General features: G+C 41.0%; 3 pseudogenes; all 3 read left to right on the top strand.

Moving 5' to 3' along the window:
• Window positions 1-12301: 12301 nt before the first annotated feature.
• Window positions 12302-14700, top strand: LOC124979315 (RNA polymerase II elongation factor ELL2-like; annotated as a pseudogene).
• Window positions 14701-23550: 8850 nt separating this feature from the next.
• On the top strand, window positions 23551-102276 carry LOC124979314 (cytochrome c oxidase subunit 4 isoform 1, mitochondrial-like; annotated as a pseudogene).
• A 16318-nt stretch (window positions 102277-118594) lies between these two features.
• Window positions 118595-140495, top strand: LOC124979313 (lys-63-specific deubiquitinase BRCC36-like; annotated as a pseudogene).
• The last annotated feature ends 1907 nt before the right edge of the window (window positions 140496-142402 follow it).

Raw genomic sequence — 142402 nt, 5'->3', positions numbered from 1 at the left:
TATGTCTGTTGCAGACTGGTTACATGAACCCACACATCTGGGAAAATGCAATAGAACTTGCACATACACTGTACCTATTGGGGGTTTCAGTTGGGATATTCTCCCATGAATATGTAAGATAAAACCTTCAAAGAATATCAAATGAAATGTACAAAGACCTCTCTTACTGTTGTCACAACTACCTGTGAATGTATAATCTCAAAGTAAAATTGTTTTAAACAAAATCAAATGCTAACACACATGACCACAAAAAAAGTTGAATCATGTATATGCATAACACATTTTCTTAAGAAGGTCTCACTTACTTCCTACTAATATCACACCTAGGCAGGCTATTCTTTTGACTTTGTTGTTACTTCTATAAAATGGACTCTCTTTACAAAAGCATATGCTAGTGGAATATCAGGTAGAAACAATGACACCTGGAAATATAATTCACAGATAAATGCTCCCAGTACATCCCCATTAATTATCAAGTGAATGTGCTTTAAACATCAACATTATTTTTGTCTACTATTTAAAAACTGTCCAATCTGCTGGTGGGGGAATCCTCCTGGTCTTCTGGAGGATAGTTACAAGGGACTCAAACCACCCCACCCATGTGCAATTTTCAGAAGATCTACTTCTAGACAGGCATGGTAGTACCCAACTGTAGTCCCATCTACTCAGGAGACTGAGGCAGAAGAATGGAAAGTTTGAGGCCATCCTGGGCAACATAGTGCAAACCTGTCTCAAAATCCAAAAGGTTGTATATGTAGTCCATGTGGGTTGGTTGGCCAGGATGTGCAAGATCCTTGATACAGTAAAATAAAAAAGAAAGAAAAACAAATTGACTTCCAGGTGGAATAGGGGGAAGTGAAGATGTCTTCAAAGAGCACAAGGTCTGAGTCAGAATGGAGAAGAAACTTTTAGTGATCTACTGCACTGCATGATGATGATGGTTTGTAATTGGATATCTAAAAATTACTAAAAGAATTAGAACTCTAAATATTCTCACCAAAAAGACAAAATAGTGTGAGGTGATATTATGGAAGTTAACTGATTTATTCTTTCTATAATGTACACATATGTCAAAAATTATATAGTAACTCATAAAATACCTAAATTATTATCAATGTAAAAATAAGTAAATAAATCATCCAAGAAAAATGATCTAATTCCCCAGTAGTGAGGTACTCAAATCATAAAGAAATACATTTAGCAGAATTTTGGTAGTTGTTTCATTTTGTAAACTAAAATTTAAAAAAATTGAAAGCAATCCAAATATGTCACAGTACAGTAATTGCTGGATTATAATAAATCCTATGTAGGGTATATGGACTTGACATATATGCATGTAAAACTGCATAAGTTTTGGTATGGTATGATTAGAGGTATTTTTATTTTTTCTTTGAAATTATCTCCAAGGTAAAATATGTTGAGCTTCATATAACAGAAATAATCTTTCCTTGGGCTTATTGCACAAATCCATAAGGGAAAAAGCTGAAAATACAATAACAGGAATTAAGAATTCTCTCAGGAAAACAAATGGAACCCTGATACTCTACTTTCAACAACCACTTTGGAAAACCTTTTAACAATTACTGAGTTAAACACAAACACCAACAACATGATTCAGCATTTTTACACCTGGATGGTTTCCTCAGGGAAATGAAAGCATATATGCATATGAGGACTTGTACAAAAAAGATCACAGAAACTTTGTTTTTAGGGACAAAAACTGGAGACAACACAAATGTCCACCAACAGATGAATGGAGAACCAATTTGTGCTACAAAGAAGTGACAACACACAAGAAACTAAAAATAATTATGCTGAAGAAATTAGCCCCACAAGAAAGCACATACTGAATGGGTATAGGGACAGAATTATTGACCAGGCACATAAACCAGATGAGTGGTTCAAAGGATGGGAGGACAGGAAGTGATTAGAAGTGGCCACAGGATTTTTAAGGGGATACAAGCCTGAGTTTGTTTTCATCATTCAGGTGATGGTTTTCAAGGTGTTTATATATATAAAGTTGGTTATTTTTATCCTTTATATGTATGCAGTACATTGTATGTTAATTATGCCTCAAACTACCTAAAAAGAAATTACCTCACACAATCCATACCTACACAACATCCACAGTTCAACCCATTAACATTTTTGTATATTGAAGTAAAACATGGATAAACTCAAATGAGCAGTCTCAAATAAATAACAAACTTTAAAAAACAAACCAAAAAGCAAAAATAAAAACTTCAAGTAAGACAAGGGAGGGTCCTGACCACTTAGACCTGGGTTCATCCATGTCCTACTAGGTTTGTTTTAGAATGAAAATTCCTAAGATCTCAGATAACTATCCCCCTTAAAATTGGAACCAATTCCACTCAGCACCTCATGGGTGTGCAGACATATGTGAACACACATGTGCACACTCACACACACAAGCACACAAATATACCATGGTTGGAGCAAAGTGGTGTGTAGCAGTGAACCTGGACCCTGGGAAGTGACAAGGGAAAAGGAAGAAGATCCTGGAGGCAGCACTTTCATGGGAGATGAGCAGCCCATATCCAGGCTCCATATTCCAGACCCATAGCAGGGAAGAAAGAGAGATGTCAGGATTTCAGGGATCATATACCCCTAAGGAAAACCAGGGTATGCCTGGCCCAGGGTTCTGTGCCCACCAGCACGGGCACATTACTATAGGAAAAGTTGCCTGGTGTGGAGGAGATTTGGGACAGAAGCCACAGTTTCCTATCCGATATAATGTGGAGGTTCCAGTTGGTCACTGCAAGGGCCCTATGCTCACCAACCTCACACAAATCCTTGGATAATGCTTTCTGCCTCCTGGATGTCCTTCTGAGTCAGACAAAGGCTTGGTGGGTTGGAGGACAAAGAAATGGGGAAGGATAAAATGTGGCAGAGCACTGACCTTGGGAAAGTCAAGGACCACCTTGTTGGAGACTCAGAATCTGATGTGAAAGTGGGACCAGATCCTAGCAGTGGTTCTGGTGAAGAAGCCTTGTGAGAGGGGAAAGGGGAGTTTCTGGGATCCCTCCTAGTTCTACTGAATCCTGTTGTCCTGCTCCTCTATGTCCCTGGCAGCTGGTAAGCTGAGGTCTTGGAGTCACTGAAGCAAAGACTTGAGTGGGATCCAGCCCTGTGCGACCTTGGGCAGTGTGTGCCAGAGGGGAGGATCAACTGCTCAGGAATTCAATGTCAAAACTAGTTGAGGAAGAGGGGAAGTTACAAGGACAACCAGTGGTGCTGGAGAGAGTTCAGAAAGAGAGATGAAGGGACAGGTTCTAGGGCCTTCTCAATTATATAATTGACTCACCACTATGTGAAAATACTACCCCAAACTTAGAGGATGCAACAACAAACATTCATGGTCTCACAATTTATATGGACCAGGAGTCTAGAAGAGCTCAGGTGGAGGCTTCTGCCAGGGCTGTGGTCTCAGCTGCCAGAGGCCAGGGCTGAGGTCTCAGCTGAGGTCCAGTTATGACAAGATCAGCTTCCAAGCTGAGTCACATGGTAACTGGCAGAACTGAGGAGGACAGAGGCCTCATTTCTCCTCATCTGTTGCCCTCTCTGTCCTAAGACCCATGACCTTCTCCTTAGGGTGCCGCATGAGTAGCTTGCCCAGAACCAGGGATCTAAGTGAGCCAGAGGGAGCGGGGCACCCAGAAAGGAATAAACTGAGGAGAAAGAGCACAAAATGGTAGCTACATTTCACAAGCAGATATGGAAGTGCACGACCAGACCGAGGGTAGCTGGGAGCTGTAAGCAGGAGACCCAGTTCAGGCACTTAGTGCTGAATTTAAATGTAATGGGAAGCACTCAGAGGAGTAAAGTATGAAGATATCAGAATTAACTGATTTCAACCCTCTCATGATGCAGACAAAGAAAGACAAGAAGGGAAGTGACTTTCCATAGGTCATAAAATAGATAATGGGATCTACTTTTAGCTATATCCTATGCCACATTACACACCTTCCTGAACTTTATCTCTAACTTTGTGCATTACATACATGTGAAAGAAGTCCACAGTGTTGTCTCACACATGCTGGATGACATCACTAGGAAGATTCGAGGATGAACCCCACAGTGCAGGGGGAGATTGGGGAAGGTCTGAAGACAGGATGCTTTGTCCAGGGTCACATGAAAGGTCAGGAAAAGGAGCCAGGTCTAAACTCAGGTGTGTCTCCTCAGAACTCAGACACTGGCTGCACCCATGGCTGTCACAGGAATGTGGGGGACAGTGATGGAATTGCTGTGTACACATAGGGAAGTGTATGGTGTAGAAGGAGAGCAGACATTAACTCAGAGGGACATATGTGGCCTTATCTGGAAGAGGTGACAGGACAGGGACACCAAGGACATGACTTCCCTTCCTTGGTAATAGATGAAAACAGGTTGAAACCCTGTAACCAGACACCCACGTTCTAGCTACAGTCACATCCCCAGCTCATTTGGTGAAACACCTTCCACAAAGATGTTTTGTGCTTTGCAGGTCCTAGGGGTCAAAGATTTAGGAGGCCCAACACCCAGAGCTCCTTCTGTGGCCACACAGCCCCTTCTCCAAGCCATAGCCTCAGGATGCCCTGTATGCCCAGTTCACTTGGTGAGACATCTTTGAAAAAGAATCATGTTAGTTACCTCTAAGTTTCTAGTGGCCAAGACTGGAGGAAACCCACAGCCAAGTAGTCTCTATGTCTACATCCCCCTTACCCCAGACCCCAGCCTCAGGACATCCCTCAGGCACAATGTATGGCAAAGCATGCTAAACTGGTTCAGTTGCTACACAAGCATCAGGATATTCATAAAAATGATTCAACAGAGTGTCAAGAGAGCAACATGTTCTGCTGTATCCTGCCTTCCCAGGGTCATAGCTTCAGGGGGCCCCAAAATGAGAGTTGAATTTTGACTGTATCCTAACTCCCAAGGACTCAGAGTGACACCAGAGACAGATTCCTATGAAGGGTGCTATGCTGGTTCTGACTCTGCTCCAGAAACATCAGGATATTTATGAGGAGTCAACAATGGGTGGTACCAGTCAGCCAAGGGCAGGTGCATTCAGGCCAGTCCACACTGTGACTCCCCCTGTGCAGCCCCGTGCCCTTCCTTCTGCATGTGGGTAACAGGTACCTGAGACAGGAGCAGGTGGTGGGCCTGGTGTTCTATCATGGTCACCCAAGGACAGGGCTGGCAGGTGGGGAAGGGGAGTGCATGGGGTGAATCGTGGGCCCCCACTGTCATCTCCTGTCCTCCCAGAATACAAGCCTGTGTGACACAGGGTCTGTATGAGGTGGGGGGAGCACAGTTCTCCAGCGACAGAAAGAGCCTGAACAACATCCAGGCAGGGCCTGGGGCTCCCTGCCAGCTGCCAGGCACTGTCTTTACATACTCTATGCAGGTTACCACTGAGGAGCTGTAGAGTGGGAGTTTCAGTTCACTATGCAGGAGAAGGAGGAGCCAGAGTCTGGCATCATACACAGGCTCAGCCTTGGGGTGAGTGAGGGTGCAGAGGGGACTCCACACTCAGGGCCTAGAGAAGAACAGAGGGGACCTGGAGCCCAAAAGCCACCCTGACCACCTCCCTGCAGGTCTGAGTGTTGGTAAAGTCACAGTCCTACACCCCAAGGAATCTGGGTCTCAACTCCTCATCTATCCTCTCTCTCTGCCAAAGCCTTGTCCATGTCGTGGTGGAAACATCTTGAAAGCCACATTGTCATCCTTTTACTTCAATTCTGTGCATTTTACACTTCACCTTATTTTCATTACTGAGTCCAGGTGTCCATGTGACAATGGACTAACTGTCCTTCCACACTCTCTCCAACTCTCACATACTCTCCTTTCAGGGCTCTGTGATGGCAGCCTGGGTATCCACATACAGGGACCCTCTTGCTGAAGGTGATTGTGCATGTTGTCAACTAGAAAGGGAGGTTTTTCAGTTGCTCATGTGATGATTCTAGTGCCATGAGTTGCCACCTCTTTTCAGGCCTCTCACACTGTGGCCTGACCACATTCCTCTAGGTGGGTCTCCCTCCTTGGCTCCTCTCTGGATCACTATCCAGCAGTACAATTCAGCAGCCATGTCAACATGCCAGGCCCACATGTGCAACACTGAGGGCACCGACTCCTGGTCCTGCTGGAGCACCTAGAGCCCACTGAGGCAGAGCCTGAAGGTGAGGAAGATGGGGCCTGTGAGCATGTGGGGATGGGCTAGGGCGGGGCATGTAGACAGAGCTTCCAGAAGCTGGTGTGGGGCAGAAACAATGAAAGACAGAAATCATTAGCTGGATGCAGTCTGTAAACACTTCCCAGAGGTGGCTGTGTGTGGAACTTTCTCTGAAAGGCAATGGGGAATATTTGTCCCTGGAAGGAACATTGACCATTGGGTGATCTTTCCTCTTGCAGCATTTGCAGCATATCCACCTCCAGCTCCATTACCACCTAGAGCACCAGAGGGAGTCAGGACCAGAAACGCCTTCAACAGGAGCACCAGGGCTGGAGCTTCCAGTGGCTCCACAGCCAGTTCCAGTCTCTGACCTAAATCTTGGACCTGCTCGTATCCCAGAGTGACCCTTCCCATCTCTTACCATTTCATTTGTTCTGTTTATTTAGAAGATTATTTTCACTTTGTTTATGATTAATTTTAAATCACATTCAGTTCAGTGCAGTGAAGTGCACTTTCACTGTTGCGCAGCCATCACCACTGCCGAGGTCCAGAGCATTTTCCTCATCTTCTACCCACAAGCAGTCCCTCCTCAATCCCTTCCCCTGGTCCCAGGTGACCACTCATCTTTCTCTCACTGAGAGATGCCTATTCTGGATTTTTCAGATCAGTACAATCTGGTTTCTGTTTGACCACATCCTATGGAAGGAACTGATTACATTTGGGTTTTGTTAGAAGAGGAAATCCCAGACATGTCAAAGTTCATATGTAAAAGCAGAGACCCTCAGTAAATACTTTCATAACATTAGGTTTGTTACTGCTTTTCTGTGACACAAGTTTCAAAAGTCACAAAGGAAATGAATATTACTCCTAGGGATTCCCTAGGGATACTAGGGACACTCAAACCTCCTGACTCAATTTTCTTACTAGGATGAAGGACAAACTTCCACTATTGAAAATGGAATCACCACATTGGTCAGAAAATGTCAGAGACATTCCACCTCCCAGTGAACCCATACAAAAGTACAGTTACTGAGGAGGCATTTGTCTCCATCAGGCTGACTAGTGGTGACCACCACTGATGAGAATATGGGAGCAGAGGCCCTGGTAGATCCCCTGGGAGATGTAGCCATGGACTCTCCTCTCACAGGACTCTTTGTCAACAACCATCAAAACTCTAAAAGTGCATACCTAAAATCATGATTAATTCCACCTGTGGAGTTGCATCATTTTTTTTCAAGATATCTTCCCAAGACTCTCCTTCACAGCACAGGTTGGGATAGCAAGAAACTGGAACCCTCAGTAACATCCAGAGAGAACTTGTTGGATAAATCTGCTCCAAAAAATACTGTACAATGGGTGAGGTGGGTCTGTCTGTGACCACAGGGAAAGATGTCAAGAAATTGTCCATTAAAAAAGTAAACACTGATGTATTCATGATGCTGTACTAAGGTTTCCATTTTTTAAAAGACATTTCTGTGATATAAACATGCATACATAATATGTAAATTAATCTATGTGACAATGTGAGACAGATTGAAAAGGAAAGAGAGACTTAAGAGACCAAGCCTCAGTGATCTGCCCAGTCACCAATGTTGCTCTCATGGGCAAGAAGCAGAAAATCTTTTATTTCTTCATTAATGGATACATATTTTATAATAAAATAAAATCTTATCCATTTCACTCACATACACAGTACATTCCCTGTTTTTCATTATTAAGAACATTTACTCAAAGTTAGGTAATATTTCTCAAGAAGGAAATGCAGAATTCAATATGAATGAAGAATACTATGAAGGACACAGTCCTCCCATCAAGAAACAGTGTCCTCCCCTATGATATACTCAACTTTCCTGTTATACCCTTCCTTTGCATTTGCTATTATTATTATTATTATCACCATCACCATGGTAATCATCATCATCATTATAGTTATACATAGCAGTTGGGATCATTTTGCCAAAATCATACATGCAAGTAATTTGACTTCAATCCCCATTTTCTACTCAGTTTTTCTCCTATCTTCCCTACCCTATTCTCTTTCCTGTCCTCCACTGATCTTCCTTAGGTTCTTTCATTTATCTATATTTTGACTGGTATTTTCTATATATACACAAAGATGAAATTCCCTTTGTTTTTTACATACATGCATATGATTTTATTAAATTAATCCATATTTCCTCCCCTTTACCATTCCTTCCCCACCATTCTCTACCTTCTACTCCTCTGATCATCTCTATATATTTATGATATTCAATTTCCCCACCACCACCCTCCTTCTTTCTCTTATTTTGCTCTAGCTTTCATACATGAGAGAAAACATTTGAGTCTTGATTTTCTGAGTGTGGTTTATTTCACTGAGCTTTATGCTCTCCATTTCCTGCCCATGCCATAATTTCACTCTTTTGGATGACTGAGTAAAGTCACTGTGTTTGTATACCACATTTTATTAATTCATTGATCTATTGATGGGCACCTGGGTTGATTTCATAATTTGACTAATGTGAATTGTGCTGCTGTAGTTACTGAAGTGGTTGTACTCACTATATAGTATGCCCACTTTAGTGGATAAATGCCAAGGAGTGGGATAGCTGGGTCATATGGTAGTCCCATTTCTAGTTTTTTTAAGAATTTCCAACCTGAGCTCCAGAGTGATTGTACTAATTTGCAGATCCAGCAACAATGTATCTGTTTGCCATTCTGATTGGAGTGAGATGAAATCTCAGTGTAGTTTTGATTTATAATTCCCTAATTATTAAAGATGTTGAACATTTTTTCATGTACTTGTTGGCTATTTGTGTTTCTTCTTTTTTTTTGATTTGTTTTGTTTCTCTTTTTGCTTTTTGTTTTTTTTATTGTAAACAAATGGGATACATGTTGTTTCTCTGTTTGTACATGGCAAAAAGGCATACCATTTGTGTAATCATAAATTTACATAGGGTAATGTTGTTTGATTCATTCTGTTATTTTTTCCCTTCCCCCCTACCCCTCCCACCCCTCTTTTCCCTCTACACAGTCCTTCCTTCCTCCATTCTTGCCCCCCTCCCCTAACCCTAACTCTAACCCTAACAGTAACCCCTCCCACCCCCCATTATCTGTCATCATCCACTTATTAGCGATATCATTCGTCCTTTGGTTTTTTGAGATTGGCTTATCTCACTTAGCATGATATTCTTTAATTTCGTCCATTTGCCTGCAAATGCCATAATTTTATCATTCTTTATGGTTGAGTAATATTCCATTGTATATATATACCACAGTTTCTTTATCCATTCATCAATTGAAGGGTATCTAGGTGGGTTCCACAATCTGCCTATTGTGAACTGAGCAGCTATGAACATTGATGTGGCTGTATCTCTGTAATATGCTGATTTTAAGTCCTTTGGGTATAGGCCAAGGAGTGGGATAGCTGGGTCAAATGGTGGTTCCATTCCAAGCTTTCTGAGGAATCTCCACACTGCTTTCCAGAGTGGCTGCACTAATTTGCAGCCCCACCAGCAATGTATGAGTGTACCTTTGTCCCCACATCCTCGCCAATACCTGTTGTTGCTTGTATTCTTGATAATCGCCATTCTAATTGGGGTGAGATGGAATCTTAGGGTGGTTTTGATTTGCATTTCTCTTATTACTAGAGATGTTGAACATTTTTCCATATGTTTGTTGATTGCTTGTAGATCTTCTTCTGTGAAGTGTCTATTCATTTCCTTAGCCCATTTGTCGACTGGATGATTTGCATTCTTGGTGTAGAGTTTTTTGAGTTCTTTATAGATTCTGGAGATTAGTGCTCTATCTGAAGTATGATTGGCAAAGATTTTCTCCCACTCTGTAGGCTCTTTCTTCGCATTGCTGATAGTTTCCTTTGCTGAGAGAAAGCTTTTTAGTTTGAATCTATCCCAGTTATTGATTCTTGCTTTTATTTCTTGTGCTATGGGAGTCCTGTTGAGGAAGTCTGGTCCTAAGCCGACATGTTGAAGCTCTGGACCTACTTTTTCTTCTATAAGATACAAGGTCTCTGGTCTGATTCCGAGGTCCTTAATCCATTTTGAGTTTAGTTTCGTGCATGGTGAGAGATATGGGTTTAGTTTCATTCTGTTGCATATGGATTTCCAATTCTCCCAGCACCATTTGTTGAAGAGGCTACCTTTTCTCCATTGCATATTTTTGGCCCCTTTGTCTAGTATGAGAAAATTGTATTTATTTGGGTTTGTGTCCGTGTCCTCTATTCTGTACCATTGATCCACCTTTCTATTTTGGTACCAATACCATGCTGTTTTTGTTACTATTGCTTTGTAGTAGAGTTGAAGATCTGGTATTGCGATACCCCCTGCTTCGCTCTTTCTGCCAAGGATTGCTTTAGCTATTCTGGGTTTTTTATTCTTCCAGATGAATTTCATAATTGCTTGCTGTATTTCTGTAAGGTACATCATTGGGATTTTAATTGGAATTGCATTGAATCTGTATAGCACTTTTGGTAGTATGGCCATTTTGACAATATTAATTCTTCCTATCCAAGAACATGGGAGATCTTTCCATCTTCTAAGATTTTCTTTAATTTCTTTCTTTATTGTTCTGTAGTTCTCATTGTAGAGGTCTTTCACCTCTTTTGTGAGATTGATTCCCAAGTATTTTATTTTTTTCGAGGCTATTGTGAATGGGGTAGTTTTTCTAACTTCTCTTCCTGAAGATTCATCACTTATGTATAAAAATGCCTTAGATTTATGTGCATTGATCTTATATCATCAGCAAATAGGGATAGTTTGAGTTCTTCTTTTACTATTCGTATCTCTTTAATTTCTTTGGTCTGTCTAATTGCTCTGGCTAGAGTTTTGAGGACGATATTGAAAAGAAGTGGTGAAAGAGGCATCCCTGCCTTGTTCCAGTTTTTAGGGGGAATGCTTTCAGTTTTTCACCATTTAGAATGATATTGGCCATGGGCTTAGCATAGATGGCCTTTACAATATTAAGGAATGTTCCCACTATCCCTATTTTTTCTAGTGTTTTGAGCATGAAGGGGTGCTGTATTTTATCAAGTGCTTTTTCTGCATCTATCGAAATAATCATGTGATTCTTGACTTTAAGTCTATTGATATGGTGAATTACATTTATTGATTTCCTGATGTTGAACCAACCTTGCATCCCTGGGATAAAACCCACTTGATCATGGTGCACTATCTTTTTAATATGTTTTTGTATGAGATTTGCTAAAATTTTGTTGAGAATTTTTGCGTCGATGTTCATTAAGGATATTGGTCTGAAATTTTCTTTCCTCGATGTGTCTCTGTCTGGTTTAGGTATCAGGGTGATATTGGCTTCATAGAATGAGTTTGGGAGGGTTCCTTCCTCTTCTATTTCATGGAATACTTTGAGGAGTATTGGAATGAGCTCTTCTTTAAAGGTTTTGTAGAACTTGGCTGAGAACCCATCTGGTTGTGTTTCTTCTTTTGATAGAAGTCTGTTTAATTCTTTTGCCCATTTATCAAAAGAACAACTGATAAAGATTTTTTTCCATTGTGTAGGCTCTATTTTGTGCTTTTACTCATTTCCTTTGCTGTGCAGAAGTTTTTAAATTTAACGGTGTCCCATTATTGATTTTTGGTTCATTTCTTGAACTTTAGTGGTCTGGTTAAGGAAGTCGGTTCTTGTGCCTACGTGATGGGAGTGCTCAACCTGTGCTTTCTTCTAGCAGTTGCAAGGTTTCTGGTGCATTGTGATTTGACTATTGTACAGGATGAAAGATAGAGATCTTGAATTCTTAGTGGCTAAGTAGGCATCAGGTCATGATCTGGGCTCTTCTGTCCTCTCCTGTTGCCATGGCCCAGTCCAACTGTCATCTCTTGAGCATTTGGAGAGGTTGAAATTACACAATGGACACAGCAGCTTCTGCTGTTAAATGGTGGACTGTTTCACTCCCATTACAATGCTGAAGTAATATCTGCATCTGTAAATCTAGCTTTTATGGAGAATTCCTAGAAGTGGAGTTTCTAGCTCAAAACATACATGTTTCAATGTGTTCACCACTGTTTGTACACCTCAAGTATCTTCATGGAGTTAAAGCCTCCATGGTGAATGCTGTGACTGTAGCAACACAGGGCCACTAAATTGAGTTTGGATCAGCCAGAAGCAGAGACCACCATGGTCCCTGGGAAGGAACACAGGGACAGGGAATGCCTGTACCAGCCCCTCCGGCCCCATAATTCAGCTTTACAGTAAAGTGTCCTGGCTCTGCATGAGGGACAGAAGGACAGGACAGGACTGGCTTCTCAGCTTGAATGTCTAACTCCAGCCATGGAACCCCTTCTTACTCAGGGAAGCTCTTAAATGGGAAGGTCAGCAGGTTATAGGGACCACCTTGAATGGGAAGGAGCCAGGTACAGTTCTCAGGTGCAACAACAGGACCCACTTGAACTTGTGAGGTGAGAGGCCTTTACAAAGCACATCAGCTGCCCATGGAAACTGCTGCAAGTTCAGAGCATTAAGAGTGAAATGAAGCCAAGCACAGTGGACACACCTGTAATCCCAGTTCAAAGCCACTCAGCAACAGTGAGGTGCTAAGCAACTCAGATCCTATCTCAAAATAAAATACAAAATAGGGCCAGAATGTGGCTCAGTGGTCAAGTGCCCATGATTTCAATCCCCAGCACCAAAAAAAAAAAAAAAAGAGTGAAATGAGATATGACAGTACCTCAGCAGTGGGATGATAGTAGCTGTGGTGGCAACTGAAGAAATTCAGTAGCCATGACCATTGTTGAGGCTAGAGCCAGAGCAGTGTCAGCGGTGGCACCCCAGGGAGTTTAAGACTGCGTGGGGCGGGTGTCTGCAGGCCTGCAGGAGAAGCAGCACTGTCTCTGTCAGCAAGCCAAGAGAACATCACAGTACTGCATGTGAAGATCACCAAGACAGCAGTCTGGGCATGCAAGACTTAACAGAGCCACAAGAATTTAATTCCTTTTCAACCTTCTATTCAGTTCCAAGGTCTTCAAAGGCTTGTCAAAATTCCCAAAAGTGATCCCCCCAATAAAGTACCTAACTTTGACTTCTATTTGTAAAATGTGGGCAAAGACAACCCTCAGGGCATTCAGCAAATGTTCTCCAGCTCTGGAGTCTCCCAGCTCAATTGCCTGGGATTTATACAAGATAACATTACAGTGTGTGCAACAAAAGACTCCTTTCAGATGACAGGAGAAAGAATGACCCACGCAGAAGATGAATCCTGCAACCAAAGCACAGAAGTATGTAGGGAAAAGGTTGAAAATTCAGGAAGCACCTCAAGTCATCTCAGATGCAGTGCTCGAGAGGAAAATGTCAACCCCCAAGAACCCTACAAATTCAATTCAAATGACTTATGGAAGCAGCTGTGTTTCTCTGCGGTCATATAGAGACAGGGCAATTCACTAACTGGCACTAAAGACCTACAAGAAACCTTGAGCTCCTGGCTCAACTACAGAAAGATGGAGTCATCAAAAGGACAAGAATCCCTGAGAGCAATTCTGCAGCAGGTAGCCAATCTGAAGCCAAAAGACCTCTCCTATACTTTAAAGGATTATGTATTTAAGGAGCTGCCATGAGACTGGTCAGAATAAAATGAAACAGACAGATGGTTATTAGAGTCAGTGCTCTCCAGAAAACTAAATCCATCTCAGAACTCTGCTTGCCCCAGTCGTTCAGAGGCTCCCTTATGTTCTAATGCTGCCTCCTCTCCTCAGAAATGGCCCTTGGATTCAGATTTTATTGATCCTTTAATGAATTAAAAAAAACTCAAATATCAGCCAACACTAAATGGTCATTTGAATCCCACCAGTGACAAATCTGCTGCAGGCCTCCCATGACCACCTGGAACTGCCACCATCCCCACCCCTCCACTGCTGCCTTCAACCCACCTGCATGTCTCAAATTCTTCTCAGACTGTAAATTCTACCTCCAATTCCCCTAGCACTCCAGAAGGCTGGAGACTCAAGACCTAACTGTTGATAGTTTTAGTCAAAATGGTAGTATGTATGAGAACCAGCAAGACAAATATACTGCTAAGACTTCCCTGGAAACCTTACCCACTGGTTCGACTAAAGTGTCCAAAGCTTATGGAAGAAAACCATTCACTGTCTTGCAAAATGTCCAAAAAGAAGTCTAAGAAACACAAGGAAAAGACCAAATAAAAAAGCATGACATTGAGGCTATTGAGGAGAAGGAAAATGTTTAAAGTGAAGAAATTGCCAACTGAATAACTCCAGTCAAATTTTAATGAAGGAGTTTGAGCAGGTTGCATTGCCTCAATGGAGCCTTCTTCAACAATTGAACTCAAAGATTACTTGATAAAATATATTGCTACTATCTCCTATAAGCAACGCCGGAATTATAGGCACAACTTCAATGCTGAGTGTGATAAGCACAAGGCTTTGCATGCCAGGGTGGAGACAGTAGCTAGAAGAATAATCAAACTGCAGGTGCAATGAAAACAACTTTCTCCAGGTTCAAAAGACTATCAGGATGTTCATAAAGAAGTCTTACAAGAACTGCAACACCTGGAGACTAAATAATACACTATTGTATGATGAATGGATAACAGAAGACATCAGGAAGGAAATTAAAAAACATCATATCAAAATCTCTGGGACACTATGAAAGCAGAACTTAGAGGAAGATTTATTTCATGAAGCGCATTCAACAAAAGAAGTAAAAATCAACAAATAAACGACTTAACACTACAGCTCAAAGCCCTAGAAAAAGAAGAGCAGACCAACACTAAAAGTAGTAGAAGACAGGAAATGGTTAAAATCAGAGCTGAAATCAACGAAATTGAAATGAAAGAAACAATCGAAAAAATTAACAAAATAAAGAGTTGGTTCATTGAAAAAATAAACAAAATTGATAAACCCTTAGCCACGCTAACAAAGAGAAGGAGAGAGAAAATCCAAATTACTAAAATTTGGAATGAACAAGAAAATATCACAACAGACACGACTGAAATACAAAACATAATTAGAAGCTATTTTGAAAATCTATACTCCAACAAAAAAGAAAATCTCAAAGACATCAACAGGTTTCTAGAGACATATGAATTAGCTAAACTGAGCCAGGAGGACACACACAATTTAAATAAATCAATTTCAAGCAATGAAATAGAAGAGGTCATCAAAAGCCTACCAACAAAGAAAAGTCCAGGACCAGATGGGTTCTTAGCCAAGTTCTACAAAACCTTTAAAGAAGAGCTCATTCCAATACTCCTCAAAGTATTTCATGAAATAGGAGATGAGGGAACCCTCCAAAATTCATTCTATAAAGCCAATATCACCCTGATACCTAAACCAGACAAAGACACATCGAAAAAACAAAATTTCAGACCAATATCCTGAAAGAACATTGATGCAAAAATTCTCAACAAAATCTTAGCAAATCACATACAAAAATATATTAAAAAGATAGTGCACAAGAGATCCAAGATGGCGGACTAGAGGGTGACTGCATCTCCCGTCGCTCCAGAACTCAGGATTCAAGAAGGAGAGTTATTGAGAAACACGGACCAACATACAGCCACAGGGTGAGTCTCTCCCACCAGGTGAAGCTCGGCCCAGGCGGGAGGCCTGGACAGGGGGCAGGTTCTCGGAGCAGGGCAGGGCAACGAGAGACTTCCCCAAGCAGCCCTGCTCCCTCCAGTGGCAGGCAGGATACACAGGCAGCTTCTGGGAGCAGGCCCACCCACTGAGAGCTTTTCTGCACAGAGCCAACCCCAAGCACTGAACCCAGCGGGGGCCCTGGCCCGGCTGGAAGGGCTTCTAGAACCAGGGCAGGGCAGCAAGAGACTTCCCCAAGCAACCCGGCTCCCTCTGGCGGCAGGCGCGATCTACAGGCAGCTCCTCGGAGAAGGCCCGCCCAGTGAGAGCTTTTCCGCCGAGAGCCAACCCCAAGCCCTGAACCCAGCAGCGGGCCCAAGACCCCAGGTGACTTTGGGACGAAGGCAGGACAGGGAGAGGCTTTCCACAAACAGCCTGGCTCCCTCAGGCAAGGGCAGGCCCTGTCTATAGCCAGCGTCTAGGAGCAAGAGAGCCCAGTGAGAGAATTTCCACACAGAACCAGTCCCAGTCCTGGACCCAGTAGCGGGATAGGGGCAGCTTTTTTCGGAAGCACTGCATAATCAAGTTCTTCCAAGACTTTAGGCTACTGAAGCCTGGGAGGTGATATACTGGAAATCTACAGGGACACTATAAGCCAATAGAGGAAATCTGCAATATCTCAGAGTCCCACTGATATCTGACCAATATGAGAAAACAAGGGAAGAAAATATCCCAAACAAACCTAGATACTACATCAATAAAACCCAATGACAGCACAGCAGAAAATGTCAGAAAGGGAGTTCAGAATGTACATAATTAAAACAATCAGGGAAGCAAACGAGGAGATGAAAGAGCAAATGCAGGCATTGAAGGAAGAGATGAAAGAGCAAATGCAGGCATTAAATGATTGCACCAATCAACAGTTAAAAGAGCAAATACGGGAAGCAAGAGATCATTTCAATAAAGAGTTAGAGATACTGAAAAAAAAAAAACCAGAAATCCTTAAAATGAAGGAAACAATAAACCAAGTTAAAAACTCCATAGAAAGCATAACCAACAGGATAGAACACCTGGAAGACAGAACCTCAGACATTGAAGACAAAATATTTAAACCTGAAAACAAAATTGACCAAATAGAGAAGATGGTAAGAAATCATGAACAGAATCTACAAGAATTATGGGATATCATGAAAAGGCCAAATTTAAGAATTATTGGGATTGAGGAAGGCTTAGGGAAAGAAACCAAAGGAATGAACATCTATTCAATGAAATAATATCAGAAAATTTCCCAAATCTGAAGAATGAAATGGAAAACCAGGTACAAGCGGCATATAGGACTCCAAATATACAAAATTACAACAGACCCACACCAAGGCACATTATTATGAAAATACCTAACATACAAAATAAAGACAGAATTTTAAAGGCTGTGAGAGAAAAGAATTAAATTACATTCAGGGGGAAACCAACACGGATATCAGCAGATTTTTCAATCCAGACCCTAAAAGCTAGAAGGGCCTGGAACAACATTTTTCAAGCTCTGAAAGAAAATGGATGCCAACCAAGAATCTTATACCCAGTAAAACTTACTTTCAGATTTGACGATGAAATAAATCCTTCCATGATAAACAAAAGCTAAAAGAATTTACAAAAAGAAAGCCAGCATTACAGAACATTCTCAGCAAAATATTCCATGAGGAAGAGATGAAAAACAATGATGCAAATCAGCAATGGGAGGAAGTAGTCTAAAGGAATAGCCAAATAAAGGAGAAAACAAATCATGTCAAAAAACAAAAATGAGTCGACTGGGAATACAAATCATATCTCAATAATAACCCTGAATGTTAATGGCCTGAATTCATCAATCAAAAGACACAGACTGGCAGATTGGATTAAAAAGAAAAATCCAACAATATGCTGCCTGCAAGAGATTCATCTCATGGAAACAGATACCCACAGACTAAAGGTGAAAGGATGGGAAAAAACATACCATGCACACGGACACAGCAAAAAAGCTGGAGTATCCATCATTTCAGATAATGTGGACTTCAAACCAAAGTTAGTCAGAAGGGATAAAGAAGGACATTTCATACCGCTTAAGGGAAGCATAAATCAGCAAGACATAACTATCATAAATATCTATGCCCCAAACATTGGCTCATCCATGTACATCAAATAAATCCTTCTTAATTCCAGAAATCAAATAGACCACAACAAAATAATACTAGGTGATTTTAACACACCACTCTCACCACTGGATAGATCTTCCAAACAAAAATTGAATAAAGAAACCATAGATCTCAATAAAACAATTAACAATTTAGACTTAACGGACATATATAGAATATATCATCCAACAAAGAATGAATACACTTTCTTTTCAGAAGCACATGGATCCTTCTCTAAAATAGACCACATTTTATGCCACAAAGCTAATGTTAGCAAATACAAGAAGATAGAGATACTACCTTGCATCTTATCAGATCATAATGGATTGAAATTAGAAATAAATGACAGAATAGAAAACACAAACTTCTCCAATAACTGGAGATTAAATAATAGGCTACTATATGATGAATGGATAACAGAAGACATCAGGAGGGAAATAAAAAAATTCTTAGAAGTAAACAAGAACAAAGACAAATCATATCAAAATCTCTGGGACACTATGAAAGCAAAACTCAGAGGAATATTTATTTCATGGAGCGCATTCAACAAAAGAAGTAAAAATCAACAAATAAACGACTTAACACTACAGCTCAAAGCGCTAGAAAAAGAAGAGCAGACCAACACCAAAAGTAGTAGAAGACAGGAAATAGTTAAAAATCAGAGCTGAAATCAACGAAATTGAAACGAAAGAAACAATCGAAAAAATTAACAAAATAGAGTTGGTTCTTTGAAAAAAATAAACAAAATTGATAAACCTTTAGCCACACAAACAGAAAGAGAGAACAAAACTAAATTACTAAAATTTGGAATGAGCAAGGAAATATCACTACAGACAAGAGTGAAATACAAACATAATTAGAAGCTATTTTGAAAATCTATACTCCAACAAAACAGAAAACCTCGAAGACATCAACAAGTTTCTAGAGACATATGAATTACCTAAACTGAGCCAGGAGGACACACACAATTTAAATAAATCAATTTCAAGCAATGAAATAGAAGAGGTCATCAAAAGCCTACCAACAAAGAAAAGTCCAGGACCAGATAGGTTCTCAGTCGAGTTCTACAAAACCTTTAAAGAAGAGCTCATTCCAATACTCCTCAAAGTATTCCATGAAATAGAAGAGGAGGGAGCCTGCCCAAACTCATTCTATGAAGCCAATATCACCCTGATACCTAAACCAGACAGAGACACATCGAGGAAAGAAAATTTCAGACCAATATCCTTAATGAACATCGACGCAAAAATTCTCAACAAAATTTTAGCAAATCTCATACAAAAATACATTAAAAAGATAGTGCACCATGATCAAGTGGGTTTTATCCCTGGGATACAAGGTTGGTTCAACATTCGGAAATCAATAAATGTCATTCACCATATCAATAGACTTAAGGTTAAGAATCACATGATTATTTCGATAGATGCGAAAAAACATTCGATAAAATACAGCACCCCTTCATGCTCAAAACACTAGAAAAAATAGGGATAGTGGGAACATTCCTTAACATTGTAAAGGCCATCTACGCTAAGCCCATAGCCAATATCATTCTAAATGGTGAAAAACTGAAAGCATTCCCCCTAAAAACTGGAACAAGGCAGGGATGCCCTCTTTCACCACTTCTATTCAACATCGTCCTTGAAACTCTAGCCAGAGCAATTAGACAGACCAAAGAAATTAAAGGAATACGAATAGTAAAAGAAGAACTCAAACCATCCGTGTTCACTGAAGACATGATTATATACTTAGAGGAACCAGGAAATTCCACCAGAAAGCTTTTAGAACTCATAAGTGAATTCAGTAAAGTAGCATGTTACAAGATCAATGCTCATAAATCTAAGGCATTTTTATACATAAGTGATGAATCTTCAGGAAGAGAAGTTAGAAAAACTACCCCATTCACAATAGCCTCGAAAAAAATAAAATACTTGGGAATCAATCTCACAAAAGAGGTGAAAGACCTCTACAATGAGAACTACAGAACAATAAAGAAAGAAATTAAAGAAAATCTTAGAAGATGGAAAGATCTCCCATGTTCTTGGATAGGAAGAATTAATATTGTCAAAATGGCCATACTACCAAAAGTGCTATACAGATTCAATGCAATTCCAATTAAAATCCCAATGATGTACCTTACAGAAATACAGCAAGCAATTATGAAATTCATCTGGAAGAATAAAAAACCCAGAATAGCTAAAGCAATCCCTGGCAGAAAGAGTGAAGCAGGGGGTATCGCAATACCAGATCTTCAACTCTACTACAAAGCAATAGTAACAAAAACGGCATGGTATTGGTACCGAAATAGACAGGTGGATCAATGGTACAGAATAGAGGACATGGACACAAACCCAAATAAATACAATTTTCTCATACTAGACAAAGGGGCCAAAAATATGCAATGGAGAAAAGGTAGCCTCTTCAACAAATGGTGCTGGGAGAATTGGAAATCCATATGCAACAGAATGAAACTAAACCCATATCTCTCACCATGCACGAAACTAAACTCAAAATGGATTAAGGACCTCGGAATCAGACCAGAGACCTTGTATCTTATACAAGTAGGTCCAGAGCTTCAACATGTCGGCTTAGGACCAGACTTCCTCAACAGGACTCCCATAGCACAAGAAATAAAAGCAAGAATCAATAACTGGGATAGATTCAAACTAAAAAGCTTTCTCTCAGCAAAGGAAACTATCAGCAATGCAAAGAAAGAGCTTACAGAGTGGGAGAAAATCTTTGCCAATCATACTTCAGATAGAGCACTAATCTCCAGAATCTATAAAGAACTCAAAACACTCTACACCAGGAATGCAAATAATCCAATCGACAAATGGGCTAAGGAAATGAATAGACACTTCACAGAAGAAGATCTACAAGCAATCAACAAACATATGGAAAAATGTTCAACATCTCTAGTAATAAGAGAAATGCAAATCAAAACCACCCTAAGATTCCATTCTCACCCCAATTAGAATGGCGATTATCAAGAATACAAGCAACAACAGGTGTTGGCGAGGATGTGGGGAGAAAGGTACACTCATACGTTGCTCTGGGGCTGCAAATTAGTGCAGCCACTCTGGAAAGCAGTATGGAGATTCCTCAGAAAGCTTGGAATGGAACCACCATTTGACCCAGCTATCCCACTCCTTGGCCTATACCCAAAGGACTTAAAATCAGCATATTACAGAGATGCAGCCACATCAATGTTCATAGCTGCTCAGTTCACAATAGGCAGATTGTGGAACCAACCTAGATGTCCTTCAATTGATGAATGGATAAAGAAACTGTGGTATATATATATACAATGGAATATTACTCAGCCATAAAGAATGATAAAATTATGGCATTTGCAGGCAAATGGATGGAACTGGAGAATATCATGCTAAGTGAGATAAGCCAATCTCAAAAACACAAAGGACAAATGATATCGCTAATATGTGGATTATGACACATAATGGGGGGTGGGAGGTGTTAGTGTTAGGGTTAGAGTAGGGTTAGGGAGGGGGGCAAGAATGGAGGAAGGAAGGACTGTATAGAGGGAAAAAAGGGGTGGGAGGGGTGGGGGGGAGGGAAAAAATAACAGAATGAATCAAACAACATTACCCTATGTAAATTTATGATTACACAAATGGTATGCCTTTTTGCCATGTACAAACAGAGAAACAACATGTATCCCATTTGTTTACAATAAAAAAAATTTTTTTAAAAAGTAATGTGCAAGGTGAAATATTTTTGGATAAACCTAAGCCCTTTTTCTTACTTTTCTTAATGCAAACTCTTTGCCTTAAATGGTAGGCTATTTAGAAATGTGCACAAAATATAAAAAAAATTAAAGCATTGTTTTGGAGGGTTAAGAACAAAGTTGTATGAGTATGTTTATGTGTATAATTTTGTACACAGGTATGCAGGCTGACTTGATCTCAAGTGTTAAATCTGCCCTCTTACGATGATTGCCTTAAGGTGTTTGCTTGTTGTGTATCTGGTGTGGTTAATCATTAGCTACACAGCTTCCCAGTGATTAGAGCAATGGGAAGCACACTGTGGCCTACCAACATCTGGAAGCATGTGCCCAATCTGTATTCGTGCAGAGGTGATGTGGATGTGAACATGCATTAAGGAAAACAGCTGCTGCTCTCAATGGACCAAACACTTGGGTTAAACAACTGACCAGTGTTACTATAGGGTTTTTCTTTTACTTGAAAAATTGCTACTTCTACTGTGGAAGATGAAAGCATTTCCATGTCAACAGTTTGTCAGCTTTCTTAATGTTGGGCAAAAATTGATGTTATAAAAATGAAACAGGTCTATAATTTGGGGCCAAATGATAAAGTTAAATGTGGAGGTAAACTGTTTATATACTGCCACAAAAGATTTTTTGAAGAGAGATATGCAAAGAAGCTATTACCTACATGAGATATATATTTAACATATTTTTCATGTTGGATGCCAGGAATATGAAAAAAATGACTGATATATTTAACCATAACATACTATGATTCATCAAACAGCACAAACTTTCATTTCATGGAGTTAATCTGTTAATGTTGATTTAGACCATCATTTGTTTTATTATGTGGGAACATAAATTATGTGGTCAAAAAATACAAGAATTTTGAACTAATGTTGATTCTACTTGGGTTGTATTGTTGTATTGTCTTTCCAATGTGCTGCCAGTTGAAAAGGGAAGCATTATGTTTACAAATCTATTTTGAAATGTTTGCCAAAATTTTGGTACTATCTTTAATAAAGATGTTTGTCTCCAGTATCTAATAAAAGAGTGAAATGAAAGGCACAACTCCAAACTACCTCCACGTTACTCCAGCAGGGACACACACCTCACCCCTGTGCCTTGAAACATGCAAAGTGAAAATGTTACTCCAAAAACATACGTATAATTGATTCTATGCAAAATCTTCAGAATATGTCAATTCAAAGATAAAGAAAGGAGTTTAGAGTTTTCATAGGGCTAGAAATTTGAGGATAGGGATCCATGGGAGGAGACTCTGAGAGGGTAAAGGGTCTCCTTTTGGGATACCTATGGAGCCTGAATCATGAAAAAACAGACCAATGTACAGATCAATAATGAATAAAAACATAGAATTAAGAGTCAATAACCTCTCGAAAAACAAAAGCTCAGGACAAGCTGACTTCACTGGTGAATTCTAGCATGCAATCAAGGAATAATTAACACCATAACTTCTTAAAAATCTTACAGAAAATTGAACTGAAAGAAACACTTCCAAACTCATTTTATAAGCAAGGAATTACTGAAATGCCAAAGCCAGACACAGTTACAACAAAAACAACAGTAACACCTACATGCCAATATTCCTTTGTCCACAGACATAAACATCCTTAACAACATACTAGTAAAATAAATTCAACAGCACATTCACTAAATCATACACTTGGACTAAGTGGGATTTACACTAGGGACGTAAGAATGCTTCAAAACACATCATAACTCAATGTGAGAAATCATGCTGACAGAATGAAAGATAAAATCATATTATCTCAGTAGGTGTAGAAAAATTATTCTGAAAAAAATAAATCCACATTCTTCCATGATGGACATCCTCCAACAATTAGGTAAAAAAGGAAGGCACCACAAAACAATAAAGGTCATACAGGGCCTGCCACTTCAAACATTGTACACAAAGGGTGAAAAATGGAAACCGTTACCTTTAACACCAGGACCAAGGTGAGCTGGCCTACACTTCAGTCAATTTATTCCACGTAGTGCTGGAGGTCTTAGCCAGAGGAATCAGTCAAGAAAAGGAAATCCCAAGAAGGAAAAAGGAGTTGTCTCTGTTGGCAGATGACAAGTTCTGTTCATAGAAAATTCTCCACCATTCTCCACTAAAAATTGCTAAAATTAATTAACAAGTTCAGTCAAGGTTCAGGAGAAAAATGTACCTGCAAAATTCAGGCATATTTCTATACCCTCAGTAATCAAATATCCAAAATAAATGAAGATAATATTATATTTATGATGGCATCAAAAGAACAAAATAGGAACAAATTGAGCCAAATGTATTCAAGGAAAGTAAATTTACCTCTATAGTAAAAATTATGAAACACTGATGCATGAAGACATACATGGATTCAATTATATAGTGTGCTTATGGCTTAGAAGAATAAATATTGTTAAAATGCCCAGGTTACTCAAAGCGACAGATTCAGTGACATACCTGTCAATCTATCAATGGAAATTTACTTGATATAGAAAGTAAAACCTTTAATTCACATGAACTACAAAATACCATGAATAGTCATCTCCTGAGAAAAGAAGAACAATCAAGAGACATAACAATACCTGATTTCAAATATATTGTAAGACTCTAGGAATCCAGTCAGATAAGTACATGAAAACCAACAAACAGAAAAGAGAACACCATATGCATGTGGAACACAGAAGAGAATTCAGATACATATCCATGCACACAGAGTCAATTATTGAAAAGCCACCAAGAACTGACAATAGGGAAGGTCCTTCCATGTATGGTGCTGGAAAACATGGATATTTACATGCAAAGAAATGAAGAAGGATTTGTATCTTTTTTTAATTTTTAAGTTTTCTTTGTTCTAATTAGTTGTACATGACAGTAGAATGCATTTATACATTTTGATAGATAATAAATAAGTAGAGTGTAATCTCTCATTTTTCTAATTATACAATTTTCAGGATCATATTGGTCATGCAGTTATACATGTACACGATACATAAACACAAACCATAAAAAACATCGATAAAAATGGGTTAAAGATACAGAGCCAAATCCACATAAATCTGTTGCTTGACAAAGGTGCCAAAGCATACACTGGAGAAAGGATAGCCTCTGGAACAAACGGTGCAGGAGAAACTGGATAGCCATGTGTAGAAGAACCTAGATCCCTATCTTCCACTCTGAACAAAAATAAAATCGAAGTGGATCAAAGTCCATGGAATTAGTCCAGAAACAGCAAAAGTGCTAGAAGGAAAAAGAGTAGCAACATTCTGAAACACTGGTAGGAGCACTGATTCATTAATAAGACTCCCAAAACTCAAGAAATAGAACCAAGAATCAATGAGTGGGATGTCACCAAACATCAAAGAAAACAAGAGTGTGAAGAGAGACTATAGAATGAGAGAAAATGTTTCCTAGACACTCTTCCAACAGAGGACTAATAACCACAATATATAAAGAACTTTAAAAATTAACACTATGAAAACTGATAACCCACTCAATTCAAATGGTCAACAAATATTTGAAAATGTGTTCAACATCCTTAGTAATTAGGGAGATGAAAATCAACATGACACTGATACTTCATTCTTCCCCAGTCAGAATAACATTCATCAAGAACACAAATTAAGAGTCTTGGGCAGCCAAGGTGCAGCAGCACAGAAGGTTGGCTACCAGGGTCTTTAGCCTGATGGACAAGTGAGCCATTTCCACCTCTGTGTGTGCTTGAGCACATGGAAGCATTGTGAAGAGCAATGACTTTGCTCTCCTCACTTATGTCAACCAGCTGGTGTGACTACCCTTTGCCTGACTGGCCCCTGTCAGGCAGCTTTCTGTCAGCCAGAAAGCCCTGAAGGAGAAGAGGAAGGCCTTCTGGAGCAGCATAACCCAGGACAAGAGAGTCGAATTGTATCTCATTCAGTTCAGTGTGAGCTTTGCTGAGATGAACATGGTCACCAATGAGTGGAAGACCTGGAAGACTGTGGTGGGCACAGCCATGTTCTTCATTGGCTTCACCACCCTCATTCTGATCTGGGAGAAGTGCTATGTATATGGCCCCATGCCACACACATTTGATGAAGGATGCTGGACATGAAGGTCAGCCCCATCCACAGTTTCTCTCCCAAGTGGGACTATGACAAGAATGAGTGGAAGAGGGGGGTTTCAAGATGGCGGACTAGAGGGCGGCTGCATTTCATGTTGCTCCAGGACGCAGGATTCAAAAGAAGAGATAGTAAGAGACTTGGGACCAACTCAAAGCCGCCGGGGGAGTCTCTCCCGTTGGGGAGGCATCCGGGATTGGGCAGTAGTCCCGGAATGCAGGGAACTTTGTGAAGCAGAGTTGCCTGGCGAGACGCCCCTGCCCCCACTGGAGCGGTGAACACGGACCACTGGGAACATCGTAGAGGTGGCTGCTCAGCACAGCGCTTGGACTCGGAGCAACCACTGGGGCTCCAGGCAGCAGACTGAGGAGGAGCGGCGTGGCAAGCTGTTTGGACTCAGAGCGACTGCTTCTGAACACCAGGGGGCTACCCGGAGGAAGAGGAGGAGGAGCGCGGCAGGTCGCTTGGTGTAGGAGTGACTGCATCAGAGCCACAGGCGGTTGCCAGAGGAGGAGGCGAGTGGTGAGTTGTTTGGACTCAAAGCGACCACTCCTGAACACCGGTGGCCTGCCTGGAGGAGGAGCGCAATGGGTCGCTTGGTCTCCGAGCGACCGCTCCTGAACACCCAGGGAGACTACCCCGAGGAGGAGGAGGATCAGGGCGGGTCAATTGGACTCCGAGTGACTGCCTAGGGCTATGGGCAGTTGGCGGGAGGAGGAGAATCGAAGTGAGTTGCTTGGACTCCTAGTGACTGCGTCAGAACACCAGGTGGCTGTCCGGAGGAAGAGGTGTGTGGCGGGTCTCTGGGTCTTGGAGCTATTGTACGGGGCTCCAGATAGCGGCTCAGAGGAGGGGCCGCATAGCCAGGTGATTAGGTGCAGAGCAGGGTCCCAGGAACTAGGTGGCTTCTTGGTGGAAGAGCCGCACAGAGACAAGCCTAGGGGCGGAGCGAAGTTTCCAGGACTGCGGGCAGATTCTCTGAGGAGAGGCAGCCTAAGGACACTCGTCTGCGAAGGGTGAGGCTCCCAGGCCCAGGAGGTAGGTCCGGGCCCCTGGGAACATTGCAGAGGAAGACAGCCCAGCCCAGGCAGTAGTTGTAGATTGAGGGGAACCTCTAGGAGGGGAACTGACCAGCGAGACCTCCCCACCGGTGAGTCTTCCCTGCCGGGTGAGGTTTTCCCACAAGGACGGTAAAACCAGAGACACAGGCACAAACAGGCCTTGCCTCAGCCCGCAGCCTAGTTCCCCCTTTGGATGACCATTGCTCAACAAGTGGAGGCACCTCTGCCCACTATCAGGGAATATACCCCACCTGAGGGTCACCAACCCTAGAGAGGCAGCTTCCTTGTGGAGCTCTGCATTATCAACTTCCTCCAAGACTTCAGGCTACTGATGGATAAGAGGGGGTGTACTAGCAATCTTCAGGGACATTATAAGTCAATAGAGGAAAACTGCAATATCTTAAGGACCCACTGATTCATGAACAATATGAGAAAACAAGGGAAGAAAATGCCCCAAACAAATCTAGATGTTACATCAATAAAATCCAATGAAAGCATGGCAGAAGAAATGACAGAAGGGAGTTCAGAATGTACATAATTAAAATGATCAGGGAAGCAAACGATGAGATGAAAGAGCAAATGCAGGCATTGAATGATCGCACCAATCGACAGTTAAAAGAGCAAATACAGGAAGCAAAAGATCATTTCAATAAAGAGTTAGAGATATTGAAAAAAAAACAAACAGAAATCCTTGAAATGAAGGAAACAATAAACCAAATTAAGAACTCCATAGAAAGCATAACCAATAGGATAGAACACCTGGAAGACAGAACCTCAGATACTGAAGACAAAATATTGAACCTTGAAAACAAAGTTGAACAAACAGAGAAGATGGTAAGAAATCATGAACAGAATCTCCAAGAACCATGGGATATCATGAAAAGGACAAATTTGAGAATTATTGGGATTGAGGAAGGCTTAGAGAAACAAACCAAAGGAATGAACAATCTATTCAATGAAATAATATCAGAAAATTTCTCAAATCTGAAGAATGAAATGGAAAATCAAGTTCAAGAGGCTTATAGGACTCCAAATATACAAAATTACAACAGACCCACACCAAGGCACATTATAATGAAAATTCCTAACATACAAAATAAAGACAGAATTTTAAAGGTTGTGAGAGAAAAGAACCAAATTACACTCAGGGGGAAACCAACATGGATATCAGCAGATTTTTCAATCCAGACCCTAAAAGCTAGAAGGGCCTGGAACAACATTTTTCAAGCTCTGAAAGAAAATGGATGCCAACCAAGAATCTTATACCCAGCAAAACTTATCTTCAAATTTGACGATGAAATAAAATCCTTCCACAATAAACAAAAGCTAAAAGAATTTACAAAAAGAAAGCCAGCATTACAGAACATTCTCAGCAAAATATTCCATGAGGAAGAGATAAAAAACAAAGAGGCAAATCAGCAAAGGGAGGAGCTATCCTAAAGGAACTGTCAAACAAAGGAGGAACCAAGTCATGTCAAAAATAAATAAATAAATAAATAAATAAATAAAATGAGTCAAATGACTGGGAATACAAATCATATCTCAATAATAACCCTGAAATATTAATGGCCTGAATTCATCAATCAAAAGATATAGACTAGCAGATTGGATTAAAAAGAAAGATCCAACAATATGTTGCCTGCAAGAGACTCACCTCATAGAAAGAGATACCCATAGACTAAAGGTGAAAGGATGGGGAAAAACATACCATGCACATGGACTCAGCTAAAAAGCTGGAGTATCCATCCTCATTTCAGATAATGTGGACTTCAAACCAAAGTTAGTCAGAAGGGATAAAGAAGGACATTTCAAACTGCTTAAGGGAAGCATAAATCAGCAAGATATAACAATCATAAACATCTATGCCCCAAACAGTGGCTCATCCATGTATGTCAAACAAATCCTTCTCAATTTTAGAAACCAAATAGACCATAACACAATAATACTAGGTGATTTTAACACACCTCTCTCACCACTGGACAGATCTTCCAAACAAAAATTGAACAAAGAAACCATAGATCTCAATAACACAATCAATAATTTAGACTTAATAGACATTTATAGAATATACCATCCAACCAAGAGTGAATACACTTTCTTCTCAGCAGCACATGGATCCTTCTCTAAAATAGACCATATATTATGCCACAAAGCTAATGTTAGCAAATACAAGAAGATAGAGACACTACCTTGTATTCTATCAGATCATAATGGATTGAAGTTAGAAATAAATGAAAGAGTAAAAAACAGAAACTACTCCAACACCTGGAGATTAAACAATATGCTATCATATGATGAATGGATAACAGAAGACATTAGGAAGGCAATTAAAAAATTCTTAGAGGTAAATGAGAACAAAGAAACATCATATCAAACTCTCTGGGACACTATGAAAGCAATACTTAGAGGAAAATTTATTTCATGGAGCGCATTTAATAAAAGAAGTAAAACTCAACAAATAAACGACCTAACACTACAGCTCAAAACCCTAGAAAAAGAAGAACAGACCAACACCAAAAGTAGTAGAAGACAGGAAATAGTTAAACTCAGAGCCGAAATCAACGAAATTGAAACAAAAGAAACAATACAAAAAATTGACAAAGTAAATAGTTGGTTCTTCGAAAAAATAAACAAAATTGATAAACCTTTAGCCACACTAACAAAGAGAAGACGAGAGAAAACCCAAATCACTAAAATTCAGAATGAACAAGGAAATATCACAACAGACACGACTGAAATACAAAACATAATTAGAAGCTATTTTGGAAAATCTATACTCCAACAAAATAGAAAATTTCGAAGACATCAACAGGTTTCTAGAGACATATGAATTGCCAAAACTGAACAAGGAAGACATACACAATTTAAATAGACCAATTTCAAGTAATGAAATAGAAGAAGTCATCAAAAGCCTACCAACAAAGAAAAGTCCAGGACCAGATGGGTTCTCAGCCGAGTTCTACAAAACCTTTAAAGAAGAGCTCATTCCAATACTTCTCAAAGTATTCTATAAAATAGAAGAGGAGGGAACCCTCCCAAACTCATTCTATGAAGCCAATATTACCCTGATACCTAAACCAGACAGAGACACATCGAGGAAAGAAAATTTCAGACCAATATCCTTAATGAACATCGACGCAAAAATTCTCAACACAACTTTAGCAAATCGCATACAAAAACATATTAAAAAGATAGTGCACCATGATCAAGTGGGTTTCATCCCAGGGATGCAATGTTGGTTCCACATAGGAAATCAATAAATGTAATTCACCATATCAATAGACTTAAAGTTAAGAATCACATGATTATTTCAATAGATGCAGAAAAAGCATTTGATAAAATACAGCACCCCTTCATGCTCAAAACACTAGAAAAAATTGGGGTAGTGGGAACATTCCTTAACATTATAAAGGCCATCTATGCTAAGCCCATGGCTAATATCATTCTAAGTGGTGAAAAACTGAAAGTATTCCCCCTAAAAACTGGAAAAAGGCAGGGATTCCCTCTTTCACCACTTCTTTTCAATATCGTCCTTGAAACTCTAGCCAGAGCAATTAGACAGACCAAAGAAATTAAAGGGATATGAATAGGAAAAGAAGAACTCAAACTATCCCTATTTGCTGATGATATGATTATATACTTAGAGGAACCAGGAAATTCCACCAGAAAACTTTTAGATTTCATAAGTGAATTCAGTAAAGTAGCAGGATATAAGATCAATGCTCATAAATCTAAGGCATTTTTATACATAAGTGATGAATCTTCAGAAAGAGAAATTAGGAAAACTACCCCATTCACAATAACATCGAAAAAAATAAAATACTTGGGAATCAATCTCACAAAAGAGGTGAAAGACCTCTACAATGAGAACTACAGAACACTAAAAAAAGAAATTCAAGAAAACCTTAGAAGATGGAAAGATCTCCCATGTTCTTGGATAGGAAGAATTAATATTGTCAAAATGGCCATACTACCAAAAGTGCTATACAGATTCAATGCAATTCCAATTAAAATCCCAATGATGTACCTTACAGAAATACAGCAATCAATTATGAAATTCACCTGGAAGAATAAAAAACCCAGAATAGCTAAAGCAATCCCTGGCAGAAAGAGTGAAGCAGGGGGTATCGCAATACCAGATCTTCAACTCTACTACAAAGCAATAGTAACAAAAACAGCATGGTATTGGTACCGAAATAGAAAGGTGGATCAATGGTACAGAATAGAGGACATGGACACAAACCCAATTAAATACAATTTTCTCATACTAGACAAAGGGGCCAAAAATATGCAATGGAGAAAAGGTAGCCTCTTCAACAAATGGTGCTGGGAGAATTGGAAATCCATATGCAACAGAATGAAACTAAACCCATATCTCTCACCATGCATGAAACTAAACTCAAAATGGATTAAGGACCTCGGAATCAGACCAGAGACCTTGTATCTTATAGAAGAAAAAGTAGGTCCAGAGCTTCAACATGTCGGCTTAGGACCAGACTTCCTCAACAGGACTCCCATAGCACAAGAAATAAAAGCAAGAATCAATAACTGGGATAGATTCAAACTAAAAAGCTTTCTCTCAGCAAAGGAAACTATCAGCAATGTGAAGAGCAAGCCTACAGATTGGGAGAAAATGTTTGCCAATCATACTTCAGGTAGAGCACTAATCTCCAGAATCTATAAAGAACCCAAAACACTCTACACCAAGAATGCAAATAATCCAATCGACAAATGGGCTAAGGAAATGAATAGACACTTCACAGAAGAAGATCTACAAGCAATCAACAAACATATGGAAAAATGTTCAACATCTCTAGTAATAAGAGAAATGCAAATCAAAACCACCCTAAGATTCCATTCTCACCCCAATTAGAATGGCGATTATCAAGAATACAAGCAACAACAGGTGTTGGCGAGGATGTGGGGACCAAGGTACACTCATACATTGCTGGTGGGGCTGCAAATTAGTACAGCCACTCTGGAAAGCAGTGTGGAGACTCCTTAGAACACTTGGAATGGAACCACCATTTGACCCAGCTATCCCACTCCTTGGCCTATACCCAAAGGACTTAAAATCAGCATATTACAGAGATGCAGCCACATCAATGTTCATAGCTGCTCAGTTCACAATAGGCAGATTGTGGAACCCACCTAGATACCCTTCAATTGATGAATGGATAAAGAAACTGTGGTATATATATATACAATGGAATATTACTCAGCCATAAAGAATGATAAAATTATGGCATTTGCAGGCAAATGGATGAAATTGGAGAATATCATGCTAAGTGAGATAAGCCAATCTCAAAAAACCAAAGGACGAATGATATCGCTAATAAGTGGATGATGATACATAATGGGGCGTGGGAGGGGTTAGTGTTAGGGTTAGAGTTAGGGTTAGGGAGGGGGGCAAGAATGGAGAAAGGAAGGACTGTGTAGAGGGAAAAGAGGGGTGGGAGGGGTGGGGGGAAGGGAAAAAATAGCAGAATGAATCAAACAACATTACCCTATGTAAATTTATGATTACACAAATGGTATGCCTTTACGCCATGTACAGAGAAACAACATGTATCCCATTTGTTTACAATAAAAAAAGAAAAAAAAAGAATAAGTGGAAGAAGTGAGAGCCCACTGCTTACATACCTGGAATAGTCAAGCACTGCTGCATTTTTACTGGAAAACTGTTATGTCCAACAGAACCAGTGCTAATAAATACCGAGTTACATGGAAAGAAATTAAAAGGATACGAATAAGGATAATCGTTGAGGATGATGAGGAAAGTACACTGACACATTGTTGATGAGACTGTGAATTAGTACTACCACTTTGGAAAGTAGTGTGGCAAAACCTCAAAAGACTAAAAATGGAACTGCCATATGGCCCAGCTATCCCACTTCATGACAGTTATGCAAAAGGTCTATACTATAGTGGTATAGGCATACCAATGTTTATAGCAGCCCAATAGCCAAACTATGGAACCAACCTAGTTGCCCACCAATAGATGAATGGATAAAGAACACATGGCATATATACACAGTGGAGCTCTACTCAGCCATAAAGAAAAAGGAGATTATGTCACTTTCCGGTAAATGGATGGAAATGAAGAATAACATGCTAAGTGAAAAAAGTTAGGCTCAGAGATTCAATGGCAAAATGCTTTTTCACATAAGTGAAGATTATAGACAAAAAAAAGGGAATAAAAGGGGGGATCTTGCAAAATTAGAAGGGTGAACAGTAGAAACAGGATATTAAGAGTGAGAGATGATGGGAGGCAAAGTGCAAGAATTGGGAAATAAAGTTGACCAAATTATGCCACGTGCATGTACAAATCACAATGCATTTCAATTTATATATAACTATAAAGCATCAATTAAAAGAAAATAAATGAGAGACTGGAAAGATGGTGGAAGGCAGCAAGGCTGCAATTCTGGACCTCCTCACAGCACAGAAAGGAGGCATAGAGGGAAAAACACAATTGATTGATGGGTCACAAAATGAAGGCTCTAAGACTCAATATTACAAAGTATGAGACCTGGAGGGATTTGAAGAACAACCTTCAGAGTATAAAATAAGAACAGTTTCCTAATCTGGAACCCAGAACCCAGATCAGGATAGGGAAAGGGAAGAGGGGCATCAGAGGGAGAGAGAGAGAGAGAGGGAGAGAGAGAGAGGAGAGGTCACTCAAACTCACCCACTAAAAGCATTAGGAAAAGCAGACAAAATTTAAAGTGTGATAATAACTGCAGAGCTAAAGCAGATTAAAACAAAATTGTGAAAGCAAAGCTGAGCCAGGTGTTCACAGCCATCTCATGACAAGGTATCTTCCCATGTCCAAACAGCTGCAAATTAACCAGAGGGATGTCTTCTTCAGTGTGACTTCTTAGGAATTCAGGCAGAAAGAATTTCTAGAGGGACCACTACTACTAACCCCAAATCACTGAAACTCCCTCACACTCATCCTCACCACAAACAAGAGGAGTGGGGCTGAGTGGACTGTGCTGGGAAGTGTGTCTAACCTGCTCTGCAACAAAGCAGCAATTAAAACTCTGCACAGTATCCACGGACCCAGACCGTGACAAAGCAGCAAAGCAGATTTGGCCCAGAGCAGAGGAAATGATCCATTAGGACCACAAAACACTGTGAGAAACCTACAGACTGCTCTCTCAATTGTGGGGTCATACCAGAGGGAAGTTGCATTAATATTCAGTGACATAGAGATCTGGTTGGCAGGTGGTGGCAGCTGTGGGCAGAAGGCAGTTAGGAGAATTTCTTTGAATATCCCATGAAACTTAAGTGGTAACACCTGCAAACACAGTCAGAGGAGATCAGTGAAGGTGGAAAATTGCCTGATCCAAGGCAGCAGGGAGTGTCTACCCCAGTCTGACCAGTGGTCACAATTGGTGAAGAAAAGGCATTGCTGGACCTTGCCTCAGTCATAGTCAACAGAGGGAATCAACACATGACATTCACAACCTGGGGCAGTGGAATTTAAGAGGAAAAAATGAGGGTAAGAATCTTGATATTGCTCTTAGCATTGACTTTATAAATAAAATTCTGAAAGTACATGCAAGAATAACTAAGTGATACCACACTGACAAGCTTCTGCATAGCAGAAAAACATTCAGCAAAATGAGGCGGCTACATACACAGTGGGAGAAACATTTGCAAAGCATATATGTGAAGGGGGTTAATACCAAAAATATAAAGGAACTCACACAATTCAATAACCAGCAAGGACCCAGAAAGATGTTTTATTTCAGAAGAAGACATACAAATGACCAAAAGGAATGTATGAATCCATTTTGGTTCCTATAAGGAATAACTGAAGCTGGGAAACATTACAAAGAAAGATGCTGATTCATCCCACAGTTCAGGAGGTTCAAGGGCATGGTGCCAGCATTAGTTCACCAGGACCTAAAGGCAGATGGCAATCACAATGGAAGGAGTGTGTGTGAGAGGGAGAGATCACACTACAAGACAAGAGGATGGAGAAAAAGAGCCAAACCTCCAACACATGAACCCTTCAGGGATATTCAAACTATACTCAAACCATAGCATGGTGCATGAAAAAGTGCTCAGCATCACTACTTACTGGGAAGCACAAATCAAGTCATAATGAGATATCACCTCATAGCTACTAGAAAGGCTATTCTCAAAATGTGAAATAACAAATGTTGGCAAAGTTTGGCAAAGGAACACGTAAACTCTGTTAGTGAGAATGTTATTTGGGCCAGTCATTAGGAAAAACATTATAAAGATTTCTAAAAACTAAAGTAAAACAAAACTGACATGATCTACAGTCACTTCTGGAACTAAAGGCAGCCTGATAAGGATGCACTGCATGTTCACTCACCATTATTCGTGATAACCAAGATATGGAATCATTTCAAGTGTCCATCAACAGATGAATGATGATGAAAATGTGAGTGATAAATGGAATATTATTTTCAATTTGAAATAAGAAAATTGCCAGGCATAGTGGTGCTCACCTGTAATCCCAGAGGTTTGGGAGGTTGAGATAGGAGAAGCACAAGTTCAAGGCCAGCATTATCAATCTAGTAAAGCCTAAGCAATATTATCTTAATTATTTTAATTATCTTAAAATGAAAAACAAAAAGACCTGAAAATGTGTCTCAGTAAAGTGCCTCTGCATTTTATCAACATAATGCCCACCTTTCCCCCCGCAAAGAAAAAAAGGAAATCTGGTCATTCCAGGCAGCATGGTGGACCAAGAGGACATTATTCCAAGAGACACGCTATTTTTTTTGCAAGACAAATACTTCATGTTCTCACTTACACATGAAATCTAAACATGTCAAACTCATAGAAATATGAAATAGAAAGATAGTTTTCAGGAGTTAGTTGGGTCCAGATGTGGGGATTTGGATAAAATGGTGTAAACTTTCAATTGCAAGATAAATAAACCTGGAGATGAAACGCACAGCATGTTAACTACAGTTTAAAACAATGGATTGTACAACTAAAATTGCTAAGAGAATAGATCTACAATTTTCCCTACACACAAAAAATGTTAGGTATATGAATGATGACCATGTATATCAGATAGATTAATCATTTCAAAATGAACATGGATAACAAAATTTCAAGTTGTACATATTAAACATACACAACCTTTTTCAAAGAAAATTTGAAAGACCTATAGTTAAACCATTTTTATTTAAGTAGCAAAACAGGATTATCACAGTTTTCAGAATCATCAGATAATCCATATTTACATCTGTTACTTAATATATTAGTAGATTATTTCTGTTCTTCTAGAAGATCAGGATTTAGACTATGCCTCAAGAGAAAGGGAAGTTACCAAGCATGCTTATTTCTCTAAAAAAAACATACTTGTTTCAGGCCATTTTACTTTAAAACAAATTTTTTAGTGAAAATAGCACCACTAAGATATAGCCATAGATTTGGGTATGATGGTGCATGACTGTAATCTCACTGACTCATGAGGCTGAGTCAGGAAGATCACAAGGTCAAGGTCAACCTGGGGAACTTTGCAAGACCCTCAGCAATGGAGTGAGACCTTGTTTCAGAGAAAGAGAGAGAGAGAGAACTTGCATCAAGCTAGCTGCCCATGGAGGTACTGGGAGCATGCTCTCAAAAGACTAACTTCTATGGGAAGTTAATGTTGCTGAAACCCTCCCAAAAAAAACCCAAAGTACAGAGATCAGAAGATGTGTGGATCTTTCAACATTATGAAAATAACAGCAATGATTAGGTATCACTGTTGCCAAGGTACCAAGCATTTATTAATGAGAACAATGTGCTTATACAAAATCAAACACCTGGGATCAACTGCAGAGCTTTCAGGATCAAATCTATATTTCAAGGCTTTTATTTAATGAGAGTTTCTTACTTTGTAAATTCATTTTTTAAACTGTGGGAAAAGCATGTAACATAAAACTTAACCATTTTTACCACTTCTCAGTGTGATATTTGGCAATACTAAATACACTACATGGTTTGCAATCATCACCTCTGCCCACCTCCAGAACACTTTACACTAGTGAAGCTGAAATTCTGAACTAATGGTGTACAAGGTCCCCCTTGACCCATGCCCTCACCAACACTTGTTCTCTACACTTCATGATAAGAGCCAGTCTAACAGGTGCTCAGGGGCACCTCACTTTGGTTTTGAATTTGCATTCCCACAGCCATTAGTGATGTTGAGCACCTTTTCATACCTGTTGGTCACCTGTATACCTCCACTGGGAAAATGTCGAGTCAGGCATTTCCCCCACAATTTGAGTAATTTTAACTCCTATCAGACATGCTTTCTAAATATCTGCACCCACCCCCAACCCCAATGCTGCCCTTCCATTTTAGGGATTGTTTCATTTGCTGTTTTTTGTAGACCTGCTTGTTTAGTTTTGCTTCTGTTGCCCATGCTACTGGTGCCATACCCAAAAATTCATTACTAAGATCAATATCAAGGATCAATATCAAGGAACTTTTCTCCTAGATTTTCTTCTGGGAGTGTTACAGTTTCAGGTCCTACATTTAAGTCTTTCTTCCATTTTAAGTTCACTTCTATGTATTGAATATACAATAAGGATTCAATTTCATTCTTCTGTATGGGGGTATATTCAGTCTTTCCAACACTGTATACTGAGACTCTCCTTTTCCTCTCATGTCCTTTTGGCCATCTTGTCAAACATGACTTGACTACAGGTGTGGGTGACATCTGGGCTCTCAACTCAGCTCTGCTGGTCTATGTGCCTGTTTTTTTGCCAGTACCATGCTGTCTTGATATAGCTCTTCATAGTTGAAATCAGGAAGTATGATGCTTTGCAATTGTGTTCTTTATTTCTTTTTGTGTATTAATTTCATATCCTGCAATTTAACTAAATTTATTAGTTCTAACATTTCTGCATGAAATCTTCAAGGGTTTTCTACATATGTGTTATGTCCTCTGTGAAGGGACGTACTTTATCTTCCTTCCCAATTTGGATGCATTAATTTCATTTTCTTTTTCTGGCCAGAACTGTCAATATTCTATTGAAAGGAAGGGGCAAGAACAGGCATCCTGAACTTGTTGCCAATTTTATCAAACAGCTTTCAAGCTTTCCCCACTAAGTATGATGTTAGTTGTGGATTTTCATGTATGGCCCTTGTTGAGGTCTTTCCTTTTACTTCAACTTTGTTGTTTTTTGTTTTTGTCTTTGTTTTGTTCTGTTTGCTTTAGGAGAAGGTGTTGAATTTTGTAAAATGCTTCTTCTGCTTCAGCAGAGATGATCATATTCCCCCTCTATTTCAGTCTGCTAATGTGGTATATTGATTGATATTCATGTGTTGAGCCATTCCCATTTTCCTAGAATAAATTGTACTTTGTCATGTTATACAATCATTTTAATATACTGCTGAATTGCATTTGTTAGTATTGTGAGCATTTCTGCACCAGTATTCCTAAGGGATGGTGATCTTGAGTATTCTTCTGGCATCTCAGAATTCATAAGGGGTAGTCTCTCTTCTTTAAATTTTGGAAAAGCTTGAAAAAGAAAGCAAGTAATGCTTATTTAAATGTTTGGTCAAAAAAAAATGTTTGGTAGAATTCCCTAGCAAAGTCATCTGATTCAGTTCTGGTGTTCTGGTTCAGAAAATTTCTTTGGAAGGTTGCTTTGGATTACTGATTTACTCTCCTTTGAGTTATGTATATTCTCAATTTTTATGATTTCTCAAGATTAGTCTTGGAAGGTTGTGTGTTTCTTGGAATTTTCACATTTCTTACCTGCTATTCAATTTTTTGGCATATAATTTTTCATACTTTTCCCTAATAATATGTTTTCTGAGTCAGGCTCTCACTATTTTGACCAGGCTGATTTGAACCCCTGGGTTCAGGTGATCATCCTGCCATAGATTCCTGAGTAGCTATGACTAAAGCATCACCACTGTGCTCAGCTAAACTTTTTATTAATATAAAATTGATAGTGATGTTCTCTCTTTCATCTCTGATTTTAGTAATTTGAGTTTTTCTTTTTATTATTCACCCTGATAAAGGACATTCAATTTTACTTTTTGAAAAACCAATTTTGGCGTACTGGATTTTGAAGTAGCTTCACTTACAAGTATACTCACTATGCGCTAAGAGACGTGGGATTTTAGAAATGCTAGGCTCTAATGAAATACTACTATAAAATTTGGCAGAATATTAAGAGTACTTTGTCCCTTATATGGAACCTTAAAAATTGGAACAGCACACCATAACATAGAAACTTCAAAATGTAAACCATAACCCTTTGTAAATATTCATACACTACAGATTATGGTAATATATCCTTTTATCAAAATGTAAATTATCAAGTTCCTTTCCATCTGCTGTCCATATATGCTTTGAAATAAATGCACAAATATAAATTTATTTGAGATCTTCTTCATGTCATTCCTTGGCATTTAACAGTTCCTGAATATAAAGGTTAAAAGTACAATGCAGCAAAAAGCTTTCAGACAAAAAGAAAAGGTTCTTTTCCTCTGTGTGATGAAGAGGTGAGATTGTGTCTACTACAAAGTTTTTTGTGTCTACATGATTCTGACAATGTTTAATTCCACAGGACACAATCTTCTGGCGCATCTTTTCACTGCCGTGGAATTTTCGCATTCCACAATTTTGAGCCACAAAAAACACCTTGAAAAGGAGGGAAAGGGCTTTCGTGTAAAATAAGACTTCTATTGCATGTTAGACTTCACAGATTTTTTTTTTCTAGAGAGGTTTTGATTTGCATGAATCTAAAGGATATTGTATGCCTTCACAAATGAGTTTTGTCTTTATTCAAGTAATATAGTTTTTAAAAACTGTTGTGTTCACCTTTTATTGTGCTGGATGAACATTCCAGAAACATCATACTCATTACCAGTTAACTGCCATGACTGATACTTATTGCCATCAGAGTGCCTTGGAAATACTGAGTCACGTTACAGTTAAAAATGAAGATGAGTACTTGTCAATGGTTATTTAGAATTTGGCTTCTAACAAATTTTGATTCCCATTATTTTAAGAATATGCAGTAAGCTATACATTCATGTCCACTGACTAGTAAATGTTCTCTCATTTCTATTATAAAAATTTTAATTTAGATTGCTTTTATCATTTGGGAAGATATAATATGTTGTTGTGTTTTTTTTATATTTATTTATTTATTTTTAATTGTATACAAATGGGATACATGTTGTTTCTCTATTTGTACATAGAGTCAAGGCATACCATTTGTGTAATCATACGTTTACATAGGGCAATGATGTTTATTTTTTTTCCCTTCCCCCCCACCCCTCCCACCCCTCTTTTCCCTCTATACAGTCCTTCTTTCCTTCATTCTTACCGCTCTCCTTATCCCTAACCCTAAACCTAACCCTAAACCTAATGCTAACCCCTCCCACCCCCCATTATATGTCCTCATCCGCTTATCAGCGATATCATTCCTCCTTTAGTTTTTGAGATTGGCTTATCTCACTTAGCATGATATTCTCCAATTTCGTCCATTTGCCTACAAATGCCATAATTTTATCATTCTTCATTGCGGAGTAATATTCCATTGTATAAATATGCCACAGTTTCTTTATCCATTCATCAACTGAAGGGCATCTAGGTTGGTTCCACAATCTGGCTATGGTGAATTGAGCAGCAGTGAACATTGATGTGGCTGTATCTCTGTAGTATGCTGATTTTAAGTCCTTTGGGTATAGGCCAAGGAGTGGGATAGCTGGGTCAAATGGTGGTTCCATTACAAGCTTTCTGAGGAATCTCCACACTGCTTTCCAGAGTGGCTACACTAATTTGCAACCCCACCAGCAATGTATGAGTGTTCCTTTTTCACCACATCCTCGCCAACACCTATTGTTGCTTGTATTCTTGATAATCGCCATTCTAATTGGTGTGAGATGAAATCTTAGGGTAGTTTTGATTTGCATTTCCCTTATTACTAAGGATGTTGAACATTTCTTCATATATCTGTTGATTACTTGTACATCTTCTTCTGTGAAGTGTCTGTTCATTTCCTTAGACCATTTGTTGATTGGATTATTTGTAGTCTTCGTGTAGAGTTTTTTGAGTTCTTTATAGATTCTGGAAATTAGTGCTCTATCTGAGGTATGGTTGGCAAAGATATTCTCCCACTCCGTAGGCTCTCTCTTCACATTTCTGATAGTTTCCTTTGCTGAGAGAAAGCTTTTTAGTTTGAATCTATCCCAGTTGTTGATTCTTGCTTTTATTTCTTGTGCTATGGGAGTCCTGTTAAGGAAGTCTGATCCTAAGCCAACAAGTTGAAGATTTGGACCTACTTTTTCTTCTATAAGATGCAGGGTCTCTGGTCTGATTCCGAGGTCCTTGATCCATTTTGAGTTGAGTTTTGTGTAGGGTGAGAGATAGGGGTTTAGTTTCATTCTGTTGCATATGGATTTCCAATTCTCCCAGCACCATTTGTTGAAGAGGCTGTCTTTTCTCCATTGCATATTTTTGGAACCTTTGTCTAGTATGAGAAAATTGTATTTATTTGGGTTTGTGTCCATGTCCTCTATTCTGTACCATTGATCTACCTGTCTATTTTGGTACCAATACCATGCCGTTTTTGTTACTATTGCTTTGTAGTAGAGTTGAAGATCTGGTATTGCAATACCCCCTGCTTCGTTCTTGCTACTGAGGATTGCTTTAGCTATTCTAGGTTTCTTATTCTTCCAGATGAATTTCATAATTGCTTGCTCTATTTCTGCAAGGTACATCATTGTGATTTTAATTGGAATTGCATTGAATCTGTATAGCACTTTAGGTAGTATAGCCATTTTGACAATATTAATTCTGCCTATCCAAAAAACATGGGAGATCGTTCCATCTTCTAAGGTTTTCTTTAATTTCTTTCTTTAGTGTTCTGTAGTTCTCATTGTAGAGGTCTTTCACCTCTTTTGTGAGATTGATTCCCAAGTATTTTATTTTTTTTGAGGCTATTGTGAATGGGGTAGTTTTCCTAATTTCTCTTTCTGAAGATTCATCACTTATGTATAAAAATGCATTGGATTTATGAGCATTGATCTTGTAACCTGCTACTTTACTGAATTCACTTATGAAATCTAAAAGTTTTCTGGTGGAATTTCCAGGTTCCTCTAAATATATAATCATGTCATCAGCGAACAGGGATAGTTTGAGTTCTTCTTTTCCTATTCGTATCCCTTTAATTTCTTTGGTTTGTCTGATTGCTCTGGCTAGAGTCTCAAGGATGATGTTGAATAGAAGCGGTGAAAGAGGGCATCCCTGCCTTGTTCCAGTTTTTAGGGGGAACGCTTTCAGTTTTTCACCATTTAGAATGATATTAGCCATGGGCTTAGCGTAGATTGCCTTTATAATGTTAAGGAATGTTCCCACTACCCCAATTTTTTCTAGTGTTTTGAGCATGAAGGGATGCTGTATTTTATCAAATGCTTTTTCTGCATCTATTGAAATAATCATGTGATTCTTAACTTTAAGTCTGTTGATATGGTGAATGACATTTATTGATTTCCGAATGTTGAACCAACCTTGCATCCCTGGGATAAAGCCCACTTGATCGTGGTGCACTATCTTTTTAATATGTTTTTGTATGCGATTTGCTAAAATTTTGTTGAGAATTTTTGCGTCGATGTTCATTAAGGATATTGGTCTGAAATTTTCTTTTCTCGATGTGTCTCTATCTGGTTTAGGTATCAGGGTGATATTGGCTTCATAGAACGAGTTTGGGAGGGTTCCCTCCTCTTCTATTTCATGGAATACTTTGAGGAGTATTGGAATGAGCTCTTCTTTAAAGGTTTTGTAGAACTCGGCTGAGAACCCATCTGGTCCTGGACTTTTCTTTGTTGGTAGGCTTTTGATGACCTCTTCTATTTCATTGCTTGAAATTGGTTTATTTAAGTTGTGTATGTCCTCCTCGTTCAGTTTAGGTAATTCATATGTCTCTAGAAATTTGTTGATGTCTTCGAGGTTTTCTGTTTTGTTGGAGTATAGATTTTCAAAATAGCTTCTAATTATGTTTTGTATTTCACTCGTGTCTGTTGTGATGTTTCCTTGTTCATTCCAAATTTTAGTAATTTGAGTTTTCTCCCTCTTTCTCTTTGTTAGTGTGGCTAAGGGTTTATCAATTTTATTTATTTTTTCAAAGAACCAACTATTTATTTTGTTAATTTTTCCAATTGTTTCTTTTGTTTCAATTTCATTGATTTCGGCTCTGATTTTAACTATTTCCTGTCTTCTACTACTTTTGGTATTGGTCTGCTCTTCTTTTTCTAGCGCTTTGAGCTGTAGTGTTAAGTCGTTTATTTGTTGATTTCTACTTCTTTTTTTTGAATGCACCCCATGAAATAAATCTTCCTCTAAGTACTGCTTTCATAGTGTCCCAGAGATTTTGATATGATGTGTCTTTGTTCTCGTTTACTTCTAAGAATTTTTTTATTTCCCTCCTGATGTCTTCTGTTATCCATTCATCATATAATAGTGTATTATTTAATCTCCAGGTATTGGAGAAGTTTCTGTTTTTTATTCTGTCATTTATTTCTAATTTCAATCCATTATGATCTGATAGAGTACAAGGTAGTATATCTATCTTCTTGTATTTGCTAACAGTAGCTTTGTGGCATAAAATATGGTCTATTTTAGACACGGATCCATGTGCTGCTGAGAAGAAAGTGTATTCATTCTTTGTTGGATGGTATATTCTATATATGTCCGTTAAGTCTATGTTGATTGTGTTGTTGAGATCTATAGTTTCTTTATTCAATTTTTGTTTGGACGATCTATCCAGTGATGAGAGAGGTGTGTTAAAATCGCCTAGTATTATTGTGTTGTGGTCCATTTGATTTCTGGAATTCAGAAGGATTTGTTTGACGTACGTGGATGAGCCAATGTTCGGGGCATAGATATTTATGATTGTTAAGTCTTGCTGATTTATGCTTCCCTTAAGCAGCATGTAATGTCCTTCTTTATCCCTTCTGACTAGTTTTGGTTTGAAGTCCACATTATCTGAAATGAGGATGGATACTCCAGCTTTTTTGCTGTGTCCGTGTGCATGGTATGTTTTTCCCCATCCTTTCACCTTTAGTCTATGGGTGTCTCTTTCTATGAGATGAGTCTCTTGCAGGCAGCATATTGTTGGATTTTTCTTTTTAATCCAATCTGCCAGTCTGTGTCTTTTGATTGATGAATTCAGGCCATTGACATTCAGGGTTATTATTGTGATATGATTTGTATTCCCAATCAATTGACTCATTTGTTTTTGACATGATTTGGTTTCTCCTTTATTTGGCTATTCCTTTAGGCTAGCGCCTCCTGTTGCTGATTTGCATCGTTGTTTTTCATCTCTTCCTCATGGAATATTTTGCTGAGAATGTTCTGTAATGCTGGCTTTCTTTTTGTAAATTCCTTTAGCTTTTGTTTATCATGGAAGGATCTTATTTCATCGTCAAATATGAAGGTAAGTTTTGCTGGGTATAAGATTCTTGGTTGGCATCCGTTTTCTTTCAGGGCTTGGTATATGTTGTTCCAGGCCCTTCTAGCTTTTAGGGTCTGGATTGAAAAATCTGCTGATATTCTTATTGGTTTCCCTCTGAATGTAATTTGATTCTTTTCTCTCACGGCCTTTAAAATTCTGTCTTTATTTTGTATGTTAGGTATTTTCATAATAATGTGCCTTGGTGTGGGTCTGTTGTAATTTTGTATGTTTGGAGTCCTATAAGCCTCTTGTACTTGGTTTTCCATTTCATTCTTCAGATTTGGGAAATTTTCTGATATTATTTCATTGAATAGATTGTTCATTCCTTTGGTTTGTTTCTCTAAGCCTTCCTCAATCCCAATAATTCTTAAATTTGGCCTTTTCATGATATCCCATAATTCTTGTAGATTCTGTTCATGATTTCTTACCATCTTTTCTGTTTGGCCAACTTTGTTTTCAAGATTAAATAATTTGTCCTCAATGTCTGAGGTTCTGTCTTCCAGGTGTTCTATCCTATTGGTTCTGCTTTCTATGGAGTTTTTAACTTGGTTTATTGTTTCCTTCATTTCAAGTATTTCAGTTTGTTTTTTTTTCAGTATCTCTAACTCTTTATTGAAATGATCTCTTGCTTCCCGTATTTGCTCTTTTAACTGATTGGTGCGATCATTTAATGCCTGCATTTGCTCTTTCATCTCCTCCTTCAATGCCTGCATTTGCTCTTTCATCTCCTCATTAGCTTCCCTGATTGTTTTAATTATGTACATTCTGAACTCCCTTTCTGACATTTCTTCTGCTGTGCTGTCATTGGGTTTTATTGATGTAGTATCTAGGTTTGTTTGGGACATTTTCTTCCTTTGTTTTCTCATACTGGTCAGCTGTCAGTGGGACCCTGAGATATTGCAGTTTTCCGCTATTGGCTTATAGTGTCCCGGTAGATTTCCAGTGTATCCCCTCCCCGCCTTCAGTAGCCTGATGTCTTGGAGGAATCTGATAAAGCAGCGCATCCAAAGAAAACTGCCCCTAGCCCCCTACTGGTTCCACGGTTTGGAACTGGTTCTGTGCGGAAATGCTCTCACTGTGGGCCTGCACCGTGCAGCTGGCCGTGTGGGAGGAGCCCACTGCCAGAGTGTGGAAGGCTACCTTGGGAAGACTCTAGCTGCCCTGCCTGGCTCCGATAAGCCACCTCTATCTGGGCCTGCCACCCGGGCCGAGCTTTACCCAGTGGGCAGACTCACCCGTGGCTCTATTTCAGTCCGAGTCTCTCAATGCCTCCCCTTCTTAACTCCTGGGTTCTGGAGCGATTGGGGGTACAGTCTCCCTCTAGGCCGCCATCTTGGATCGCCTCGTGAAGAGAGCCTGCAGCCGGAGTGGGCAGAGCCGCCTGAAGAGGTCTCTGACTGCCCTGCCCTGATCCCAGAGGCTGCTTGCGGATCGAAGCTCTCCGTTGGTTCGGGGACTTGTGGCTGGTTCTATGTAGAAAACCTCTCACTGGGCGGTCTGGTCTGAGAAGCTAGCCTTGAAAGGCACCTCCCACCGCAGGGGTCCAGGCTACTTGGGGAGGTCTCTGGTTGCCCTATCCTGGTCCCTGAAGCTGCTTGTGTGCCGGAGTACGTTGCGCTGCACTGGCTCCGGGACTCGGAGCTTGTTCTGGTCAGAAAGGCTCTCACTAGCGGGCCAGTTCCGTTCCGAGAACCTGGAGAAGCTTCTGTGTGGCTGTTGTTGTTGTTTTAAACAGCAATCATTTATTTGAGAAGTTTTAGATGCACAGCAAAATTGGATAGAAAATTCCTATACATCTCCTGGCTACACAGGCTCCCAGTTACCAACATCCCCCACAAAAGTGAAACGTTTGTTACAACAGACAAACATAACTTGACTCAACTTTATCATTCAATGCCTGTATTTCACATATTTACTTTGCTACATTCAATGGATTTCAAAAAACATATGATGACCTGCATCCATCATCGTATCATACAAAATAGTTTAAATGCCCTAAAAATTCTCTGTGCCCCACAGATTCACCCCTCCCACTACATAATCTCTTGCATCCACTGAGTCTATTCTTGTCTCCATACTTTTGCCACTGACAGAAAGTCATTTATGTGGGAACATACAGTATGTGTCCCTTTCACATTCTCCATTCTCATCCTTTTTTTTGGATACATATCCCCAGCCCTACTTCGTATTTTTTTTATTGTAAACTAATGGGATACATGTTGTTTCTCTGTTTGTACATGGTGTAAAGGCATACCATTTGTGTAATAAATTTACATAGGGTAATGTTGTTTGATTCATTCTGTTATTTTTTCCCTTCCCCCCACCCCTCCCACCCCTCTTTTCCCTCTATACAGTCCTTCCTTCCTCCATTCTTGCCCCCCTCCCTAACCCTAACTCTAACCCTAAAACTAACCCCTCCCACGCCCCATTATGTATCATCATCCACTTATCAGCGAGATCATTCTTCCTTTGGTTTTTTGAGATTGGCTTATCTCACTTAGCATGATATTCTCCAGTTTCATCCATTTCCCTGCAAATGCCATAATTTTATCATTCTTTATGGCTGAATAATATTCCATTGTATATATATATGCCACAGTTTCTTTATCCATTCATCAATTGAAGGACATCTAGGTTGGTTCCACAATCTGGCTATGGTGAATTGAGCAGCAATGAACATTGATGTGGCTGCATCTCTGTAGTATGCTGATTTTTAAGTCCTTTGGGTATAGGCCAAGGAGTGGGATAGCTGGGTCAAATGGTGGTTCCATTCCAAGTTTTCTAAGGAATCTCCACACTGCTTTCCAGAGTGGCTGCACTAATTTGCAACCCCACCAGCAATGTATGAGTGTACCTTGGTCCCCACATCCTCGCCAACACCTGTTGTTGCTTGTATTCTTGATAATCGCCATTCTAATTGGGGTGAGATGGAATCTTAGGGTGGTTTTGATTTGCATTTCTCTTATTACTAGAGATGTTGAACATTTTTCCATATGTTTGTTGATTGCTTGTAGGTCTCCTACTTTGTGTTTTATTTTGAGACAGGGCCTCACTGAGTTTCTTAGCACTTCACTGTTGCTGAGGCGGGCTTTTAGCTCATGATCCTTCTGCCTCGTCATTCTAAGCCACTGGGATTACATGCATGTGCCACTGCACCCAGTTCATCCATTTTTAAATACAAGTTGCATGTATTTGGTAGATTTTGTTATCACAGTTAATCCAAGTAGCTTTTGAATTTAATAATGAAAAACAGGACTTCATGACTGATAGAAATTCTGTATTTCTCTTGTTTTTCTTGTTGTTTCCAATTATGAACTTGCTTAAGAATTCATGAGGCAATTTCTAATTGTTTTGAAAAGGCAATGAAATTTTATTGTCAAGAAGATGAAAAACTTCAATAGTTCATATATCAGCAGATTATTTATTACTTACTGAACCATAATTGATTCTTTTTAGATTACTTCAAGGGTTAATGTCAGTAGGCCATAGTGATCTCTCATATTTAGTCAACCTTATTTGGGGTGTGTTTGTAAGGTTGATTTGAATGAGATGAACATGTGAATCAGCAGACTAACTAAAGCAGATTGCCTTGCTAATCGTGGGTGGACCTCATCCAATCTGTTGAAGGCCTGGATAGAGCAAAACATTGAGTAAGAATGAACTCCTCCTGCCCAACTGCCTTTGAACTGGGACAGTGGGTTTCACCTGCCTTCACGTGTCAGGGAACATCAGTTCCTGGGTCTCAACCAATGCCTTCTCACCTCAATGGCACTATTGACTTTCTTGGTGTTCAGGCCTTTAGGATCAGTCTGGAATTCCACAACTGGATCTCCTAAGGCTCCAGCTTGCTGAAGGAAGATCTTTGGACTCATCAGTTTTCATGATCACATGAGCCAATACCTTATAATACATCTCTTTTTATGTATATGTCTTGTTGATTTTGTTCCTCCAATAAAACACAAATAGAGTGACAGTAAACTGCATATATGTAGTTCACAATTTATTGAATGTTATATATGTAGAGACCCAGGAAAGCATTTTTAGGAAGAAGAGAGTGACATACCTTCACTGCCAAATGTTTCTTTAAACACTTTGTAGTCCATCTTGCCATCTTCCCTTCTCTCCCCACCAAATGGATACAGATTCTAGGTTCTGCATTCCCCAATTCAGCTTTAACAGTTCACTATAATGACTCACAGTATTTTATGTCCTTCAGTTATGGGACATAACTTCAACTAATAGCAAGGTAGTAATTGACCTTCAAATGAAAACTCTCTGTCTATTCACCTTCTCTATGTGTAGTTTCAGCACAGATATCCACCTTGGGAAGAATTCTGCTGCTAAGGGTTGTACCTTTGTTTTGCTAGAAAAAAAAAAAAAAAAAAAGTCCACTGTGAGCATCTTTCCCAACATTCTTCCTTGGTAGCTTTTCTTAGATGAAAGGGTGAAGTTTCCATGGTCCACCATCTAAGACTGGTCCAGGCCTTACTTCCATTTAAGACATGACAATACCTATCATCCCTTTTATTATAAAGGGTATATATTAGGTCCAGCTCAAAAAAGAGACTAGAGAGAGACCCTGGAGAGTCTGAAGACACACCTTGAATGTCCTTGGGATGAGTTACTCTCCTGGAAAATTCCAACCAGGGCAGCTCGCCAGACCCTGGTATCCAGCGTTTTTACTGGGGGCTATATCACTTGTTCTGGGGGCTGTATCTCAGCACTCTGAGCATTTGCACCAACGACTACGAACACAATGACTAGTCCACACTGTCTTTCTATTCCTGCTACAACACACATTAGTATCCCAAGGATACAGGCTTGCCAGCTGTGGACAAGGCCTTCTCCTCTGGGAATCTCCCCCATATCCAGCAGCATTCCCTTCCTCCCTCCCTCACACACTGAACAGTTTTTACTGGCATGGAACTTCTGGTGGACAATGGCATGTCCTTCTTCAGTGCACCTCTCAAATTCCCATAGTGACTTCTACAGGATAGGGCCCCCTAGAGATGTTCCTTAAATAGGCCAGATTCCTTTTGCCCTTCTACCTTATGATGAGGACAGGGCACTGGCCCTGACTCCCATAAGTCAGGAAGGAAAAAGAACACAGAACAAACAGCACATAATTCAGCCCACAAAGTTGCTTTGCTTTTAACTTTTCTTGATTAGACTGCTTTCTGGAGCAGGCACACAAAAACCAACCAGATGTTTTCCTGTCAATCAAAAGCAATTGATAGGGTAGAGTCTAAGTGGGGACAGAATCCAGCAGCTCCACAGGTAGCTCTAAAGTCAGTTCTAAGGAAAACACCAAACTGCTCATCAATATGTCAAGTAACTCTGCACCCCCAGCGAGCATGGTTTTGCACAGCCTTTTTCATTTATTATGAGCCGTCAGGGCACTCTCCTCCTTATTAGAAAATTTCTCCAGCATCACCTAAGACATTACGCATATTTTGTGTTTCAGCAGTATTTTATGTCCTTCAGTTATGGGACATAACTTCAACTAATAGCAAGGTAGTAATTGACCTTCAAATGAAAACTCTCTGGGTCAAAGTCTCAGTAGTCATCACTTTGGAGGTGCTAAAGGGTTTTTGCACAGAGCTCAGTTTACACTTTAACCAGCATTATTTTATAGAAGATCTATCCTTTTCAACACTCCAGCTTCTATCCTATGCTGTTTGACTCCTATTTCCTGTGTGGACTCAAGCAATCTTCTTTTCATTTAGAATGTCTAATTAATATTGCAGACTTTCCTGCTTCTCTTGTACAACAGTAGGTAGGGGAAACATTCCCCAGTCAAATAGTATCCATCTCCATAAAACACTCAGTTGAATGAGACATAATGTTCTCATGAAGACTTTTTAAACATTTGCTTTCATCCACGTGTTCCTTTTAATTCTATCAAGCCTTGCAGAACTAAATCCTCTCAAGCTAACTCCTGCCCCACTTAGGGCTTCCACATGATGCATGTGGATCCTTGTGAAGGAGTCCCAGAAATATCTATTCTCAACTCTCTGACCATTTTCACCACATCATGTGCAGAAGAGACTGTGGCTCTTCCATCAGGCCTTGGGCTGATCAGATTGTGGGGCTCTTGTCCCAGGAGACTTAGGGATGGTTTCCTGTGTTCATATGAACTAGGATGGACAAAGTAGATTCTTTCCTGGGACAATTTGGGGGAAGTAGTTGGAGTCACACAACTTCTGGGAGTCCTGTATTAAGCTTTGACTTTTACTCCATGAACATCTGGTTTGTTCATCCCATTTCTTAAGAACCAAATAAAAATTTTCACCCTGCTGAAATGAGCTCCATGACTCTATCCCCTGTCCTTGATCATTCTCTTGGGAATCTGTCTATTCACCTTCTCTATGTGTAGTTTCAGCACAGATATCCACCTTGGGAAGAATTCTGCTGCTAAGGGTTGTACCTTTGTTTTGCTAGAAAAAAAAAAAAAGTCCACTGTGAGCATCTTTCCCAACATTCTTCCTTGGTAGCTTTTCTTAGATGAAAGGGTGAAGTTTCCATGGTCCACCATCTAAGACTGGTCCAGGCCTTACTTCCATTTAAGACATGACAATTAACAATGACCAAAAGCTTGTATGTTTAACTCTTTTGTGCTCCTTTGTATAGAAGGATTTACAGAGACCTACTGTGAACATTTAAGGAAATCATAACTCACCAATTCAGAACCTTCAAACACAAAATAAATAAGAAACTAAGTAGCTAGAACCTTGATCCTACTTACACTCACATGAAATGTGTTTGTATAAGTGTCACTAATGTCAAAAATGGCACAGTTGTGGGAACAGAAACATGCAAATTATCAAAATCTAGTTTAACTGTATGATTTAACTCATAAAACAACCAAATCACAGCATAGGTGAAGAATGAAAGTGGGACAAAATCAACATCTAGGAAATTCATTACCACATGCCCCTCAGATAAAGCAGTAATCTCTAGAATATATGAAGAACTCAAAAAACACGAAGAAAACAAATAACCCTATCAATAAATGGGCTAAGGAACTGAACAGACACTTAACAGAAGAAGATATACAATCAACAAATACATGAAAAAAATGTTCATCTCTAGAAATTAGGGAAATACAAATAAAAACTACTCTAATATTCCATCTCACTCTACCTTAGGATGGCACTTATCAAGAATACAAGCAACAATAAATGTTGGCAAAGATGTGGGGGGAAAGGTACACTCACACATTGCTGGTGGGAATGTGAAATGATGCCACCATTATGGACAGCCATGTGGAGATTCCTCAGAAAACTTGGAACGGAACCACCATTTGACCCAGTTATCCCACTCCTCGGTTTATACCCAAAGGACTTTAAATCAGCACACTACATTGATGCAGTCACATCAATGTTTATAGCAGCTCAACTCACAATAACTAAACTATGGAACTAATGGATGGAGTCAGAGAATATCATGCTAAGCAAAATAAGTCAAATTTAAAAAAACAAAAACCAAATATTTTCTCTGATATGTGGATGCTAATTCATAATGGGGGGAGGATAGAGAAGAATAGAGTTACTGTATGTTAGGTAGAGGGGAGTGAAGGGAGGGGAAGGGGCATGGGGGTAGGAAGGATAGTAGAGTAAAACAGACATTATTACCTCATGTACATGTATGACTTCATGACCTATGTAATTCTAAAATACGTATAATTGTAAAAATGAGAATTTACACTCCATTTATGTATGATCTGTCAAATGTATAAATGCATTCTACTATCATATAAAACTAATTAGAACAAATAAAAAATTTAAAAATCAAAGTAAATTTTAAAAAGAAAGAAAAATCAAGATCCAAGAGAATGCTAATTGAATCACCAGGTAACACACATTGCTCCTGACCAGGCAGAAGCCCTCAGCACCTAATGTAGCTAATTTAATGGCCCTTCAAATCCCTGCACATATAATTTTTCATACATGTGTGTTCAGATCACTGCTCTTGAATAGCCACATGAACTCTGGGTTAATGACACCTTTTTCTTTCTTTCCTTCTGTGCATACCAACATAGAATGTGGATATATTCTTCTAAAGTGTCTCAGAAATTCTGATTTAAATATCCATGGAATCTGCCCCCTTTAAATACATACAGGATTTGAAAAGGGTTTTGTTTTACTTTTCACGTTTGTATCTGGTAAAGAAATTAGTTTCCTATTATTCCTTTATAGCCTTTCCTTCTCTAGAATCAAGACTGGAAATAACCCCAAATTAGATAAAGCTACAAAACTCATGTGTATTTACCAAAATAAGGCTTGGAATATTGGACACGTAAAACTTCCATGCTGAGGACAGGAGCTTTTTGAGGAGCAGCGATGTAATTTCTGCTGTAAAATCCACATGTGCAGTTTAATCTAGAGAGTGGTGATGTTAACCAGAAAAAATCCCAAAGACAATCCCAGAGACAAGTTGTTTCTCAGCAGTGAGAAGTCACTGCATGCGGGCTGAATGGCTCCTTGGGTACATCCCCTAAGAATGGTTGGGCTCGTTACTTCCTCTTGCACTGGTACCCACACCCTGCAGACTCTAGATGACTGTTTTTGTTAACACTGTTGTTGAGGTATAACTGTCCAGTTAAATTTGTATATATTTAAGGCACAGAGCTTGATGTTTTGAAATACATATACACTGTGAAATGATCACCACAAACAAACTAATGAACTTATCTATCAGCTCCCAGTCACTATTTTCTTCTGAGTGAGTGTGTGTGTGTGTGTGTGTGTGTGTGTGTGTGAGAGAGAGAGAGAGAGAGAGAGAATACCAAAGATCTACCCCCTTAGCAAATTTCAAACATTCCATATTAACTCTATTCACCATGCTATACATTATATCTTTAGAAATTATCCATCTTGCAGAACCACATTTTATAAAAAGGCATAATCTTTTAACATCAACTACCCCTTTTCCACCTCCCCCTGCTCCTAACACCTACCATTGACTCTCTGCTTCTATGAGTTCCACTATTTTAGATTCCACACAAAAGAGAGCTCAAGAAGTATCTGTGTCTGCTGATCTCACAAACTGATGTCCTTAGGGATCTATTCTGTTACAAATGAGAGTATTTTCTTCCTTAATACTGAATAATATTATACAAATATGGAATATACATTGTACTATCATGTACAACTAATGAGAAAAAAATGTAACTATCAAAAAAAAAAGACTGAATAATAACTGGGTGCAGTGGCACACAACTATAATCCCAGTGGTTCAGGAGGCTGAGGCATGAGGATTGTGAGTTCAAAGTTACACTCAACAACTTAGCAAGGCCCTAAGCAATTTAGCAAGACCCTGTCTGTAAATGAAATGTAAAAAAGAGCTAGGAATTAGGTTCAGCATTCAAGAGTCCATGTGTTCAATCTCCAGTACAAAAAAAAAATGAATAATATTCCCATTCTCATGTTCATTTTCCCCCACCCTACACGCACATAACACATATTCTTTAAGCATCCATCAACATATCATTGGGTACTTAAGTTGTTTTTATACACTGACTATTGTGAAAAAGGTTGCATAAATGTGGGGTTCCTAGATCAATTTTATGGCAGTTCTACTTTAAGTTTTTGAGGAAATTCCATTCTGTTTTCCATAGTGCCTTAGTAACTTATCTATAAGCAGAATGTGCCAGGGCACATTAATATGCTCAAAGTCTTTATTTTTTCTTTTTGTTGTTAATAGAACACAAATAGCAATTTACAATGTAGGCACTATATCCTGAAGAGTGAAGTTCCTTTGATTTCTCTTCATGGATAGTCTAGTCTAACCACAAATCCTACTTCAAGACATCAAGCATGTATTAACCAGTTTGGGATTTGTTAAAGCCTTACATGTTTAATATTTTTATTGTGAAATATAGTAAGAAATTTATTCACATATACCTATGGAATTCAATCTTCTAATGTTACAAATGTAACTGTGAAACTTAAGCATTAGCCCCATAGATCTTTTCTTTTCTCTTTACCATAATATTCATGTCCAAAGTATATTTCTATTCATATATATTTCTATCTGCATGAAAACAAATAAAATTACATTTGAAATGGAAGTCAGATTACAGACACACTATATCTAAAAAGTTCATATGAGACTTTAAGCACAGAAGCACTGAGCTGGTGGTGTTACTATGTGGTGGAGTGCTTAGCTATCATATTTGTGGCCCTGGGTTCCATCCCCAGCACGACCAAAAACAAAAAAACAGATTCAGTCCTGCTAAATGCCTAGAGTTTACTAATGTTCCTCCTATTCAAGACAGTTTTTGACCTTAATTTTTAACTTGTGCTTACATTTTGATCCATTTCCTAGGTTTCATCTTAGAAGATCAAATTTTTGGTGGTGAGATGGAGAATTGAGTCATGACTTATTGATGGTTGGCAGGTTCATCACAAAAATACCAGAACCTGTAGCCAAAATGTGTAGTGTCTTTGAGGATCAGAAGACACATATCTCTTTGTCCTTGGGTCACCTGAGGCACCTGGGGACACTCTGCCTCAGACAAGGGTCTTGAGTGTGTGAACAAGCCTAAGAAAATAAGGAGGGAGAGGGTGGTTTGTGATTCTTCCTTTCAGAATATTCAAGTTGAAATAACCCTCTACCAGCTCTCTGCCTTCATAGACCAATAACCTGGCAAAGCTCCTGTGATGAACCTCAGCTCAGGAAGCTCATTCCCTGCTGAGATGAGGAGGAGGCCAAAGGGAATGTCAGGTCCTTCTTACCTGCACCTTAGTATTTCAAGATTACCTTTTTCAGAAAATCCCTATTCAGGCTTTATCTGCCACTTGTGTTCTGTGATACTTCTAAAGACTCATGAGTTTTCTCATGCTAACTTACCCCAGGAGCTGGATGACTTCTCCATTTCTGGATTGGCATCTCTGTTGCACTATCAAGAAGCCAGAAGTCTTGAATGACTGAGAACTGAAGGTGTCTCACTGTGGCAGTTCTGAAAAAGAATGGGAGGAAACTGGCACTGGACTCCTCTACTTTAAAATGTCATGCACATTGGCTTCATTACTGACCCACTTCACTTGGGAACAAATGGCTGGCTTACTGACACATGGTTATTATTGTTATTCACTTATTCTTCTCATGTTTGGAAGTATGCATAATCCTTATAACTAAAAAAAATATTGGTATGTTGAAATTCATGCAGTGTAGAACTGGAAAAGCTAAATTCATCACAAATCTCATAATTCATAATTCATCCTTCATCAATTCCTGTTGCAAAAATGTGCTGTGGCAGAATCCCTCAAGTGGTATACCAGATAAAAAGGTTCTGAATTATCAGAAATTGCAGATTGGTAACAGAAAGCATACACAGGAAGTAAGATACTGAGGAGTAAATGGATGTCACTTGAGAGGCCCCATTCCAACAGTTGAAATGCAAGCTCCTGTGCTCACCAAATCAGTTAGAGCTTGGAAGTCTTAGCATAACTCATAGGACATCTCCATCTTGATACCAAAAAGTGTTATTTGAATTTTGTTATTCCACATTTCCAACTTATTCTTCCATAAAGGAAAGTTAATTTGCATTCCATGGTATATGTAAATGGCACAGTATGATGTGGTCTAGACATTAGGTGTCCCCCAAAACTCATGTGTGAGATAATGCAAGAAAGTTTTGAGGTGAAATGATTGGGTTATGGGAGGCTTACCACAAACAGTGTATTATCCCCCAATACTGATTAAATGAGTGGTGACTGTAGGCAAGTAGGGTGGGCCTGGAGGAGGTAGATCATTGGAGGAGGGATATGCCTTTGGTATACATTTTGTGAGCTGAGCTTATTCTCTCTCTGCTTCCTGATCATGACCTGAGCCACTTTCCCCACCACACTTTTCCACCATGACATTCTGTCTCACCTTGACTTTCACAGATCCATGGGCTAGCCACTCATCAGTCCCTTGACAACCCTCTGACCATGAGATAAACTGGGGGAGAGGGGTTTTACTGCTTATATATAAGAGTCAGTACTATCTGTAGTCTCAGGTACCAACTGGGAATCTTGGAATAGATCCTCCAGGGAAAAGGGGGTCTACTGTGTTACTAAAATTACTAATGATTGCCTCATACTTTCGTGAAATTAGTATTTGAAGTTTTTCCCTGGAACCAAAACAGAATTGGAACGTGACTTCCTTTGAGTAAACTTCTTTTTCATAGGCTCCTCTGATATCTCTCCGCTGTGGAGACATAGGGTTGTTTCATTTCTACTTTTACATATAAATACTTTCCTCCACTGGGTACCCTGATAATGTCTACCTTTTGCCCCATTCCAAACTCTGTGGGAAAGGGCACTTACTCACATAGCTCCCTCTTCCTAATAAGTTGAATACCACACTGGAATGTCTCCTTCAGTTCACTCTCCATGACCCCAGAAGATAGATCCAGCATCAGTTCTGATTTTCTTCCTATGCCTAATTTGATTGGGTCTGTTCACACCTGTGTTCATCACAGGACAGCAGAAACATTAACTGGACAGTTGGTGTGTTCATTCTCTGACTTCTGTCCTACTGCCATGTTTTAGTGTCTGGAGATGCAAAGGACTCACTTGACTGTGGCAGAGAGATATAGGGTGGAGAGTGCTTAGGGATCATGAGAGACTGGGATTTCCCCCATCTGTGTAGCACTGGGAGACAGAGCCATCATAATACAAATATTTCCCCCCAAAATTAACAACACTGATCATATGCTCATATACATGAAAAATAAATTAAGTATCTGAATTATTGTATGCAATAACATTAGACATGTCAAATGAAGAAATTCCCTACACCAAAATCAAATACTTCCTTTTGTAAATAAATTAGAAATTTTCTACAACTCATCAATATGGGCTGATATTTTGAAAAAAAAAAGGAGAAAAACTCAAATAGGCTTTCCAATAACAACGAAATAATTGACAAAAAATGTATCTGCATTCTATATGAGAAGGCCTTCGCTTACAAGAAAACAAAGTAACTGAAGAATGTTTGAAGACAAACTGTTTCAAGACATGAATAATTTCCAAGTTAGACAATGAGCAAAGAAAAATGTAAATAAAAATTAGTAATGTAGGGTCCAAGGATGAAAGTTCCAATTATTTTGGGGGATAAACATGATTATTTTTACTCTTCTGGTAGTTTATTAATGTCATAAAACATGCTTTATTTTTATTTGAACTTGTCAAATGTTCTATCCAAGGAACACTTCACCATGAAATAATTAAATTAAAAATAAATAAGTTCATTCCATCCTACTGGGTACCCAGAAACTGTCTGCCTTTTGCCCCATTCCAAACTCTGTGGGAAAGAACATTTATTCAGATAGCTCCCTTTCATATAAGCTGCATGCCACACTGGAATGTCTCCTTCTGTTCACTCTCCAAGACCCCAGAAGATGGCTCCAGCATAGTTCTGATTTTCTTCCTATGCCTTGACTAATTTGATTGAATCTGATCACACCTATGCTCATCAGAGACCAGCAGAAAGATAGTTGGAGAGAGTTTGTGTGTTCCTTCTCTGACATCTGCTCTCTGGAATTCTACTGAGAAGTTTTAGTGCTGGGAGTGCAAGGGACTCACTTGATTGTGGCAGAGATGTATAGGGTGGAGAGTGCTTAGGGATAATGAGGCTGGAATTTTCCCATCTGTGTGGCATCAGGAGACATAGTCATTTTAATAAAATGACTTTTTAATTTCACCCCAAAATTAACATTGATCATACACTCATATATATGAAATATAAATTATCTGAGTTTTTGCATATAATATACATATATCATATCAATCGAAGTATTTCCCTCCACCAAAGTCAAATTCTTCCTTGTGCAAATAAATTAGAAATTTTCTAAAACTCATCAAAATGGGCTGATATTTTGGGGAAAAAAGTAAAAAAAATTCAAATAGGCTTTCCGATAACAACAAAATGATTGACAAAAAAAATCTGCATTCCATATTAAAATGCATTTGCTTACAAGAAAAGATAATAACTGCTACAAGACATAAACATACTTTCCAAATTTGAAAATAAGCAAAGAAAAATGTAAATAAAACTTAATAATGTAGGGTCTAGGAATAAAAGTTTCAGTTACTTTGGGAGATAAGCACACAACAATATTTTTCTATACAACTTTTTTTTTTTTACTTTCCATGTGTCTTTATTTTTTTAGTGTTTCAGGAAGGGATTTGAATACAATTTCAGTATTCTTTCTATGAAGTTCTTTGATATCAACTTTTTCTTTTTTATAATTATTTATTTTTTAATTTTTTACAGACTGCACTTTGATTCATTGTACACAAATGGGGTACATCATTTCATTGCTATGGTTGTACGTGATGTAGATTCATACCATTTGTGAAATCATACATGTACATGGGGTAATGATGTCTGTCTCATTCCACCATTTTTCATACCCCCCTCCCTCTCATTTCCTTCTATAAAATCTAAAGTTCCCCCATTCTTCTCTCACTCCCCACACTCCCACCACCATTATATATCATTCTCCACTTATCAGGAGCATTACAGACATCCTAATTTCCCCCACTACATTGGAGATATATAAAATTAAAGAATCTTCAGATATTGACTATTAAAAAGGAAAAATTTAATTCAACAAATATCTCATGTAAAAAACACACTGCCAGATTTTGTATTAAATTCTGTTGGGATTTCATATAAATGATCTTTTAGCATCTTAAAATAGCCATAGTTGTTATTGAAAAATCATGATCATTTTGGGGAACTTCTAAAGTGATTGACAAATTTTGCATAATACAATATCATGCATGCTTGGAAGCACTTTGACATACATATTTTAAGCATCACCAGTCACAGTGAGGTGCTGTGAAGGATGATTTAGCCAGTGCAAATTAATTTAAAATTATTCAAGGTCACTGGTTCATGAGCAATGGCCAAACATGACAATTCTCCAATTGAAAAGGAGAAGAGCTATAAGTACCTTTTTAAAATATAATCAGTTTGTTTTCATAAGTCAGGAAAGTAAACTTGTACTGAATTCTGGTTTTGATATAAATGCAATATTGAAATCTAAAACAATGTCATGAGTTTTAGTCGATCCACTGTCAATTCACCATTGTTTTTATTTTTTATTATTATTTTTATGCATTGTCTACAAATGGGATACAACTTTCATTTCTCTGGCTGTACACAAGATAGAGTCACACCATTTGTGTAATTATACATTTATATAGGGTAATGATGTTTGTCTCATTCTATTATCTTTCCTTACCTCCGCCCTGCTCACCCCTCATTTCTCTCTAAACAATCCATCCTTCCTCCATTCTTCCCTTATTCCCTCCTCTCCCCCATTTTGTGTCATTATCAGAGAAAACATTGGACCTTTGGTTTTTGGGGAATGGTTTATTTCACTTAGCATGATATTCTCCAACTTCATTCATTTACCTGCAAATGCCAGAATTTTATTCTTCTTTATGGCTGAATAATATTCCATTGCGTATATATACCACAGTTTCTTTATCCATTCATCTACTGAAGGGCATCTAGGTTGATTCCACAGTCTAGCTATTGTTATTTGAGCTGCTATGAATATTCCTTAATATGACTCCCAAAACACAAGAAATAAAAGCAGAAATCAATAAATGGAATAGATTCAAACTAAAAAGCTTTCTTCTCAGCAAAGAAAACTATCAACAATGTAAAGAGAGCCTAAACAGTGGGAGAAAATCTTTGCCACACATACTTCAGAGATAGCACTAATCTCCAAAATTTATAAAGAACTCAAAAAAATTTACACCAAGAATACAAATAACCCACTCAATAAATGGGCTAAATAAATGAACAGACACTTCACAGAACATCTACAAGCAAACAACAGATATATGAAACAATGTTCAACCTCTCTAGTAATTAGAGAAATGCAAATCAAAACTACCCTAAGATTTATTTCAATCAAATTAGAATGGCTATTATCAAGAATACAAGCAAGAATAGGTGTTGGTGTGGGTGTGGGGAAAAAGGTACACTCCATTCATTGCTGGTGGGGTTGCAAATTCATGCAGCCAATCTGGAAAGCAGTATGGAGATTCCTTAGAAAACTTGGAATGGAACCACCATTTGACCCAGCTATCCCACTCCTGGGTTTATACCCAAAGGACTTAAAATCAGCATACTACAGTCACCATTGTTTTTCAACTGCTTTCACATTGGGGAGAAAATTCAACACTAATAATAAAAACATGTGGGTGACCCTGCACCCTGCCTTTCCTCTTGCCTCCTTCTGGCAAGGCCTGTGTCCTAGTTCATTGAACAGGAAGGTCCCTAGCTGTGGGTGTCCCTTTCTTTGCGTGTGTCCTGGGGATTACACTTCAGAAACCACCTGTGACAGCACAAAACATCACCTTCCTCGAACTGTAATGACAAGCCTCCACCTGCAATAAATGGTCATTTTGTCCAATCCTGCTGAAATATGATGTGATGAAGGAAGGAGCAAATCCTTGGGAACAGCCTACTTAAGAAAACATCCCTGAACAGTCAGGGACAAAGTGCCTCCTCGGCTATCAGGGCCTCTAGCAGGCCTGTTCCTCACCATGGATGAGTCACTGGCTCCACCAAGTGGAGGGAAATATGATTATATGGGATTTCTGTTTTTCATTTCACTTTTTTTAAAAGATCACCAAGGCAAACTGGTTTTATGCAATGCAAACAAGCTTTACTCAACTGTGATTCTGCAAAAACAAAAATTCTGAAAAGACAATAAAAGCAATTGAGAATACTCTCCCAGAGGAAATGGATAACTCAATATACTGTTTGTGGGAGTATAAACTGATAAAACTACTTTGGGAAAAATTTGAAAGTGTCCTTAAAAGTTGAACACAGAATCTGGGGTGTGGCTCAGTGGAAGAGCACTTGCCTAGATTATGTGAGGGACTGGGTTTGATTCTCAGCAATACACATAAATAATAAAGATCCATCAACATCTAAAAAATATATTTTAAAAAAGTTGAATACACAGCCAGGAATGGTGAGGACCTGTAATCCCAGCTACCTAGAGGATGAAGCAGGAGAATCACAAGTTCCAGGTGAGCCTGGTGAAATCTGCAAGACCTTGTCTCAAAACAAAATGAAAAAGCACTGGAGATGTGACTCAGTTGTGGAGCACTCCTCACTCCCCTAGCATGCCTGAGGCCCTGGCTTCAATCCCGAGTAACGCACATGCACACACACAAACACACAAATTGAACATGTATCTACCCATATGATCTGGTATTAAATGAAGGGAAATAAAAGAATAAGTGCTTACAATGTCTTTTTGAGAAATGTCTCTAGAATTTTCTTTCAAATATGCACAGAAACACAGGAAATACTGCAGATATCCATTAGCAGAGGAATGTGTGGACAAACTGTAAACTATCTATGCACTGCCATGCAAGGTTGAAGAGCAGACACAGTAAAAGCACAGGAAAACCTGAAGATAGCTACTAGAGGTGACACAAAAAGAGTGCATGCTCTATGTTTATGTCATTTTTAATACAAAATGCAAATTAATAAAAAATGACAGAAAGAAGATGCATATAGGCTTACCTAGAACCTTTACATTCTTCAGGAAATCCTGTCCTTATCTCCTCAGAATGGAGAATTAACCATGGATGAGTCAGGACCTGAGGGGACAAACAAGATGGTTAACTCCTGGAACAGAGAGAAAGCCCTGGTAACCATGCTTTATAAATTATGTGGACAGGTACAAAAATGTGTGTGCACACTTACAGTGATAGAAAGCATTCAATATAATGCATGTCTACTCAGGAATATAGAGAAGAGTCTAAAAATCCTTCCATGAAAAGAAAGAAAATGAAAGACAGCACAATGGGGCAATCTGATTTACCCAGGCATCCCAGAGTCAGAAGAGTTACGTTTCCCTGGGATCTTTGCACAGGAGCCCAATTTTTACAAGACTTTTCACCCCACCCAAGACCTCACCAAATTCTGTAGCCCTGGTCTCTAAGCTCCTAACAAAATGAATCCTCTTTGCTTTTGATGAGGTCACACAGGCTCTAAGATTTCCTCAATAAAAGAGCCAACCATCTGTGTGCATGTCAGACACCTGTTTGGAGGCCCAGGCAGAGGCAGCTTTCACACTTTGACAAGGCACTTGATACTCAGCATGTAGTAAACATGGGTTGCTGCAGAGATGGACCAACAAATATTCCATTAAAGCCACATGGGGCTCCAGCAGCAGCAATGTGCACAGCACCCAGGAGAGAAGCTCCCACCTGGACCGTGAGCAAGTCAACAGACAACCCCAGCTGGAGCCAAAATGGAGACTGGGCCAGGACAGGAAAAGCATTCCCCAGCAGAGTCCACCCAAAACCTGGTCACAAAACATTGTCTGGACTCCCTTTTAACACTTATCCCAATTTCTTCTGTCTTGATAATTTTCTGGGGCCAGAAACTCTTTCATTTCTTTCTTTCTCTTAATCTATTTGAAACCTGTTTCTAGGAGGCATCTTTCAGGACCTGGCCCTTAGATTATGTAAGAAAAAAGGAAGTCACCTGAACCTCCCGCAGCTGGCCTGACTATCAGTTGGGCCTGGCATTGCCAGGACCAGGTTTGACACTCACAGCCTGGCCCTAAAGTCCTAGTGAAGCATCAACAATTTCATGGAGCACTGACATGGACCAAATTCAATGTGAAATGAGTAATCTGGACCAAAAATAAAGTCTGATCTGTAACCATGTCTGAACACAGATGAAAGTTGAATATAGATTAATTCACAGAAGTGACCAAACATCCCCTATCTGTGAACTTAAGTGATGGCTGCTTCTCCCCCGATTAACATTCACCTCACTCCAGTCTTCCCTTTTCTGCGTAAGATGTAAGAAAACCACCACTAATAGAATTCTCTGCTTCCTGACAGCATCCACTCTAGAAGAGAGTCCCTCTGTCCTTAAAATGTCCCTCAAGCTCCAAATCTTTTTAGCACTACTTACCAAAAGTGATCCCAGTGTTCCCCTGCTGCTTTCCCCAACTGCTGTGACTACTACACACAAGTTGTCTTAAACACAGTTGTGTGCTTCATTTGTTTTTTCCTGCATGGTCCTGACAGGATGCAGGAAAACAGAAAGGGAACTCTATTCAGGATGATTAATTTTGCCAGGGAAATTCAGGACTTCAATTATCAATGTAGTAAGAACATAGTTGGACCTAAAAAATGAGAAGCAGCCTTGGCCACATAAAACAGAGGTACAGTTCTAGTCAGGGCCAGGCATCAAGGGCTAGAGTAGGTCCACAGAGGGAAAAGAAGAAAAGCCCCTACTTGGTGACCCAGGCTGTCAACAGAGAGGAGCCAGAGCCAGGAAAGACCCTCACAGGAGCTCTCCTCTGCAGGCAAGCATCTTACTTCAAAGGTGCAGTAACTATTCTGACTGGGAAGATTGTCCTTTGTATGGACTGACCCCTGCACTACCCAGCACACATCCTATGTGTCCAACCAATGTAATCATGAGAACCAAGCTTGATATTTTTAACACCAGCACAAGGTGTGGGGACAATGCTTTCACAATGGCTGACGTGTTCAGATCTGCAATGTCACAACATAGATGGATGCAGCAGGGCCCCTCAACAATTTGTGCCTTCTGTCTCTAAGGGTCCCTGGAGAATTCTCTTGGGAATATGGGGGAAAGGAAACATGTCACAGGAGGTGCTAAGGACCCTGGATCCCCAATCCTGCATTCACTGAAATAAATCCACTTATAAAGGTTTTCTTTGGAAATGCTCAAGGTCTATGAAAAAAAATAAAAACTGTAAATATAAAACAATCACTTCAAAACAGAACCCAGAGGGCTGACTGAATCCAGAGTGAAACAGATCAATGAGGGTGTTTCAGGAGAATTTATGAAAACATGGACTTAGGAACCGGACTCTGAGGACAGAGGAGAGGAGTCAGAACCAACGGGGACAACAGGTGAATTTATCAAGTCTGAGTGACTAGGAACTAAGTGGGAGGCTCCGTTCCCCAGTCCTTCTGAAAGACCTCTGGCACTCACGAGGGTTCCAGCGCTGGACAAGGAGCACCTGGCTCCAGGGAGCTCGTTCGGTGCTCACCAGGCGGCTGACAAGGCGCTGAGTGATTCCAGGGCTCAGGGAACTGCCACGAAGCGAGTCCACAACCGCTCTCTGCGCACGTGCAGGTCCGTTGCCAGCCTCAGCCAATCAGCGCTCAGCCCCACCGGCTGGACCAATGGCGGGTCCATTTGCTCCCCATTCAAAATCGTGCAAGTGCAGCATGGATGCGCTTGACTTGTTAGGTCAGAGCAGAGCCAGAGAGGAAAGAGAAGAGTACAGGAAAGGACTCTGTGACCATTGCTTTCATCAGTAGCTCTACTCTTTGGGACTGAGGTGGGATCTTCAGAGACCCCCTCATGGCTGAGGATTGCTCACGTTCAACTCTCTCCTTGATTTATTAAAGTAAAATTCATGTGTCAGAGTCACCATCTGTCCATTTTGAAGTGTACAATCCAGTGTGACTTAGTAAACTTGTAATTTTGGAAAACCATCACCACCATCTAGTCAAGAATATTCTCACCATCTCAAATGGAAACCTCATGCGTACCTGGTAAACGTCATTCCCACTCCCCACACCAAGTCACTGTTAATCACTAATCTGCTTTCTGTCTCTACAGATTTGCCTGTTCTGGATACTTCATATAAATGATATCATGCAATATATGCCCCTGTGCCTGGCTTCTTTCTCTCTGCATAATGTGTTCAAGCTTCATCCATGTCATAGCTCTGTCAGAGCCTCTTCCTTTTAGGGCTGAATGATATTCCATTAAATGAATAATCTATTAATTCAACCATCCATCACGTTGTGGTTCTCTGCCATATCTATGTGAAGTGTGTTGCCTTGAAAATTCTTGCACAAGTTTGTATGAACAGCCATTTTAATACTTTTTATATATGCATGTAGAAGTTGAATTGCTGGGTCTACGAGAATTATAGATTTGACTTATAAAGGATCACCTGATTAGTTTCTGCCCTGACTGCAGCATTTTACAGTTCTCCCAGGCATGTATGAGGGTTCTGATTTCTCCACATTTATGCCAACACTAATTAATTTATGGGTTTTTACTTTTTTATTCCAACCATTTTTTATATATGTATTTCTTAGTTGTACATGGATCTTTTGTTTAATTTTATGTACTTATATGTGGTGCTGAGTATCAAAGCCAGGACCTCACACATGCCAGGCAAGTGCTCTACCACTGAGCCACAACTCCAGCCCAATATTCTAGTCATCTTAGTGGGTGGAATGTGGTATTTCATTGTGGTTGTGATTTGCATTTCATTAGTGACATGAGCATCTTTTCATTTGTTGTTGGCCATTTTATATCTCCTATGGAGAAATGTCTACATTAATCATTTGTCCATTTTTAGTTGCATTGTCTATTCTATGTTGAGTTATGACTTCTAAGTTAACATAACCTCAGTATTTTACTGTCTTCATAATACAACACAAGATGAAGCTAAGATTGCATCACTTGCTCATTTCTTATCCTCCCCCCTGTTCAAAACACTTGCATCTCTTAGGAGTCAGCATTCTCTGAGATCTGCAGCTGGACTTGGCCCTCACAAGACTTAGCACCATCTTCTTTGTAGTTTTAGCCTTCTCCCACAAAAGCAGTGTAATCTATCCACAATAGCCACTCTGTTTCCCATCACAACATTGCTTTCCTGTGCACACAGAGAATCCTTGCCCTTCATACATGTCACTTCATGGGTTCGTGCCTGCCACACTTAATAAGAAGTCTAGAGGTTCTTGGGAACATTCTAATGTCTATGGGAGCACAACTGACATGGAAAACAAGGATCTTCCTACATTCTGAATACTACACCCTCAGTTAGGTGACTGGCCATCAATTCCTCCCATTCTGTAGGCTTCGTATCACCTTCCTTGATAGTGTGCTTTGATGCACAAAAGTTTCATTTTCATGAGATCCAATTGCTTTCTCTTGAACTGCCTGAGCCTTTTGTGTCAGATCTGAGAAACATAGCCTAAGCCTTGGCCAAGAAGATGTATGCCTGGTGTTTTCTTCTAAGAGATTAAACATTTAATACCTTACAGTTAGGTTTTGATCCCCTTTGTATTGATTTATTATCAGGTGAGGCCAGGGTTCCAAAACATTATCTTGCCCTGAGTACCTATTTCCTCAGCAATATTTATTAAAGACAACATTCTTTCTCTTCTGAACACTCTTGGGACATCCTTGGAAATATCAATTCAACATAGATATTTGTGTCTGTTTCTGTACTGTAAATTCTGTTCCATAGCTCTGTAGGCCTGTGCTTTCACCCATACCATACTATGTTGAATACAAAGCTACTTTTTTTGCCTTTTAGTAAGCTTTGAAATTGAGAAAATTTTCCTTCATTTCCAAGATTATTTTGGTTAATTGAGTTCCTATGCAATTCTATAGGAATTGGTAGTTTAGCTTTTCTAATTTTACACAAAGTGACATTTGGAATATTGTTTGGGATTTTATTAAGTATGTTGATTATTTTGTCAAAGGTCACATTCTTAACATTATCCTCTGATACAGGAACACAGCATGGCCCAATTTATGGAGGTCATCTTTAATGTCTTTCAGCAATGATCTGTTGTTTTCAATGTAGAAATCTTAAACCCCCTTTGTTAAATTCATTTTTAAGCATTTGATTCTTTGATGATGCTGCATATTGTAGTAAGTTTTCTTTCAGACCATTTGTTGGCAGTCTACAGAAAAACAACTGGTAAATTTGTGTTGGTTGCATGTTCTGTCCCTTGGCTGAATTTGTTTATTAGCTCTTTGTTCTTTTCTGGATTTCTTAGGACTTTCTATGTATTAGATTGTATCACCTGTGAGCAGAGGTAATTTGACTCCTTCTTTTCCAATCTGGATAACTTTGAATTTTTTCTTGCCCAACTCTTTTAGCATAAAGCTCCTGTACAACAAAAGTAGCCAAAGTGTCATCCCAGTTTCTTTGACACCTGTGTGGAGAGCTTGCAATTGTCACCCCTGTGGGTAACATGAACTGTGCATTTTTTTTAATTTTTCAAATCTTTATTTGATTTACAAAATTTACATTTTATTTTTAAAACATTACAGGTTAGAAGAATTACAATCGCAATTCCTTGGCACCATGATTGCATCATTGTGGTAGTACTGGCTAGGTAAGGGAATGGTATATGAAATCTATTTTGAAAACAAAGTGTAGGTTCATGATCAAAAAGTAAGAACTGTGAGAGTTTTGTAATGGAACACAAAAAGCTAAAGTATAAATGGTTTTAAATTAAGCCAAAACTAAATGAGCAAGTTATAATATTGTCATAAAAGCTGCTTCCCTAAAAAAGCCCAAATCAATAGTAACATGAGTTTTGAATACAGAAATTTAAAGGGTAACTAAAAATCTTGATTTATTTGTTGAATGGAATCAGCTTTGGAATTTTAGCAACTTAAATTGCATTTTTAAATTTGTTCCAAGCACATAATTTAAAAAAAACTGTTTGCAAACTAACTTTATGCTTACTAATTTTCAGCAATCATAAAAATGTTAATCTATCCCATCGGTACAAAATGGTTCAAGAATATAATTCTATCTTGAGGACAGCTCTGTCAATATTCAAGAAAGATCATTTAAGCTGGGTGTGGTGGCACACACCTATAATCCCAGCAGTTCTGGAGGCTGAGACAGGAGGATCACAAGTTTGAGGCCAGCCTCAGCAACTTGGTGAGACCCTGTCTCAAAATAAAAAGGACTGGGGATGTAGCTCAATGGAAGAGTACCCCTGGGTTCAAACCCAGTACCACACACACACACATGCACACACACATAAATCTGTCAGATATAACATATCAACCTCAAAGAGTGACTAGAATTTATGGGTTCTGGAGAAAATAGATCTTCAAATAAAACATTGGTTTCTTACTTTGGCAATTTAGAAAGTTAAATAACTGTGCATTTTTGACAAATGCCTTTGATCAGATTTGGGAAATTCCTTTGTATTCCTGGTCTGTAGAGTGTTGGAAGCCATACTTATTTAGCAGAATCAGATGGTTCCCTGTCTAGTTCCCCTAAGAGAATGACTCCCCTAACTCCATCCTATCCTGATCACAGAAGAAGCTCCTCCCAGTCTTGACACCCTTTACCTGTATGTCTATAAATAAACTATAAATAAACTACTACTCCATTTTTAGAGTTCAGAGCTGTTATGCCCAGACCTGTCATGCCCCCTCTCATTTAAAAGGAGTATTGGCTCTTGTGTGTTTATTGAGTAGATAAGTTTATGGGTAATTGAAAGATAAACAGCCAACATCATCCTCCAGCAGTTAATCCTTCTCTCATCTACATAGGATGTGGCTTAGAGACCCCCAAAGTAGAGTGTCTTCATTCTGAAAGGGTGTTGGGTTTTGTGAAATGTTTCATCAGGAATGAGATGATCTGTTTGAATTCATTATGTTAACATAATGTGGTGTGTGCCACAGATTGACTTTTCCACATGGAACAACACTTGCTTTCCTGTGATGAATCCCACTTTTTCCTCATCTGTAATCATTTTAAAAAGTTACTCAATTCATTTGGTGGGGGTTCTGTTCAAGATTTTCACATCCAGATTCACAGGGGATGTCAATCTGTTCTGTTCTTTTCCTGTAATATCTTCACCATTCTTTGGTTTCAGAGTAATACTGGCATCAGAGAATTATTTAAGAAGTTCTCCCCCCATTTCTGTATTTTTGAAAGAGTTGAGAAGAATCAGTGTTAATTCTCCTTTAACTGTTTTTTTAAATGCACCATTGAAGCTAATTTGTACTGAGTTTTTTTTTTTTTTTTATCATGAGAGATTTTGTTTGTTTGGTTTGAACAACCCAGGGATTGAACTCACGGGCACTCAACCACTGAGCCATTACCCCAGTCCTATTTTGTATTTTATTTAGAGACAGAGTATCACTGGGTTTCTTAGTGCCTCACTATTGCTGAGGCTGGCTTTGTACTCATGATCCTCCTGCCTCAGCCTCCCAAGGTGCTGAGATTACAGTCAAGCACCACCACATGGGGCTCATGAGAGAATTTTGTTTTCTAATTTATCCTTTTCTGTTTCTGTTCAGTTTTCCTCTTTCTTCTTGAGTTGATCTTTGGTAGTGTATGTTTCTAGAAATGTGTCTGTTTTAATTCGAATTTCTTGGTGCACACTTGTTCATAGTGTGTTCTTATGTCAGTGATGGGCTGCCCATCACTGCCTCCAAAATAATGGCCACCCTTTCCTTATGTCCCATCTCATCCAGAAAGTCAGAAGGCCCCAATGATGTTAAAAAAACATCAGGTAAAATCAGCAGTTACTCATGATTAGTGGCGTAGAGGGGTGAACGGTCACTTCTGTGGTGTGAAAAATGTCCATGTTCAGTCTGTGTTCAGACTTGGATACACAGTGATCTTTCCTTGCTCTGATCAAATGGCTTATCTTTTGAGCATTGTCTGTTAACTTGTTATATTCCCCAAAAGAACAACAGAGTTAGCCATGAATACCAGCCCTGGACCTAGCAGAGCCAGGCCAGCAGCCAGCATTCTGAGGACACTATTCTCAGTGCTACCTCAGGGATGAGACTAGTCATACTGTCCTTGGAAAAGGACTTCAAATTGCTTAGTGCAAAGAAAATCAAGCATCTCCAGCCCAGGCAGGCAGGCAAGACATAGGGTTTATTAGAAGACAGAAGCTTCCTTATTTCTGGGTACAATAAGTTTGCCATGGAATTAATTATGGAGTTTTATATAGAATAAATAGCCTTTCCTGGGTTACATGTACAAAATCAAATCAGAGAAAACTGAAAATACAATAATATGGTTTATGTATCTTCACAAGAGAAATGAAAAATCTCCAAGTCTGCTGTGAACAACCACTTTGAAAGACAGTTCCACAAATTATAAGTTAAACATGCACCAACCATGTTACCATCAATTTCACACCTAGATATTTTCCTCAGAGCAACAAGAACAGATAGCCACACACAGTCTTGTCCAAGAATGACCACAGCAGCTTGATATTTAAGGGACAATGCTGGAGACAATGCAAAGGTGAAGGAGCAGATAAATGGAGAAACACCTATAATGGCAGACAGTGGCTGAAGTATTGACTGCTATCTCCCGACTTCCCATCTTCCAGAGACCTCAGGACACCCTGTGCTGAGAGAAGCAAGTTCTTCTATGTCCTAAATTCCAAAGGTCACAACCTAAAGGTGCCTCCATTGTGAGATTATCTTCCAAAACTCTTAATGCTGCTACGGCTTCTGCTTCAGACACCTTGGGCCACTTGACAGAAGGCACCAATGGTGATACCGGGCAGGCCAGAGCAGGATCATTCAGGCCAGATCCCATGGAGCCCCACCCCTTCCTCCTGAATGTGGGGAAAACAGGTCCCTGAGGGAGGGTCATTCTGGGAAGGAATAGATGGAGGGAGATTGTGAATCTTGTGTCCTGTCCTGTTTGCACCCAGAACAGGGCTGGCAGGAGGGAAAGGTGTGTGCCCAGAGTTAATCTTGGGAGCCCCAAGGTCATCTCCTGACTGCAGTTTAGAAGCCTGTGTTACAGGTTCTTCATGAAGTGTGGATGGCAAAAGGTCACAAGGGTAGAAACAGCATGAACAATGGTCAGGCAGGGTCTGGGGCTTCCTATGGGCTGCCAGGCACTGTCTTTTCCTGCTTTATACAGAAAATGAGGAGCTGTCAAGTAGGAGCTTCAGCTCCATATAACTGTAGAAGCCAAGGTTGAGCACCCCCAAAGGCACCAGCTCAGGCTCAGGGTGAGTGTGGGTGCAGAGGGGATTCCACAGGCAGGGCCTAGAGAAGGAACTGGAGTCAAGACAGACACTCTTCCTTTTGGGTTTTGGGGATGGAGGATCCATAGTCCTGTTCCCTAAGGAATCTGGGCCTGAACTCCTTACCCACCCTCAACCTCACTGACCAGAAATGGCCTCCAGCAGGTGAAAAGTCACTGTCTATCTGTTGGTGGCATCAGATCAGCAACACTGACATTCATTCACTTCACTACCTGTGATGATTTTGCAGTTCACCATTCAGCTGATTATGACCCCTGGATCCATGTGTCCATGTGGCAGTGGCCCACCTGTCCTTGCACACCCCCTCAAGTCTCACACATGTCAGGACTGGAAGGGCTGTTTAGCCAGAATGTCTGTGGCCTCTTGCCACTCTGTCCATGTCTCTGGCACACAGTCTGGGCCCTGACAGCAGGACCTGGGGCCCCTGAGTTGTACACCTTCCAGATGGAGGCAGTTCCACAGCCATCCAGCCTTTCCTGGCCATGGGACCTGGACCTCACTCCCTTCTTCATTCCTATTTCAACAGAACCATAAGGAAAAGGCCCAGGTGTCCTCACACAGGGCCTTCTGTTGGGAAAAGCCTATCTGTTCTCATCTGTAGAATGTGATGTTTGATTGGCACTCATGGGATCATGTTCCTAATTCAGGGAGTAACCACTTCTTCTCAGTTAACAAACTGACCTGCAGCAGCACCAGGAGCCTCATGGAGGGTCAGTTTGGTCACTGACTCTGTCTCCCCTCTCTCCTACCCCAGATCAGAGAGTTGGGCATCGAGGTGGATGAAACCCACACTCTGTGGGTGGTTCCAGCTGGCATAGGAACAGAACCTGGATGAGGCCTTGGAGATTGAGGTCCTGGAAGGCACCCCTCCTCCAACCTTTCCTTCAGCAGTACCTACTGAATCTTCATCTCCACACAACAGGTCCTCAAGTTCAGAAGGTGATCCCTGCCCTCCAGGCACAGTGCAACTTCACCACCTATAGCTCTGGGTTCTGTCACAGAACTTCTGAACAGTAGGGTGCCACACAGATCAGCCTCATAGGACTGTTGAGGACTGAGTGGGATTTCCCTGGAAATGGCTTACCCAGGCTTGGTCCTTTAGAAAGATATGCTAGAGGGGCTGTGCTTATTCTCTTTGATTCTCTTCCTCTCTCCAGAATGAAGACTTTGCCTCAACTCTCACTAACCACTTGGACTTGGGCTCAGCTATAGTCTTCATTGTAATGGAGATTTGAGGTTCCCTCTACGGCCTTCTGGATGTACCTGAACTGGATTCCAAGATGGTTGGCAGAGGTGCCCAAGCCCACTTAGACATTTTGGAAGCAGGTGATGGCATGCTGACCTTGGATGAATAGACATGAAGCTACACTACAGGAAGACACTTTTCTGGGCACTGACCATGATCCAAAGAACAAAGCAGACAGCAAATCCTAACCTTTTGACTTCCATTCTAGTCCAGGTCACACAGTCACACCAGACATCACAGGAGGTACTTTCCGCATTATGGCAGTGATGACATCCTCCTGGCCTCCTCTAGATGTGCATGCATATCAGTGGGACAAGGTGACCCAGACAAGGTAAAAAGAGACCTGGGCAGCATGTCATTATGTGAGCTAAAAGACCCAGGGAAGGCTGGCATTACAGACCCCCACATTTTCCTCCTTTATCAGATATTTATGGAGCACCATCCCTGAGACAGTGAGTGCAATGCACACAGAAGGTACCCCTTCCCTTTCCTAGTGGACTGGACAGGTCAAGTGGGGAGGGAGCAGAGAGAAAGAGTATCAAGATTTCCTGAGGAAGGGTGTGGTGATCACACCATTGATCAAGCACCTCCTCCCATGGGACCATTTATCAGTTCCTCTTCAGTGACCAGAGCTGTCTGGGCCAGGACTGCCACATTGCTGGCCTCTGGTCAGGCAGTGGAGGGAGGCCCAGGAGCTCAGCACATGCAGTTTTGCCCTGGGAGGGCAGTATGGGAAGTAAGGTCAGGCCTCTCACTCAGCTGCTGGCCCTCCTTTCCCTTATACCACCTACTCCATCATGGTCTCCTGGTTGTAGGCGTAGTAAACCCTGTGGACCAGGCCCCAGCATGGTCCTTTATCAATGTGGAAATGTTCTCTGTGAAACCCAATATACCGACTCCTACCTGGAACACTGAGGTCACTATGCTTGGCCCTCTGGGAGCACCCAGAGCCATGAGGCAGAGTCTTAAGGTAAGGAGGAATGGGGTGGGGGCTTGTGAGCATTGGGAATGGGTTGGAGCTGGGTATGCAGACGAGAGGTTCCAGAAGCTGAGAGGGGCAGGAACAATGACAGAGCAAACATTTGCTAAATACAATCTGGGAACACATCCCAGGGCTATGTGCAGAGTATTCTCTGAAAATCAATGGGAATTAATTTGTCCCTGAAAGGAACATGGTCATTTGGGGATTGTTTCTCTTATTGCAAATGCAGGGCCTCCTCTGGTGGCAGCTAAATGACCACCTCAAGTTCTGGAGGAACATCAGGTCCAGAAGCTCCTTCCCTACCACTCCAGATCTGAACTCCACAGCTAGTGCCAGCACCTGAGCCCTACATTGGACCTACTAGTGCCCCAGAGAGGTTCCTCCTTTCCTTTACTATTTCACTTGTTTTCCTATCTATTTTAGTTGTTGATTTTGAGAAAAATGAATATTTTACTTATTTCAAAATATTTATTTCAGCACAGTTACATGCATTTTCACTGCTGTACAGCCATCATCACTGTCTAGTTCCAGAATGATTTCCTTAGTCTCGTCCCTCCCTCTCTTATTCTCCTGGTTCCCAGCAACCAATCATTATTCTATCATATGACTTGCCTATTATAGATTTATCACATGAATAAGGCCTTTTCCCCACCTCTCACTGCAGCTGGGTTCAGGGTGAACCTGTCCTTGAGGTCATCATTCCACAGAGGACTCACCAGGCAAGAATGGCTATGAGAGAAGCTCTTCCTGCCATGATAGGCCCCAATGTCACTTTACCATGTGGGAGGAGTCTGCATAGGGCCAGGAGCCCACCCCCAAGTTGTGACAACAAACCTCATGGGCCCCTTTCTTAAGTGTCCTGCTAGTGGATAATCCCTAGAGTGTATCCCTGGGCATCCATGCTGGGGACAGCACAGAGGGTGCCCAAGAAGAGTCTGGGCCCAGCTATGCCACTAGACAACTGCATGACCCTTGGTTTTGGGCCTCCATAGGACAAGCAGGTATACTTGGTGACCTATAGGACCCAGTAGGCCTCTGAGGTAGGGCCAGAGGACAAAACCAGAGAGGTAATGGGAATTCAAGGTCAACGTTGCAAGGTGCTGCAAGAACCCCTGATGCTCCAGGAAGCTTTGCAACCCTGTGGGATCCTGATGGGTGGGAGTGCAGGTAGGCAGTCAGCACAGACCTAAACTCACCCAAGCTGTCAAATCACATGGAGAACACAGTCATGTGGACAGGGACATCATTGGCAGTTGTCCTGTTACCCTTTATGTCTCTGATCATTTTCTTAAGTCTCCTGCATCAGGACCCAGCTGCTTGACTTTCACTCTTACCCACAGGATGCCTCAGGCTCCCTCACCACCCCATCTCAGCAAGCTCTGGAGTCACAAGGATCAAACTGGTGGAGGCAGACCCCAGCCACCATCTCCAGCCCTTCCTAAATATCACTTGGCCCTCAGCACCACATGGGGATATAGTATGAGCAACAGCTCCCATGACCATGTGGAGGGCACTTTGTCAATGAACACCTCATTCAAACTTCTCAGTGACTCTATCATCTGATCCTACAGATGAGACCAGAGTTTAGAAATGTTTAGCGACTTGCCAAAAGTCACACAGTCAATGAGCTGAGAAGCTGCAATTTGAACCCACGTGCCTGAGAACTCCTGGATCCTGTATTCATGTAAAAGTTGTGGCCAAGACCCCCGGTTGCTGAACTGGATGTCCTCCTCTAGGCTGCATGCGCGCACACGCGCGCGCACACACACACACACACACACACACACACACACACACACAGTGTGCATTACCAACCCAAATATCTCCTCTTGCATCACCTGGGACTTGGGGTCCATGTCTGTGAGGTTGGTGGAGGTTGAGGTGGAAAAGGAGCCAGAGCCCCCCGTCCACCCAGTCAGTGTGTGTCTAGCTCCTGCTTCCACTCTTTCACACAGGACGCTGCACAGTCGTACAGGGAGACAGGGATGAGGTCCTGGAGAGCTCTGCACATGGCCATGTACACCCCTGACCATGGGAACAAATATGGATTAACCTTCAGGAAGGTAAGGAAGGTCTGAACAGCCAGGGGGAAGGCACAGCACTTATCAGAGTCCTGTGTCCCTCCTGGAGCTCTTCTGTCTTCTCAACAAATTGGAGTCCAAATGGGCCCCATCTGGTGACCCCAGGTCTGCACACTGGAGACTCTTGTGGCCTCTGCTAACCACATCCCTGCTGATTCACAGTGAGAGGGAGACATAAATCCCCTCTCTCTGGTTTTATGGGAGGTGGGATTCTGGGGCTGGAGTGGGGGCTTCTTGGGAGGCATGCTCAGCTCTTGCCTGCTGAGGGCCACAGGGCCTCACAAGCCCACTGGTGGGAGCCATTTATACTCATCAGAGGGCTTTGCCTGCTTGTCAAATGTCTATGCTGCATGCTGCAAACTTGGTGGGAACCTTGAAGGACCAGCCAGCCTGGTGATGCAGGAGACCAGGTCCACAGTACCCCCATAGGTCACCTTCTAGTCTTCAAACAGGCTCACCACCCTCTGGAACTGCTGGACACTGAAGATTCCCCCATAGTCACATGGATTCTTGACATCTTCTCAGTGGAATTCCTGAGAAGAGAAGGAGGCTTCAGGGAAGGAGGCAGACCCTGGTTATGGCCAAGACCTTCCCAGCCACATGTCATCAGACTGCTGTGGGTGGTGGGATTTTGGTTGCAGCATTTTTCTCATTATTCTTCTTCATCTTCTTAAAATTATCTGTACTGAATGTGTATTCCTTTTAAGATCAGAGAGGAAAATGTCCAGTAGAAAGTTTTAGATGTCAGTCCTGGTGTCATGCCCACCTCTTCCTTACGCTCTCTCAGTTCATGGGTCCCATACTCACTTTCACTGACTCTTCAGCTCCATGATGTTTCTGGAGAGTGGATCACAGAGGATGTAGTCAGGGGCCACACACCTTGGCTACCATTCATGAATTTCCCCCAGATAATGCATCTGTGAAAATCCCAGAGTGCACTACATCCTGCAAGCCTCAGGGAGAGCCCTGAGAACGTGGGCCTCAGGGTCACGGATTAGAGCAGGAAAACTCCCTGTGGGAGCCACAGGCTGTTAGCAGGCCACACTGAGTCCTCCTGAGCAGCCCCCTCACTTCTAGATATTGGGCTGAGAGCACCCACACCCCTCACCATGCTTATAGGGGCCTCTGAAGCCAACATGTGCTAACCTCATGGGTGGCAGGTGGGAAATTTCGGGAGGATGTCTGGGGTTGGTGGGCTGTGTGCCTTTCTGAATACCCTTTGAGAGCTCTGAAGGGCCAGATGTCACTCCATCTAGAAGGGTCACATACAAGGTGCATGGAGGTGACCAGAATGCTGGCTAGGGTCAGGAGATCCAGATGTGAATCCTGCCTTGGAGCCTGAGTGGCAGCAGCACTGCTCCCTGGTTGTCACTCCAGACCTCAGAACAGCCCTGGCAGAGGGCTAAGCAGGGCCAAGTTCTTCATGCCCTGAACACCCCCCACTCTTGTTTTCCTGTGGTCAGCGCTTGGACCACTGCCTCCCCTTTGATGCCCATGCAGTGGTCAGAAGTCTGCCTGGAGTTCTCTCCCTCCAGGAAACCCTCCTGAACTCATCCCACCTTTGCTGTGAATGAAGTTCCCCTAACTCCCACCACCCCCAGAGCTTCTGCCAAGGACTGCAGGTCCCATGGGGAAAGGGCTCATCTGTGCTACTCAGAGCGGAACCACAGCACTTGGCAGACCCTGTGTGTGAGAAGGCAGAGGAAACAGTCAATGCAGTCCAAGCCTTGTAACTGTGAAGCCATGCCCTGATTGCAGACCTTGCACACATGGTAGGTGTTCTCCCCACACTCCCCCAGCCTGGTGGAGTTGGGGGAGTAAGGTGCAGGGAGGGGGGTGCTTGACAACATCATGGAAACATTCCTCCCCTAACAAAACAGGGGTATTTGTTGGTGCAAAGGCCTTGAAACAGCAGAGGGCTGGGCTCCAATGCTCTGGGCCCTGCAGGGCTACCTTTTCTCTTCTCCCAGGCAAGAGGGAGAGTGGCAACTCAGATGAGTTCTGGGCCTTGTGAGTCTGATTCTCTCAGAGAGAGAGGAGGAGCAGCCCCAATGTGCACAGGGAGCAGGCGCCCTCTGCGCTACAGCAAACTGTTCCTTGGCATGGAGAACCAGATGTTCCCATGTGGCACTGAGGGCACCAGAAGCTCCGGGTGTCATGTGGACAGAGATTGGTTGAAATCAGTGGTTTTATGCTACAGGCTGGATGAAGAAAACCAATCGGGAGAAAAAAACAGATGAGCAGGAGCGCCCTGCACAACTGCAGGATGCACTGAGGTTATGGTGGGATCCCTCCGCTGAGCGTGAGAGGGAAAGACAGGGTGATATGCCATGGCTCAGTGGTTGATGGACTGGGTGACCCCCAATTTGCTTTGAAACATTTCCGAGTTTCACTTTCTCCTCTCTACACAATCATCACACTCACAGAGCATTTTGGGGGTCCATCTAGGTTTTTTCTAAAGTGCTGGGCACAGGGCCCCCGGGGCACAGATGCCCTACTCCCAACCATGACCATTCCCCCTCCTGCTGCATCTCTGCAAAATCTCCCAGGCAGCTGCCGCCCACTTAGAAGGCAAGCACCTTGTGCAGTTCAGGGGCCAACGCGCAGGGATGTGCCGCTTGCACTCCTGGACCATGCTCACCAGCGCTTCCAGCGGCGGAACTGCAGAGGGTGGGTCTGGCCCCAGTCACAGGCAGCCTGGCCTGCTTCACCAGGTGGTTGATCTTCCTCAAGGTACTGGGTGGGGGTAGGGGGGCGAGGAACAGAGAGCGTCTTCCAGCAGTGGGAGGAAGATGGCCACGTACCTGGACAGGAGCTGCAGCGACACCTGAACCCAGGGGACTTGATCACCCTCGCTGCTCCCCTACTGAATTAATGGTATAGGAAGGGAAGGATCTCCCCTGGAGCCAGGAAAAATGACATTTCTACTGGAAGCTACCCTTTTTTATCTCAGATACTGGGGACATTCAGGTGTTATGAGATGTCCCACAGCAGATGACACTCACCCACAGTGAGGATGAGGAAGCAATGGCACACTACAGTGCTAAGCACTATCACTGATTGTGGGTTCTTGGCAGTGTGCTGGGCAGGACCCTGGCATCTGTGGTGTCCGGCTCTTGCCTCTACCTGCTGGTCAAGCTGGAGACACACCCCCCAGGCAAAAGTTGGAAGATTTCTAACACTTTTCAGATTCCACTGGATCACAATATCACACCCAGGTTGATTAAAGAAAAACCAGCATCAAAATACCTGGGAACACTAAGAGGGAGGTGATTCTGGCCACTAGTATAAAAACCATCCTGCAAATTGGCTCTTCTGGGGGAAAGTTGGCAATATCTCACAAAAGCCTTTCAAATGGATTTGTCTGACACAGAAAGTTCACATTCAGGAGTTTATAGTAATTACTGTTTTCCTAAACATTCAAGAATGGAGAGTAATCACAGTTAATATATAACAGAGAAATCCTGGGAACACCAGAGGTCTAAGGACAGGAGGTGGTTTCAATGAACTATGCTGTATTCATGTGAAGGATTATTGCACACTATGTAGGAATGAGAAAAGCATAATCAGCATGTTCATAGGGCTCTGTCAGTGGTAGATGTGTCCCAGGCTCTAGGGATGAGAAAGAAACAGGTTACAGAATGAGAACCGAGCTAGTTCTGTGTGTGTGTGTGTGTGTGTGTGTGTGTGTGAGAGAGAGAGAGAGAGAGGATGTATGTGTGTGTGCGTGCATGCGCGTGCGCACATTCAAGAGAAAACCAGAACTGCAGACCACAAGGGCAGGGAGCAATGGATGGATGGGGGTGGAATTAGTGATGATATTCATTTTCTTCACTTCCTCTTCTCTCTCTCTCTCTCTCTCTCTCTCTCTCTCTCTCTCTCTCTCATACACACACACACACACACACACACACACACACTTGTGTGTGAGCATAGAAAAGTCAGGTGATCTATTTTCAGAATATAATATTCAACCTTAATTGGATCCAACTGTAGTCATTTTAATTGAAGCCCTTTCCCTTTTACCACCCCAATTTTAAAATTAGCCAATCACGTAGATTATACCCTGAAGACCTCCAGTCAGGGAGAAGGGCAGAACTGCCTTAAGTTTATAAACAGGCTGCCTGCCTGCCAGGTGTCCTTGCTAGCCACTCTCCAGTAGCACAGCCCTTCTGGCAGAAGTAAAAGTTCCCTTGCCCTCCCCCGTTTGAGCCATTTCATTTCCAGCAGCACCTTCTTATAGCTAACAATTTCGGTGCCCAGTGTGGGGCTCAGTTCATTGCCTAGGAGTCTCAGTGATCCCCCTCCTCAGAGGAAACACTTGCCGCTGCGTTGTTGTGGAAGCCACAGAGCTGGTTAAGAAACTGCCATCCCTGAGGTCAACAAAGGACCCGAATTCCAAAGTGGATCAAAAGTAGATCCACAACTCAGGAAAAGGGTCCAAGCAAGTACCACAGGGACTAAGTAGTTCTATGCATCTACATAGACCAAAGCAGGAAAATGTATTTCAAACTTGAGGGAGAACTACTTTGATGGTCAGGCAAGAAATCCCTAGGAAGTAGAATTGAGCAGGTAGGGTCCCAGGGTATGCAAGAAATCCTCAATAAGGGGATTGATTACAGGGGAGGAGATTAAATTCACAAGGGGAAATTCACAAGGGGAACATACCAAATATGGGGAATAAAAATGTTAGGGCTAGGGACAGGGAAGAACAATGGAAAGAGCCCATATGTACAAATCCTTTTTCTTTAAAGAGTCCTGAGCAGAGAAAGAAATGATAGTAATGGTGGGAATAAATATGCCCCATGAAGAATGGGTGGCCACCTGAACTTTTGAGTTCAGCATCCATGACTGCAGACTATATTCCCAATGTTCCCAACTGCACAGGCCCTTTTCCTGTCTTGGTCAGACCATAAAAATCTGTGATAGGCTCAATTTTACCTGCAAAAAAGTTAAATAATCTTTGTTTCCTGTTTTATACATGTGTGCACACATGTATAGTATTGTAGTGTCTACTTATCTGCTTGTGATGGATACTTCATCAAAATTAGCTTACAGATAAATAAGAACGCATGAGTTTAGTGAATGGATCCAAATGCCTTTCAGTTTGCAGAGATTTAAATAAAACTTTAACAAAAAGGTTTCATTAAATTGGCAAGAATAAAGATGCATTGGAAATTACTAAGCCACTTTTATTTCTAGGTGTCCAGCCAGAGTGTTGATGGATACAAATAATAGAGGGTCAGCAATCAGAAATCATGGGCCCCAGTTGAGGTCTTATTCTAATTCAAAAGCCACACCTGGAGACTAACTGGTAGAAGTATTAATGGGTGCCTTCAAGGACCATTTCAAATATAAATGACCATGAGGCTCCAGCCAGCTCCTTTCTCCCAGATACAGGGAAAATCAAGGTGGGGGTGAACACAGATGAGAATTATAGTGATTAACCCTCAGGCTAAAGGCCACAACCAGTGACCTTGATATTTTTTCAATGCCTCCTTAAGCCCCTACCAAAGTAATTTCTCCTGCTCTCTGGCCCCCTCCCTCATGGCAGGATCCTGCTCTTCCCATCCATTATTGCCCATGGATTTTAGTTATCAAACCTGCAGGACAAGAACCCAGGAGCTGATCAGCAAAGCAAGGAATCTAATCTCACTCAAAACTCCAGCTTCATCTTGGAGGTCATAAGGGAATCTTCAGGAGGGTGAGTGAAATGAACTAATGCTCTCTCGCCTTTCTTCCAGAAGCCCTATACTCCATTTTAAATTCTGTCTTTATCAAAAATTCTGGGACGTGCTGGGGTTGTGGCTCAGTGGTAGACCACTTCCTTAGTGTGTGTAAGGCACTGGACTTGATCCTCAACACCACATAAAAATAAATAAATAAAATAAAATAAAGTTATTGTGTCCCTCTACAACTAAAAATATTTTTTAAAAAAACTGAAAGAAAACAAAGAAAAAAATCCGGGACCCCATAAGCCAGTTAAAAGCAGATAGTACAGCTGCCCGACTCAAGGCTCAGGAAAAGGGCTTTGCTGGAGTGAGATTTATCAATCCCTCTCTTCCTTTGCTGGACTGATCTTGCTTTGGTCTCTTTCACAGTAATCCATTTGATAGAGAAATTGAGGTCTCTCTTAAAAGCACCCCAACTCTGCGTGGGGGTACTCCCCAATGCGAACACAGGGTCTCTAGAGGTGTCCAAAGGACAACCGATCACACATGGATGCTCCATCTCCACTTTAATCTCTTTTCATGGCCTCCTATCTGATGGTGGAGGAAAGGCCTCCCTCAGTAGTTCCCTAGATGACAGACTGAGGTGACTTTGCAGCACGATCTCACAACTCCGAAGCAGAGCCCTACCCATCAATCTACCAGTGTGTGACTGAGTTCCCCCTTTCTCCCTTTCTCTTTCTCTTTCTCTGCCTTGTAGCAATATCCTCAGAAAATATGAAGCCCAGCCTCAGATCCTGTCCCATGAAACTCAGTTCAGCCAATTTATACTTTATCAGACTAGAGGGATCTTATCCTCCTAGGGAGAACAATGGGTCCCTAGGTTTCTAACCCAAAAGTTTCCATTGGAAACCCTTCATGGCTCTCATTTTAATTGTTCTAAGACATTTTGTCTACTGCCCTCCTACATACTAGTTTGAGTCTCTAATTTGGAGTCTACCTGGGAAATTACCCAAACCACCTCAAGACCAGAGGGGGCAAAATCACTTTAAATCCAAAACACTACGGCACTTTTTCAAACTCTTGGGTTCAGAAAGGAAGAAAAGAGGATGGAAATGTCCCCTGTTAGCACAAAAGAACTGGGCTGGACACATACTACGTGAGTCATTTCAGCTTTTTATTCAGTAAGTTTCATGCAGGAACAGGGTATGCAAGGGAGATACCTACGATGAACCCACTTTCCTGGTGGAAGTGAGCCACTGGCCAAAGGGGAAGTTTGTGCTTATATAGGTTATACTGAAAGGTGACCTAATTATTGCCAGAGCATGTCTAATGGAGGGTCTAGGGTCGGCAGTCAGTGGGTCAGGTGGAAGGTCTGGCATCAGTGGTCAATATTTCTGTCTTTCCCTCTGGGGTCTCATTGTACTGTCACTGAGAAAGGACTTATTTTTGGAAGGGTCACTCCTTTGACTCCTCAGAGACTGCCAGTCTAGGCTTGGATGGGTATTTCCTCCCCAGGGCTTGTCTTGTCACTGGGAAAGCACGCATTGGGAAAGGATCAATGCTATCAATGTATGGCTTTCTTTTTACTCCCTTTCCCCAGGCTGCACTATTTGGGAGTTTTTCAGTTTCCATATCCAACACCTCCTCCATTGAATATCAATCTGCCTAATATGAGGAAAAGACCCAAAAGGAGTCTCTGGGTGCCCAGTTTTTATTTATGCCAGATTCTCCAATCCCTCTTCTGGGATGAAACTTATTATGTAACTTAAATGCACAGATTACATTCATAAGGATTGTTTCAAATAACAAATTTAAGAAATTGAGTATAATTAGCACCATCGACTAAAGTTATTCAAATCTTAATGTACTGATAGGAAGCAAAGTCTGAGCATTGATCTGCTCTTATCAAGATAATTTTCCTGTGTCTCTTAGGTTTTATTATTCAGGGGAATAATCTTAAAAGAATTAGGGTTTGTGCAACTCTGGTTAAACACACAAATGTTACTTTAAGTTATTATCCTACACTATGGATTCTACATTTTTCTTTAAAAGGTTCAAGTTGGTTAACATAAGAACATCAGTGTAGTTTGGATGCTGTTACTGGCTTCTTTGTATATTAGATGTATTCATGTCCTCCAAGTAAAATGCAATGCCTAGGAGAGCCCTTTACCAAGCTGGCATTTTCCACAATAAAGTTGTCTGCAGCAGTAGGCTCTTTCAGACTAACACAGAAATAACAAATTCATTTGGGGATTCATTATGTCATTTAACATTTTCTGATTGGATAAAAATAACCTGTCATCAATAAGTTATATATGTGATAATTTGTGCTGCTCCTGCACTGGATGGGAATTTAAATGTATTTTTGGAAGGCAAGGAGGAGCGCCTAATTTGTCGAAAGGTTAAAAATATGGAACATGGAAGGATGTTGCAACTTTTTTATCTTTCCACAAAAAGAAAGTTAAGGTGTCTCTTAGTTTTTGTTTGATTTGTGTTCCCGAGGTAATATTGTATTGTGTTAGTTGTCAAGAGCCACACCTTACCTGAAATTAGTGTCTGCCTCTCACCCTACTCCATTTTAGGATGGCTCCAAAGTAGTCTAGACTTAAGCTTATTTAAAGTGTTCAAAGGATAGGTTTTTGTTGTAAAGATTTCTGTGATGCCAAAATAGGTATATAATACAAAACTAAAGTTTGGGTAAATTATTTAAAAATATGTAAGATTGTAAGAAAGTTGAAAAGAAAGTAAAATTTGTAAAAGATCTCATGTGATTGAGTTAATTTATTTATCTTTGTGGAGCAAAATAGATAAAGATATATGAGTATTGTTTTTATTAATTCAATTTAATTTTTACAGACTGCATTTTGATTGATTGTGCACAAGTGGGATCCAACTTTTCATTCTCTGGTTGTACACAATGTAGATTCATGTAATCATACATGTACATAAGGTAAAAATGTCTGTCTCAGTCCACTATCTTTCCTTCCCCCAACCCCTCCCACCCCATTTCCTTCTACACAATCCAAAGTTCCTCCATTTTTCTCTTGCCTCCCCCGCCAACCCCCTCATTATGTATCATCATTCACTTATCAGAGAAAACATTCAGCTTTGGTTTTTTGTACTTGGCTTATTTCACTTAGCATGATATTTATTCTACAACTCCATCCATTTACCAGCAAATGCCATCATTTTATTCTTCTTTATGGCTGAGATATATTCCATTGTGTACATATATCATGGTTCCTTCAAACATTCATCAACTGAAGGGCATCTAGGTTGGCCACAATCTACCTATTGTGAATTGAGCAGCTATCAACATTGATGTTGTTGTTTTACTGTCATATGCTGAATTTAAGTCCTTTGAGTATAAACTGAGGAGTGAGATTACTGGGTCAAAAGGTGGGTCCATTCCAAGTTTTCTGAGGAATCACATGAGTATTGTTATATGTTATTATACAAACTAAATGTTTTCAGCCTTGTTATTTTCATTTTATATTTTCCTCATAGAACTTTATAACTTTTGCCTATTAGTGTTTTAAAGAAGTATTCCTTCTTTAAGACAGAACAACCTAAGTTAATTTAAAAACAAGCTATCGCCAATAGAAGAGACAAAATATAAGGCTGACTGTCAATGTTAATTCTGACCCCAATTAAATGGAAGGGCTAAATAACTTTAAGTTATATACCTTAAATATAAAACCCAGTGCTCCCACTTTAAGACTGATGAAAATGTCCTGCCGGATGTTGAAAACAAACACAAAGTTAAGGCAGTTAAAGGGTTAAGGAAAAATAGAGAATATTTGGTTCTTGCCCTCTGAAGTCAACAGGGACCCAGGGACCAATGGGACTTCTCTAAGGGCTTTGCAACTCTGGGTCACATGACCTCCTGATCAGGGGAATCAAAGGCACCCTGGAGAAAAGGGAGCCAACAGTCCACATTCTGCAAAGATGAGGATTATTGGAGAGGGAAATATCTCTGATACTTCCAAGGGAAGCCACATATGGTCAGCAAAACTCTGACCCATCCTGACAGATGACACAGAAAAGCTAAGAAGCTTCTCACAAGTTCCCAAGAGTGACCCCATAAAGAATCTCAGCTGACTCTTAATAATGATAGGAAGATACAAGATCATTTTTGACCAGTTTGGTCATAAACACCTGGTAGGGGAGTATAACCAAAGAACAGCCCTACATGGGCATTTCAAAGAAAAGAAAATGGTTCTTTTAATGTAACTAGAGATGACCTTGTGTTTGTTTCTTGTAGAGAATTTTCATCAACTTCCAAATCATAATAAAGAATAAGAGCAAATAAGTATTTGTTAAGCAAACTACATTCTCAAACGTGTTCTGTAGAGGGCGAAACTTGCAAACCTTCTGCGATGGGCAGTGTCATGGAGGCAAGCAGGCAGGCACTGCCCTCTGGTGTCCACCTGAGAGAATGACATGAGAGCTGTGGAGGTCCGTGATTGTCAGCAAAACCTCACATGCACACTTAGACTTCATCACAGGCCTTTAATTCTATAGTTATAAAAAATACATTAACGAGGGACTGGGGATATAGCTCAGTTGGTACAGTGTTTGCCTCGCAAGCACAAGGCCCCAGTTTCAATCCCCAGCACTGCAAATAATAATAATAATAATAATAATAATAATAATAATAAAAAAACTCTAAGCAACTCAGTGATACCCTGTCTCTAGATAAAATACAAGAAAGGTGGGGATGTGCCTCAATGGTTGAGTGCCCGAGTTCAATCCCCAGTACCAAACAAAAACGAAACCATTAGCAGGGCATTATGCCTCTCACCTATACTCCCAGTGAAACAAGAGGCTAAGGCAGAAAGATAGCAAGTTGAAGCCAGCACTGGGAACCTAGTGAAACCCTATCTCATCAATAAAAAATAAACAAACTATAACTCAAGATACAGTGCAGTGGTAAAGCACACCTGAATTCAAACTCCACAATGAAACATTTAAACATAAAATTAAAATATATCATATGATGGACCAATTTCATTTATCAACATTTATTTTGAGTTTAATGAAAGTATTTTTATCAATTATATTTCATATAAATGATGTGATATCTTGTCCACATTACAATATATTTGATTGCTTAAAGATTTTCTTAGGAATTGATGAATGGATAAAGAAACTGTGGTATATATATACAATGGAATATCACTCAGCCATAAAGAATGATAAAATTATGGTATTTGCAGGCAAATGGATGAAATTGGAGAATATCATGCTAAGTGAGATAAGCCAATCTCAAAAAACCAAAGGACGAATGATCTCGCTAATAAGTGGATGATGACACATAATGGGGGGTGGGAGGGGTTAGTGTTAGGGTTAGAGTTAGGGTTAGAGTTAGGGTCAGGGAGGGGGGCAAGAATGGAGGAAGGAAGGACTGTATAGAGGGAAAAGAGGGGTGGGAGGGGTGGGGGGAAGGGAAAAAATAACAGAATGAATCAAACAACATTACCCTATGTAAATTTATGATTACACAAATGGTATGCCTTTACACCATGTACAGAGAAACAACATGTATCCCATTTGTTTACAATAAAAAAAATTTAAAAATTAAATAATTAATTAAAAAAGATTTACTTAGGAATCACTATTTGTGCTTTTTCATCTGTCTTAGATCAAATAAAGCATAGTAAAGTATTTTTAAAGTGTTTATCCATCAATGATCATTATTACCATGTGAAGGCTGAACATGATTGGTTTTATTCAGTGTGCAATATCCTCATTAATACACTGACCATGAGAGACCAAGTGTCCTGGAGTCAAAGCATGTACTTCCTTCCTCACAGAGATTTGATTTTGAGCAAGTCTAGGAACACACTGTGTTGGTGAAAGCCTCTGCCACCTTCTGCTTTCCCACCCTATTTAAGGAAAGGAGGGGATTTTCTCCCAACTCCTTTTGGGACACAGCACATGAGAGGTTACACATGGGTTTCGAACTACAGGTAGGTAGAGCCCAGAATTTGCCCCTTTCTCTGGGAATAAAGAATCATCAACAAAAGAGAGGCCATGGTGGGCAAGACACTGAGAGAACTCCAAACAAACCCTCCAGTTTCACTTGCTTTGAGTTACTGGCTTTGAGTACACTTTAAAAATCACTACTTTTGGATGTCTACCAGCTGAGCAATATGTTCATAGTCTCTGATGTGATTCTTGACAATAAATAGATCACTTTTCAGGGATGTGAAGGCCACCTTTGTCAAAACCATTTACTCTTAATTTCGACCTCAAAATGCCCAACAGCTGACTTTTAACGTCAAAAAGACGGAATGCTGCACCTTCATATTATGCTGATACCACTCTGTTCCAAAAATATGACCTGTGAAGAGCCATCAGTATAGATGGTACAAGCACAGACCACTGATTACTTCACCTCAAATCACTGTCACCTTCAGACCCTGAATTTATCCCCAGGTATCTGGTAAACTGAGGCCTAGAAGTTACTGCAGTAAAGTCCTATTTCCTGCAATGGTTTTTCCTGCACAGGTGCAGGGTGAACAATGACCCCAAGGGGAGACTGAGCCCATACCGTTCTGCTGGAGCACCTGCAGCCAGAAGAACCATCAGAAGGCCCTGGGGTCATTGCCCTGCCACCACACAGAACTGCAACTCCTATTAGGATCATCCACCTCCACTATCTGAGCTGCTCAGTGACTGGAACCTGTTTCAAGAGCTTCATATATCCTCTCATTTTGTCCATCACTGTGCCCCAAATGGTTACTGTGCATTGAGTCAGGGAACACAAACTGCAAAGCAAGACACCAATATGGTCCCTGCCCTCTGAGAATCCAAATCTGGAGGAATAGAGGCACAAAGCACTAGAGTAATATAACTGGAAGAAAAGACCAGTGTTATATCTAAATAAACCCCGAGGCTCTATGGGAAGTGCAGTCATAACATGAGGCCATCTGAGGGATCTCACACTGATGTGCCTCAATCCTTAGACCTGGAGTCAAGTGGGATCCAGCCCTGCTCACAGAGGGAGGATCAACTGTTGACAGATTCAAAGGCAGAAATGAGTTGTCCAGAGAGGAGGTGGGTGGGCATTCATGTGACTGAAGGAAGCCCAGGAGGAGAGAAGGGAGGATGGACCATGCTGTAGCAGGTTCTGGGCACTGATACACTGTAAGGTGACCCAACACTGTTTGTAGAATTAACACAAATACAGCAGATGAAACAACAAACATTTGCGCTTTCGCTGTTTTTTTTAGATCAGAAATGCAGGCGGTCTCAAGTGGGGCTTCTGCCATGTCTCTCATGAGGCTGGGGTCGCTTTCTCAGCTGAGGTTCAGTCATGCCAAGGTCTGCTTCTGAGCTAAGTCACAGGGTTATTGCCAGGACTCCACTAAGACAAGGCCTCGTTTTTCCTCATCTGTTGCCATCTCTGTCCTAAGACTCATGAGCCTCTCCTTAGGAGGCACAGAAGAGAGAAGCAGTTTCCACAGAGCCAGAGATCCTAGGGAGAGAGGAACAAGGAAATAACACCAAAAGAAGAAGAAAGAAACAAGACAGGCGAGAGTAAGATGTTAGCCACAGTCATTTCATCAGTAAATCTTGGAGGTGACATCATATGAATATTTGTCATGTTCCAGAGGTCACAAGGAAGACACTAAACCCAGGTCACACTGAAGGGGAAGGGACTGCTCAGATGTACACACCAGGGTGAGGGGAGCTGGGAGCTGATAAGTAATATGCCCAGCACACAGGCCTGGCTGGGGCACATACACTGGATTTAAATACCATAGGAAGCAACTGGAAGGCCAAGGGAGATGAGGACAGCTGCACTAACTGCATTTCAATCCTCTTGTGACACACAGAAAAGAAGGCTGGGGGCGGTTTTCAAGATGGCGGACTAGAGGGCGGCTGCACTTCACGTTGCTCCAGGACACAGGATTCAAAAGAGGAGATAGTGAGAGGCTTGGGACCAACTCAAAGCTGCTGGGTGAGTCTCTCCTGTTAGGGAGGCGTCCCAGATGGGGCGGTAGCCCTGGAAGGCAGGGAACTTTGTGAAGTAGAGTTGCTCGGCGAGACACCCCTCCCCCCACTGGAGCGGTAAACACGGACAACTGGGATCATCGTAGAGGAGGCGGCTCAGCACAGCACTTGGACTCGGAGCAACCACTGGGGCTCCGGGCGGCTGCCTGAGGAGGAGCTGCATGGCGAGGTGTTTGGACTCAGAGCTTCTGAACACCAGGGGGTTGCCCGGAGGAAGAGGAGAAGCACGGCGGGTCGCTTGGTCTAGGAGTGACTGCATCAGAACTACAGGCAGTTGCCAGAGGAGGAGGTGCGTGGTGAGCTGTTTAGACTCACAATGACCGCTTCTGAACACTGGGGGGCTGCCCGGAGGAAGAGGAGAAGCGAGACGGGTCGCTTGGTCTAGGAGTGACTGCATCAAAGCTACAGGCGGTTGCAGGCGAGTGGTGAGTTGTTTGGACTCAAAGCGATATCTCCTCAACACCGGTGGCCTGCCTGGAGGAGGAGCGCGGTGGGTCGCTTGGTCTTCAAGTGACCACTCCTGAACACCCCGGGGGGCTACCCCGAGGAGGAGGAGGAACAGGGCAGCTCACTTGGACTCCGAGTGACTGCCTAGGGCTACGGGAGGTTGGCGGGAGGAGGAGACGCAGAGTGAGTTGCTTGGACTCCTAGTGACTGCGTCGGAACACCAGGCGGCTGTCCGGAGGAAGAGGTGTGGCGGGTCTCTGGGTCTAGGAGCTATTGTACGGGGCTCCAGGTGGCGGTTCAGAGGAGGGGCCGCATAGCCAGGCGATTAGGTGCAGAGCAGGGTCCCAGGACCTAGGCGGTTTCTTGGTGGAAGAGACGCAAAGAGACACGCCTAGGGGCACAGCAGTTTCCAGGACTGCGGGCAGATTCTCTGAGGAGAGGCAGTCTAAGGAGACTTGTCTGTGAAGGGTGAGGATCCCAGGCCCAGGAGGTAGGTCTGGGCCCCTGGGAACGTTGCAGAGGAAGGCAGCCCAGCCCAGGTGGTAGTTGTAGATTGAGGGGAACCTCTAGGAGGGGAACTGACCAGCAAGACCTCCCCACCAGTGAGTCTTCCCTGCCGGGTGAGGTTTTCCCACAAGGACGGTAAAACCAGAGACACAGGCACAAACAGGCCTTGCCTCAGCCCGCAGCCTAGTTCCCTTTGGATGACCATTGGCCAACAAGTGGAGACACCTCTACCCACTATCAGGGAATATACCCCACCTGAGGGTCACCAACCCTAGAGAGGCAGCTTCCTTGTGGAGCACCGCATTATCAACTTCCTCCAAGACTGCAGGCTACTGAAGGATAAGAGGGGATGTACTAGCAATCTTCAGGGACATTATAAGTCAATAGAGGAAATCTGCAATATCTTAAGGACCCACTGATTCATGAACAATATGAGAAAACAAGGGAAGAAAATGCCCCAAACAAATCTAGATGTTACATCAATAAAATCCAACGACAGCATGGCAGAAGAAATGACAGAAAGGGAGTTCAGAATGTACATAATTAAAATGATCAGGGAAGCAAATGAGGAGATGAAAGATCAAATACATGCATTGAAGGAAGAGATGAAAGACAAATGCAGGCATTGAATGATCGCACCAATCAACAGTTAAAAGAGCAAATACAGGAAGCAAAAGATCATTTCAATAAAGAGTTAGAGATATTGAAAAAAAAAAACAAACAGAAATCCTTGAAATGAAGGAAACAATAAACCAAATTAAGAACTCCATAGAAAGCATAACCAATAGAATAGAACACCTGGAAGACAGAACCTCAGATATTGAAGACAAAATATTGAACCTTGAAAACAAAGTTGAACAAACAGAGAAGATGGTAAGAAATCATGAACAGAATCTCCAAGAACTATGGGATATCATGAAAAGGCCAAATTTGAGAATTATTGGGATTGAGGAAGGCTTCGAGAAACAAACCAAAGGAATGAACAATGTATTCAATGAAATAATATCAGAAAATTTCCCAAATCTGAAGAATGAAATGGAAAATCAAGTTCAAGAGGCTTATAGGACTCCAAATACACAAAATTACAACAGATCCACACCAAGGCACATTACAATGAAAATACCTAACATACAAAATAAAGACAGAATTTTAAAGGCTGTGAGAGAAAAGAACCAAATTACATTCAGGGGGAAACCAACACGGATATCAGCAGATTTTTCAATCCAGACCCTAAAAGCTAGAAGGGCCTGGAACAACATTTTTCAAGCTCTGAAAGAAAATGGATGCCAACCAAGAATCTTATACCCAGCAAAACTTACCATCAAATTTGACGATGAAATAAAGTCATTCCATGATAAACAAAAGCTAAAAGAATTTACAAAAAGAAAGCCAGCATTACAGAACATTCTCAGCAAAATATTCCATGAGGAAGAGATGAAAAACAACGATGCAAATCAACAAAGGGAGGAATTATCCTAAAGGAACTGTCAAATAAAGGAGGAACCAAGGTGTGTCAAAAAAATAAATAAATAAATAAAATTTAAAAAATGAACCAAATGACCGGGAATACAAATCATATCTCAATAATAACCCTGAATGTTAATGGCCTGAATTCATCAATCAAAAGACATAGACTGGCAGATTGGATTAAAAAGAAAGATCCAACAATAATGTTGCCTGCAAGAGACTCACCTCATAGAAAGAGATACCCATAGACTAAAGGTGAAAGGATGGGGAAAAACATACCATGCACATGGACTCAGCAAAAAAGCTGGAGTATACATCCTCATTTCAGATAATGTGGACTTCAAACCAAAGTTAGTCAGAAGGGATAAAGAAGGACATTTCATACTGCTTAAGGGAAGCATAAATCAGCAAGATATAACAATCATAAACATCTATGCCCCAAACAGTGGCTCATCCATGTATGTCAAACAAATCCTTCTCAATTTTAGAAACCAAATAGACCATAACACAATAATACTAGGTGATTTTAACACGCCTCTCTCACCACTGGACAGATCTTCCAAACAAAAATTGAACAAAGAAACCATAGATCTCAATAACACAATCAATAATTTAGACTTAACAGACATTTATAGAATATACCATCCAACCAAGAGTGAATACACTTTCTTCTCAGCAGCACATGGATACTTCTCTAAAATAGACCATATTTTATGCCACAAAGCTAATGTCAGCAAATACAAGAAGATATAGATACTACCTTGTATTCTATCAGATCATAATGGATTGAAGTTAGAAATAAATGAAAGAGTAAAAAACAGAAACTACTCCAACACCTGGAGATTAAACAATATGCTATTATATGATGAATGGATAACAGAAGATACTAGGAAGGAAATTAAAAAATTCTTAGAAGTAAATGAGAACAAAGAAACATCATATCAAAATCTCTGGGACACTATGAAAGCAGTACTTAGAGGAAGATTTATTTCATGGAGCGCATTTAATAAAAGAAGTAAAACTCAACAAATAAACGACCTAACACTACAACTCAAAGCCCTAGAAAAAGAAGAACAGACCAACACCAAAAGTAGTAGAAGATAGGAAATAGTTAAACTCAGAGCTGAAATCAACAAAATTGAAACAAAAGAAACAATACAAAAAATTGACAAAATAAATAATTGGTTCTTCGAAAAAATAAACAAAATTGATAAACCTTTAGCCACACTAACAAAGAGAAGATGAGAGAAAACCCAAATCACTAAAATTAGGAATGAACAAGGAAATATCACAACAGACACGATTGAAATACAAAACATAATTAGAAGCTATTTTGAAAATCTATACTCCAACAAAATAGAAAATTTCGAAGACATCAACAGGTTTCTAGAGACATATGAATTACCTAAACTGAATGAGGAGGACATACACAATTTAAATAGACCAGTTTCAAGTAATGAAATAGAAGAAGTCATCAAAAGCCTACCAACACATAAAAGTCCAGGACCAGATGGGTTCTCAGCCGAGTTCTACAAAACTTTTAAAGAAGAGCTCATTCCAATACTTCTCAAAGTATTCCATAAAATAGAAGAGGAGGGAACCCTCCCAAACTCATTCTATGAAGCCAATATTACCCTGATACCTAAACCAGATAGAGACACATCGAGGAAAGAAAATTTCAGACCAATATCTTTAATGAACATCGACGCAAAAATTCTCAACAAAATTTTAGCAAATCGCATACAAAAACATATTAAAAAGATAGTGCACCATGATCAAGTGGGTTTCATCCGAGGGATGCAAGGTTGGTTCCACATCAGGAAATCAATAAATGTCATTCACCATATCAATAGACTTAAAGTCAAGAATCACATGATTATTTCGATAGATGCAGAAAAAGTATTTGATAAAATACAGCACCCCTTCATGCTCAAAACACTAGAAAAAATAGGGATACTAGGAACATTCCTTAACATTTTAAAGGCCATCTAAGCTAAACCCATGGCTAATATCATTCTAAATGGTGAAAAACTGAAAGCGTTCCCCCTAAAAACTGGAACAAGGCAGGGATGCCCTCTTTCACCACTTCTTTTCAATATCATCCTTGAAACTCTAGCCAGAGCAATTAGACAGACCAAAGAAATTAAAGGGATACGAATAGAAAAAGAAGAACTCAAACTATCCCTATTTGCTGATGATATGATTATATACTTAAAGGAACAAGGAAATTCCACCAGAAAACTTTTAGATCTCATAAGTGAATTCAGTAAAGTAGCGGGATATAAGATCAATGCACATAAATCTAAGGCATTCTTATACATAAGTGATGAATCTTCAGAAAGAGAAATTAGGAAAACTACCCCATTCAAAATAGCCTCGAAAAAAATAAAATACTTGGGAATCAATCTCACAAAAGAGGTGAAAGACCTCTACAATGAGAACTACAGAACACTAAAGAAAGAAATTCAAGAAAACCTTAGAAGATGGAAAGATCTCCCATGTTCTTGGATAGGAAGAATTAATATTGTCAAAATGGCCATACTACCAAAAGTGCTATACAGATTCAGTGCAATTCCAATTAAAATCCCAATGATGTACCTTACAGAAATAGAGCAAGCAATTATGAAATACATCTGGAAGAACAAAAAACCCAGAATAGCTAAAGCAATCCTTGGCAGAAAGAGTGAAGCAGGGGGTATCGCAATACCAGATCTCCTACTCTACTACAAAGCAATAGTAACAAAAACGGCATGGTATTGGTACCGAAATAGAAAGGTGGATCAATGGTACAGAATAGAGGACACGGACACAAACCCAAATAAATACAATTTTCTCATACTAGACAAAGGGGCCAAAAATATGCAATGGAGAAAAGATAGCCTCTTCAACAAATGGTGCTGGGAGAATTGGAAATTCATATGCAACAGAATGAAACTAAATCCATATCTCTCACCATGCACGAAACTAAACTCAAAATGGATTAAGGACCTCGGAATCAGACGAGGACCTTGCATCTTATAGAAGAAAAAGTAGGTCCAGAGCTTCAACATGTCGGCTTAGGATCAGACTTCCTCAACAGAGCTCCCATAGCGCAAGAAATAAAAACAAGAATCAATAACTGGGATAGATTCAAACTAAAAAGCTTTCTCTCAGCAAAGGAAACTATCAGCAATGCAAAGAAAGAGCCTACAGAGTGGGAGAAAATCTTTGCCAATCATACTTCAGATAGAGCACTAATCTCCAGAATCTATAAAGAACTCAAAAAACTCTACTCCAAGAATGCAAGTAATCCAATCGACAAATGGGCTAAGGAAATGAATAGACACTTCACAGAAGAAGATCTACAAGCAATCAACAAACATATGGAAAAATGTTCAACATCGCTAGTAATAAAAGAAATGCAAATCAAAACCACCCTAAGATTCCATCTCACCCCAATTAGAATGGCGATTATCAAGAATACAAGCAACAACAGGTGTTGGCAAGGATGTGGGGAGAAAGGTACACTCATACATTGCTGGTGGGGCTGCAAATTAGTACAGCCACTCTGGAAAGCAGTGTGGAGACTCCTTAGAAAACTTGGAATGGAACCACCATTTGACCCAGCTATCCCACTCCTTGGCCTATACCCAAAGGACTTAAAATCAGCATATTACAGAGATACAGCCACATCAATGTTCATAGCTGCTCAGTTCACAATAGCCAGATTGTGGAATCAACCTAGATGTCCTTCAATTGATGAATGGATAAAGAAACTGTGGTATATATATATACCAGAAGGCTGGGAAGGAAAATAACAATTACAAAGTCATAAGTAGGGAGACTAGGCCTGTTGTGTATATATATATATACACAATGGAATATTACTCAGCCATAAAGAATGATAAAATTATGGCATTTGCAGGCAATGGGTGAAATTGGAGAACATCATGCTAAGTGAGATAAGCCAATCTCAAAAAACCAAAGGAAGAATGATCTCGTTGATAAGTGGATGATGACACATAATGAGGGGTGGGAGGGGTTAGTGTTAGGGTTAGAGTTAGGGTTAGGGAGGGGGGCAAGAATGGAGGAAGGAAGGACTGTATAGAGGGAAAAGAGGGGTGGGAGGGGTTGGAGGGAAGGGAAAAAATAACAGAATGAATCAAACAACATTACCCTATGTAAATTTATGATTACACAAATGGTATGCTTTTAAGCCATGTACAAACAGAGAAACAACGTGTATCCCATTTGTTTACAATAAAAAAGAAAAAAAGAAGGCTGGGAAGGAAAATAACAATTACAAAGTCATAAGTAGGGAGACTAGGCCTGTTGTTAGCTCTATTCTATGTGACATTCCACCGGTTTCTATATTTAATCTCTACTTCCATGCATTGCACACATGAGGCAGTAGGTTTTCTAAGTGCGACCTCACAGAGACTTGGTGACATCACTAGGAAGCAGATGCTAAGATGATCCCACTGTGCGGTGGGAGACTGTGGAAGACTTGAGAGACATGATGACTTGGCCAAGGTCACATGAGAGGATAGGAGGAGGAACTGAGTCTAGACCCAGGTCTGTCTCCTCAGAGCTGGTACCTTGGCTGCACCCAAGACTGTCAAAAATGTGGGGGACAGTGTTGGGATGGCTGTGTGCACATATGGACATGTCATGGGGTTGGAGGAGAGATAACAGAAGTCCAGAGGTATATATGTTATTTTGTCTGGAGGAGGGGTCAGCTCAGGGACCCCCTGACCTCCCTTCCTTGGTGATAGATCCAAACGGAATTTGAAACCCCATAACCAGGAACCCATATTCTAGCAACGGCCTCCTCTCCAGTTCATTTGGTGAAATACATTTAATGAGCAAAGATGTTTTGCTGTCTATCGAGAAGGCGACGCTCAAGGAGGCCCCACAGACAGAGCTCCCTCTCTGGCTGCATGGCCCATTCCCCAGGCCCCAACCCCACGATGTTCCAACGCAGAATTTCTTATGAAGAATGGGGTGCTGGCTGCATTCCCACTCCCAGGACCTCTGTTCATGTGTTAAAAGAAGACAAAGGTCCCAACCCGACAACCCAGGATAAATAAACTCAACAGTCCACCACGATGAATAACCCTGTAATGTCTTCCTCCTGAGTTTGGGAGAACAGGGAGCTGAGACAGGAGCAGGTGGTGGGAGACTGTAGGAGGAGACTGTAAGCCAGGTGACCTGTCATGGTCACTACATGGTGGGAAGTGGACATTCAGAGTTTCCAGGGTTCATTTTGGGCCCCCAGTGTCTTCTCCTGTCCTCCTAGGGTAGAACCCTGGGTCACGGGGTCTGTATGAGGTTTGAGAAAGGACACTAGGGGCAGAAACAGCCTGAGCAGAGGCCAGGCAGGACCTGGGATTCCTGGCCAGCTACCAGGCTCTCTGTTACCCTGCTCTCCTCAGGTTCTCATTAAGGAGGACTGGAGCAGGGGCTTCAGATTTAAAAGGATGATTGAAAAGTCAGGGCTGAGCACAAGTGGGAACGAGCTTGGCCCCAGGATGAGTGTGGAAGCAGAGAGGCCTCCACAGCCAGTGCCCAGAGAACAGAGGGGGACACCAAGCACTGACACCACCCCAATCACCTTTCTTGTAGGGTGGAAGGTGGAGGGGCAGAGTCCTGAACCATAAGGATTCTGAGCACCAACTCCTTACCCAGCCCACCCTGTCAGCCTTGGCCTCATGCAGGATCACTGTCTCCATGTTAGTGACAAACATCGGAAGAGCGACACTGACACTATTTCACTTCCCTGCCTCTATTTTGCATCCCACCATTCAGCTGATTGTAACTCCTGGACCCAGGTGTCCACATGGCAGTGACCTGTCCTTCCACAAGCTCTCCAAGTCTTCTGCATCATCAGGATTAGTAGGGCTGCATTTAGTCAGACATCAGGGGACTCTTGCCACTTGGTCCACTTCTATGTCACTTGCTGTCTCAAGGAACACACAACAATCTGAGAGCAGAATCTGGGGTCTCCTGGGGTTTACTTCTTCAAAGGTGGAGCCAGAAGTTCCCACAGCCATTCAGGGCTATGGGACCTGGACCTCATTCCCTCCTGGAGCCATTTCAACTGGGCCACAGAGAACGATGTCCTGGGTGTCCCCACACAGGGATCCTTCCTGGGATCAGCCTGTTTTCTCATCTCCAGAAACCAATGAACTTGTGGGACTCATGGGATAATGCTCCTAATGCAGGGAGCTACCAACTCTTGTCAGCTAACGAACTGAACTAAAGCTGCTAACTATTCCCTTGGCGATTCCTCCTTGAACTCTGCCAACCCTTGTTGTGCAAGGACTCTCCTGTCTCCATCTGGGACTTCCCTAGACCTTTGGATTTTGCATTGAATGCCATCCCCAGGTACTTCTGGTGCATCACACTCTAGCCACCGACTCTGTCTCCTCGCCTGCTCCTCGGAACAGTGGGGTGCCAAGAAGACTGACCTCATGGGAGGAAAGTCCAGGTCTCTCATGCTGCTGCATGCTCCTCACTAGCGGGGGGTCTACTCACTCCATGGCTAGCAGTTGCTGAACAAGCCACCTGGCAATGTCCACAGCCACATCACCATGACAGGCCCTGACATGGGGGACCAAGGTCTCTGGGTTCTGACATTAATAGAAAAGCCAGAGCCCATGGAAGAAGAAGTCGAAGGTGAAGAGGTCTAGGGTGGTGGGTGTGAGCCTGTGGGAATGGGATGGAGTTGGACATGCTGAGTGGATCTTCAAGAAACCCAGGCAGGGCAGGAACCATAAGCAGCAGAGGCATCATTGTCGACATGCATTCTGGGAACACTTCCCAAGAGGGGGGTTTTATGTGGAGGTCTGTGAAATGCAGTGGGGAAGTATTTTCTCCCTGGAAGGAACATGGATAGTGAGCAACATTTACTCCTCTTAACCTGCAGAGCCACCCCCATTGTTTGTGGAGACTCCTGCTCAAGTTCTACCACCTCCAACACCTGAGGGAGAGTTAGAGCTAGAAGCACCTGAAATGAAGATCCAGGCCAACACCTCCTGCTGGCCCCTCAGCCAACAAATCCTGAGCACCGCCTTATACCTGTTCCCATCACAGAGCTGCCATTACCCTCCCCTGCCATTGTTTTTTTTTTCTTCTATTTATTTTATGTATTTATAATTTTGTTAAAATAAGCTTCTTTTAAAATTAAAGATTTTATTCATTTTCAAAAGATTCAGTTTATTAGTATTAAGAACATTCTCAAAATTGTGCACTAGTTACCACTATGCAGTTCCAGAACATCTTCCTGAATCGGATATCCATAACCACCCCCTCCCCATCTCCTGCCAGTCCCCAGCAACCCCTCATCATTCTAGCCCTGTGACAAGCCCAGTCTGCGTTCTTCCAATCAGTGCACTTATATTTCTCTTTGGCCACATGATGTTGGAAGGGGCTGATGAAGTCTTCTTCACAGGGTAAATGCCATACAGCTCTAAGTTCATTATTTTTTTTATTGTTTTGGTACTGGGAGTTGAACCTAGGGACAGTTTACCACTGAGCTACATCCCCGTCATTTTTCTTTTGAATTTTGAGAAAGGGACGTGCTCAGTTGCTGAAGCTCTCCCTGAGTTGCTAGGCTGCCCTCAAACCTACAATCTTGCTTAAAGCAGTACTATTCGGAAGTGGGAAAAAAAATCCTCTATATTCAATGCCTGGAGAACAGATGAATCAAGTGTGTAACAGTTACACCAGGGAAGATCATACAAGAGTGAAAAATAATAGGGTCCAGCTCCATGTCATTGAGTAGGTAAATCACAACAGTAGTCCTGAACAAAAGAGCACCCAGAGAAATCATTTATGGCAATATCAACAACGAGTCAAGCAAAATCATGAAGCACTAAGAAACACATTCTCACCATTCACTCTAAAGAATAGTGAGGACAAGAATGGACAATTCTCAGGCTACTTTCAGCCTCTAAGTGGGAGAGCAAAGAGGCAAGAGAAATCCCAGGGAAGGTTCCAGGCACCAGCTCACATGATTCTCTCAAGTGGAACAGGGAATTCACAGGTGCTCATTCTAATCTTCTTTAAACTGACAGGCAGCAGGTGTACTCTTGGTGTGCATTGATTTTATGAAGGGTGACATGAACTGATTTCTGGGAGGTGATGTGTCTGTCCAAGAATGTTTGCCAGCACCCATCCAAGTTCTCAGCCTGTGTCCCTTTATCTAGCCTGGCCAAAGTAATAGATTAATCCAACCTCTGCACTCACTCATTTTTCAAGATTTCTTTGGAAGGTTCTTCCTCACAGCACTGGTTGAATTATTAAGGAACTAGGACCTTCGCTGACATCCATGTAGATCCATAGACAAATCTGCTCCTGGTGCCTCAGGGCACACTAGCTGCTGAGGGACTGCCTATGCCCATAGGGACAAAAGTCAAGGATGCTGTCACATGGAAAAACACAGACATTTTCAGGATTTCTGGAATGAGAAGCTCATTGGTTTTTAAAGAATACACATGCACACAAACACATAATTGAAATTGATTCTGGGTGTGACGGCATGACACAAGAGTGAAACAGAGACATATATATGAAAGGGACAGAGCCCAGACATACATGATTATAAGCGATGGTGGCTGGAACCTAGAAGATCCTGTATTTCTACATTGTCATACGTAAATATTTTCATACAGTGAGGATTTTCATTATATAAAGATTACATCATATCAAATCTTACTAAGCAAATTACCTACCCTTTATTTATAATGGTATTTCATTGAAAGAGAAGATCAATAAAACATCCAATACGAATGAAGGACACAGTCCTCCCACCCACAAACGGTGCCCTACCTGGGAAGGACTCATCCTTCCAGTTTTCCCTTCCTGTGCAGGCCTGTGGATTCTTAGTGGCTGGGTAGGGAGCAGGTTGAGACCTGAGCTCTTCTATCACATGTCCACACTGGGGACAAAGCCTCAACAAACCTCCATGGTGTATTGTCAGAGGGTGAAATTTCACAATGGTAGCAGCCTCTGGACCCATTCCAATTTTCCATGTCCTACACAGTTGAAGGGGACGTCGGCATCTATAAAACTCATACTTTCAGATGAATCTCTGGGGGTGAGGGGGTTTCCACACCCCGTGTGGATCATGGGAAGAGTTTCTGTCAGAGGAAGAGGGTGCCAGTGATCAATTAATTACTAACACACTTAACTAATCAATAAACATAAAATCCAACACTTTTCAAATGGAAGAGATTGTGACAGATTGGGCCACCTAACAAGATGGAGGCCCCCACCTTCACCTTTATTTATAGTCACATAGCTAAAGGGGCCCAGACTGGGAGGGGGCATCTTCTGTGAGGAACAGAATGGGATAGAGTTAGAATAGCCATTTGTTTAGAGAATTAGCATATCCTCAGGGGTGAGCCACCCTGTATAGGGCCACTTACTCCTCCCTATCTGAAACAGTCTCCCATGACTGCCAGTACCTGGGAGTTCTGACTCTGGATCCCATGGCTCAGCCAAGCCTGATTCTGCTAAACATAGATGACTCCCCACAGATCTCTAGGTCTGGACTTTTCAGTTCCCAATGAACACACCTCATCAAGACACTGACCACAGTTTCCACATCTGACATCCCTTCCGTGAGTGGAGATCTGATGGGGAACAAAGGGGCTGCAGTGACCCTGGAGCTGAGACCTGAGGACAAGGGCTGGGGGAATCACCCAGCACTGGAAGACACCATGGTACCTGGCAGGCAACCAGGGGACTGGGAAGGCCTCACCCCAGCCCCTTTTCCCTCACCAGTTAATTTCTCAGCCAAGCAGCAAGGCCCTGAATCCTGGACATAAGAGGAGGCACTTTTGGCCATATCCTGGTTGCTCTCCCTCCAGCCATGGAGTTTCTCACTCACAAAAACTCTTCAAAAGGCAGGTTGTCAGGTTATAGAACAGCCCTTGAATGGGAAGGAGCCAAGAGCAATTTTCATTTGTAACAGCAAAGCTACCTTCAGCATGTGTAAGCAGGCGATGCCTTTACAGAGCACAGGAGATACTCAGGAAAGCATCTAGAAGGCCAAAGTACCAAACCTTAAATGAAAAGCTCAACTTCAAACAAGCCCCTGGGCTCCTCTATCAGCAACCTCCACCACAGACCACTGCCCACGAACATTGTGCAAAATGAAACATGTTACAACAAACATATATTTTAAAACTGAATAGACATGAAATCTACAAAACAGGTCAACATAAAAATAAAGAAAGTGAGCCAGGAGTTGTGGTGCTCCACATAATCCCAGCAATTCAGGAGGCTCAGGCAGAACAATCTAAGTTCAAGGCCAACCTCAGCCATTTAGCAAGAGCCCCAGTAACTTATACTTAGCAAGACCATGCCTCCCTCCTTGGCTCATGTCTGGAATACTACATAGCTGGTCAAGACATTAGCCAGCTCAACATGCCAGGCCCATATGCGGGACACAAAGCTTCTGGAATTACTGGAGCACCCACTGTCCACAGACCCTGAAGGAGAGAGGACTAGGGTGGCTGCCTGTGAGTATGTAGGGAGATCAGACTGGGTACTCAGCATAGAGCTTCCAGAAGTGTGGGTGGGGCAGGGACAATGAGAAACAGCAATCATTGGTTGGATGCAGTCTGGGAATTCCACCAGGCTATGTTTTTGTGTGGAGTTTTCACTGAGAGAAGGTGGACATTATCTAGTGCCTAGAAGGAATATGAACATTTTCTGATCTTTTCTCCTCTTGCAGTTGCAGGGCCACCTCCAGCACTTTCTGCAGTTCCAGCTGCTGATCCATCACCACATTGAGCACCAGAGGGAGACTCACTGCCAGAAACCCCTTCACACCAGCTCCAGATGTGAGCTCCTGGAGTGCCAGCTCTTCAGCTCCACCTCCGACCTGCTATGCCCAGAGCAGCCCAATCCTCCCTTACCATTTCATTTCTTTTCCTATTTCTTTTACTTGCTTATTTTTATTTGTTTATGATTGATTTTAAATAAAATTTAGTATTTTACTCATTTTGAAACATTTACTTCCTTGCATTTTTTTTCTATTTTTTTTTTCTGCCTGGGACCCAGGGGTGCTTAACAACTAAGCCACATCCTCGCTACTTTTGATTTCTTTTATTTTGAGACAGGGTCTCACTAAGTTGCTTAGTTACTAACTAAATTGCTGAGGCTGACCTTGGATTTTCAATCCTAATCCTCACCCTCTCAAGTCATGGGATTAGATGTGAGTTCTGCTCACCTGCCCAGTTCCGGGTATTTTCAATATTGTTCAACTGTCACCACTGTCTGGTTCAGAACATTTTCCTCAGTCAAGTCCCGCCCCATTCTCCTCCTCCTAGTCCCCAGCAACCACTCATCAATCTATGCATGTGATTTGCCTATTCTGGATTTATCACATCAATGCAGTCAGATTTCTATTTGGCTATATAGTATTGGGAGGGGCTGGCTAAGTTCAACTTTGGTTAGAAGGGAACACACCAGATAGGTCTAAGTTCTTAAGTGAAAAAGAAAAACTCTCTAGACAATGCCTCCAGAACTTTGGGGTTGGAAATGTTTATCTAGGACACAAAAGTCAGAAACCACAAAGGAAATGACTGACTGCTAATGGCAACACAAAAGCAACAACAACATAGATGATAGACCACAGATGAGTGTTACTTAGACCTTCAGGCAGACAAAGGGTTAATACTGTGGGGGCACACAGAACCCTCAGGAGTCAAATTTTTTAAGTGGGACAAGGGAAAGGATTCTGCGATTCAAAAGGCAATCAATGTAGATGGGCTGTAAGAGAAACAGCTCAACCTGAGTGTCAATATAAATATGCACATTACTGAGATGAACATGTGAACCCCATTGACCAGGCAAACTTTAAGCTCATACTTAACAGGACTGGGGAGAGTATGGGAGGTGAAGGCCTGTGCGAATATGCTGGGATAGATAACCAGTGATACTCCTCTCTCAGAGAATCACTGGGCACCGCATTTGGATACCATAGGTCAAAGTTCTAAAAGTTGTGTGTGCTTTTCGACCAATGCTCTAATGCCAGGTACTGTTTCTTCCAGACCTAGCTGAAATAACAAGGAACTGGAGATGGCCTCGAGTTCAAGATCCTCCTGTTGCAGCCTACAAAGCAGCTGGGATTACAGGTGTGAACCACCTTGCCTAGGTTTAACAATTTTAAAATATGCTCATTCTCGCAGGACACAATCCTGAGTCATTCCCCCAGAAAATTCACGTGTGGTCAGAGCAACCATGATGAACACCAGAGGTAACCCTATCATTGGGCAAACTTAGAGTATTTAGAGAACCCCTCCCAGAAGTTCAAGGGCAGGCAAGTCAACTTCTTTCTCCTTTCTATCATAGGTCTTTTTGGTTGTGGTTCTTTTTCTTGGGTAACACTGGGGACAGGGAGTTGGGGATAGTGTCAAGAGGTTTTTGAGGGCTGGGGAGATAGCTCAGTCAGTAGAGTGCTTACCTTGTAAGCACAAGGCCCTGGGTTCAATCCCCAGCACAAAAAAAAAAAAAAACAAAGAGGTTTTCGACTCTACTTCTCAGTGCACTTGATCAGTATTATCAGTACATTAAGATGTTAACAATTTTCTCATACTAGACAAAGGGGCCAAAATGTGCCATGGAGAAAAGATAGCCTCTTCAACAAATGGTGCTGGGAGAATTGGAAATCCATATGCAACAGAATGAAACTAAATCCATATCTCTCACCATGCACGAAACTAAACTCAAAATGGATTAAGGACCTCGGAATCAGACCAGAGACCTTGCATCTTATAGAAGAAAAAGTAGGTCCAGAGCTTCAACATGTCGGCTTAGGACCAGACTTCCTTAACAGGACTCCCAGAGCGCAAGAAATAAAAACAAGAATCAATAACTGGGATAGATTCAAACTAAAAAGCTTTCTCTCAGCAAAGGAAACTATCAGCAATCGAAGAAAGAGCCTACAGAGTGGGAGAAAATCTTTGCCAATCATACTTCAGATAGAGCGCTAATCTCCAGAATCTATAAAGAACTCAAAAAACTCTACACCAAGAATGCAAATCATCCAATCGACAAATGGGCTAAGGAAATGAATAGACACTTCACAGAAGAAGATCTACAAGCAATCAACAAACATATGGAAAAATGTTCAACATCTCTAGTAATAAGAGAAATGCAAATCAAAACCACCCTAAGATTCCATCTCACCCCAATTAGAATGGCGATTATCAAGAATACAAGCAACAACAGGTGTTGGCGAGGATGTGGGGAGAAAGGTACACTCATACATTGCTGGTGGGGTTGCAAATTAGCGCAGCCACTCTGGAAAGCAGTGTGGAGACTCCTTAGAAAACTTGGAATGGAACCACCATTTGACCCAGCTATCCCACTCCTTGGCCTATACCCAAAGGACTTAAAATCGGCATATTACAAAGATACAGCCACATCAATGTTCATAGCTGCTCAGTTCACAATAGCCAGATTGTGGAACCCACCTAGATGTCCTTCAATTGATGAATGGATAAAGAAACTGTGGTATATATATACACAATGGAATATTACTCAGCCATAAAGAATGATAAAATTATGGCATTTGCGGCAAATGGATGAAATTGGAGAATATCATGCTAAGTGAGATAAGCCAATCTCAAAAAACCAAAGGACGAATGATCTCGCTAATAAGTGGATGATGACACATAATGGGGGGTGGGAGGGGTTAGTGTTAGGGTTAGAGTTAGGATAAGGGAGGGGGCAAGAATGGAGGAAGGAAGGACTGTCTAGAGGGGAAAAGAGGGGTGGGAGGGGTGGGGGGAAGGAAAAAAAATAACAGAATGAATCAAACAACAGTATCCTATGTAAATTTATGATTACACAAATGGTATGCCTTTACGCCATGTACAAACAGAGAAACAACATGTATCCCATTTGTTTACAATAAAAAAAAAGATGTTACCAACAAGACTAGGGTCATACCACAGAGTATGGCAGCTGTGGCCTCATAAGAGGAGTCAAGGACTCTGCCACTCCAAGTGTATGAAAAAAATTCAACATCATTAGCAATCAGGGAAATGAAAATCAAAACTCCTCAGAGATGTCATCTCACACCAGCCACAATGGCGGGCATCAAGAATACAAACAATAGTAAATTCTGGTGAGGATGTGAAGAAAAACAAGCACTTTTCACTGTTGCTGGGATGGTCAATTAGTACAACCACAGTGGACATCAGGAAGACTCTTCAAAAGACTAGGCATGGAACCAGCTATAGCACTCCTCAGTATATATCCTGAAAAATCAAACTCTTCTTACAACAGTGATACGTGCATACCCACGTTTACAGCAGCACAAATCACAAAAGCCAAACTATGGAACCAGTCAACACTTCAATCAATAGATGAATGAATAAATAAAATGTGGTATAGATACAACATAAGTTTTATTCAGCCATCGAGAAAGATCTAACTATATCACTTCCAGAAAAATGGATGGGCTTTGAGCCCATTATCTTAAGAAAAATAAGACAAACTCGGAAGATCAAGGGTCATATGTTTTGTCTCAAGTGCAGAAGCTTGTGGGGGAAATAAAGGAAAAGAATGGTGGCGAGGGAGTAATCTCATAAAAATCCCAGAGACACCAGAAGGGACACAAAGGGCTGGAGTGTGGAGAGGGAGGTAGGAATTATTTGGGAATAGAACACAGCAATGAAAAGGAATGAACTGTTGCAAAATTATATTGTTATGTTGGGTGCTGGTATGAACATGTAACAACAAATCCCATCATTATGTACAACTATAATGTAACAATAAAATGTGGGAAAATAAAACAAATATGCAGAACTGTTTTACATTTTCACACACAAAAAAGGACACTGGCAGATTAATAGTCTCCCACTGTGTCATTAATGATCAGTCCAGCTCATCACATCAGATGTACAAGATGTCTCCCAGGGCAAGACCACTCAGGTTTCCAAACTTTCATTGGATCTTGGGTTTTAAAAGCAGAAGTGGTCTCAGCCATACGTGGTTTCACTCTTCCAAGCAACAGCTGGGACCCAAGTAAGATGTAACAGCAAAACTTGCTTCGAGACTCATTCAAAGTGTTAACATAATATTACATTTCTCTCACCGTATAATTCACCCTTTCATCCTTTACTTCCAGCTATTAACTATTTTTATTTCACATTTGCATCAAAATTTTTCCACCCTTGAGAGGGACATAAAGGGAAGCTACTTTGCTAGTCTCCACTGCTGTCATCAGAATCCTAGTTAACAAACTGCCTTTCCCCACCCATCCCCGTCCATTCCCATTCATTCAGGGTGGGACTACTTATGCACAAAGAGAGTGGCTAGCTCAACCACTAGTTAACAGACATGGACTGCAAACCCCAATTTTTCCAAATTGCTTCATAAAAGCAAAAACCAATTTATGAAACCTTTAGAAATTGTATCATGGTTTAAAAATCAAAAGAATATAAATATAATTGGACCATCATGATCTCCACAAGGAAAAAATTATTATTTGTACCAGGATCCTCTCATGGGAAATATCCCACAGGCATATGAAAATCTTCCACAATTGCTCTTTATTAAATCTCCCATATGCAACCTCCCCAGTGGACACCACTGCTTGGTCCCTCATGTTGAATAAAACCCAACATGGTGGATATAGATAAAGGAAGAGGTGGGGGAAATACAGAGTAAATCATACGTGCTTTGCAGGGGATGCTCCTTCTGTGTGCAGTGTCTTCTTTCTCCAACTATGGAACTCTCATTCATACTTCAAAGCCCATTTTAAATGGCATCAACTTCAAGAAAATTGACCCAAGTCTCCCCATTTTTCCAACAAAACCACTGCTGCCTGTGGCCACACAGAGGAAAACACACTTTCCAAAGTCATTAACATCTCATATCTCTGTGAGCTTGGGCAAGACTTTCTGTAAAATGGAATGAACACAAAGCACTTAGTGCATTGCCTGGAACACAGCAGATGCTCAACAAAATGACACTAAATTCTTTCATTACTTTTGCCATTAACACCCCCACCTCTGAATTCCCACAATCACCACGTCTATATCATCCATTCCACTAATTCACTATTTACCTGGATGGGCTTGTTCTGCTAATTAGCAACCCATGTGTGGGCACCTCTTTTTCTTGACTATGTTGCAAGATCTCTGGGAAGTGCATGGTATACTTTCATAACCCACACAGCTGTGAAACAGTACGAACACATAATATATGCTAAATATCTGTCACATAAATTCTTAAAGCTTTGACTAAAATTATAGGTGCTTATTTTGCTTGGCAAAAGGACAAATAACATTTGAACTTACACTCTTCTTTCCAAGATTAATTATTGTGGGTCTTATAATCATAAAAGTCCCTCTAAAGTCTCCCCTTATAATAGCAGAAGCCATCAATTTAACAAAATCATCAGATATATCAACAATTAATCTACTCTTTACAGAGGGGCCATTGGTTGCATTTCAGCTTTCCAGCTGCATGGTGGGGCTGGATTTAGGTGGAATATTCAGTTTGGTTTCTAGCTCTCTGCCAGCACTGCAAGCTCTATGAAATGACAATTAAATGATAATGTAGCTAATATAAATACAGACAGAGACAGAGATATGCTGAGAGCATCTAACCCAGTTCCGGGGATATTTAAATTCTTAATACACAATGGCTCTAAAACTGAAAGGAAAGTAGACTACATAGTTGAAAGGGGGCTTGAGCCCCAGCTTTGCCACTTGTCATCAAGGTGATACTGGGCAAGTCATTAACTCTCATTGATCTCCAGTTTTCTCATAAGCAAAATGGAGATTAAAGTACCTGCATGCAGGGAAATGTCAGGACTGAATGAGACACACCTATAAGTGAGAGCTGTTCAAATCAATTCAACCCAACCTCCCTGCCTGGAGCATCCCTTCCTCTGCTTCTGCCAGCATTTGTTCATTCAATGCAAAGACCATTAACTAACCACCTACTGTGTGCCAGAAATCACACTTGGCACTGGAGATAGTGAGAGTGCCTGGCCTAGTGAAGCTCATACACAGTCAGACCCAGATAATCAGCCAAAGAGAAATGGCAAGAGCCTGACAGAAGGTGATGCAGGGGAACAAAGGGACATAAAGGAGGGTGGGAGACCCAACAGAGCCTGGGTAGAGGGGGTGGAGGGGGTCACCAAAGGACTTCACCTAAGGGGTGTGTATGGGCCTTCATGCAATCTGGCTCAGTGTCCACCCATCCATCTATGTCCTGCGTGGCCATACAGGACGGCAATTCTACTGCCAGCATCCCTGGTAGTTCTGTAAGATGGATGGTTTCAGAGATGACCTCAAGGCTAAAGGAGGATGTGTTAGTTTCACAGAGCAGCCAGAGCAAAGTGCAGTAGCCTCCCCACCCCCATTACCAATGGGAGTGCCTTCTAAGCCCGAAGAAGGCTCCAAAGCATAGATAGCACCAAACCCTGTGTGGGTTTTTTTCTTCTATATATAACCTACCTATGATAAAGTTTAATTTATAAATTAGGCATAATAAGATTGAGATTAACAATAACAATAAAATAGAACAATTATAATAATAGACTGTACTACAAGTTATTTAAAACTTACAAACCCTCTTTCTGCATTGTTCAGATCAAGGTTGACATGGGTATACAGAAAGCCAAATCATGGATAAGGGGCAACTATGGACCACAAGTTGGTGGGGGTCTTTAACTACACAAATCTATTGTCTCACAATTCGGAAGACTGGAAATTCGAGATCAAAGTGTTGGCAGGGTTGTTCCTTCTAACAGCTGCAGAAGAGACTCTGTTTCAAGTTTCTTCCCCTGCTTTTGGTGGGTTGCTGGCAACCCTTGGCATTCTGGGTTGGTAGAAATGCCACCCAGATCTCTGACTTTCTGTCTCCGTGTCCTTCTCCCCAAGTGTTTCTGTTCAAATTTCTCCTTTATGTAAGGACATTTATCATATTGGATTGGGTCCATCCAAATCCACCTCTTATCTAACTGTATTAGCAATGACCCTGATTCCAAATATTGTCACATTCTAAGACACTGGGGGTTAGGACTTCAACTATGTAAATTTTGATGAGATTTGAGTCAAGACTTAATAGATCAAGTCTAAACCCTCTTCCCATTACTGCTGGTGGCTATCCCTGCACTCTGGGCAGTGCCAGATGGTTCCAGAATGAGTAGTTAGCTCCTGTTCCCATGTACTCTCCTCACACTCCTAGAAACAGTCTCATGGTACCCTGTCAGAATTATCAGTATCAGATGGCAAGGGTCACAACCCATGGGGACCCTTCTCAAACATGTTGATTCTAAAACTCTAACCTCTCCCTTCTCCTTCCAGCCCTATGGTATAATTAGCTATTTTATGCCCATCAAGGGCAGCCTCTGGAATGGCCTTGTCCCTGGCCATTCCTGGTTCACATCCATATGTAATTCCCACTCCTGGAGCAGAGGGGTGGACTTTCTGACTCACTCCTACTAGCAGAGGTGATGTGACTTCTGAGACTCAGTAATGACACTATGGCCTCCAACATGGCTTTTCTCTTGCTCACATGCTCTGATGAAGCTGGGGCCATGTTGTGAACTTCTCCATGGAGATGCCCACCTGGAAGGAACTGAGGGAGTCCTCCAGGCAATGAAAATGATAAACCAAATTCTCTAGTCCAAGCATCCTACAAGGGACTGCCAAGGAAAGCTTGAGTGAGCTTGGAAGCAGATCCTTCCCCAGGTTGAGACACTGGATGAGACTACAGGCCTCAGCTGACCCTCAATGGTTGCTTTGTGAAGCATCCTGAGGCAGAGGATTCAGTGAAGCCATGCCAGCTTCCAGGCTCACAGAAAAGATGAGATAATGAATGTTGTTTGGGTTAAGAATGTAGTTTTTGCTTTTGTGTGTGGGGGGGGAGTGTTATGCAGAAATGTGAGCTAATCCAGTGCAGTTACTATGTATTAGCTCAGTGTTCCCACTTTACTCTTTCATCTTTCAATAGGTATTTAACAAATTCCCTATATTAAATTGACTGTTATAATTTCTGTTTTCCAGATTAGATGTTGACTGGCATAAGAGGACATCTAAGCTATGACTTAAGGACAACTGTGGGTTAACAGAGCACCAGGATAGGAAGAGCATTTCAAGAATAGACAACAACATATTCAAAGGTTCAGGCACCATTCATTCATTAAACCTATTTACTGAGCACCTAACTCTGTTCCTGGCCGAGTACCAGGTGAAGCAAATGAAGTCATGCATGAGAGAACCAAGTCCTGGCTTCATGAAGACTGCTTTGGCACACTAAGAACAAGGCATCCATGACACAAAGGCTAACAACAGGACATCTGAGACAGCAGACACCCAAGGCTTCCTTGCAAGTGAGCAGGCACTGCCCTTGCCTTACTCAGTCTAGGCGTGAGATAAGTAACCACCTCTGAGCTTTGGCTTTTCACTGGCAAAACACACATAACCTGCTCTCCTCTCACAAGACTGTGGTACTGATCAAATTAGGGTTGGAGGCTTAAAATCAGCTTTCTAGAGAAGACAGAACACTGAAGGCAGGGTAGCTCTACTTTTAACAACTCGAGCTCCAAACTTAGAATGATCAAGACTTTCATCTGCCCAAGTGGCCAACAGAGGAGCTGGTTGCAGCCATGACCGGGGTTAACAAGATTCAACAAAGAGCATGTTGCTTCTGGCCCCAATCAGCAGGTTGCTGGTCATTGATAAAATACAGGTTGCAATATAAAAAGCAACCTCCTTCATGGCCTCTGTCCCATAAATTATCAACCATCAAGGACTACTGAATTACCTTTGGAAGCTGGATGCACCAAGCTGAAAGGCTGCTTAATAAGGTTTCCTTTTAAATAATTCAGTGTAGAAAGCTGAGTTTGAGAAATGGGGTCTTTGCACCAGCTCAGCCCCATCCATGCCATCTCTGCCAGCTGCTTTCAAGATAAACACGTTTTCTTATGAGCTGCCAAGGTGTCTGTGAGGAAGGAAGAAAATTCATTGCCAGGCTCCAAAGAAGTACCTACTATTGCTTTAGGTCTACATACTGGTTTCATTTTAGCAGCAATAGTTTGGTATTCACTATTTATAGGACTACTAAGAATAGCTATCATTTTTTACTGTTTTCCCCACTCATAAGCAAGTTCCTCCAGGGTAGGGATTTAATACTGGTCCAACCTGGGATTTACACTGTCCATATTATCATTTGGTACATGGCAAGTACCTCGTGCATATTTGTTGAAAGAATTTACAAATGAATAATCAATGTAACACCAAAATTTAGCTATCATTTATTAAGCACACTCTATGTGAAAGGCAATGTGCAAAGCAATCACATGAAAGAATCACGTGAGATGAGTCCTGTTACTCCCTCCATTTGATTGATGACATGAAGCCCAGAGAGGGGACATGACTTTCTCAACATCATGCAGCTAGTCAATGTTGGAGCTGGGACTAAAACCCATGCTCTAAGCAAACTTTTTTTTTTTTTTTTTGGGTAAAGGGTCAACTAGTAAATATTTTAGGTTTTGCAAAACCATAAGGTCTCCATTGCAACTACCCTCCTATGTTCCTGTAATGCAAAGGCAGCCAAGGACAATAAGTAAATGGATGAACATCACTGTGTTCCAATAAAACTTTATTTACACAAGCAGGTAGCAGGCCAGATTTATTCCATGGACCACAGTATGGTTCCCTGGCCCCTAGGATACTGGGGATTGAACATAGTGGTATTCTGTCACTAAGCTGCATAGTTCTTTTTATTTTTAGTTTTTAATTTTGAGATAGGGTCTCCTAAGTTGCTGACCTACAATATTCCTGCCTCAGCCTCCTGAATCACTGAAATTACAGGCTTGTTACACCATTTTCAGCAACAACCTCTACTCTTAACAGTTACATGGCATTAACTATCTCCATTTATACTTTGCATCTTCCTCCACTTACCTGTTTCTAGAAAATGTATTGGCTTTTCATGGAGTTACTTATTCTTTATTTGATTCCTTTATAATTCCTTTATTGCTTCCACTTAAAGAAGTGAGAATTAAGACAAGTATGTCCGCAATCGTGCTGGGTCCAAAACCCCTGAAGTCTCATTAAAAAACTAAATAAACACCTTGGAATTTTGAGCCTGAGTGATCTTTCTTCTCCTTCTCCTCCTCCTATTCAGGTCCCTAAACAGAGAATCCAACTGGATCAATTACCATCCCACTATGAGTGTGCATAGAGCAAGCCACTTCAGGTTTAAACCATCCTCTTTCACTGAACTGTGCTGTGGTCACAAACAACTCCATTACTCCATTATTCCAGAACTGAAGAAGGGACAACTATTCTCAGGCATGAGACAAAGGAGAACAGTTTTAGGATCACTTTTGATTCCTTCAGTTTTGGTTCAGGCATGACATTCATGTCTACTGAGTCCACTGACCAAAGCAAGTCATGTAGTCAGGTATGACATCAGTGGTACAGGACATATCCTTATGAGGGAGGGACACAAGAAAGGAGATCGAGTTGTAGATGGGTCTACTGACTAAAGAAAGACTCTGACATCTAGTAGGTAGAGGTCAGAGATGCAGCTACACATCCAATAAATCATGGGACAACAAATAATCCCATTAACCCAAAATATCAAGCAAATATTTTCAATATCTGATATATTTATCACAGTGGTTCTCAATTCCCTCTCTTCCTCAGGGAACACTTGGTAATGTGTGGAGGCTTCCACAACAGAGAAGACACTGGGCATCTAGGAGGTAGTGCCCAAGAATGCTGTTAAAACTTCCTACAATATGTAGGAGACACCCAAAATAAAAAATTATCCCACTCAAAACACCAATAGCGCTGAAATTCAAAAATCATACTCTATTACAGGAGGCAACTGGGCACCTCCATTCATTCATTGGATTCATTCATTCACTCACTCACTCACTCATCATTGGTCAATGATTTATTGAATGTCTGCTAAGTTCCAGGCACTGTGCTAGGCCCTCAAGATATAATAGGAGATAAAATAAACAGAATTTGTGCTTAAGTGGAATTTATAGTCCACTTGGAAAGGCAGACATTACTCATACAAGTGTTTCTTTATAAACTTAAAAAAAAATGAATAGAACAGATTCTGTGAGAGTCCATAGCAATCTGTTGGGAAAGGAATGGAGGAGAAAGGTTAGGGATGTCTTTCCCAAGAAAGTAACAAGAATTCTGAAGGAATTTTCAGATAAAGAGGAGGGAGAAGAGTGTTCTCGATGGAGAGTGGGTAAGAAAATGCTCTTGGAAGATCGAAATGCTCAGGGAGATGAACACACACAAAGTCAGGAGTGAGTGGCATATGATGCAGTTGAAGACAGCAGGGACCAGATCCCCCAGGGATTTGTAGAGCAGCTGAGTTTGATCTTTCTCTTGTGAACAGTGAGATGCCACCAGCAGGTTTTAAGCAGGATGTCAATCAAATACTTTGCATTTGGGGTAGATCACTCAGGCTGCAACTGGAGGATGCACATGGGGAAGGGTGTGGAGTGGATGCAGACAGACCTGCCAGCAGACTTGCAAACTTCCAAGCAACAAATGAGGGGAGCTCAGAGCAGGGTGGCGGTGAGAAAGACGGAAAAAATAGAATGTCTGAGAACTAATTAGGAGGTGAAGAGAGAGGAAAACTGAAAAAAACAACATGAGAATGATTCAGTATTCAAAATCTCTTCTAGTATGTGAGAGGTTTAACAAGAACCATTAGGTATGAAAAGGAAATGAAAGTTATCCAAAATGGAAAAGAAGTAGCCTATGTTACTACCTTTAAATAAAACCTGCTCTACATATCCTTGCCTCCGTGTGTTTCTCTGGTGTTATACTTCAACATTTTTTTTTGCAGTGCTGAGGATTGAACTCAGGGCCTTGTGCTTGCAATGCAAGCACTCTACCAACTGAACCATATCCCCAGCCCATACTTCAACATTTGAGGAAGCAGAACTCGACACCGATAACCCGCAGTATCAGCAACACTTCACGATATCAAGAGATGGAGACACTGCAGATCAGCATCATTTGAGAAACTGTTGAACTCATTCCTCATGCAAAAGCGTCCAAGAAATCATGGAATTTTCCTTAAATCTATTCATCCCATGTGTCTCCCTCATTGCCTCTCATCTACTCAAGTACTCTTCTCAGGTTTTCATTCTGTTAAAATATACATAACCTGAAATTTAATTCTCTTTAAGTGCTCAGTTCAGTGTCTTTAAGTGCACTGTTGTGCAGCCATCATTCAATGTCTCTCCACACTGAAACTGGGAACCTATAAAACAGTAACTCCCCATTGCTCTAATCCTGGAAACTCCATTCTACTTTGTGTCTATGAATTAAGTACTCCAGGTACCTCAGATGAGTGGAATCCAGGCAATATTTTCCCTCTTGTATCTGTCTTATTTCACTTAGGATTATCTGTGGGGTAGCATGGGTAAGAATTTTAAAAGTTCAATAACATTCCCTTGTATTACAAGCAACATTTTGTTTCTGCATTCATTCTTTGTTGGACATTTGGGTTTTCATGCTTTTTCTCTTATGGTTAATAATACTAAGAACATGGGCTCCTATCAGATAAAGTGGTCTTCAAGACAACATCATTCAAAATGGAGAAAAATTGAAAGCATTCCCTCTAGAAACCAGAACAAGATAAGGATGCTGTCTTTCATCACTTCTATTCAACATAGTCTTTGAAAACCTAGCCAGAGCAATTAGGGAAAAGAAAGAAATTAAAGGGATATGAATAGAAAAAGAACAGGGTAAACTATCCCTGTGCTGAGGACATGAGGACTTAGGCATTTCTTCTGGTGGTGTTTTTTATAGTGTGGATGCTTCTCAAAATTTGTGTCTTTCACCTAGATTATATAATTTTGTAGTGCACACTAGTTCAGTTTGTTCTTACAACAATTTCTGTATCTGTAAGGTTAGTAGTAAACTCCCAGGTGCTCTTTTTTCTAATGTTCACTCTTTCTCCTTTTTGTGGTCAGCCTAGCTAACACTTTGCAATTTTGTTCATCTTCTCAAAGAACCACCTTTTAATTTTCTTGACTTTTGCTTCTTAATTCTCTACTTCTTTTACTTCTGTTTTAACCTTACCTTATACTCCTCTTCCTGGTTTGGGGTTTAGTTTACTTTTGAGTTCCTTAATGAGTAAATTGTTAACCTGAGACATTTCTTCTTTGTTCATGTAGGTATATACAGCTATAAATTTGTGAGGGCTGCTTTCACAAGTTTTGTATGAAGTGGTTATAATTTCCTTGCTAAATATTTCTAACATGTTTTTTATTTCTCCCTGGGCATTTGCTTGCTTAAGAGTAAGTTTTTCTCCTAACTACATACTGTGAATTTTCCAGTATTCTTTCTGGCTCTGTTTTCTTTTCATTGAGCTTCTAAATGATCCATTGAGTGATTTCAACTTTTAAAAATTTATTGAGAATTTTTGTGTGGCTTACTGTGTGGTCAATTCCAGAGTTTCATGGCTCATGTGTTCTCTGTGGTCAGTGCAGTGACCTAGGGATATTTCTTAGGTCTACACGGTGTACAGCACTGTTCTAGACCTCCATTTCTATGCTGATATTGTTTAGACCATCAATTACTGAAAGGGAGGGATTCACATCTCTATCTCTTCTTGTAAAAATGTCAATTTCTCCCTTCAAAATCTGCAGTAGTTGTTTCTAAGTACAATTATGTTTATAATTGTTACCTCTTCCTGATGGATTGTCTGTTAGTGATGAATAATAGTCTTATCTCTTCTAATAATGTCTGTCTTCAAGTCTGCTTTGTCTGATGTTAGGAAAGCCACCCAGTGCCCTTTTGTTACAGTTTGCATTAAGTAGTTTTTCCATCCATTATTTGAAGCCTATTTGTGTCTTCAGTCTACAACAAGTCTCATGCAGATAGCATTTGGTGGGCTTCCCACCATGCTCCCTAAAATAAGTCCTATGTATTCTCTCATGACTTCACATCTTATTCAAAAAAAATAGAAGGCTTCGGTGAGGTTAACAATGTACCTGAGGGAAAAGCAGCTGTCACTCATGACTAGTGAGGATACAGGGGTGACTGGTCACTTCAGTGTTGTGAAAAAAGCCTAGATTCTGTGTTTAGATTTGGATATATAGCAGTCTTTTTTAGAAAATGATTTCAGATTCATTTAGTGAACAGAAAATCAAGCATCTCCACTCCAAGCAGGCAAGTAAGACATGGGATTTATTAGAAGTCAGAAACTTCCTTAGTTCTGGGTACGAGAATTATCCCCAAGGCAACAGATATAAAAAATTATGTAATATAACATTTCCTGGGCTGCTTATACAAAATCAAATCAGAGAAAACTGAGAGTACAATAATATACTCACAAGAAAAATTAAAAACCTCAAAATCTGCTTTGAATAACCACTTTCAAAGATGGTTAAGTAAATTTAAGTTAAATGTGCACCAACTATAGGATCCCCAATTTTACACCTAAATGTTTCTTTAGGGAAACAAGAGCATATAGCCTTATGAAGTCAGTCTTGTCCAAGAATGACCATAGCAGCTTGAAGTTTAAGGGGCAACAATGGACACAAGGCATAGTGAAAGAGCAGATGAACAAAGAAACTGTGTGGTTCAGGCGAGCAATGGCATATGATGTGTGAATATAGACAACAGTATCCCACTAGCAGCTGCCATAGCCTCAGGATGCCCTGCAGTGAGAGCAGCATGTTCTCCTGCATCCCTACTTCCCTGGTCCCAGCCTCAGTGACAAATTCTTCCTCAAGTCCGAGGTGGTTCAGCCCCTGCCTCAGAAGCATAAGCTGTTCAGTTGAGGCACCAAGGCATACCAGACGCCCAGACAGAAAAGACCAGCACTGTGAGCACCCCTGTGCAGCTGCACCCCCTTCCTCCTGAGTGTTGGGAAACAGGGACCTTAGAGAGGGTCCTCCTGGGCAGCAACAAGTGGTGGGAGATTGAGAACCTGGTGTCCTGTCATGGTCAAACCCAGGACTGGGATGGGAGTTGGGTTCAACCTGGGCCCCAGTGTCATTTCCATCCTTGTGGGGTAGAAGCTGTGACAGAGGGTCTGAATAAGGTCTGTGGAACAGACAGACATAAGGAGTGCAAATAGCCTGCATATCTGTCAGGCAAGCCCGGGGCTTGCTGCTGGCTGCCAGGCACTGTCTTCACATGTTCTGAAGAGCTGCTCAACGGGAGCATCAGCTCCATATTCTGACTGAGGAGCCAGGACCAGAAACCACCAGGGGGCACCAGCTCACCTTCAGGGTGAGTGGGCACAGAAGGGACTCCACAGACAGGGCCTAGAGAAGGACAGAGAGGGGCCTGGAGCCCAGATGACAGTAAATACCTCACTGCAGGGCTTGGGGGATAGAGTGGTCATAATCCTCTTTCCAAAGGAATCTGTCCCCAACTCCTCATCCATCCCACCCTCTGTGCCCAGCTTTGGTCAAGGCCAGGTGCAAGGTCATTTATTACTTTCAGTTAATAAAACTCCTGGACCCAGGTGCCATGTGGTAGCTATCTGACTGTCCTTTCATGGCTTCTCCAAGTCTCACACATCATTAGGTTTAGTAGGGCTGTCTTTTGCCATCAGGGGCCTCTTGCTATCCTGTGCATTTCTCTGCCACTTGCTGTCTCAAGGAGCACACACAGGGATCCAAAGACAGGAGCTGGGCCCCCTGCACAGGGCACCATTCCAAAAGAGAGGCAGTTATCACAGTATCCAGCCCTTCTCAGGACTGTGGGACCTGGACCTCAGTCCCTCCTGGAGCCATTTCAGCAGCCATAGGGATCAATGGCCTGGGTATCCTCATTCGGCCACCTTCCTACCCAGGATAAACCTGTTTTCTCATTGCTAGAATGTGACCTTCTGTCAGGACTCATGGGACAATGCTCCCAGTGAAGGGAGTTACCACCCCTTTTCAGCTAACAAATAGGCCTGAATGAAGCTGTCAACATTTTAGACTATTCCCTCTGTAATTGCACTTTAACTCTGAGAACCACTGTTGTGCTGGGGTTCTCTGGTCCCTCTTTTGGCACTAACCACCTAGGGCTTTGGAGTTTCGTAATCTTCTGGTTAGTCACAGTATGGCTAGTGACTCCCTCAAAGGGGAGAGATGGCCAAGGAGATGAATGATACCCCAACTCTATGTGTGGTACAGGCAGGCATGATAGACAATCTGGAGGCAGCCCTGGAGCCTGATGTCCTGGATGGCCACCCCTATGATCCCTCCTCCACCAGCATCAACTGGACTTTTACCTCCTCACAACAGGTCATCATGTTTAAAAGTTGAGCCCCACCCTCCTGGCACCGTGTGACCTGGACACCTACACTCTGGTTTCGGGGAATGACCTTGTACCTCTCTGATGCTCAGCCTGCTCTTCTGAACAGTGGGGGAAACTAGAGGGTCAGCCTAGAGGGTTACTGAGGAGTGATTTCCATGGAAAGTGCTTACCAGGACTTGATCCCATGGAAAAAATTGGCTGGAAGGTACTGTGCTTGATCTCATGGATTATTCTCCTCTCTACTTCAAGGATATCTTTGCCCCATGCCTCATTTATCCTCTGGACTTGGGCTAAGCCATGAAGGAGATTTAGGACTCACTCTATGGGCTTCTGGGAATACCCACAACTGGATTCCATGAGAGCTGACAGAGGGGCTCAGGCCCACTCAGACATCTTGGAAGCAGGTGGATAGCATTCATTCCACTCTACTGCACAAACTTGAAGCTACCCTAAGAGTTGACACTTTTCTAGGCACTGACCATGAGCCCATGAACACAGTGGACAGCAGCCCCTTCCCTCTTAGATTAGTCCAGGTCACACAGTCACACTGGGTATCAGGGTACATAGTTTCAACACCGTAGGAGCTGTGACATCCTCCTGGCCTCCTGTAGATATTTATGAAAATCAGTGGAACAGGCTGACTCAGATGAGGCGAAGAGAACTTGGCAGCATGGCACTATGTGAGTTAAAGGCCCTGGGAAGGCTGGGTAGGACAGACTCCCAAGTTCCCTCCCTTACCAGACATTCATGGAGCACCAGCCCTGAGACAGCAAGTGTTGTGCACACAGCAGACAACACCGCCTTCCTCATGGAGCTGACATGCCACTGGGGAGGGGACAGAGAGACAAAGTGTCAGGTTTCCTTGAACAAGGGTGAGGTGGTCACACCATCAATCAAGGACTTCTTCCCATTGGATTCCTGTCAGTCCATTCTTCCTTATCAGAGGTGCCTGTGGTGCATGACTGTCACATTAGGGTGGAATAAGGTGGGACTGGCCTCTAGGCAGGCAGGGGCCGGGCACCTGGCAGTGCACCCATGCAGGGTTGCCTGGGAGAGCAGTGAGGAAGAAAGGCCTGGCCTCTCATGTGCTGCCCACCCACATTCCCCTAGGGCGGTCTCCTCCCTCTGTGGCTCATCTCTGGAACATTACGCAGCACGTCAGGACATCAGAGAGCTCAACATGCCAGACACACATCTGAGACACAAGGCCACCTACTCCTGGAACTGTTGAAGCACCTGGAATCCACTGAGGCACAGCGTAAATGGGAGAGGTCTGCGGTGGGCAACTGTGAGCATGTGGGGAGGAGATGGGGCTGGGCACCCAGAGCAGAGCTTCCAGAAGCTGGGTGGGCCAGGAACAATGAGAAACAGCAGTCACTGGCTGGATGCAGTCTGGGAATACTTTCTCAGGCTGGGCTTTTGTGTGGAGATTTATCTGAAAAATGGTGAACAGTATTTTGTGCCAGGAAGGAACATGGACATCTTGCAGTTGCAGGGCCACCTCCAACACTTGTGGCAGCTCCAGGACCAAATCCATCACCACATTCAGCACCAGAGGGAGACTCACTGCCAGAAACCCCTTCACATCAGCTCCAGATCTGAGCTCCTAGAGGCTCCACAGACAGTGCCAGATCCTGAGCTCCAACTTGGACCTGCTATGCCAAGAGCAGCCCTACCATCCCTTACCATTTCATTTGTTTCCCTATTTATTTCACTCATTTTGCTTTATGATTAATTTGAAATAAAATTTAATATTTTACTCATTTTGAAATGTTGAGATCAGTGTACTTTCTTTCTTCTTTTTTTCTTTTTATCTACCAGGGATTGAACCCAGGGACACTTAACCACTGAGACACACACCCAGTCCCTTATATATATTTTTTTATTGTAAACAAATGGGACACATGTTGTTTCTCTGTTTGTACATGGCGTAAAGGCATACCATTTGTGTAATCATAAATTTACATAGGGTGATGTTGGTTGATTCATTCTGTTATTTTTCCCCTTCCCCCCACCCCTCCCATCCCTCTTTTCCCTCTATACAGTCCTTCCTTCCCCCATTCTTGCCCCCTCCCTAACCCTCACTCTAACCCTAAAACTAACCCCTCCCACGCCCCATTATGTATCATCATCCACGAGATCAGCGAGATCATTCTTCCTTTGGTTTTTTGAGATTGGCTTACCTCACTTAGCATGATATTCTCCAATTTCATCCATTTGCCTGCAAATGCCATAATTTTATCATTCTTTTGGCTGAGTAATATTCCATTGTATATATATGTCACACCTTCTTTATCCATTCATCAACTGAAGGACATCTAGGTTGGTTCCACAATCTGGCCATGGTGAATTGAGCAGCAATGAACATTGATGTGGCTGTATCTCTGTAGTATGCTGATTTTAAGTCCTCTGGGTATAGGCCAAGGAGTGGGATAGCTGGGTCAAATGGTAGTTCCATTCCAAGCTTTCTGAGGAATCTCCATACTGCTTTCCAGAGTGGCTGCACTAATTTGCAACCCCACCAGCAATGTATGAGTATACCTTTTTCCCCACATCCTCGCCAACACCTATTGTTGCTTGTGTTCTTGATAATCACCATTCTAATTGGGGTGAGATGGAATCTTAGGGTAGTTTTGATTTGCATTTCTCTTATTACTAGAGATGTTGAACATTTTTTCAGATATCTGTTGATTGCTTTTACATCTTCTTCTGTGAAGTGTCTGTTCATTTCCTTAGCCCATTTGTTGATTGGATTATTTGTATTCTTGGTGTAGAGTTTTTTGAGTTCTTTACAGATTCTGGAAATTAGCGCTCTATCTGAAGTATGGTTGGCAAAGATATTCTCCCACTCTGTAGGCTCTCTCTTCACATTACTGATAGTTTCCTTTGCTGAGAGAAAGCTTTTTGGTTTCAATCTATCCCGGTTGTTGATTCTTGCTTTTATTTCTTGTGCTATGGGAGTCCTGTTGAGGAAGTCTGGTCCTAAGCCAACAAGTTGAAGATTTGGACCTACTTTTTCTTCTATAGGATGCAGGGTCTCTGGTCTGATTCTGAGGTCCTGGATCCATTTTGAGTTGAGTTTTGTGCAGGGTGAGAGATAGGGGTTTAATTTCATTCTATTGCATATGGATTTCCAGTTTTCCCAGCACCATTTGTTGAAGAGACTATCTTTTCTCCATTGCATATCTTTGGCCCCTTTGTCTAGTATGAGAAAATTGTATTTATTTGGGTTTGTGTCCGTGTCCTCTATTCTGTACCATTGATCTACCTGTCTATTTTGGTACCAATACCATGCTGTTTTTGTTACTATTGCTTTGTAGTAGAGTTGAAGATCTGGGATTGCAATACCACTGCTTCGCTCTTTCTACTGAGGATTGCTTTAGCTATTCTGGGTTTCTTATTCTTCCAGATGAATTTCATAATTGATTGCTCTATTTCTGTAAGGTACATCATTGGGATTTTAATTGGAATTGCATCGAATACCAAAAGTATAGCACTTTTGGTAGTATGGTCATTTTGACAATATTAATTCTTCCTATCCAAGAACATGGATCTCTCTTTCCATCTTCTAAGGTTTTCTTTAATTTCTTTCTTTAGTGTTCTGTAGTTCTCACTGTAGAGGTCTTTCACCTCTTTTGTGAGATTGATTCCAAAGTATTTTATTTTTTTCAGTGCTATTGTGAATGGGGTAGTTTTCCTAACTTCTCGTTCTGAAGATTCATCACTTATGTATAAAAATGCATTGGATTTATGAGCATTGATCTTGTAACCTGCTACTTTACTGAATTCACTTATGAGTTCTAAAAGTTTTCTGGTGGAATTTCCTGGTTCCTCTAAGTATATAATCATATCATCAGCAAATAGGGATAGGTTGAGTTCTTCTTTTCCTATTCGTATCCCTTTAATTTCTTTGGTCTGTCTAATTGCTCTGGCTAGAGTTTCAAGGACGATATTGATAGAAGTGGTGAAAGAGGGCATCTCTGCCTTGTTCCAGTTTTTAGAGGGAATGCTTTCAGTTTTTCACCATTTAGAATGATATTGGCCATGGGCTTAGCGTAGATGGCCTTTACAATGTTAAGGAATGTTCCCACTATCCCTATTTTTTCTAGTGTTTTGCACATGAAGGGGTGCTATATTTTATCAAATGCTTTTTCTGCATCTATTGAAATAATCATGTGATTCTTAACTTTAAGTCTGTTGATATGGTGAATGACATTTATGGATTTCCGAATGTTGAACCAATCTTGCATCCCTGGGATAAAACCCACTTGATCGTGGTGCACTATCTTTTTAATATATTTTTGTATGTGATATGCTAAAATTTTGTTGAGAATTTTTGCGTCGATGTTCATTAAGGATATTGGTCTGAAATTTTCTTTCCTCAATGTGTCTCTGTCTGGTTTAGGTATCAGGGTGATATTGGTTTCGTAGAACGAGTTTGGGAGGGTTCCCTCCTCTTTTATTTCATGGAATACTTTGAGGAGTATTGGAATGAGCTCTTCTTTAAAGGTTTTGTAGAACTCGGCTGAGAACCCATCTGGTCCCGGACTTTTCTTTGTTGGTAGGCTTTTGATGACCTCTTCTATTTCATTGCTTGAAATTGGTTTATTTAAGTTGTGTATGTCCTCCTCGTTCAGTTTAGGTAATTCATATGTCTCTAGAAACTTGTTGATGTCTTCGAGGTTTTCTGTTTTGTTGGAGTATAGATTTTCAAAATAGTTTCTAATTATGTTTTGTATTTCACTCATGTCTGTTGTGATATATCCTTGTTCATTCCAAATTTTAGTAATTTGAGTTTTTTCCCTCTTTCTCTTTGTTAGTGTGGCTAAGGGTTTATCAATTTTGTTTATTTTTTCAAAGAACCAACTATTTATTTTGTTAATTTTTCCGATTGTTTCTTTTGTTTCAATTTCGTTGATTTCAGCTCTGATTTTAACTATTTCCTGTCTTCTACTACTTTTGGTGTTGGTCTGCTCTTCTTTTTCTAGGGCTTTGAGCTGTAGTATTAAGTCGTTTATTTGTTGATTTCTACTTCTTTTGTTGAATGCGCCCCATGAAATAAATCTTCCTCTAAGCATTGCTTTCATAGTGTCCCAGAGATTTTGATATGATGTGTCTTTGTTCTCGTTTACTTCTAAGAATTTTTTTATTTCCTTCCTGATGTCTTCTGTTATCCATTCATCATATAATAGTGTATTATTTAATCTCCAGGTATTGGAGAAGTTTCTGTTTTTTATTCTGTCATTTATTTCTAATTTCAATCCATTATGATCTGATAGAGTACAAGGTAGTATCTCTATCTTCTTGTATTTGCTAACAGTAGCTTTGTGGCATAAAATATGGTCTATTTTAGAGAAGGATCCATGTGCTGCTGAGAAGAAAGTGTATTCGTTCTTTGTTGGATGGTATATTCTATATATGTCCGTTAAGTCTAAATTGTTGATTGTGTTATTGAGATCTATGGTTTCTTTATTCAATTTTTGTTTGAAAAATCCAGTGGTGAGAGAGATGTGTTAAAATTATTATTATTGTGTTGTGGTCTATTTGATTTCTGGAATTGAGAAGGATTTGTTTGACGTACATGGATGAACCACTGTTCGGGGCATAGATATTTATGATTGTTATGTCTTGCTGATTTATGCTTCCCTTAAGCAGCATGTAATGTCCTCCTTTATCCCTTATGACTAGTTTTGGCTTGAAGTCCACATTATCTGAAATGAGGATGGATACTCCAGCTTTTTTGCTATGTCCGTGTGCATGGTATGTTTTTCCCATCCTTTCACCTTTAGTCGTTGGGTATCTCTTTCTATGAGATGAGTCTCTTGCAGGCAGCATATTGTTGGGTCTTTCTTTTTAATCCAATCTGCCAGTCTATGTCTTTTGATTGATGAGTTCAGGCCATTAATATTCAGGGTTACTATTGTATATGATTTGTATTCCCAGTCATTTGACTCATTTTTGTTTTTTGACATGATTTGGTTTCTCCTTTATTTGGCTATTCCTTTAGGCTAGTTCCTCCCATTACTGATATGCATTGTTGTTTTTCATCTCTTCCTCATGGAATATTTTGCTGAGAATGTTCTGTAATGCCAGCTTTCTTTTTGTAATTCCTTTAGCTTTTGTTTATCATGGAAGGATCTTATTTCTTTGTCAAATCTGAAAGTAAGTTTTGCTGGGTATAAGATTCTTGGTTGGCATCCATTTTCTTTCAGGGCTTGGTAACTGTTGTTCCAGGCCCTTCTAGTTTTTAGGGTCTGGGTTGAAAAACCTGCTGATATTCTTATTGGTTTCCCCCTGAATGTAATTTGATTCTTTTCTCTCACAGCCTTTAAGATTCTGTCTTTATTTTGTATGTTAGGTATTTTCATAATAATGTGACTTGGTGTGGGTCTGTTGTATTTTTGTATGTTTGGAGTCCTATAAGCCTCTTGTACTTGGTTTTCCATTTCATTCTTCAGATTTGGGAAATTTTCTGGTATTATTTAATTAAATAGATGGTTCATTCCTTTGGTTTGTTTCTCTAAGCCTTCCTCAAACCCAGTAATTCTTAAATTTGGCCTTTTCATGATATCCCATAATTCTTGTAGATTCTGTTCATGATTTCTTACCATCTTCTCTGTTTGGTCAACTTTGTTTTCAAGGTTAAATATTTTTTCTTCAATGTCTAAGGTTCTGTCTTCCAGGTGTTCTATCCTATTGGTTATGCTTTCTATGGAGTTTTTAACTTGGTTATTGTTTCCTTCATTTCAAGGATTTCTGTTTGGTTTTTTTTTTTTTCAGTATCTCTAACTCTTTATTGAAATGATCTCTTGCTTCTCATATTTGCTCTTTTAACTGTTGATTGGTGCGATCATTTAATGCCTGCATTTGTCTTTCATCTCTTCCTTCAATGCATGTATTTGCTCTTTCATCTCCTCATTTGCTTCCCTGATTGTTTTAATTATGTACATTCTGAACTCCCTTTCTGACATTTCTTCTACTGTGCTGTCATTGGGTTTTATTGATATAGTTTCTAGGTTTGTTTGGGACATTTTCTTCCCTTGTTTTCTCATATTGGTCAGATATCAGTGGGACCCTGAGATATTGCAGATTTCCTCTATTGGCTTATAGTGTCCCTGTAGATTTCCAGTGTATCCCCTCCCCGCCTTCAGTATCCTGAAGTCTTGGAGGAACTTGATAATGCAGTGCTTCCGAAGAAAGCTGCCCCTAGCCCACTACTGGTCCAGGGCTTGAAGCTGCCTCTGTGCGGAAAGGCTCTCACTCGGCTGTCTGCTCCGAGAAGCTGGCCGTGGAAGGAGCCTGCTGCCGGAGGTAGCAGGGCTGCTTAGAGAAGTCTCTTGCTGCCCTGCCCTGGTCCCAGAGGCTGCCTGTGGGCCAGAGGTCGCTGCTGGCTCCGGGACTTGGAGCTGGCTCTGTGCAGGAAGGTTCTCACGGGGCAGCCTGCTCCAAGAAGTTGGCCGTGGAAGGAGCCTGCCGCCAGAGGGAGCAGGGCTGCCTGGGGAAGACTCTAGCTGCCCTGCCCTGCTCTGAGAAGCTATCCCTGTCCAGGCCTGCCACCCAGGCCGAGCTTCACCCAGTGGGGGAGACTCAACCCATGGCTCTATGTTAGTCCGAGTCTCTCAATGCCTCCCCTTCTTGAAACCTGGGTTCTGGAGCGACAGGAGATCCAGTCACCCTCTAGTCTGCCATCTTGGATCGCGAGTCCCTTATATTTTTATTTTGAGGCTCTTACTATGTTGCTGCAGCTAAACACAAAATGGCAATCCCAGTCTCAGACTCCCGAATAACTGAGATTACAGGTAAGAGCCACCTCACCTGGGCTAGTTCAGTGCATTTTCACTGTTGTGCAATATTCACAACTGTCTGGTTCAGAACATTTTCCTCAATCAATTCCCTCCCAATTCTCCTCCTCCTAGTCCTCAAAAACCACTCATAATTATATCCACGTAATTTGCCTATTCTGCATTTATCACATCAGTGCAGTCAGATTTCTATTTGGCCACACAGTGTTGGAAGGGGCTGATTAAGTTTGAGTTTTGTTAGAAGAGGACATTCCAGATAGCTCTAAGTTCATAAGTAAAAGTCAAACTCCTTAGGCAACACCTTCATAATGCTGAGGTTGGAAATGCTTATCAATGACAGAAGTGTCAGAAACCACAAAGGAAATGACCGACTGCTAATGGCAACACAAAAGCAACAACAACATAGATACACCACAGATGAGTGTTCCTTAGACCTTCAGGCAGATAAAAGGTTAATACTGTGGGGCATACAAGATCCTTGGGAATCAAATTTGTTTAAGTGGGACAAAGGAAAACATTCTGCAATTCAAAGGAATCAATGTAGATGGGCTGTAATTGTTAAGAGACTGCTCAACCTCTGAATATCAACACAAATGTGCACATTACTGAGATGACATTTGTCCTCATTGATAAGGCAGGTTTTAAGGCTGATGCCGAAGAGCACTGGTGAGAATGTGGGAGGTGGAGGCTTTGATGGACTTGGTGGGATACATGGATGTGGATACTCCTCTCTCAGATAACCCCTGGGCAGCACCTATCAAAGTTCTAAAAGTGTGTGCCTTTACCTAGCAAGTCAGCACTGCTTGAAATAGCAAGAAACTGGAGTTGGCTTCAGGCTCATGATCTTCCAGACTCAGCCCACTGAGTAGCAGGGATTACACCAGTGAACCACCATGCCCAGATTTAACAATTAATCTTAAAATAAGATGGTCATTCTGGCATGACATCATCCTAAGTCATTCCACCAGCATAAAGTCAAGTGCACTCAGAGCAACCACGATGAACAACAGAAACACCCCTATCATTAGGGAAAGTTCAGTACTTAGAGAATCCCTTCCAGCAGTTGGAGGGAAAAGGCAGATTATTCACCCTTATCTAACAGACTTTTTGGTCATGGTTCTTTCTCTTCTATAGTAGTGGAGGGAAGGAGATGGAGATAGTATCAAGAGGTTTTAACTCTACTTCCCAGTGCACTTGATCAGCATTCCCAGTATATTAGGAGGTTCCAACAAGGCCAGCATTATACCACATCAGAGTACGGCAGACTTGGCCTGAAAGAAAGAGTCAAAAAACATTGGCACAATCAATATATGAAAAAATGTTCAAGATCATTATCGATCAGGGAAATGAAAATCAAAACTCCTCGGAGATTTCATTTCACACCCGTCACTATGGCAGCCATCAAGAATACAAATCATAATAAATGTTGGAGAGGATATGGAGATCAAAGAACATGTTTATGCTATTTCTGAGATTATAACAGTACCACCACTATGGAGACCAATACAGAGGCTCCTCAAAAGACTAGGCATGGAACCAGCTATACCACCCCTCAGTATTTATCCTGAAGAAGCAACATCATCTAACTACAGTGACACATGCATACCCAGGTTTATTGCAGCACAATTCACAATAGCCAAACTCTGGAACCAGTCTAGGCATCCATCAACAGGAAAATGGATAAAGTAAATGTGGTATATATACACCATGGAGTTTTATTCAACCATAAAGAAAGATAAAATCATTTCATTTGCAGGAAAATGTATGGAATTTGGGAACAATTATATGAAGCAAAATAAGTCAAACTCAAAAGATCAAGATCGTATGTCTTCTCCAAATGCAGAAGCTAAAGAGAAAAAAGGAAAAGAAAGGCAGAGAGGATGTCATGAAGATCAATGGGACCAAGGGGTGAAAGGTGGAGAGGGAAGGGGGAACTGCTGGGGAGTGACACTGGTCAAATTATATTGTTATAGTGTGTGTCTGTATGTCTCTAACAACAAATCCCATCAAAATGTACAACTATAATGCACCAATAAAAATGTGGAAAAAAATAAACAAAAATGCAGAACTGCTTTACATCTTCATCAAAAAAATGAACAAAAAGACACTGTCACATGACTAGACTCTACTTGGCCATTACTGATTAATCCAATTTATTATTACATCAGAAATACAAAATGTCTCCCAGGGAAAATCCCCTCAGATTTGAAGTCTTCCACTGGATCGTGTTGTTTTTTATTTTTTTTTCAATTTTGTTCTTGTTAGATATACATGATAGTAGAATGAATTTGGCATATTATACATACATGGAGTATAACTTACTCTAATTAGGATCTTACCTTTGTGATTGTACATGATGCAGAGATACCCTGGTTGTGTATTCAAATACGAGGATTGGAAAGTTATGTCTGATTAACACTACTGTCCTTCCTATTGCCCTTCCCCTCCCTCCATTTCATTCCCCTTAATCTATTCCTATGAATTATTCTCAGCCATGTGTAGCTCACCTTTTCAGGCAACTACTGTGACTCAAGATATAATAGCACATCTTGCTTTGAGACTCTTTCAAAGTGTTAACATTACATACTACATTTCTCTCACTGTATAACTCTTCCATTCATCCCTTTACTCTCAGCTATTAACTAATTTTACTTCACATTTACATCCAAAATTTTCTACCATTGTGAGGAACATAAAGGGAAATGACTTTGCTGGTCTCAATTGCTGGCATCAGAATTCTAGTTAAAAAATTGCCTCCCCAGTGGACAGCACTGCGTGGCCCACTCATGTTGAATGAGACCTTATGCAAATGAAGGTGTATAAGCCAGTCTTTCATGCCTCTAAATCCCAACATTTCAATGGCTTCTTACCATTCTCCACCCAAACATAACTTAAAATTGTTCTCATGACCAAGGCATGGGAGGTTGCCATGAGTATACAAAGAAGGGTCAGAACTCAGGATAGGGGAAATAATATGAAATATATACATATTTATCAGATATACAGCAGAAGCTTCCCATGGAATCAATGAAAGCAATTGATTCAGACCCTGATACCTTATTGACACCCTCATTCAACTGTTTTGGCTTGCTTTCCATAAAACCATAAAAAAGAAATTAGTTCAGTATCCAGATTCCCATGCAGAACAGATTGTTTATGTTTAGTTTCTTTAACAAGGTTGTGCATAAGCACGTTTCTGCATATTAGAGAGATTCTCTAAATTTAATGCCAGGAAAGGCATTTTGGGTATAAGCAGTTTATATTGTTGTTTTCCCCCTCAGATCATGACCCATGTACAAGTGATTTTCTCAGTTATGCTGAGGCAGAGGACAGAATCTCCCTGAATGTAAAGAATGCAGATGAGCTTGTATTATATTTCAACTACTATTTCAGATATTCACATACATTTTATCTGTTGTACAAAGTGATCATTAGGGAAAACTTCTGTACCAGAAAGAATGTTAAATGGTAGAACAAACTGTAGTACTTCTATACCACAGATTAGAAAAGAGCAATAAAAAGGAATGAACGGATATCCAAGATGGCGGACTAGAGGGAGGCTGCGTTCCTTGTCACTCTGTAACTCCAGTTTCAAGCAGAGGATATCTGTTTCTTGGTGAGGCAGTTTTTGCTGCTTATCGATCCCCTGCTGTTTACCCCATTTATCTACTGTGATCACCTGCAGTCTGCCAGCACATCGACGCCTTTTTTGAGTGCAGATTGCTCACTGTCAGGCACCTATCATCTGCCATTTGCCTGCCTCTTGCCTGTCCATCGCTGCCTTTCACCTACCCATCACCCACCACCTAAGGTTCACCTCCCAATCGTCCGACAGCTGCCAGCAGACTGACCACAGACTGCCAGTGGAGCACCAGCTACCTGCTGTTGCCTGGAAGTTCTCTGCCACGGTACCTGCAGGTTTGGTTACATGTGGCTGCTGCCATTTTGAGACAACAGCCAGGCCCCATAGGACCCCTGGCCAGACTGACTAAGCCCCATCTCCAGGATCCCTCAGTCCGACCGATCACTCCCTGCCTCCGAGGCCCTCACATCGACTGACTGTTCCCTGCCGCCAGGACCCCAGACCAACTGACCGTGTCCTATCACCGGGACACCAGACTGACTATTTGCACCCGGCCTCCAGGATCCCGCAACCACACCAAACACACCCGACCTCCATGACCCCTGCCGCACCAATTGCACCCTGCCTCCAGGACCTCCAGCCGACCACGTCCACACCCCAAGCTGCAGCTCCCCATTTGCCGACACATTTGGAAGCCAGAGTGGCCATCTTGGATAATCCTGGAAGCTGGAGCTCCCAACTTTAGGTGGGGCAAATCCCATCCTGAAACGCCTGCTGGAGACTTGAAGCTCATTGTCAAGTACCTCTCATGCATCAGGCTACTGAAGACTGGGAGGTTTCATTACTACATGACTGTTATACTGTAGATTTTCTTTCTTCTCCTTATTGAACAATTTTAAGTTTTTATTTCTTTACTTTTTTTGGCTCTCTTTTCCTTTTGTTTACCTGTTCCCTCAGAGTCTCTTTCTCCCCTTTTGCATGCTAACATCCAACTTCTTTTGATGACACTCTCACCCTTTCTATTATCTAGAACTTCTGTATATTATTTTCTTATCCCATTAACAGCTACATCCTATATCCCTCTGCATCCTCTTTGTCCTCCATTAGAAACTGTAGACCTTATTGCAAATCTGTTTGTTATACTGAAGATAATAGTTGAACTCATTCTGTTTATTATGACAATTTTGTTATTGTCCTCATGGGGGCTATTTGGTCTAGGATTGCATAGTATCTGAATTGGGCACTGCTAATATTTATCTCCCCTTAAAGAAAAGGTTTTGGAAACCTATAGGGCCACTATAAGCCTATAGGGGAAAATCTGCAATACCCCAGATCTGCACTGCTAGAGGGGAAGATACATGAACAACATGAAAAAACAAGGGAAGAAAAGGATCCAAACAAGTCTAGATTCTATATTAATAGAATCCAATGACAGTATGGTAGAAGAAATGTCAGAAAAGGACTTCAGATTATACATGATTAAGATGATTTGCGAAGCAAAGGATGAGTTAAGAGAGCAAATGCAGGCAATGAATGATAATACCAATAAGCAGTTGAAAGAACAACGGCATTAAGCAAAAGATCATTTCAACAAAGAGATAGAGATTCTCAAAAAAAAAAAAAAACAGAAATCCTTGGAAAAAAAGGAAACAATAAACCAAATAAAAAACTCAATGGAAAGCATCACCAAAAGACTAGACCACTTGGAAGACAGAAACTCAGATAATGAAGACAAAATATTTAACCTTGAAAATAAAGTTGCCCAAACAGAGAAGATGGTATGAAATCATGAACAGGAATCTCCAAGAATTATGGGACACCAAGAAAAGACCAAATTTAAGAATTATTGGGATTGAGGAAGGCACAGAGTTACAAACCAAAGGAATGAACAACCTATTCAATGAAATAATATCAGAAAACTTCCCAAACCTAAAGAATGAAATGGAAAATCAATACAAGAGGCTTACAGAACACCAAATGCACAGAATCACAACAGATCCACACCAAGGCACATTATAATGAAAATGCCTAACATTCAAAATAAAGATATAATTTTGAAGGCCGCGAGAGAAAAGCATCAGATTTCATGTAGGGGAAAACCAATATGGATAGCAGCAGACTTCTCAACCTAGACTCTAAAAGCAGGAAGGTCCTGGAACAACATATTTCAAGCTCTGAAAGAACATGGTTGCCAACCAAGAATCCTATACCCAGCAAAATTAACCTTCAGATTTGAAGATGAAATAAAATCCTTCCATGACAAACAAAAGTTAAAAGAATTTACAAATAGAAAGCCTGTGCTACAGAATGTTCTCAACAAAATATTCCATAAGGAGGAAATGAAAAACAACAATGTAGGACAGCAAATGGAGGAACTAACTTAGAGGAAAAACTACCAAAAGTGCTATACAGATTCAATGCAATTCCAATTAAAATCCCAATGATGTACCTAAATACAGCAAGCAATTATGAAATTCATCTGGAAGAATAAGAAACCCAGAATAGCTAATACAATCCTTAACAGGAAGAATGAAACAGGGGGTATCACAATACCAGAACTTCACCTATACTACAAAGCAATGGTAACAAAAACAGCATGGTATTGGCACCAAAATAGACAGGTAGATCAATGGTACAGAATAGAGGACATGGACACAAACCCAAATAAATACAATTTTCTCATACTAGACAAAGGGGCCAAAAATATGCAATGGAGAAAACATAGCCTCTTCAACAAATAGTGCTGAGAAAACTGGAAATCCATATGCAAAAGATTGAAACTAAACCCCTATCTCTCACCCTGCACAAAAATCAACTCACAATGGATCAAGAACCTTGAAATCAGACCAGAGACCCTGTATCTTATAGGAGAAAAAGTAGGTCCAAATCTTCAATATGTCGGCTTAGGATCAGACTTCCTTAACAGGACTCCCATATCTCAAGAAACAAAAGCAAGAATCAGTAACTGGGGCAGATTCAAACTAAAAAGCTTTCTCTCAGCAAAGGAAACTATCAACAATGTGAAGAGAGAGCCTACAGAGTGGGAGAAAATCTTTGCACCTCATACTTCAGATAGAGCACTAATTTCCAGAATATATAAAGAACATAAAAAACTCTACACCGATAATACAAATAACCCAATCAACAAATGGGCTAAGGAAATGAATAGACACTTCACAGAAGATGTACAATCAATCAACAGATATATGAAAAAATGTTCACCATCTTTAGTAATAAGAGAAATGCAAATCAAAACTACCCTAAGATTCCATCTCACCCCAATTAGAATGACGATTATCAAGAATACTAACAACAATAGGTGTTGGAGAGGATGTGGGGAAAAATGTACACTCATACATTGCTGGTGGGGCTGCAAATTAGTGTAGCAGCTCTGGAAAGCAGTGTGCAGATTCCTTAGAAAACTTGGAATGAACCCACCACTTCACCCAGCTATCCCACTCCTCAGCTTATACCCAAAGGACTTAAAATCAGCATACTACAGAGATACAGCCACATCAATGTTCATAGCTCCTCAATTCACAATAGCCAATTGTGGAACCAACCTAGATGTCTTTCAATAGATGAATGGATAAAGAAACTGTGGTATATTTATACAATGGAATATTACTCAGCTATAAAGAATAATAAAATTATGGCATTTGCCGGCAAATGGATGAAATTGGAGAATATCATGCTAAGTGAGATAAGCCAATCTCAAAAAACCAAAGGAAGAATGATCTCGCTGATAAGTGGATGATGACATATAATGGGGCGTGGGAGGGGTTAGTTTTAGGGTTAGAGTTAGGGTTAGGGAGCGGGGACAAGAATGGAGGAAGGAAGGACTGTATAGAGGGAAAAGAGGGGTGGGAGAGGTGGGGGGAAGGCAAAAATAACAGAATGAATCAAACACCATTACCCTATGTAAATGTATGATTATGCAAATCGTATGCTGTCACTCCATGTACAAACAGAAACAACATGTATCCCATTTGTTTATAATAAAAATAATTTTTTTTAAAAAAAGGAATGAATATTTGCCACATGCATCCTCTGAGATGACTGTAAGAAAATTATGCTCAGTGAAAAGATGTATCCACCTCATCTGATCATCTGTATGATCAGAATTGACTGGCCTTTCCTGGCGAAATCTGGGAAAGGGCATAAATTCTTGGAATTTCCCAAAAAACACAATGTCACTATTTGTATAATTCTTTACGCTAACAGGTGGAATTTGATGTAAGACAGGGGAGATTAATCACCATAAACATCAGTAATTTGAGTAGAGAATTAGGACTTTGACCAGACTCCAGGAAAAGGCAGGGTCCTGACTAACAAGGTCAGGACTCAGTCATCTCCCATGGGGTTTCTGTTGGGAAAAGAATTCCCATGATCCTGGTCACCCCTACCTGCCTTTGCCATGTGACATTGCTTCTCTCCCTCCCAACAGGTACATACACACAGATGCATACAGACACTGACACCGCATTTGCGGAGCAGAGTGTAGGTCAGACAAAAAGGGGACCCAAGGAGGTAACACAGAAAAGGAAAGAGGCCAAGGGTAGTGGTGCAAATCTGGAATACCAGCAGCTCAGGAGACTGAGGCAACAGGATCCCAAGTTCAAAGCCAACCTCAGCAATGTTGTGAGACCCTTTCTCAAAATAAAACAGAAAAAGGATTGGTGAGGAGGCTTGGTGGTTGAACACACTTGGGTTCACTCCCTGAGGTAGGGGGTGAGGAAGAAAGAAAGAAAAGTAAAGAAGAAAGAGGATGGAGACGGTGCTTCCATGGAACAGGAGCAGCCATCTCCACGTACCTGACTGGGACCCAGGGAATGGAAAGGGGGAAGAGGCCAGAAGTTCAGGGTCGGGGTGTCCCTGAGGAGCCCAGGGACCTGCTTACTCTCACTCATCCCTAACAGAACAAGGTGGGTGGCTCTGGGAGATGAGGCTGTCCCCACTAACTGCAATTCAAAGCTATCTATGCTAAACCCAAGGTCAACATTACACTAAATGGAGAAAAACAGAAAGCATTCTCTTTGAAAACTGGAACAAGACAGGGATGCCCTCTTTCACCACTCCTATTCTACATAATCCTTGAGAACTAGCCAGAGCAATTAGACAAAGGAAAAAAATTAAAGGGATACCAATAGGAAAAGAGGCCCTCAAACTTTCCCTATTTGCCAAGAGTAAGGAGTGGGGACAGAGATACTGAACCCGGCTTCTCCCTGATGCACATCACTTCGGACCAAGGTGGACCCCTCCTAGGCACCCACGATTCTATATTTAGAAGAGTGAAAAACTACACATGAAAGTTTCTAGAACTCATAAATTCACTAAAGTAGCAGGACATAAAATTATCACCCATAAATCAACTGTGTTTCTACAAACTGAAGATGAATCAGCTGAAAGAAAAAAATCAAGAAAACTATTCCAATCCCAGTACCGCAAAAAAAAAAAAAAAAAAAAAAGAAAGAAAACTATTCCATTCTCAATAGACACACACAAAAAAAAAAACCATCTTGGGAATTGATCTGACAAAAGAGGTATAAGAGCTCTACAATGAAAAGTACATAATATGAAAGAAAGAAATTAAAGAAGACCTTAGAAGATGGAAAGATCTCCATGTTCTTGAAAAGGCAGAATATTGTCAAAACAGCCACACTACCAAAAGTGCTATACAGATTTAATGCAATTCCTACTAAAATTCAAAGGACATTCTTCTTAGGAATAGAAAAAGCAGTCATGGAAATCATTTGGAAAAATAAGAGGCCCAGTATAGTCAAAGCAATCCTTAGTGAGAAAAGTGAAGCATGAGACATCACAATAAGAGACCTCAAATTATACTGCAGAGCTACAGTAACAAAAACAGCAAGCAGTTGGCACCCAAACAGACATGAACACCAATGGAACAGCATAGAAGACACAGAGACACACCCACATAAATATAGTACACTAAGGTGCCATCAACACATGTTGCAGAAAAGAGTCTCTTTAACAAATGGTGCTGAGAAAACTGGAAATCCATATGCACTTAAGATGAAATTGACCCCCTATCCCTGCAGAAAGCTCAAATCAAAGTGGATCAAGGACTGAGGCATCAGACCAGAGACCTACGAGGTGAAAATGTAGGCCCAACTCTCCATCATGTAGGCTTAGGAACCGATTTCCTCAATAAGACTCCTGAAGCACAAGACAAAAAATCAACAATCAGTGAATGGGATGATATCAAACAGAAAAGCTTCTCCACAGCAAAGGAAATGATCAAGAACATGAAGACAGAACCTACAGGATGGGAGAAAATCTTTCCCACCTGCACTTTAGACAAAGCACTGATCTCCAGGATATATACAGGACTCAAAAAACTTAATGCCAAAAATACCCCAAATAACCAAATCAATAAATGGGCAAAGGAAGTGAACAGGCACTTCACAGAAGAAATGCCAATGGTGAACAAATATATGAAAAAAATGTTCAACATCTCTAGCAATGACAAAAATGCAAGTTAAAGATATAATGAGATTCCACCTCACTCCACCTCAGAATGGCAATCACTAAGAGTACAAGTAACAATAAATGTTGGCAAGGATGTGGGGGGAAAAGTTCACTTGCATTGCTGGTGGGACTGCAAATTTGTGCAATCATTTTGGAAAGCAGGGTGGAGATTCCTCAGAAAACCTTGAAATGGAACCACCATTTGACCCAGTTATCCCATTCCTCGGTGTATACACAAAGGACTTAATATCAGCATACTACAGTGATGCAGTCACATCAATGCTTATAGCAGTGCAATTCACAATAGCCAAGCTATGGAACCAACCTAGCTGCCCTTCAACAGATGCATGGATAAAGAAATTGTAATATATAAACACAATGGATATCACTCAATCATAAAGAATGAAATTAAGGAATCTCCTGATAAATGGATGGAACTAGAGACTGTCATGCTATGTGAAATAAGCCAAACCCAAAATAAAGGTCGAATGTTCTCTCTGGTATGTCAGGCAAAGCCACAATAAGAGAGGGTGGGGAAGGGAAGAACAGAAGCTCACTGGATTAGACAAAGGGGAATGAAGGGAAGGAAGGGGGAATGAGAATAGGAAAGAGAATGAATCAGACAAAGTTTTCCTATTCTTATATGTGAATACACACCCAGTGTAACTCCACATGTACAACCACAAGAATAGGATCCTAGAGTAACTTATATCCCATGTGCAGATAATATGTCTATATGTCACTCTACTGTCATGTACATATAAAAAGAACACATTTTTTAAAAGACTAAGGGCAGCCCACTGGGCAGAACACAGGGAGGAGGCAGTGCCAGGACGGTGCCAAAAGTATACCTGCTGAAAAGAGTGTGGCAAAGGGCACATCACCATGAGTTAGGCACCAGACACCTGGCAGCAGGAATGCCCGGCCCACCTGAGGTGCTGCCTGGACCCCAACAACTGTAGACCCCTCCACCCACTACCCCATGCTCCTGTGGGTGGGGGCACAGCCAAGCATGCCAGAAGGCACCAGGACATGCTTTGGTTGCCACTGCTGATCTGCCTGGGTTTGAGCACCCTACCCTGGATCACAATAAACAAATGCATCCTCATGACTCAAGAAATGCACGCCAAAAATGGAAACTTTTATTTCTTTGCAACAATCACCTAGATGTCAATTAACACGGAAGCAGAAAAGGGACACAAATGTTTTAGCTCAAGCTTTAGCTCATACATAACTTCAACATCAGCATCTCAGGAATACTCCTCTATGTTTCCCAAAGTTTTTCTCACTGCTTGTATAACATAAAAAAAATAAAATAAAAACATGCACAACACAGTGGGAATGTTCATGGTTCTGAAAAGGGGATCTGGCAGGTGATGTCTTCCCATGGTGGTCTGTGGATGCCACTGTGGACAGTGCCAATGCTATGGTTTGGATAAATGCCCCACAAAGGCCCAAGTGTTTTAACTCTTTCATCTAAGGTTCTATAGGCACTTGGTGCACCACTAATGGAAGTCCTAACTGGAAAAAGGTGAGTCACTAGGAGGGTGCAAATGAAGGGGTGATTAGGACTTCCAGGAGCCTCTTTCTCTTTTGCTGCCTGGCTATCATAATGTGAGCACCTTCCTCTGTACTTGTTCCTGCCATGATGAACTGCAAAATCCTCAGGGCCAAATGAACATGGACTGAAACCTCTGAAATCATCAACCAAAACAACTTGTTTTCTTTGGAACTTGCCTTATCTCAGGTATTTCTAACAATCATGGAAAACTGACTAACAAAGCCAATAATACCAATGGCTCAGCAGATGCCAGGATGGGAAAAATACAACAAATGGGGTCTTTTCACAGTCACTTTTCTGAATCTTCTATTCCCACTCCAGGGTGTTGGGGGACAATCCTTCCAAGGCAATTCCTCAGCTTGAATCCCTTCCTTATCCTAGCTGATATCAACATTAGCAATGTGCTACATGCATGTGAACATATGTTCCCTGTTGATAGAAGAACTTGCTGCCAGTTTTTGACACAATGCTCCATAATCACACTTGAATTTACTGATGTTTTAGGGTTTTTTTTTCCATGTAAGAGTTTCCTGGGAATATTTGCATTTTTCATTTTCCTAGATGCTGCCACGTGGCTTTCCACCAAGGATGGTCCTATGAGCACACCGTGGGAGCAGACAGCATGATGGGTGTACGGTGCTGTCTGGTGTGTCTTTAATGATCCTTCCCTGCCTGGAGGAACTGCATGCTCTTGGATCTGTACTTGGGTCTCCTAACTCACGCCTCATCTCCTATATGTCTGCTACTCCCTTCTTCCTTTGTAAGGAAAGTGCAACTCGTGATGAGCTTGAGTTTTTGCTGCTGAAGATCAACCCATGATGAGACTGCTCACCTTTCTGCTATAAATGTGAATGTAAACACATCTTGGTTTCCCAACTCATTAATTTGTTTTGCTCTTTATCATTTACTTCCTCCCGGTTTCCTTCAGCACTGAAACGATGCAGGTCCCATTATTATTGTCTTGCTATTGTAATATAGAAGTCTAATTTTTCCACAAGTTAGAATCACCATGATACCAAAAGAAGACACAGACACATCAAGGAAAGAAAACTTCAGACCAATATCCCTGATGAACATAGATGTAAAAATTCTTAAAATTCTAACAAATCGCATACAAAAATATATTAAAAAGTGAGTGCACCATCAAGTGGGGTTCATTCCAGGGATGCAAGGGTGGTTCAACATCCAGAAATCAATAAATTTAATTCATTACATCAATAGACTTAAAGTTAAGAAAGAGGTGAACAGGTTCAGATCAAGACGGCAGTGCAGGTGGTACAGGAGGTGCAGGCGGTTCATCTCAAGTCTGATGCTTTCCTAGTTTGTCTCAACCACACTTTGAGCACAGAAAAGGAAGAGGTGATGGGGCTGTGCATAGGGGAGTTGAATGATGACACAAGGAGTGACTCCAAATTTGCATATACTGGAACTGAAATGCGCACAGTTGCTGAAAAGGTGGACACTGTCAGAATTGTTCACATTCATTCTGTCATCATCTTGCGACGTTCTGATAAGAGGAAGGACCACATAAAAATTTCTCCAGAGCAGCTGTCAGCAGCCTCAACAGAGGTGAAGAGGTTGGCTAAATTAACAGGCTGCCCCATGAGAGTTGGGAGCTGGTATCATTCCCATCCTCATATAACTGTTTGGTCTTCACACGTTGATGTTCGCACACAACCATGTACCAGATGATGGATCAAGGTTTTGTAGGACTTATTTTTTCCTGTTTCATAGAGGATAAAAACACAAAGATGGGTAGGGTACTCTACACTTGCTTCCAATCCATACAGGCCCAAAAGAACTCAGAGTATGAGAGAATTGAAATTCCAATCCATATTGTACCTCATGTCACCATTGGGAAAGTATGCCTTGAATCAGCAGTGGAGCTGCCCAAGATCCTATGCCAGGAGAAGCAGGATGCGTACAGGAGGATTCACAGCCTTACACATCTGGACTCAGTAACCAAGATCCATAATGGTTCAGTGTTTACCAAGAATCTGTGCAGTCAGATGTCAGCAGTCAGCGGGCCTCTTCTACAGTGGTTGGAGGACAGATTGGAGAAAAACCAACAGCATTTGCAGGAGTAACATCAAGAAAAAGAAGAACTTATGCAAGAACTTTATACCCTAGAATAAAGCAGGAGACAAAATGGGAACAGATGAAAATATCCAGTGTAAAATTAATTAAGCTATATCAATTTTGATGAAGAAAAAGTTGGAGGACTCACATGACCGGACTTTGACTTACTATAAAGCTACAGTAATCAAGATGTTAAAGTATTGGCAGAGGGATAGACACATAGAACAGTGGAACAGAAGAGAACACAGAAATAGACCCACATAAATATGCCAAACTAATTTGACAAACTAATAAAGACAATTCAATGATGAAATCAAGCTGAAGCAATTGGATACACATTTTTTAAAAAAGAGCCTCAACCTAAACCTCACAAAAAGTTTCTATAAAAGTTACCTCAAAATGTATCATGGCTTTAAATATAAGATGTAAAGCCACAAAACTTGTAGAAAAAACTCATAGTAGAAAAATCTTCAGGAGACAAGTTCTTGAACTTCACTTCAAAAACACAATCCATAAGAGAAAAAAGTTGATATATTAAGCCTCATGAAAATTAAAAAGTTTGATTCTGTAAGAAATTTTTTAAGAAAAATAAAATACCAGCTATTGATTGAGAGAAATTATTTGTGAACCATATAGTATCTATTCAATATGGACTTTTGTGCTCAAAACTCAGCAGTAAAAAATAGTCCAATTAGAAAATGAGCAAAAGATATGAATAGACACTTCATTGAAGAGGATATATGGATGGCAAGAAATCATGTGAAAAGATGTTAAACTTCATGAGTCATCAGTGGATGCAAATTAAAACCACGATGATGTATGATGTACACACTTTTTAGAATGGTTAAAGAGAAAAATGATGTTGAGGATTCAAACTATCCTCATATATTCATGATAGGAATGTGAAATAGTACATTCACTCTGGAAAAGAGTTTGGAAATTTCTTATGAAGTTAAACATACTTAACCATACAAACCAGCAATTGCCTTCCTGGACATTTATCCCAGAGAAATGAAAACCTATGTTGGCACAAAAATTCATACAACAATTTTCATAGCAACTGTATTAATAATAGCCCCAAACTGGAAACAACTCCGATGACCTGCAATGGGTAAATGGTTAAACAAATTATCCATATCGTGGACTACTACTCTGTAATGAAATGAACAAGAACTTAAATGGACCTCAGGGGTACTGTGTGTGGTGAATGACAAAAAAAGAATCTCAAAAGTTCACACACTGTACAATAGTATTCATAAAACATTATTTAAATTACAAAATTATAGAATGAACGGATTAATGGTTGCCAGGGACTAGATGGGGTATGGCATATGTATAACTATACATGGATGGCACAAGGAGTTCCTGTGTGCTCATGGAATAGTTTTGTATCTTGATCGTGGTATTGAGTATATAAATCTATACCTATGCTAAAATTATATAGACCTATACACACATGCATGCATGTAAAATCTGGTGAAACTTAAGAAATTCTGTAGTCTACTTAGCAGTATTATACCATTGTCACTATCTTGGTTTCAAAGTTGTACTACAATTATGTAAGATGCTACCATTGGAGGAAACTAAGTAAAGGGTACATGGGACTCTCTGCACTATTTTTGCAACTTCCTGTGAGTCTATTATTATGGCAAAATTAAAAACATGAATTTTAAATAAAGAACTAGGAATTATGATGCCATTTATGAAATAAAGGGTGATAAAAAGAAAAAAGTAAAGAATCATATGATTATTTCAATGGATGCAGAAAAAGCATTTGTTAAAATGTAGTACCCTTTCATGCTCAAAACACTAGAAATAACGGACTAGTAGGAACATACCTCAACTTTGTAAAAGCTATCTATGCTAAGCCCAAAATCAACATCATTCTAAACGGAGATAAATTGAAATCATTTTCTCTAAAAATTGGAACAAGACAGGGATGCCCTCTTTCACCACTTCTCTTCACCACCATCCTTGAAACTCTAGTCAGAGCAATTAGAAAAAAAGAAATTAAATGGATATGAATAGGAAAAGAGGAACTCAAACTATCACTATTTGCAAACCACATGATTCTATATTTAGAGGATCCAAAAAATTCCACCAGAAAACTTTTAGAACTAAT

This window comes from Sciurus carolinensis, chromosome 3 (genome assembly GCF_902686445.1).
Source record: "Sciurus carolinensis chromosome 3, mSciCar1.2, whole genome shotgun sequence".
NCBI classification, from domain to species: Eukaryota; Metazoa; Chordata; class Mammalia; order Rodentia; family Sciuridae; genus Sciurus; species Sciurus carolinensis.
Note: the sequence above shows the minus strand (reverse complement) of the source record. Positions and strands in the feature narration are given on the sequence as shown.